At 46.1% G+C, this 106,942-nt stretch overlaps 2 protein-coding genes and 1 long non-coding RNA gene across 7 annotated transcripts in view; 1 reads left to right on the top strand and 2 right to left on the bottom strand.

Annotated features, from left to right (window-relative positions):
- Window positions 1–16,025, bottom strand: part of LOC309353268 (tubulin delta chain-like) — a 26,432-nt gene extending 10,407 nt beyond the window's left edge. The window contains exons 1-8 of one of the 3 annotated variants that reach the window (XM_081882614.1): window positions 15,991–16,025; window positions 15,583–15,662; window positions 11,094–11,196; window positions 8,197–8,292; window positions 6,970–7,031; window positions 3,952–4,089; window positions 2,404–2,545; window positions 116–295 (exon numbers count right to left, since the gene is read on the bottom strand). In XM_081882614.1, the coding sequence (XP_081738740.1) occupies window positions 116–295; window positions 2,404–2,545; window positions 3,952–4,089; window positions 6,970–7,031; window positions 8,197–8,292; window positions 11,094–11,191 (716 nt within the window). In that variant the 5' untranslated portion in view covers window positions 11,192–11,196; window positions 15,583–15,662; window positions 15,991–16,025. The remainder of the gene's footprint in view (window positions 1–115; window positions 296–2,403; window positions 2,546–3,951; window positions 4,090–6,969; window positions 7,032–8,196; window positions 8,293–11,093; window positions 11,197–15,582; window positions 15,663–15,990) is intronic. The other 2 variants (XM_081882615.1, XM_081882616.1) reach the window with 2 other exon arrangements.
- Window positions 16,026–16,949: 924 nt separating this feature from the next.
- Window positions 16,950–106,136, top strand: SETD2 (SET domain containing 2, histone lysine methyltransferase). Of its 3 annotated transcripts, none has more exons than XM_081931362.1 (22): window positions 16,951–17,324; window positions 20,587–20,733; window positions 42,698–42,713; window positions 44,439–48,919; window positions 49,761–49,892; window positions 52,269–52,397; window positions 54,237–54,360; window positions 55,145–55,222; window positions 59,934–60,031; window positions 62,494–62,620; window positions 63,953–64,087; window positions 65,886–66,014; window positions 68,850–69,497; window positions 80,211–80,259; window positions 83,625–83,790; window positions 87,366–88,044; window positions 90,317–90,451; window positions 91,291–91,430; window positions 95,621–95,732; window positions 99,804–99,884; window positions 100,925–101,026; window positions 105,266–106,136. In XM_081931362.1, exons 1-22 carry the CDS (start codon window positions 17,287–17,289, stop codon window positions 105,425–105,427), a joined length of 7,908 nt encoding a protein of 2,635 aa, XP_081787488.1. In that variant the 5' UTR covers window positions 16,951–17,286; the 3' UTR covers window positions 105,428–106,136. The 3 variants fall into 3 exon arrangements, 2 of the variants coding, with proteins under 2 accessions (XP_081787488.1, XP_081787487.1); XM_081931361.1 differs by having other exon boundaries at window positions 83,622–83,790; XR_014173269.1 differs by lacking the exons at window positions 87,366–88,044; window positions 90,317–90,451; window positions 91,291–91,430; ... (2 more) ...; window positions 100,925–101,026; window positions 105,266–106,136 and adding an exon at window positions 72,549–72,841 and having other exon boundaries at window positions 16,950–17,324; window positions 83,622–83,713.
- Window positions 40,713–45,119, bottom strand: LOC309353408. The gene is made up of 3 exons (XR_014161814.1): window positions 44,981–45,119; window positions 42,609–42,688; window positions 40,713–40,827 (listed from the first exon to the last, which is right to left on the bottom strand). It is a non-coding gene; the product is annotated as an uncharacterized lncRNA (long non-coding RNA).
- Window positions 106,137–106,942: the final 806 nt, after the last annotated feature.

Raw genomic sequence — 106,942 nt, 5'->3', positions numbered from 1 at the left:
GAAAGCATTTGGCCTTTCTTAAGAGAATGCAATGGAACGGCTCTTCAATCAAGCGCTGGCTGGGCAGGAAACAGCAAAAGCGAGCCCCTGTCCCAAGAGCCTGCCTCAGACTCACCTTTGTGATGTGAAAATCTTTAGTGGGCAGAGAAGCCCAGCGAGGCAGGAAGCGAGGTAGGCATTCATAGAAGGGAAGGAGACTTGGCACGAGGCTTCAGGAGTGTCCTTCCTCGCCAGGGGAGCGGCTGCCTGCTTCAGCACCTCGTCGTTGTGAAACAGAAGTACCCCGTCTGCATACCTGGGAGGAGTACAAAGCTGGGTCAGGGTCATTCTGATAGACTAATTTATTATTGTTGTTGTTGTTGTTTAGTTGTTTAGTCGTGTCTGACTCTTTGTGACCCCCTGGACCAGAGCATGCCAGGCCCTCCTGTCTTCCACTGCCTACCAGCATGGTCAAACTCATGCTGGTAGCTTCGAGAACACTATCCAACCATCTCGTCCTCTGCCGTCCCCTTCTCCTTGTGCCCTCCATCTTTCCCAACATCAGGGACTTTTCCAGGGAGTCTTCTCTTATGAGGTGGCCAAAGTATTGGAGCCTCAGCTTCAGGATCTGTCCTTCCAGTGACCAGAATTCAAAAGCATCAATTCTTCGGCAATCAGCCTTCTTTATGGTCCAGCTCTCACTTCCATACATCACTACTGGGAACACCATAGCTTTAACTATACGGACCTTTGTCAGCAAGGTGATGTCTCTGCTTTATAAGATGCTGTCTAGGTTTGTCATCGCCTTTCTCCCAAGAAGCAGGCGTCTTTTAATTTCGTAATAGCTCTCACCATCTGCAGTGATGATGATGATGATGATTATATATCCCGCCTTACAGTAGCTACTACTATGTTATAACATCCACTGTCCTGTGATATCATATGAGTTTGTACTACTGATGAAGCCCAAGACGACGAAACAAGGCTAATATTTCAGAAATCCTTGGCGAGATGAGCGCCACAACCCCAGAGTCGGTCACAACTGGACTAGGTCAGGGGTCCTTTTATTCATAGTATCAAATTGTAGATTTCAACAGAAGTAACTCACACCTGTCTATAAAATGTGTGAGATCATGTTATTGTATTTATTTGCATTACTTAGAGCTTTAACTACTGATGAAGCCCAGGACGGCAAAACAAAACAAATATTCCAGAAATCCTTGTCTTAGACTTTGTGAAAGGGTTTTGTGGATCTGTAACAACCTTTCAGAGTGCCTGGCGTGCTCTGGTCCATGGGGTCACGAAGAGTCGGACACGACTAAACGACTAAACAACAACAACAACAACCTTTCGTGTGGATTGTTGGACTCTATGAACAGACAGGTGGAATAGACATTTTCACATGTATGGAACTTATGCATAAACTGATTAGAGAATGAACTGATCCACTGGGTCTTCTACTTTTCCCGTTGAACTTTATGAGCTACTTCTGTTGAAATCTACAATTCAATACAACGAATAGTATATATTATTTTTTCAAACCTACAGCCGGTTATGTCTTGTGTGTTTATTGAATGTTTCACGTAACCAGAGGTTTGTTGTTGTTTTGCGCTTGTTTATATATGAACAACTTGCATATAAACGCAGGCTTGCAATGGATAAATTCAATGATATTTGGAATCCATTCTTACAAATACTGGAACAGGTTAAGATCTGGTGAAGTACAATAACAACCTTGTGAAATATACAGTTTGGGGTTTCCCACCCATCCTCCCCCCTTGTTTTCCCTTCTGCACAGGTTCTGTTTCTCCTTATTGTTTGCATCTCACCATGCCTGGTGCAAGGGACGCGGGTGGCGCTGTGGGTTAAACCACAGAGCCTAGGACTTGCTGATCAGAAGGTTGGTGGCTCAATTCAACAGGGTGAGCTCCTGTTGCTCGGTCCCTGCTCCTGCCAACCTAGCAGTTCAAAAGCACGTCAAAGTGCAAGTAGATAAATAGGTACCACTCTGGCGGGAAGGTAAACGGCGTTTCCGTGCGCTGCTCTGGTTCGCCAGAAGCGGCTTAGTCATGCTGGCCACATGATCCAGAAGCTGTACGCCAGCTCCCTCGGCCAATAAAGCGAGATGAGAGCCACAACCCCAGAGTCGGCCACGACTGGACCTAATGGTCAAGGGTCCCTTTACCTATGTCTGGTGCACATATAGTTAGGTACTTTTTGAACTTTCAATAAAGATGGTTTTTTTAAAAATATGCTTGCATGCTTGGAGGAGAACCATTGAAATAAAGTGGAAATGCCTAACTCTGGCACGTTCATTCTGACCTGTCTACCCTTAGTAGCTCTTCAGTCAGCTATATTCCAGTGTCGTTGCCTTTCCCCTTTTGCTGGCCAAGCCTTGTAAGAGATAGACCTTCCTTTACTCACCTCTGAAGCCAAGAAAGGCACAGCAGGGCGTTGTAGTGCTGCAGAGGGCTCTCACCAGCTTGGTGCGGGGCCACCGAGACGGACAGGATGTGGCCGAGGGGGTACTCTTCTCGAATGGCTTCGCACAACCGCGAACTCAGCCCTAGGGGAAAAGAGCCCAACGCAAACGGATTAGCATTGCTTAACACCAGAGAAAGAAGGAGTTGCTATTATTATCACTGCTAATAAAAATAATAAGTATAAGAATGAGGAAATCCCGACAAAAGAACAGCGGCAAGAGAAATTGATGACTTATGCAGAACTGGCTAAATTGCGAGATAAGGACAACGGTGACTTTAAAGAAGAATGGGAACTTTCTACAAATTACTTTAAAAGACAACAAAATGAATTGGACTCGTGGCAGGTTTTGAATAAACATACACAAATTTATTGATTGATAGCATGGTAGATAGATAACGTAAGGATTTGCATAATTTTACAGCATGCAGAGAATAATATGTGTTGAGAAATCAGAGAGAGGAGCTGAGGGAAGTCTCTGGGGGAGGGGGATTTGAGGGGGTGGGGGGAAGGGGGGGAAATAATGAATATGATATGTTTGGATAAGTTGTTGTGTTGAAATTGCTAATAAAAGTTTTTTTATATAATAATAATAAGAAGAAGAAGAAGAAGAAGAAGAAGAAGAAGAAGAAGAAGAAGTTGTTTAAGTATATGTCACCCATCTGACTGGGCTTCTCCAGCCACTCTAGGCGGCTTACAGCATATATAAAAACACACCAAAACATCAAGCATTTTTTAAAAAAATCCTATACGAGCAACAAACAAACAAACCAATAAATTGATAGAAACCAATAACAAGAATAAAGAGTTTATAAAAGGTAAAGGTAAAGGGACCCCTGACCATTAGGTCCAGTCGTGGCCGGTTCTGGGGTTGCGGCGCTCATCTCGCTTTACTGGCAGAGGGAGCCAGCATACAGCTTCCGGGTCATGTGGCCAGCATGACTAAGCTGCTTCTGGCGAACCAGAGCAGCGCACGGAAACGCCGTTTACCTTCCTGCCGTACCTATTTATTTGCTTGCACTCTGACGTGCTTTCGAACTGCTAGGTTGGCAGGTTGCAGGGACCGAGCAACAGGAGCTTACCCCGTTGCGGGGATTCGAACTGTTGACCTTCCGATTGGCAAGTCCTAGGACCTGTTTAGTGGAGTTTGTAATGTTTGATGTTTTAGCGTGTTTTTAAGATTCTGTTGGGAGCCGCCCAGAGTGGCTGGGGAAACCCAGCCAGATGGGTAGGGTATAGATCATAAATTTATTATTGTTGTTGTTGTTGATTATTATGAACCATCTTCAGAGGCAGCCCACACCATGCCTTTAAAAGCACATGGCTTCACCCAGAGAATCCTGGAAACTGTAGCTCACCGCAGGTGCTGGGAAGTGTAACACCGTCAGGTGCAAACCACGGTTTCCAGGATTCTTTGGGTGAAATGCATTGTGCGGCTGTGGCCGTAGTCAGGGGAGGGGAAAATAACTTTTGTTCAAGCGATGTCCTCACCAGCTCCTGTGCCCCCACTGAGGCTGTGGAACAGTACAGTCCCACCGTAGAAATCCCTTTTCTCGGCCTCTTTCTGCAGACTCTCCATCGTCCGACTGCACAAGCTCTGCTCGCCCTCCGAACGGACGCCGTGATAACCTGTGAACCGCAAAAGGTACAGACACCAAATGAGAACAGCTGCTGGAGACGAGCAACAGGGCAGGAGGGTCCCTGCTTTTAATTATAATTTTTATTAAATTTCTGTTTCACATTTTAGAATACAGTCATACCACGTTACGTTTGCTTCATGTAACGTTCTTTCAGGTTGCGTCCCACGGCAACCCGGAAGTACCGGAAAGGGTTACTTCTGGGTTTCGCTGCTCACGCATGCGCAGAAGCGCAAAATGATGTCATGTGCATGTGCAGAAGCGCCGAATTGCAACCCGCGCATGCGCAGATGCGCCACTGCGGGTTGCGCTCTTTTCATGTTGCGAACGGGCCTCCGGAACGGATCCTGTTTGCAACCAGAGGTACCACTGTATTCACTTAAACAACCTTAAAATATCAGTGATTTCCCTTCCTCTTTCCATGGTTCATTTTGCACAGCATAAATCCCTACATATTTTATATACCTTTTTTTCGCTCTATAAAATGCACTTTTCCCCTCCTAAAAATAAGGGGAAATGTGTGTGCGCCTTATGGAGCGAATGCAGGCTGCGCAGCTATCCCAGAAGCCAGAACAGCAAGAGGGATCGCTGTGCAGTGAAAGCAGCGATCCCTCTTGCTGTTCTGGCTTCTGGGATTCAGAATACTTTTTTGTGTTTTCCTCCTCCAAAAACTAGGTGCGTCTTGTGGTCTGGTGTGTCTTACAGAGCGAAAAATACAGTAAACGAAACCAAGCAGTATTCCATTATAACAGGCACGTCCAACTTCAAAGACATTGCAATCTATTCCCACTATAAAAGAAACTGGCATCTACCCACTGGATTGACCAACACTGTTGAGCTTTTTTTAGAAATCCAAAGTTGTTGAGTTTTTTTTAGAAATAAGAAGTAGTTGAGCTTTTTTGGGGGGTGATCAGGGTCCCACAATCAGCCGCGATCGACCAGTAGATCGCGATCGACCTGTTGGACATTCCTGCAATATAACATCCACCAAAACTTCCCTACACTGTTAATTTTATCTTAATGCTGCTGCCCACATTTTCAAATACAGTCGTACCTTGGCTCCCGAACGCCTTGGGAGTTGAACATTCCAGCTCCCGAACCATCAAAAACAATCAGCTTTTGGAAGCCAAAAGAACTAGCTTCCGAATGGCTGCATGAGCCATGCTTTGGTTTCTCAACGTTTCAGAAGTCGAGGTACAACTGCACACGCAATTTCCCTCCAGTGTGAGAGCCAGTGTGGTGTAGTGGTTAAGAGCGGTGGACTCGTAATCTGGTGAACCGGGTTCGCTTCCCTGCTCCTCCACCTGCAGGGTGACCTTGGGCCAGTCACACTTCTCTGAAATCTCTCAGCCTCTCCTGCCTTTCACTCCCTTTAAGGAGTCTGAAAGCGGCTAACATTCTCCTTTCCCTTCCTCCCCCACAACAAACACTCTGTGAGGTGAGTGGGGCTGAGAGACTTCAAGGAAGTGTGATTGGCCCAAGGTCACCCAGCAGCTGCATGTGGAGGAGCGGAGATGGGAACCCGGTTCCCCAGATTACAAGACTACCGCTCTCAACCACTACACCACACTGGCTCTCAAGCAGGAAAGGAAGGAAGCCAAGAGGCAGAGATGAGTCAGGCTGTTGAAGAAGCCCTTCTGCTGTGACAAGCTCCTCTCCCTGCTTATCTCCCAGAACCAGAAGAGGTCTGAAAAGGGCAGAGCAGAGGTTGGTTGCATGCGGGCGCTGACTCCGGATTGCTTGGGGAAAACCCTGGAAAGACGACTGTGGAGAGGTGGGGACCTTCTGTCTTGGCAAGTGATCCATGGGTCAAGACCTACTAGGGATGATCCGCTGTGTTCACGAGGCCTGACACTCAACCAAGTCTGTGCAGATGTTCTTGCTAATAAAAAGTTAACTCCAGCATTGATGGGGCTTGGACGATTGCCATGTGCTCTATGTGGGGCTACCTTTGAAGGTGACCCGGAAACTACAGTGGTGCCTCGCTAGACGAAAAGAATCCGTTCCGCGATTCTCTTCGTCTAGCGGTTTTTTCGTCTTGCGAAGCAAGCCCATTGACAGCTTAGCGGATTAGTGCTAGAGCTGTCAAGCGGCTTCCAGCGATCAGCTGTTAAGCGGCTTATCAGCGGAACAGCTGATAAGCGGCTTAGCGGCTTAGGAAAAGGGCAAAAAAACACAAAAAAACCCCGCCGGGGGACGCAAGATTTTTTTGTCTTGTGAAGCAACCCCATAGGGAAATTCGTTTTGCGAAGCGCCTCCAAAACGGAAAACCCTTTCGTCTAGCGGGTTTTTCATCTTGCGAGGCGTTCGTCTTGCGGGGCACCACTGTACAACTAATCCAGAATGCGGCAGCTAGACTGGTGACTGGGGGCGGCCACCGAGACCACATAACACCGGTCTTGAAAGACCTACATTGGCTCCCAGGACGTTTCCGAGCACAATTCAAAGTGTTGGTGCTGACCTTTAAAGCCCTAAATGGCCTTGGCCCAGTATACCTGAAGGAGCGTCTCCACCCCCATCGTTCAGCCCGGACGCTGAGGTCCAGCGCTGAGGGCCTTCTGGCAGTTTCGTCACTGAGAGAAGCCAAGTTACAGGGAAGCAGGCAGAGGGCCTTCTCGGTGGTGGCATCCATCCTGTGGAAGCCCCTCCCATCAGATGTCAAAGAGATAAACAACTACCTGACATTCAGAAGACATCTTAAGGCAGCCCTGTTCAGGGAAGTTTTTAATGTGTGACATTTTAGTGTATTTTTGGTCTCTGTGGAAGCCGCCCAGAGTGGATGGGGAAACCCAGCCAGATGGACAGGGTACAAATAATAAATTATTACTAGTAGTAGTAGTATCGCTACAACGGAGAACTCTGGGGCTCTTACCATAAGCCCAGTTGCTGCCTCGTCCCTGCTTCCCCATGATGAGATTGGACTCTCTGAATACCCTGGTTTTGGGGTGGGGGGAGGAGAAAGGAAGAATGATGATGATGACGATAAGGATGAAACTATCAGAGAGACTTTATTTGGGTCTGTGTGCACTAAAGCAATAGAATAAAAATACGCTTCGCGTGGTGGTTCTGTTCCTGGCCCCCATGCGTGTCGCTGCAGCGCATATAAGCGCACTGCGTCACCCCCCCACCCCCATTTCTACCTTCTTCCAGTTCCAAAAGGGATCATATGTCAACTGGATGCACCTAAACTGGTCGTAACCAGGAAAGTGGATTTCTGCAATCTGAACCAAAGGAAAGTGCATATAAAGCTTATTTTGCACAATTTAGCATTCTGGCTAAATGGGACGTGGGTGGCGCTGTGGGTTAAACCACAGAGCCTAGAACTTGCCGATCAGAAGGTCGGTGGTTCGAATTCCCGCAACGGGGTGAGCTCCTGTTGCTCGGTCCCTGCTCCTGCCAACCTAGCAGTTCGAAAGCACATCAAAAGTGCAAGTAGATAAATAGGTACCGCTCTGGCGGGAAGGTAAACGGCGGTTCCGTGCGCTGCTCTGGTTCGCCAGAAGCGGCTTAGTCATGTTGGCCACATGACCCGGAAGCTGTACGCCGGCACCCTCGGCCAGTAAAGCGAGATGAGTGCCGCAACCCCAGAGTCAGTCACGACTGGACCTAATGGTCAGGGGTCCCTTTACCTTTCTGGCAACCTTTCACCACTGGAAATCCCGCTTACCCAACCCGGTTTCTGAGATTTCAGCAGATGCTAAAAGCTACCAAGCCTCTTCTCGGCTATGCAATCTCATAAAAGGCTTGTCCCCTCTTGTATCCTTCCCCATATCCATGGAATACAGTGGTACCTCAGGTTACATACGCTTCAGGTTACAGACTCCGCTAACCCAGAAAGAGTGCTTCAGGTTAAGAACTTCAGGATGAGAACAGAAATCGTGCTCCGGCGGCACGTCGGCAGGCCCCCATTAGCTAAAGTGGTGCTTCAGGTTACGAACAGTTTCAGGTTAAGAACGGACCTCCGGAACGAATTAAGTACTTAGCCCGAGGTACCACTGTACTCACTACCCGAATAAATCTATTAACAGTGGCCCGGAGATTTCTTACGTTGCCTTGCAAGGAATGCAGGGCGGCGGAGCTGGAGCCCCCTGTCACTTACCCTCTTTTGACTTGTTTCTGCAGTTTCCTCACCACTTTGGGTTCACTGTCCACACAGATGGCGCTCAGATGGCCATCCTGGGAGCAGAACGGGTAACTGGAAGAGACACAGCAGCGGCTCACATCAGGGAAGACCCAAGACACCCTCGGTCCACTTGAAATTCCTGCATTGCAGTGGGATGGACTAGACAATCGTTGGGGGCCCTTCCATCTCTACAATTGTATGATTCTATGAATCCTGGAGGGACGCGGGTGGCACTTTCGGTTAAACCACAGAGCCTAGGGCTTGCCAATCAGAAGGTCAGCGGTTCGAATCCCCGCGACAGGGTGAGCTCCTGTTGCTCTGTCCCAGCTCCTGCCAACCTAGCAGTTCGAAAGTCTTGGAACTTTGAAGTGTCAGGCATAGCCCTATTGGCTTTAGCCCAAACGTAGCAGAGTTTTCCTGCACAGCGAAGAAGCTAGTTGCGGCAGTAATGACTAGTCAGCTAGACTCAGAATAACTATTTACAGGATTTATTAAAAAGGAGAAAATAAAACCAGCAGAGTTTCTGCATACAAATAAAAGCAAAATAAATCCTCTCTTTTCTCTCTCTCTCAAAACCATACACAGCACTTCTACTCCTAACACACCTCACATCAAACTGAGCTAGCAATCCCTAGTTAAGAGTTGAATGCTGGTCGTTAACCAATCAGAGTAAGCAGTTTCTAGGTCAAGCTGACCTGGGCTTTCTGCCAAGAGTAAATTGACACTGCCTTGAGTTAATTGTTTGAAGCCAGAATCTGCAAGTTTCCCATGAGAATCAATTAACAGAAACTGAACAGAAAGCACGTCAAAGTGCAAGTAGATAAATAGGTACCTCTCCGGCGGGAAGGTAAACAGTGTTTCCGTGCGCTGCTCTGGTTGCCAGAAGCGGCTTAGTCACCCTGCCTGTGGACAAAAGGCCGGCTCCCTCGGCCAGTAAAGCGTGATGAGCACCACAACCCCAGAGTCATCTGCGACTGGACCTACTGGTCAGGGGTCCCTTTACCTTTATCCTTTACATTTGAAGGACGCAGGTGGCACTGTGGGTTAAACCACAGAGCCTAGGACTTGCTGATCAGAAGGTCGGTGGTTCGAATCCACGCAACGGGTTGAGCTCCCGTTGCTCGGTCCCTGCTCCTGCCCACCTAGCAGTTTGAAAGCACGTCAAAGTGCAAGTAGATAAATAGGTACCGCTCCGGCGGGAAGGTTAACAGCATTTCTGTGCGCTGCTCTGGTTGCCAGAAGAGGCTTAGTCATGCTGGCCACATGACCCGGAAGCTGAACGTCAATAAAGCGAGATGAGCGCGTGCAACCCCAGAGTCGGCCGCGACTGGACCTAATGGTTAGGGATCCCTTTACCATTTATGAATCACAGAGTGACTCCAGAACTTTGGAGAAATCCCGCTATGCAAACAATCAGTGCAAAGTCTGTTTGAAATCACTGCAATGTAGTAAGTGATGGCTTTTTGTCACTGACAATGCCCCCCAAAATGCGAGTTGCTTAAGGAATGGGAAGCCTGTGATCCTCCAGATGTTGCTGGGATCACAACTCCCATCACCTCTCACCGCTGGCCCTGCTGGCTGGGGATGATGGGATCTGGAGTCAAGCGGCAGATCAAACGCCACCGGATCCTAGTCCTTGGGTTAGATGGCTTTCACCATTTCTGGTTTTGAGAAGCCCATTGCTTTTCAGAACAGCTCTAGAAGGAGTTCCAGCCAAGGAAATTAAGAATTGCATCCCTCCCCCCATCATTAGATTCAAAATTAAACCCAGAGCTCTGTATTTGTTCCTCCTGGCTCAGCTACTGAGACATACTTGAGGGGTGAGGACGAAGGCCTGTCTCTGATTTGAAGCCTTTTAAAAAGGCAGAGGAATTGATTGACGTATTTTTTCCTGTCCACCCAGGGGAAAAGGAGGAGGCCATGTTTTTCCCTGGGCCAAGAGGATACAGCTATGATTACTACAGAAACGTAATGTTCATAAACCATTCCCAAGCATTCAAAGTTCTTCACGTGCATCAACTAACTGAACAACTACCCAGCAAGAAAAGTCACAAGAGGAGGATATTAATAGACAAGATAATCAACTGCTTTTATATGCAACAATGGCAGCAAGAGTACTATTGGCACAGAAGTGGAAACAAGAAGAACTACTGACAAAAGAAGGATGGCAGGCGATATTAATGGACTATGCAGAATTAGAAAAGATGACAGGAAGGATTCGAAACCTGCGGGATCAGAGATTCTCAGAGGACTGGAGTAAATACGTGAATTATTTGAAAAGCAATTGTAATCCACAATTACAATTACTAGTAGGATTGCAAGTTTGGTAAGGAGGACTGTACGAAATATTGCAAAGGAAAGTAAAGGTAAAGGGAGCCCTGACCGTTAGGTCCAGTCGCGAATGACTCTGGGGTTGTGGCGCTCATCTCGCTTTACTGGCCAAGGGAGCCGGCGTACAGCTTCCGGGTCATGTGGCCAGCATGACTAAGCCGCTTCTGGTGAACCAGAGCAGCGCACGGAAACGCCGTTTACCTTCCTGCCAGAGCGGTACCTATTTATCTACTTGCACTCTGATGTGCTTTCGAACTGCTAGGTTGGCAGGAGCAGGGACCGAGCAACGGGAGCTCACCCCGTCGCGGGGATTCAAACTGCCAACCTTCTGATTGGCAAGCCCTAGTAATAGTGAAATTAATGAAATGCAGATTAAGTGATAAAGACTGAAAAATCTGCAGATGTCCAAAATATTGTATAAGAAAATATGTTATATGATTTGTGGAGGTTTTATGTAAAAATCAATATGAAAAGTCCCAAGAGACTGAAAGCCCAACTATAAGCCTGTGGTCTGATCCAGCAAGCTCTTCTAACAGACGTACATATCAGCTTCTCGGCTACTTGTGCCGGTAACGATTTGCCACCATTCCTGTCCAATCTGGTTGCCACACTGTCCAATCTGTAGCCACACGGCAGACATGGTTCCTGGAAGAGTAAAGACAGACAACATACCATTGTTAGACACAGGACCTCAGAACAGGCGAAGATGTTAATTGCGTCTCTGGACACGATAAAAGCAGGTGATGTTGAATGGCCATCTTTTGTTGTTGGCATGGGTCTGTCTCGAGTGACAATGGAGTGTGCCTGAGGGGATGAAGTCAAACCACCATGTTGGCAGTACTTAAGTAAGCTCCCTGGGGCACAAGCATGGGCAGTGTGCCTGAAGGTCCTGGGCTGCCCAGAGGACAAGACCCCTTCTCGGCCTCGCTGATGAAGCCCAGAGCAAGATGATTGCCACCTGCTTGGTTTCAAGATTTGCCGGAAGGTGGCATACAACCATTTTAGGGACTCCATTCCAAATACACTAATACCTCCGCAAACGTCCGCCCCACTGACAGTCCATTTTGGCAAATGTCCGTGGCAAACCCGGAAGTACCAGAATGGGTTACTTCTGGGTTTGCTGTTCACGAATGAACAGAAGCACTAAATCATGCTTTGCGCATGCACAGAAGTGCAAATCGCTCCGCACACAGAGCGGAGCTTTCGTCAAGCGTCCAGGGCTCTGGAACGGATCCTGGACTCAAAACAAGGTACCACTGCATGTAAAAAAATAAAAAAATAATTTAGCTTTACGTAATGATTGTACACAACAAACATAACAATTCCAAAAAGAAAAAGAAAACAAAAGATTCTCTCGGATCTTGAGACCTCCCTCCCTGAGTTCCATTTCTAAATTTTATCCCTCCATCTTTTACTGTAATTTATCTATTATATATCCATAGTATCCAAAGTTTGTGTTACTTTACAAGTGTTATTGTATTCCTGCTAATGATTTCAGCTGTTTACACTGGTCTCTAAGATATGTTATGAAGTTATTCCAATCCTTGATAAAGATTTGGTCTTCCTGATTTCAGATCCTTCCCGACATTTTTGCCATTTTGTCATAGTTCATCAACTTGGTCTGGCATTCTTCTCTGGTCGGGACTTTATCTTCTTTCCACCTCTGGGCTACTAATATCCGTACAATGCTGGATGGAACTTTAGATGATGACCAAAACCTGGCTTTCCTTTAGATGTCCTCCAAACGATAACATCTGCTGTGTTATGCTTTCCTTCTCCTACATTGGCGACTTTCCCAGGCTGATGAGCTCCATCTGCCCCTCACTTCTGTGATAGGAATTTTGAGGTCTTAAAGGTAAAGGGACCCCTGACCATTAGGTCCAGTTGTGGCTGACTCTGGGGTTGCGACACTCATCTCGCTTTATTGGCCGAGGGAGCCAGCGTCCAGCTTCCGGGTCATGTGGTCAGCATGACTAAACCGCTTCTGGTGAACCAGAGCAGTGCACGGAAACGCCATTTACCTTCCCGCCGGAGTGGTACCTATTTATCTACTTGTACTTTGACGTGCTTTCGAACTGCTAGGTTGGCAGGAGCAGGGACCGAGCAACGGGAGTTCACCCCGTTGCCGGGATTCAAACCGCCGACCCTCTGATCGGCAAGTCCTTGGCTCTGTGGTTTAACCCACCTGCGTCCTTTATATGTTAAATGTTCAAAAGTGTACCAACCAAGCACATGCATAGATCAGCACAGGAAGACTGACCTGGAACCATTTTTTATTCCCAAACTGACCAAATGTTTTCTATGCAAGGTCAAAGGAAAATGGAAAAGCCTCTCCACTGTCTTTTCCTTCACAAATCCTGTCTTAAGGGCACATTTAAGATATGAATAGGGTGTGAGCCTGTGACCTGGCCCAGGATCTAAGTATTTATCATTACAAAAGACTGGCCAGGCTCCCCAGGCAATCCAATCAAGTAAGCAGGGCATAGGTGCCGACTCCATGGGGCCTGAGGGGGCCCGAGCCCCCTCAAAAATTCGTTTGGGGGGGCTCTGCCCCCCCAATACTTTAAGAAAATTATTAGTTATATTATGCTTTGTAAAATCACAAAATTATGTTGGTATTTTTTATTTTCCTTTTTTGACGATAGTTACCTTTTAAAATACATTCAGTAATGAGTTAAAACAAAGCCACTCCCGATCTAGAGAGGGGGTGGGGTTGCGGGCTCTCGACCCATCAACAATCTCGCGGGGCTGGTGTCAGCCCCGCGAGAAGCGGGGATTCCCCCTAGCTCATTAATATTCACTGCCCATGGCGGCAGCCAATCGGCTGCCGCAAAGGGCGGGCCCTCACAGGTTCACTTAAGGTCGGGGCAGCCCGGGGCTCGCCCCTTTCGTTCCCCCAGCAGCAGCGGTTTGGAGGTCTTGGCCCCCCCCAATATTTTTTATAAGTCGGTATGGGCCCCCGCCCCCCCAATATTTTTTATAAGTCGGCGCCCCTGAAGCAGGGTATACAATCAAGTACCCTGCCAGACAGGAGATAAACGACTCAGATTTCTGCTGTAGACCACCTTTTCTGTGATGTAGGTATATCTGGGGGGGTGGTCTTGGGTTACACCCCTTCTGTGATGTATGTATGATGTATGGAGGGGTGGTCTTGAGCTTGAGGGCAGGGAATTTAAAATGTCTATATAAGGCCTTGTGCGCCATTGTTCTGGGTTCCTCCTCCTTTCCTGCGTGTGAGGGGAGCATCCTGTTGCAACAGATCAATAAAGATCAGGCTTACTAGCTGCTTTGCTTCTCAATATTCTCTGGTTGGCCTCTGTTATTTTCTCCTACCAATAGGGAACCTATGTAAGGACTCTATATGGGCTCTTGGATACCCCATAAGGGAAAGGGGCAGGTTTTTGTTTACAACAAAGCCTTCAACTATGTTCCATGCAGGTCTCCTTTTGCAAATATTCATTTCATACAGGTGTTATTATTGCAGAGCTAGGATCGGTTCTGCCAGGGTATGGAATAAAATGTTATGCATTTTGCCTAGCCAAAGGTAAAATACATAAAACGGAACAAAATGGATTACACAGCTTAAATAATTATTAAAATCATGTTCTATTCTGCCACGGTGGTGCCCTTGGAAGCAGGCTTGGGTTTACTGCTTACTCTTCTGTGAAAAGCCACCAAGGCAGGCGGCTAGTCTCACTGGTAAGGCTATGTTCTCATCAGCATAAACTGATGGCCCAGAGCCAGCTAATCCAGGTGGATTAATGCTTACCAGGGACACTGAATCACAAAAGAAAGATGTTTGTTTTAGCAGGCACCCCATCAGAAAGCAACAAGGAGGTCTCTTCCAGGTGAATGGGAGATGAATAGCTAGAGGCATAAAAGGAATCACTGTATGTTAAAAGGCCAACTGCTTTGTTATGAATGGGGTCCCGGGAACAGTTGCAAAGATCCTGAAATAAATTAAGCACCTAAGCAATGTTGCCTTGTAGGAGGTGTTTATAATGCATAATCCAGGTGGAGCACCTTTGCATTTTCTGAATTGCAGCAGATGGGCAGCAGAAACAGCCTTGTGGTGAAAAGTTACTGCTCCTTTTTGTATGCCAACAGCATAAACGTCCTGCACCAAATCAGACCCCCTGGACCCCCTAGCACAAAATGGTCTATTCTGGCTCTCCAGGCAGAGGGGTCTTTGACATCTCTCAATATCCCATCCAGTTTTTTAAAAACAAAAATGGAGGTTGAACTTAAGTACATCAAGTATGTGATGGCCAGCCTTGCTGGCGATTGGGTTCCAAGTCCAAAGGATGGCTTTCCCCATATTTATTTACCTACTTAATTTCTAGAGCTGCCCCATAGCAGAAGGACTCTAGGGCAGGCATAGGCCCTCCAGATGATCCCTAGCTAACAGGACCAGTGGTCAGGAATGATGGGAATTGTAGTCCCCAAATATCTGGAGGGCCAAGTTTGCCTATGCCTGCTCTAGGGAGCCAGTGTTGGGACTAGGACCTGAGAGATCAGGGTTCAAATCCCCACTCAGTCCTGAAGCTCCCTGGGTGACCTTGAAGTCAATAGCAGCCTCTTAATCTTTCCTTATGGGACGTGGGTGGCACTGTTAAACCACAGAGCCTAGGGCTTGTCAATCAGAAGATTGGCGGTTCGAATCCCTGTGACGGGGTGAGCTCCTGTTGCTCGGTCCCTGCTCCGGCCAACCTAGCAGTTCGAAAGCATGTCAAAGTGCAAGTAGATAAATAGGTACCGCTCCAATAGGAAGGTAAACGGCGTTTCCGTGCGCTGCTCTGGTTCACCAGAAGCGGCTTAGTCATGCTGGCCACATGACCCGGAAGCTGTAAGTAAAATGAGATGAGCGTCACAACCCCAGAGTCATCTGCCACTGAACCTAACGGTCAGGGGTCCCTTTACCTTTAATCTTTCCTTACAGGGTTGCTGTAATGTAGAGATTAGCTGAGTAGCGGGGTGAACCATGGACTCCTTGGAGAAAAAAGTGTGTATAAATGCAATAAATCTTCTTACCTGCTTAAGAAAGCTGGAGAGGCCAGCGAGTTGGAGATGCACCTGTCACAAAACACACCCAGGGAATTTCTAGCACTGTTGTGAACAAACAAACAAATATTATTCATCTATCAGATTTATTACCCATTCCAGGGTGGTTTAATAGCAGCTTGAAAACACAATAAAAGCAAGACAAAAGAAATACTTGTGAGTAAACACGTGATAGGATCAGGCTGCAAACGATGAAAAAATGTGCCCATTTCAGGGGAGAAATCAGGCTGCAAACGATGAAAAAATGTGCCCATTTCAGGGGAGAAATGCGTTGTTACAATGCAAACCAGTCGACATAAAACCACAGGTGAGAGAACTGCAGAGAAAGTCTTAGTAGCAGGAGTATTTAAAGCAGAACACATCAATAATCCGAAATACCGCCGGATGAAGAGCGCGAAGCTCTACACCTGCGTAAAGCGCGCTTCCTTCGGAGCTTGCAAACTGGCTCTGCAAGCCGGAGGGGAAGGAGAAGCGTGTCGGGATGGTGTCGGAAGGGAAGATCCGTGACCTGCAGCCGCGCAGCGCTTAAAGGAAGCCGGCAGGAGAAAGGGGTCGCCGGTTGCGCGGAGCTGCGCCTTTGCGCTTTTGCAGCAAGTAGGAAGTCGACGAGCTACAGTTTCCGTTTGGACGTTTCAGGACTCCGGGAGGAGGAGGAGGAAGAGGAGGAGGAGGAAGAAGAGGAGGAGGAGGAGGGAGGTGGCGGCGGCTGCTCCTCCTAGGAGCACGATCGCCGCCGTTAAACGAGGACAAAAAAAGAAATAAAGCCAGGGAAGAAGGGACAGAGGGAACTCGGAGAGGGAAGGCAAGGAGGCAGCAGCCAGGAGGGCGAGGTTGGAAAAAGCCCTGCAAAAATCAAAATACAAGCCGCCGCCGCTGGAGGATCGCCCATTGGGGGGAAGAAGAAGACGCCTGGATCTTGCCCAGGGAAGGAGCTCGTGGGAAAGGGCCGGAGGAAGGGAGGTCAAGGAAAGGAGAAGGGCGTTTTTGGGGAGGGGAGGTTTGGCGCCCGTCTCCCGATCCTGCCCATTTCTCCGAAGGCGCTCGTCTGGGGCCTAACTTTGCCCACCTTGCCCGCGCGGATAAAATTATTGTTTCGGTTGCAAGAAGCAGAAAAAGAGAGGAGCCTTTTGCAAAGAAGCGAGCGCCGTTTCCCCTTTTCTCCGCTCGAGGATTTTACAAATTGCATTCTTCTTCTTCTTATTTTGCGCGCCGGGGAGCAGTTTGCAGAGAGACCCATGGCCTGATCCTGCAGCCAGCGAGGATTTGCAGCGCTTTTCTTGGAGGGCTTTGGTGGGGGGGGGCGTCCTGTTTGGCTTTGGGGTTGGGGGGGCAAGGAGGCCAAAAAAGGATAAAAAAGCAACAGCAACACACCTTCCCGCCGCCGGAGAACTTAAATTTGGATATCTATCTTGGGTGCCCCGAAGAGGATGTGAAGGAGGCGCCGGGAGCCAGACCCACCGAGCGGCCTCCTTTTTGGGGGGCAGGTCAGGAAGAGGCTTGGGGGGGGTTTCCTGCACGCCTGTTTGGGGGGCCTTGGGCGTTGGTGGCGGGGGTCGTGGTCGTTTCCCCCCGCCGCCCAGCCCCATAGCAATCCCTTATGTGGGGCGGAGGCTGCGCCTGCCCTGATCCTCCACGCCGGGGCTGCTGCTGCATCGGGTGAAGAAGAGGCCGAAGATGGGGGATTTCTACGACCCGGAGCATCCCACCCTGGAGTAAGTACCACGCTGCCTGGCTCTCAGACACGGGTGCGGGCGCTCGTGTGAACGGGACCCCAACTCGGGTTGCCCCACTTCCAGGATCGCGCGGAGGTGGGGCAATTTCTGGGGGGGTGGATAGCCTCCATTTACACCTCCCTCCCCATCTTTATAGCCTTATGGGGAGGCTATAAAGGGGGAATGGACATATATCCCAGCCCCCCAATAATAAACCTTTGCATTGCATTTGCTCTACATTTCTTGGATTTTGCAATGTGAAGGGGGTGTCCCACCCCATGGGAAAGAAAAGTTCAGCAAGGCCTTGGCCCCCAAATATGGGGTGCCCCACAAGACCCCCCCCAAACCTGGGGTGCAGTGGGTGGTATTTATTTTCCCCTGTGACCCCTCTCTCCTCCCCACAAAATAATAATAGCCCCCTTCCTGCAAGATAACCGGGGTGGGGGGGGGGGTAAAGAGCAGCTTCTCGCCACGGGCCTAAACGGAGAGGCTTCAGGCGGGGCCAGGCCTCACATCCCCGGCCTCTCGTGAGAGCCCTGGCCGGCCCGAGGGGAGCCCTGGGCGGCGAGCGGCGGAGGGAGGAGTGGGCGGGCTTTGGGAGCTGGAAGGCCGCTTCTGGAACCGGAGGCTGGGTGGGTGGGTGTGGGACGACGGCCCGCCGCCTCGTAAAATGGGGAGAGGCTGGCCTTGAACCCTCACCTCAGCTCGGAGGGGGAAAGGAAGGCGCCTGTGAGGCGAATGCCCTCCTCGGCGAGGGTCATGGCGGGCCGCTGTTTTGCTGTCAGCCATTTGTCGCCACAAGGCACCTGAAAAGAGGGACCCTTTCCTCAGAGCGGGGTTTTTATTGGGGGGGGGGTTTGAAATAAAAAATAAAAAGGGCCAGCATTTTCGCTCTCTTAATCCCATGTGTGGAGGGGCTAGAAGAGGAAAATGGGGGGTGAGGGAAGATGTTTCTTTACTTTCAGGTGAAAAAGATTAAGGATGAATATTTTCAGGAATAGGGGGCCACCACAGGCTGACAAAGGGGGGCAGAAAAAGTGCCATTTTCCACCCCCTTCCTCGGGCACCTTGCCCGGCGTGAGAGGTTATGGGTGCCATGCCAGTTATTTTGGGTGGGTGGGCTGCAACGGGGAGGAAAAACTGCCCTTGCAATGCAACACGTGGGGAATAATAATAAATAATAAATTTTATTTGTATCCCGCCCTCCCCAGCCGAAGCTGGGCTCAGGGCGGCTAACAACAATCAAATAATACAACATTCTAAAATCATTTCATGATAAAATTAATTCAGGGACATGCAAGACCCCTAACAACTGGTGTTTGCTTTTCTGCACCCAAAATGGGGCCACCGAGAAGCAGGCAGGATGCCCCCGCCATAAAGGCAAAACCAGACGGTTGAGCAAATCATCCAGACTTAATTCAACATAAAACTTCCTCGTTTGCAGGAAATTAATTGCCTGGAAGGGACAATGTGGCTCTGAAAAGAGACACTTTCCTTGTGGGGCTTTTGAGCGGTCATGTGGGTCTTTTCAGGAATATAATAATAATAATAATAATAATAATAATAATAATAATAATAATAATAATAAATAATAATAATTTATACCCTGCCCATCTGGCTGCGTTTCCCCAGCCACTCTGGGCGGCTTCCAGCAAAATATTAAAATACAATAATTGTTAAGGGTGCACATGCCTTCTTGAAAGGTTCAGGGGCGGGGTAGGCCGCATTTCCCCTGTTTTAATTAATTTAATTTAATTTAACTGTTCCCTAATTCAAAGGGGCCGAGGCAGGTTCCCCCGTTTTAATTCTTCACTTTGCATTGTGTTGGGGGGTACAGACAGATAAAACCCACAGGTTCAAATTGGCTGGTTGTTTGGGGCGAGTAAGAATCATTATTATTATTTCATAAAATGTATATGCCTCTTGATTGTTCAAAAAGCCTCAAAGCAGCCTCAGAGAGGCATGTTTGTGAGACAGGCTTGCCCCCCAAAAGTTTCTGAAATAATAATGTTTATGAGCAAGGCTGGAGGGATGGTTTCCTTGACAGCTTTTTGGACTTCATTGTGGGACATCTGAAGGTGGGAAGAAAAGAGCTGTTAAATGTACTATAAAGGCTGAAACCCTAAACTTCCCAGGGTGTGAATCCTATTGAACCCAAACTGGGACTCTTTCTGAGTAAACATACTTGAGGTGTGCGGTGATAACCGTTCTTTATTTTTGCACCTCTTATCCCAAAATGGGTCCAGACAAAAAATAAAAATAAAACTCCATATATAAGGAATAAACTTTAGATGACAAAATTGGACACCAGTCGCCTAAATAACCAAGTCTTAGTTTAACTTTAATCCTAGACGCCCCCTGAAATGAAGCTATTGGCCACCTAAACATTTAAAGCAGAAGAACAAGTCTTGGTGCCACCACTAAGCAGGCCCTCCTGCCTGTAGCCAACACCCACACCTCTTTTTAAAGCAATATGTACAACACTCTGCAAAATAGCAATGAAAAGAGATCTCCCTGTCTTGAGGAGTGTAAAACTTAACACAGAGATGGCAGTAGCTGGTGGGGAGTTGGCAAGGGCAAATAATAATAATAATAATAATAATAATAATAATAATAATAATAGGAGAAGATTATGTGTTGAGTTCGATCAAACATTGAGCTTCCACCCCATGACCCACTTTACTCATTAATGTGTACTGGAAACAGTGAGGAGATGGGGGGAATCCAGTCATAACAGCTCTTTTAGCTATCCTTTTCGGAAATGCATCTTAGAAGTTAAAGGGGTAGCTAATCCTTGTGAGCCCAGTGGCCTCCATTTTGAGTTCGCTAAGGGACATATCGTACAGCCTTAGACCTTTATGTGTTAAATAATGTTGCAAATAAGACATATGGGCATTTGTAGGGCAGGAGAGATTTTGTCCTGGAGTGAGCCATGCCCATGCTTCATATATGGAAGGAAGATAACACACACACAAATTTTTATTATTAGTTTTCCAATAGCCAAATTATAACAATAACAATCCCCCAAATTATTCAGTTATCAAAATGCCAATCAACGTCCCATTGTTCAACTTCCCTTTATTGACATTTGCTGAATTTCACTAAATGCACATATGTAACCATTAGCAGGCTTGACCTGCTTTCTGTTCTTAATTTCTTTCGGAGAAGGTGGCGAAGTAGCTCAGACCCTCCTTGCTTCCCTTCTCTCGGACGTACCTCTAACCCACAACCGTTTGTCTTGAATACTATTTTATTTTTATAGCACAGCTTTCATGTCGAAGGATCCCAGTGGACATCATAAACCTAATACGTCCAGCATCCCTGAAATGCAGTCACCTCTGAGGTGGAAAGGGACAGACAACTGGTGTATCTTTCCACAGAATATGGATGGGTCTGAAGAGGTAGAAAGGTAAAATTTTGGACAAGGGCAATAGGGTAAACCTTTGTTTTTGCAAAACACTACTTACTGTATCACCATCTTTCGATACCCGTGCCAAAGTATGTTTTCTACAACTTCTGAAATTAGTGTCGTGTGAAACAAATTTGAATTCAGCTTCTATTTTACTAATTCAAATCGTAGTCATGTTTTTTGTCAGGTGGTCTTTTTTATGATGGGCAGTATATAAATTTAATAAATAATAACATTATGTTTTTTCCCTACTCATACTTGTAAGAATGTCCTTAACAGGTAGTTACTTAACAATAGTAAATAGTGTTCAAGTATCGGGTGGGAATTATTTTTCAGAATCTCACTGGTTTCACAAGCTCCCATTCTTGCAGACTGTTTTACATTACTGTTTTGTTTTTAAATCCAAGCTTCCTAACAGTTTAGCCGAACAAGTTGGCCTTTTATTTTTGGGATTCAGTAACGCAATAGCTTTCCACTCTTCGTGGCTCCTTTTGTCAGCACTGCATTGTTAGGTACGTCCAAAAATATGACATGTCTTCTAAAGATGTGTGGAGATGTAATCCAAAAGATATTTCACCATGTGGCTGGCCTCTTGCATTGTTTCCTGCGTTTATATATTACGTAGCTATACAGGGCCCAACGTTATGTGAGAGCAAATATTGGATCTCTCTTCTTTAGCAAAGGGCGTAAAGGTGGAAGAGAATGTGCTTTATGAAGGCATTCTTCATCTGAGTTCTGTTGCGCTTGCATTTAAATAGCTCGTCTGAACTTGTCTCTTCAACAATAGCCTCCTTTCTGCCCCTCAAAGTGCCACAAGATGTTTTAAATACACTATGATGGTGGCATTCCTGGAGGAGGGAGGGGGCATGGAGCAATTTGAAAACAAACCATCATGGCTGCAGGATATTTTCTGCTTGCTTCCTCCAAATAGGGTACCTTAAATAGGGCAGACACTGGCAGCTTATCCCCAGTAAAGCTACAGACAGCTTTCTGGGCTTTTTTCCTTCTTCTTGAAATGGGAGAGAGCATGTTAATTTCCCCCGTTTAATTAATGTGAGCAGGTAGCGTTCTAGGAGCGCAGCTGTTTGAAACTGTAGGCGTAAAGTAGTAATTTGGAAAATTAGAGAAATGGCTGGTTGGCTTTCTCTCTTAACTGGTAGCTGGCAATCCGTTGTCCTGTCTTGTGCAGTTTTTTCTTAATGTGATTACTGCAGAGAAGTGAGTTTTAAACTAGATGGATGAGGTAGGAGGTAACTGTTCCCTTATGTGATGATTCGCAGCATTTTAGAAAGTGACAAGATCAGCTGTGTTGGCTCAATTCATTTGTACGTAGAGGCAAAAATAGGAAAAACACTTCCTTTTCTGTGCTGTAGATTAACCTTGACCAGTTCCACAGTGAATCAAAATAAGTTCATTCAGTTTGGTTATGGAAAATAATCCGTTAGCTGAAGATGCAACAAACCTCAAGTATGTAAGCCAAATTAGGCAAGGACTTTTTCTGCATTTGTTTTAATAAACTACTAGGCTATCTGTAAATGGAAAACATCACCAAAGAAACCTGTTCAACAAAGAGGTCTAGGAACCTGCAAAAGCTTCAAAATCACAGCTTATCTCTCCTGCCTCTTATACTCCAGGTTTATTAATCCACAGTAAGTTATTGTATTCTACTTGTAATTCTCAGAAGGAATTTGGATATCTGCCCCACACGGATGGTTTGAAACAGCGTGAGGGAAAATCTACCGTACTTTTAATTACCTTGGTAGAGGGTTCAAAACAGCAATTCTCTTTGTAAATTGCTTTGAAGTTGTTTTTGCTAACAGGTGGTGTATAATTTTTTATTAAATGAATGAAGGGGTGCATTCACGTTAACAGTGATGAATCTGGTCCATTAAAGAGTACAGTGGTACCTCAGGTTACGTTTCAGGTTACAGAGTCCGCTAACCCAGAAATAGTACCTCGGGTTAAGAACTTTGCTTCAGGATGAGAACAGAAATCGTGCTCCGGTGGCGCAGCAGCAGTGGGAGGCCCCATTAGCTAAAGTGGTGCTTCAGGTTAAGAACAGTTTCAGGTTAAGAACGGACCTCCGGAACAAGTTAAGTACTTAACCCGAGGTACCACTGTAATACATTTCTGGCTTGAGCCGTTCTAGTACTGTAGGTTTAGGTTTTCGTTGTAACGAGTTAAAAGGATTATTTCCCTTGAATACAAGTCCAGCCTTTCTCATCCCTGGGTCCCCAGATGTTGGACTACAACTCCCATCATCCCTAGCTAGCACAACCAGAGATGGGCAAGATGGGAGTTGTAGTCCAGCAGCCTCTGAGGACCCCCAGGTTGAGAATGGCCACTGGGCTGTTAATTATGTATGTAAAGGAAATAAATTAATACTCTTTATGATTAAGTGGTTTGGTATAAGAGTAATGAACACTTCATTGTGGAGCTAAAATCCAAAATGCAGTTGGGCCATATCTTAAGGCTTAAAGGTTAGGGGGCATGGGAAGGTCTGTTGAATTTGAAGTGGTCCAGTTCAGTATAGCTCCTTCACCACTCTTCCCTAAAAACTTATTCATCCTCAATGTCATAAATCTGCCACGCTTCATATTTGCCATTGCAGTACCTGAAAACACATGCTATTTAATAACCCGAAGTACACGCAATAAGGGGATGAGTGCAATACGTTCGTTCATTTCATTCATTCCTGTTGTGCTTAACTTTATTATTATTGAATTTTAGACAGTTAACGGAAGCAAATACTGAAGTCTGCCTTTGGTCATAATTTAACTGCATTTTTCGTACAGAACCTACCACCACAGGCTGGATTTGGACTACTGTTCTGTTGTCGCTGGTTTACTGCTGGGGCGACCATCTGAAGGGCTTCTGTGTGGATAATTGGACGCTTAATCAGACTCGACTACTGTAGATCCAAGGGCGGTTTGAACATCCCAGAGTAAGATTAGTGTGGACAGTTCTGGGGTGCTTGGAAAGCTTATACACTACCTTTTCTGCAAGCTAGCAGTTGAGGCAGCTTGGTAGTGAAAATACAAAGCAGCGTAAATACAAAATGATAAAATAGAAAGTAGCAGCCACTGTAGAAAAGAGAGCCACTGTAATGTAGATAAAATATAACGCATTCTTCTCTGACCCCAGTAACATAGCACACATCAGTAAAATAATTCAGCCATCAGAAACTCCCAACACAGCCCAAAACAGTTTAGAACAGAATGTCCTTAAGTTTTAACATTTTCACTTTGAAGGGCTGTGGGCCAGAGACAGCATTACATTTAAAAAAAAAAAAATTACCCGCCCTTCACCACATGGTCTCAGGTTACTACTATTTAAAATACAGTGGTACCTCGGGTTAGGTACTTAATTCGTTCCAGAGGTCCGTTCTTAACCTGAAACTGTTCTTAACCTGAAGCACCACTTTAGCTAACGGGGCCTCCTGCTGCCGCCGTGCCGCCGGAGCACGATTTGTGTTCTCATCCTGAAGCAAAGTTCTTAACCCAAAGTAATATTTCTGGGTTAGCGGAGTCTGTAACCTGAAGCGTATGTAACCCGAGGTACCACTGTACAAAGAAATCATTTAAAACAAATAAGAGAATAAGGTGGCCCCAGAATATACCTCTCAGAATGTCAAAAGCCAGTGTAAAGAGGTGGGTCTTCAGCATATGACACAAGCTACATGTGGAGAGGAAATTCCATAACGTAGGGCCTGCCGCAGAAAATACTCTGGCTTTAAATACACTTTGGGGGGGACCAGTGTTAGAAACTGGGATAGAAAAGCTATTTACCACATGGCTATTGGAACCTGGGCTGTGGGCACCAAAAGACAATGCCTAGTCACAATTTTTTTTAAAAAATTCAGCAACACTTTCATAAGCACGAACTAATACTGTTCTTTAACCAGGTAGAAGAGCGCGTGAATCACTTGGCTCATGTGCTTCTTTAGGTGCTCTGCTTCTGCGCGAATCAGCTGGTTCATGGGGCAGCACAGCACCAAAAGAGGCGTGCCTTTTTGTGCCCTGCTGCCCCGCAGACCATTTGCAGCCACACCAGCCAGCCAGATGGAGATGTTAAGAATCATAGAATCATAGAGTTGGAAGAGACCACAAGGGCCATGGAGTCCAACCCCCTGCCAAGCAGGAAACACCACCAGAGCACTCCTGACATATGGTTGTCAAGCCTCTGCTTAAAGACCTCCAAAGAAGGAGACTCCACCACACTCCTGGGCAGCAAATTCCACTCTCGAACAGCTCTTACTGTCAGGAAGTTCTTCCTAATGTTTAGGTGGAATCTTCTTTCTTGTAGTTTGGATCCATTGCTCCGTGTCCGCTTCTCTGGAGCAGCAGAAAACAAGCTTTCTCCCTCCTCTATGTGACATCCTTTTATATATTTGAACATGGCTATCATATCACCCCTTAACCTCCTCTTCTCCAGGCTAAACATGCCCAGCTCCCTTAGCCGTTCCTCATAAGGCATCGTTTCCAGGCCTTTGACCATTTTGGTTGCCCTCCTCTGGACACGTTCCAGTTTGTCAGTGTCCTTCTTGAACTGTGGTGCCCAGAACCGGACACAGTACTCCAGGTGAGGTCTGACCAGAGCAGAATACAGTGGCACTATTACTTCCCTTGATCTAGATGCTATACTCCTATTCATGCAGCCCAGAATTGCATTGGCTCCAAACCTAGCGCTCAGACATCTCCACCTCCTCCAAAAGGCCAGTTCCCTGTGGCAAAATGTGCCTGGCCCCTGGCAGGCACAGTGGGAGGGCAGGGCGGAAAAAAATGGCATGTCAGAATTCAGTGTGGAAAAGCTTCCTAGGACTAGTTTGCTGCACTCTGCTTGCTGGCTGTGCAGGAGGTTATGAGTTGGAATGATAATGAAGCTGATTATTGGAGCAAGAGAGGCTTGTGCCCTAAGGTAGGGGTGTGAATCTCTGTTGTTTTGGGACCCCTAACTGCCATCAGTCCAGCCAGTATGATCAGTCATCAGGGATGATAGAAGTTGTAGCACAGCAACGGCTGGGGTGCTGCAGTTCCTCTGTTTGCTTTAGGGAAGGGATGTGGGTGGCGCTGTGGTCTAAAGCACTGAGCCTCTTGAGCTTGCTGATTGGAAGGTCGGCGGTTCGAATCCCCGCAATGGGGTGAGCTCCCGTTGCTCTGTCCCAGCTCCTGCCAACCCAGCAGTTCGAAAGCATGCCAGTGCAAGTAGATAACTAGGTACTGCTGCGGCGGGGAGGTAAACTGTGTTTCCGTGCGCTCTGGCACTCGTCACGGTCCTCCATGCGTCAGTAGCAGTTTAGGCCTGCTGGCCAAATGACCTGGAAAACTGACTGTGGACAAACGCCGGCCTGAAAGCGAGATGAGCTCTGCAACTCCATAGTGACCTTTGACTGGACTTAACTGTCCAGGGATCCTTTACTTTTTATCTTTTACCTTTTTACGTGCTTTAGGACAAGCTGGTTTTCAAGCTCGTTGCTGCCTTTACGACTAAAAGATTTATTTAGTGGCAGTAGTAAGCTAAAAGATGGTTAACATATCAGCGACCCAGGTATCCCCAAGAACCACTATCGCATACTTTGGACTTGTGACAAAGGTTGGCTATGACCAGGCTAGGAGATGGAGAATGTGTAATTTGCATGGTCTTTACAGACTGAGTTTACATTCTATGTGGAGTTGTCCCTCAAATGCAGAACGTCAGTGTCAGGGAACTGCCATCGGAGCCAGAGGCGGAGGGAAGGCTCCAGAGGGATGCCGGAGAGGGTCCCAGTAGGGGGAGAGGCAGCCCATCTGCTGGGGAAGGAAATCAGCGTAACACCAATGGAGAAGGGCAGATGGGGGAATCGGCGAGGTGGCTCCAGGACTCCTCGCCGGAGACCAGCGGGGAGAGCACGGCTCCTCCGCTGCCCACACCCTCCCTGCACAGAAGACTTCCGCGCAGGGAGAGGAGGAGGAGACTTGGCGTCAAAGAACTTCTTTGCTGGAAGAAGTTCAAGAAACGCCCACTGACGGATTCTGCCAGCGACTGAGACAGCCACGTGGCTGTCCAGACAGAAAGGGTTCACCCAGGTAGCCCAGCCAGGTGTGGCGACGATTTACGCACGAGCAACCCCTAGAACCATTACAGCAAGCTCAGCAGGGGAAGTTTGGTTGGAGTACAGAAGGAAATGAGGTGGTTCAAGTAAAAAAGTCATTTAAACCTTTTGGAAGAAATTAAGACTTCTCAAACGGAAGCTCCACAGCTGCCATGACTTTAGAAACTTATAGCTAGTGCAAGTCTCCCGGACAATTTTGTGTTCCTTGCGGGTTTATTTTCCAAACCTCCTGTGGATATGTCTTTTCTTTTCTTCCCCACGGAGTGGATTATTGGTAACTTTAGCCCTCGGCGAAATGTTTTCCTACTTGCAGAACACATTTACGTGGATAACGACAAACAGAGCAAAGTTGCTTCCTCAATTATTTTATAACCGTAATGCATCAGGGAGACAGCAATGGCTCTGGAAAAGAAAGATTTGTTTTACACCTGCACCTCTTCACCATCACTTCCTTATTAAGGAGACTAATGATTGTCTCTGAGGGCATTAAAGTGAAGGGAGGAAGGCTTGGCTGCTGTGGCGTGTAATCTTTCTTTAAAAAAGAAAAAGAAAAAAACTTGCTTGGTAACGCTGCCCTTCCCAACTGAGCTAAGATGCCACTTCAAAATGTACCTTACATAAACTGGATGCATGGATAATGTTGGTTTCAGCCGATGTACAAAATTTGGGTGGGTAGGTGGTGAATCTATTGAGGACAGCCTTTCTTTTGCATAATTTTTCCTTTTGCCTAAAATGAAGAGGGGGGTGTTTCTGCTTGTGTGCATGCTAACGTACACATACTTGGTTGGAAAGTGATTTCACCCTCCTTTTTGTGTCTTGTCACATACTTCCTCCCCAAGATCTCCCGTTAGTTAGCCATCTGCATCTGTGCAAGGTATTGCAGCAAAAAACTGGTCCTAAAGGTATTAGGCAATGAAAATGTAGCTGCTGAAATATACCTATGAAAGCAGATAAGGCTAAAAGGAACTTTCATTTATCACAGGCATAGGCAGACTCGGCCCTCCAGATGTTTTGGGACTACAACTCCCATCATCCCTAGCTAACAGGACCAGTGGTCAGGGATGATGGGAATTGTAGTCTCAAAAATGTATGGAGGGCCAAACTTGCCTATTCCTGATTCATCCTTTCCTGTCAAATGCTTGTCCTAACAGGAGAGGCTTAGGAAGTAAATTCCAAATTAGGAAGCAGCCATCAAGAATTCAGCCTCTTCTGCCCTTGTTTAAGATTAGCATGTAAGTTGTACGCTTGAAACATTCTCTCATACCATCCTCTTGTGGGACAGTCCAAGCCGTGCTGTAGGTAAAAAGCAGTACAGTGGTACCTCGGGTTAAGTACTTAATTCATTCCGGAGGTCTGTTCTTAACCTGAAACTGTTCTTAACCTGAAGCACCACTTTAGCTAATGGGGCCTCCAGCTGCTGCCGCACCGTCGGAGCACGATTTCTGTTCTCATCCTGAAACAAAGTTCTTAACCCAAGGTGCTATTTCTGGGTTAGCAGAGTCTGTAACCTGAAGCGTATGTAACCCGAGGTACCACTGTACTTCAAATTTTAGCCTTGGTGATGGGAAGGTAGTGCAGATCCTGGACCACTGTTACAGAATATTTACAGTGACTCACCTCTATTAGCTTCACTACATAGATTCCTCAAGAAGGCATAAACTGCCTAATTTGACCGAAAGGCAAACCCGGCATCTAAACAAAGGGACTTTTCAGGTGATGTGTAAATCAAGTGAAAAAGCAAGTGATGCTTTTTCAGTGCTCCTTTGCTCAGAATCCCTTATGCTTTTAAGTCAGCATAATGTAGTTCTGTGTCCCACTTGCTTTCTTTTCTTTTCTTTTCTTTTCTTTTTTTTGTAACAGTTCTTATTTGCATGCAAGCAGCACATCCTCTTCTGTAGTTTTGCAAGGGTTTCTTCTTTCTTTTTTCTCTGCTGCCATTTCATCGCCAGAGTATTTTGTTTGTTGTATCCACAGCAACCACCTCAGATGCAGAACAGTACTGTAAAAGTCAATAATCTCGCCTTTTATTCTTGCCTAGGGAGATGACTCCCTGACCTTTCTGTGCTCAGGAGGCCTTCCCTGAAACTTGGCAACCTTCCTTAGCCCCAGAGAATCGTTTTAAGTATAAGAACGCCTGGTTTAACAACCTATGCACACGTTCACGCGGCCACTTTGGGTTTGCAGTGCTGTAGCTGGAACATTCTCACAATTCAAAGACTTGGCCTTTTGCAGTTTTCTGTCCACTTCTCTCCCCCCATGTGTTTTCAGAATGCAAGTAGAAAGAGGTTGTATTGGAAACAGCTGCCTTGCGATTCTGTGCATGGAAAGTTCAGAATACATCTGTCTGGCCATATGTTTTATACTAAGCAACTCTGCTCCTAATGCTGGTTGAAACATTTGAAAACCTCGCCCTACAAACGTCTTTCTGAAAACAAAAGGCTGCAACACACATGAATTGAAATTTCTGTGCTTTGTATAGTCTTCTCAGGGACGCGGGTGGCGCTGTGGGTAAAACCTCAGTGCCTAGGGCTTGCCAATCGTATGGTTGGCGGTTCGAATCCCCGCGGCGGGGTGAGCTCCCGTCTTTCGGTCCCAGCTCCTGCCCACCTAGCAGTTTGAAAGCACCCCTAAGTGCAAGTAGATACATAGGTACCGCTTTATAGCGGGAAGGTAAACGGCGTTTCTGTGTGTGGCACTGGTGCTGGCTCGCCAGTTGCAGCTTCGTCACACTGGCCACGTGACCCGGAAGTGTCTTCAGACGGCGCCGGCTCCCGGCCTCTTGAGCGAGATGAGCGCGCAACCCTAGAGTCGGTCACGACTGGCCCGTACGGGCAGGGGTACCTTTACTTTTTACTGTTCCTAATGCTGGTTGAAACATTTGAAAACCTCGCCCTGCAACCATCTTTCTGAAAACAAAAGGCTGCCACATGCATGAAGTGAAATTTCTGTGCTTTATATAGTCGTCTCTTCTTCCCTCATTTACCGTTCATTAACAATATTCCACTTTTGGGTTTCAACAAAAGTTCACAGAGCAGTTAGCCAAGTGAAATGGAAACCCACCTTTTAAAAAATTAAACAAAAGCTAACATTAAGTAACGCAACAGTAGGTGAGTTCTTCTAGATAGAGAAATAATTTTTAAAAGCCTAGTGGCATAAAAAAATATTTACACCTGTTTCAGAACGGAGCCAAGTAAAGTAGGAGAATTTCATGTTCCATAATTCCAGGGCAACATCCAAAGCAGTTCTAGGAATCATCTAACATTTATTCTACTTCGATTAATTCTAGTTGGTTACAACCTTTAGTCTGGTAGATGACATTCTTGCCCCCAGTATGAGGAACACTGTTAGAGATATGAAAACTAGGAGCTAAATGGCACCTTAAACCTAGGTTGTGGACGCAACAATGGAATGTCTAGGTTTGCTTTTTTATAACAAGAATTTATAACAAGCTGAAAACAAATGATCAGCAGCTAAAATCTTATGTTCATTTTTCACATGGTCTAGTCCTTTCCCTGCCCACCCCCCTAATATTCTGAAGAGGGTCTCTTCTCCAGTCTTCAGAGAGTAGCCGGAAGTGGGGATGCAGCAAAGGGTCCTCCTTTCTTTCCACTCTGCAGTTTTAATCTGAAATCTTAGGCCCAGTCCTGCGCCCAGAGCTCAGAAACTGCTTGTGCTAATGAAATTCCCTGTCGCAAAAAGCCCCCTAGAACAATGGGAGTTTCAAACACTGTTGTGGTATCCTGTAGGAGGGAATCATTGACTGATCTTAAGGCTTTGAGAAAGATCAAAAAGGCCATGCACAGACACCCAGTTATGTAGAAATGCAAATGACAGGTTCAGAAACACAGCATGCTTAGCGATCGGGTTTGTGCAAAATAAGAAAATATACATTTACTCCACTGTTGAAATTTGGAATGTAAGCTAGCTGTTTGCTTATGTTAATACAGGGGAATCCTCACTTACATGAGCGTTCCGTTCCTGGCATTCCCACGTGTCATTGCGGCGCACGCAAGTGGGGATTCCTCCGTTCTGCCCCCTTTCGGCGCTGAAAACTGCACGTGTCAGCAGGACACAGGTGAGGGGATGCCTTTATTGCAAAGTAGCAGGTACACTGATGATGCTATATTGCATAGCTTACCTTCCGGGTGGTGCTTCTTGCGCCCTCTCTTGCTGTCTAGAAGGCATCACTGGAAAGCTTTGTTGACCTCCACAGAAGCAAGTTGCAAGACAACCAGTGATTTATCATTAGCTTAGAGCTGGTTGTGTTTATTGCGAGAATGTGAAAGAGAGGGAAACGGTGGGTTTTGAGGCTGGATGTGATGGAACTGGCAAGGATGACCCTGTGCAGAATTCTCCAAAAGATGTGAGGAGAATTGGAGGACCCTGGGATGCCTAGCTGCTGTTGAGGTGTTTCACAAATGACAAGTATTGTTACATGGCTGGGATATAGAGGGTGCATTTAGATGGTCCGTCTGATCATATCATAGCAAGTCTCCTAAGGGGGGAAAAATGTGTTGTCGAGATTTGTCTAGCAGTGCTCACTGCTGTGGCAACAGCATGGCATAGGATGACTTGCCACAGTAGTTCAGATTTTCTCAGTTGTGAATCTGCCAGGAAAAGGGGGTGGCTGGGTGCTGTTTCTGTTCTGCAAGCTTTGCCGAGAATGGTTGGGTGTAAAAAAGAAGCTGCTGCCTGGAGCCTTGCATTGCTTCTGAGCTGCCACTTGGACACCAGCGTTTACCTGCAGGGCACAGGTTCAGGCTAGCCCTCCTTTGTGAGTAGTTGAATCAGGCCTTATTGCCCTCTGTTATCAAGGTAAAGGACCAGGTGGAAGAGTGGGCTACCTGCATTTAATTCCAGTTGTTGAGCCTCTCCTGAGCTACAGGCTGCTATTGGATTAGTCACCTGCCCTATTGCTCCCTTTGTTGCTGGCCGCCCTCCAATCTCTATCTCTTGAGCTCCTCCTGCTCCTGGTTTTCCCATAGGGCCTTGACTTAACCAGGCAGCCTCTACAAGTCTACTTGAATTTGCCTAGACCGTTGCACCTTCTCAGGTTGCTGTCATTGTCATCTTTCAGTGCCTCCCATCTCCCTATTGGTTAAGGGTGGCCTTTATTCTGGCCAGGAGCTGTGGGACATTCTCATGGCTCATGAGACGCAGAGTGCCTTCCCTGGGAATGTCACACAATTGAACCCCTAAGGCTGACACAGAGCACTGCCAAGCATTTCCCACCCCAGGGTTTAGCTTGAGGTTGTGGTGTTGTGCCTGAACAGTTTGCATCTAGTCCTTCACCGTCTTCCAACTCTGCTGTCAATCTTCTCCTCCCTCACAGTGTTAGAAATTCTCCAGGCACATTTTGCACCTAGCTTTCAACCACTTGTCATCAACTGAAGATGCCTGAGTGCCAGGATGGGACCTGACATCTCCACTATCTGGAGATCATTGGATCTGGACCGTTTTCACACACTAATACACCATCCTGTAGAATTCTATCGCTTACATTTTATCTGCACAGTCAGAATGAATTTCTGGAACCAAATTGCTTTTTCTGTGCAGCCTGGAGCAGGAGCAATCGCCATAAAGAAAAAGAGGTCAGAATAAGCCAATATATATGTGGACTTCTGGGTCAAGTGACTTTTTTAACCTAGCTCAAGGTTGTCATCTGAACTAGCCAGATGCTTAACTGAGAATCAATTGCAGCCAGTCCATCCTTTGAAAAATAAGACTTTAGAGCCGTCTTACCCTAAAATGGCAACTAGACATTCCATTTTGGCGACTGTAACCTTGGTTTTAAGGGGCCATTTGGCACCTAGCTTATATATATGAGTTTTGAACACCGCGCAAAAAGAGTGTCCACTCTTTCTAGCTGCTACACCAGAGAACTTTTCCTTGTCCTTTTTTCTAAGACTTGGGATACACAAACGTTTTTGAAATCTAGGTGGAGTTGCCAAAGGAGGTGTCTCCTCGTGAGGACTGTTTGGAGCCTGAGTTGATGCTTGCTATCAGCCGAAATTTTGTGCCAGCCGCTTGATATCCAGAGCTTTCAAAGAACGAGAAAGCTAAATTACGCTTAATCTACAACGCTGTATAAACAAACCTTTTATTCAGTTAAAACCACAAGTGGTATCAAATGCTTGCTGGCTGCTGGGGTGGTTCTTTGTTTGGAATAATGTGTTGTACAGCCAAGAATATAATCCTGAGGGCAGCATAGAGCAGTACTATGGCTTTCCAAAGGTTGTGTTTATTCACAGGACGATGATTGGTTCAACAAGGCTTGAGTCATCTCAGTGTAAAGCTTGTGTAAACGATTTTAGAATGGAGAAAGGAATACTCCAGGTTTCAACAGAGACTTGGCCATAGTTATACGTATATTACTTTTTGCTTTGGTTATAGAGAGGGAAATGAGTTTATTGCATGGCTCTGTGATGGGGTGTCTCCCACACCCATGGGAACTTTTTAATGAAGTGTTTTCCCGGTTGTGGCCGTTGATTTGTACATCTTTTTACAGGCTACTCCCCAATTTTCTAATCGTAGGAGAGAGAGGCTTTATACACCTACATGCACACATTATGGGCCACGCCTGTATATGCTAATTATTCATGTATCAGCCAATCTTGCTTTCTCTTTCACACACCATCACCACCAGACAAATTTTGTCTTCAAGGCTGGTCTTCCCTTACTCGTTTCCTGCTTTATTTTTAACTGGCCCTCTGTAATGAAAGGAAAATAAAAAGAATCTGGGGTCTATTATTCTGGTGAAGGCTGACTTAGGTTTACACATATGGTTAAAGGTAAAGGTAAACGGACCCCTGACCATTAGGTCCAGTCATGGCCCATTCTGGGGTTGCAGTGCTCATCTCGCTTTACTGGCTGAGGGAGCCGGTGTACAGCTTCTGGGTCATGTGGCCAGCATGACTGAGCCGCTTCTGCCGAACCAGAGCAGCACACGGAAATGCCGTTTACCTTTCCACCAGAGCGGTACCTCTTTATCTACTTGCACTTTGACGTGCTTTTGAACTGCTAGGTGGGCAGGAGCAGGGACCGAGCAACGGGAGCTCACCCCGTTGCAGGGATTCAAACCGCTGACCTTCTGATCGGTAAGTCCTTGGCTCTGTGGTTTAACCCACAGCGCCACCCACATCCCACACATATGGTTATTTCATAGCAATTAGGTATGCCAGCAACTAGGGCTGGGCGATAGCTGGTTTTCAAGATTGTGATATATCACCAACTAAACATCACCTAGCCCACCTAGCAGTTCGAAAGCATGTCAAAGTGCAAGTAGATAAATAGGTACCGCTCTGGCGGGAAGGTAAACGGCGTTTCCGTGCGCTGCTCTGGTTCACCAGAAGCGGCTTAGTCATGCTGGCCACATGACCCCGGAAGCTGTACACCAGCTCCCTCGGCCAATAAAGCGAGATGAGCGTCGCAACCCCAGAGTCGGCCACGACTGGACCTAATGGTCAGGGGTCCCTTTACCTTTACCTAAACATCACAATATATTGCAATGTCTGAAGATAAAAATGTAACTGTGTAGAGGCGAACAGCAACCTATGCTAATATTGAGTCACATACTTTTAAAACAGATACAGTTCTTAGCCTCCTTCCCTGGCAGTTCTGTTGGATCTTCCTGCTTTTCATGGGGTAAGAACAGAGAAGGTTCCCCGCCCCCCAAAAAAAGAAGGGGATGCTTTGGGGACAGTGGTACAGTGTTACCAGCTGCATAATTGCTCGTAGTAAATTAACGTGCCATTTATTTCACTTAATCCTGGAAAATAGCAGTAATTTTATCTCTGGGCACATTAGCAAGTAATTATCCAAACATGATAAAACTTGAAAGTCATTTTGCCTTTTTTAAAAAAACAAAACAAAACACCCCACTAGCAACTAATAGCTACATCTATCAGCTGCTGAGTGACAGCAATGATAATTTAACAGCTGAATTTAATTATGGTTGGGGTTTATTGCTTTTTTAGTAATCTCTCATTGATGATCCTGAACAGCTCTTGGGTTTCCTTAATATCATGGAAAGGGATATTGCCTGTCCTGGTAAGGAATCTGTAATTTTGTCTAATGTGGGCTGGCCACTCCATTACTTTCCTATGGACGTTGGTGTTAAAGAGAACTTGGGTGGGTTAATGATTGGCAGGAAGACAGGGATCTTCTATTCCCACCCATCCCCCAGTTTATGACTATTGGCACAATGTTTTCCTATAGTTGTGAAATATTCTTCACTTGCCTTTGTTGAAATTCCACAGAGGAATTTTAGTTTGGCAAGCCTTCCAGCAGGTAATTTTCTAAATGCAGGACATTATGACAAGTTCTTGATTTGTCAGTATATTTGAAATACTAACTAAAAAAAATTAATCTTGTCAGGGCATGATATTAAAAGTCCATGATACAGCAAACTTGATGAAGTGTGCATGCACACGAAAGCTCATACCAATAACTAACTTAGTTGGTCTCTAAGTTGCTGCTGGAAGGAATTTTTAAATTTAATTTAATTTAATTTAATTTGTTTCGACTATGGCAGACCAGCACGGCTATTGTTGTTGTTGTTGTTTAGTCGTTTAGTCATGTCCGACTCTTTGTGACCCCCTGGACCAGAGCATGCCAGGCACTCCTGTCTTCCACTGCCTTCCGCAGTTTGGTCAAACTCATGCTGGTAGCTTCGAGAACACTGTCCCACCATCTAGTCCTCTGTCGTCCCCTTCTCCTTGTGCCCTCCATCTTTCCCAGCATCAGGGTCTTTTCAAGGGAGTCTTGTCTTCTCGTGAGGTGGCCAAAATATTGGAGCCTCAGCTTCAGGATCTGCCTTCCAGTGAGCACTCAGGGCTGATTTCCTTCAGAATGGATAGGTTTGATCTTCTTGCAGTCCATGGGACTCTCAAGAGTCTCCTCCAGCACCATAATCCAAACACTGCTACCTACCTGTAAATTGATGAAACTAAGCAAGTCTGGGTCTGGTCAGTGTTTTGGGTGAGGGAAACTGCCTGGGCCCCCTTTGCATGCCATCTTGATTCCACCGTGGAGAAAAAAGTGGGATATAAATGCTATAAATCCACTCAGAAAACTGATTATTTTGTTAAAGCATCTTTTGCAGGATTGTTCATGTTGGTTTTCCTTTTATTTCAGACGTAAAGCCTTCCTGCAAAATGCAGACTTAAAACGATCACTTAAAAAAAATTCACCTTCTGGTTTTGTTGTTGTTGTTTTTTTGGTAACATTTCCATATCATAGTTGATGTGTGTAGCCGTTCTTCCGTTTGATGGAGGTGGCCTGCCACAACTGTGGAATGACACAGTCTAGAACGGGGGTAAGCAACCTAAGGCCTGGGGGCCAGATGCGGCCTGATCACCTTCTCAATCCGGCCTGCAGACAGTCCGGGAATCAGCATGTTTTTACATGAGTAGAATGCGTCCTTTTATTTAAAACACATCTCTGGGTTATTTGTGGAGCTTGCCTGGTGTTTTTACACGAGTAGAATGCGTGCTTTTATTTCAAATGCTGAGTTATTTGTGGGGCATAGGAATTTGTTCATATTTTTCCCCAAAAAATATAGTGCGGACCCCCACAAGGTCTGAGGGACGGTGGACCGGCCCACGGCTGAAAAAGGTTGCTGACCCCTTCTCTAGAAACACCTGCCTCCTAGTTCCACTACCTCTTTGGTCACGTACATGCTCCTTAGTACTCCGGGTGAATGATCTATCTACGACAAAAAATAATTCTTCTGGGAGATATTTATGCGATGCCTTTTCATTTGTAAGCGGTCGATGAAACCTCTTCCAGAAAACATGGGTGTTGCTGGAATACAGCTATGCTAGTGCCATGAAAATAATCTTCATACGTCATTCCGCTTGAGTTGTGGTCAGTGTAGTTGCACCTTGTGACTTTCATAACATGCATAATGTCTCTGGGCATTTCCCCCCCCCCCCATTCAAACCAAAGGTTTACACCTTGACAGAGAGAAGACGACTTTTAACCAGCATGCAAATACGTCAGACTGACAGACTAAGGCTATGTCACCTCCCTGCAATATTCCTTTCACCATTTTGCCGTGTTTTTGAAATCCAAACCCATCGGTGAAGGATGGTCACGGCTGGTCGTAGGCATCACCATGCTTTCAACTAGCTCACAGTTTGTTGGAAGAAAAAACAGCAATGACAGGAAGCTCTGATACTGTTGAGTGATAATGCTGTCATTTTCAATGCAGGATCGATTCACAAGAGCAACTAATGTGCTATGGGTATATATTTAAATTGACAACCATTCTCAAATTGCCAGTTAAATTCTGAGGATCTTTACTGCTGCTTCCCAGCAATCGAGTAGTACATGCTCCCCCATTTGAATACCGAGTGTTTCATCTTTATTTCTTTCTTTTCCTCTTTTTTTAGCTGAAGGGGGGAGGGATTTGCATTTCACAAAGATTTTTTTGACCCCTGGAAATTGCCCCTCCTTCCCAGTTTAGTGAAATTTTGCATGCCATTGTGTAATTGTGTGAAACAGTTTGCATATGCAGTGTTAGAAACTCAGATATATCAGATAGGCACCAAACGTCTCCTTAAACCAGGGTTTTTTGTTGTTTAGTCGTTTAGCCATGTCCGACTCTTCGTGACCCCCTGGACCAGAGCATGCCAGGCACTCCTGTCTTCCACTGCCTCCTGCAGTTTGGTCAAACTCATGCTGGTAGCTTCCAGAACACTATCCAACCATCTCGTCCTCTGTCGTCCCCTTCTCCTTGTGCCCTCCATCTTTCCCAACATCAGGGTCTTTTCCAGAGAGTCTTCTCTTCTCATGAGGTGGCCAAAGTCTTGGAGCCTCAGCTTCAGGATCTGTTCTTCCATTGAGCACTCGGGGCTGATTTCCTTAAGGATGGATAGGTTTGATCTTCTTGCAGTCCATGGGACTCTCGAGTCTCCTCCAGCACCATAATTCAAAAGCATCAATTCTTTGGCGATCAGCCTTCTTTATGGTCCAGCTCTCACTTCCATACATCACTACTGGGAAAACCAGAGCTTGATCTATACGGACCTTTGTTGGCAAGGTGATGCCTCTGCTTTTTAAGATACAACCAGGGTTTTTAAGATGTAACCAGGGTTACAGTCACCAGAATGGAATGCCTAGTTGCCATTTTGGGGCCAGGCAGCTTGAAAGCCGTATCTGTCACTATGATTTGGGGTTCATGAAATTCGTCTGGTTGTGCAGATAACAGATGGAATTCTACAGGATTTGTATCTAGTGTGTGAAAAAAGTCAAGATCCAAGGATCCCCAAATAGGCACCTCCAGATGGTGGAGACGTCAGGCACCATCCTGGTGCCCAGGCATCTTGACTTGGCCACAAGCGGCCGATAGCCCGGTGCAAAATGCACCTGGCAAATTTCGACCGCTGGGCATGTACATCTGGTGAGTAAAGGAAAACATCTCCCAGTTGCTAAAGCAGCAGATAGATGCTCCCGTTGCATGAAATTGCGGCAGCATGTGGATGAAGAGGTGCGTTCTGAGACGTTGGATCAGATTGGGAGGGATTTATCTTGTTTTTTGGAGACAGTCACGTAACCATATCTGGCTCTGTAACGCCATTACGTTTTCCTGGTCACTGTGAACCCTTTCTGTCTGCGGTCACACACAGAAGGAGCCCTGTCAAGGTTTTTTTTAAAGAAGATACAGTGGTGCCCCGCTAGACGAATGCCTCGCAAGACGAAAAACCCGCAAGACGAAAGGGTTTTTCGGTTTTTGCGACGCTTCGCTAGACGATTTTCCCTATGGGCTTGCATCGCAAGACGAAAGCCCATAGGGAAATCTCGGGGACCTTTTTTTAAATGCTGGCGGTGGGGAGCAAAGCCTTCCCCCCCCTCCGGACTTCAGAAGAGGTCCAGGAAGGCCGGCGGGGGCGAAAGGCTTTGCTCCCCACCGCCAGCATTTTAAAAGCGGTCCGGGATAGCAGGGAAGCGCTTCCCGCTATCCCGGACGGCTTTTGAAGGCAGGCAGGGGGGGCAAAGACTTTTGCCCCCCCTGCCTGCCTAACCGGGGGCTTTTAAATCGCCCCGGGACTGTCCGGGGCGATTTAAAAGCCCCCGGACGGCTTTTGAAGCCTCCCCCCCGCCCGGCTTCGGGGCATCATCCCGATGCCGGGCGGTGGGGCAGGAACGCCTCCCCCAGCCGCCCGGCTTCGGGGCATCGTCCCGATGCCGGGCGGTGGGGCAGGAAAGCCTCCCCCAGCCGCCCGGCATCGGAACGATGTCCCGAAGCCGGGCGGCCGGGCGGGAAAGCCTCCCCCCCCCCTGCCCGGCTTCGGGGCATCGTCCCGATGCCGGGCGGTGGGGCAGGAACGCCTCCCCCAGCCGCCCGGCTTCGGGGCATCGTCCCGATGCCGGGCGGTGGGGCAGGAAAGCCTCCCCCAGCCGCCCGGCATCGGAACGATGTCCCGAAGCCGGGCGGCCGGGCGGGAAAGCCTCCCCCCCCCCTGCCCGGCTTCGGGGCATCGTCCCGATGCCGGGCGGTGGGGCAGGAAAGCCTCCCCCAGCCGCCCGGCATCGGAACGATGTCCCGAAGCCGGGCGGCCGGGCGGGAAAGCCTCCCCCCCCCCCCTGCCCGGCTTTGGGGCATCGTCCCGATGCCGGGCGGTGGGGCAGGAACGCCTCCCCCAGCCGCCCGGCATCGGAACGATGTCCCGAAGCCGGGCGGCCGGGCGGGAAAGCCTCCCCCCCCGCCCGGCTTCGGGGCATCGTCCCGATGCCGGGCGGTGGGGCAGGAAAGCCTCCCCCAGCCGCCCGGCATCGGAACGATGTCCCGAAGCCGGGCGGCCGGGCGGGAAAGCCTCCCCCCCCCCGCCCGGCTTCGGGGCATCGTCCCGATGCCGGGCGGTGGGGCAGGAACGCCTCCCCCAGCCGCCCGGCTTCGGGGCATCGTCCCGATGCCGGGCGGTGGGGCAGGAAAGCCTCCCCCAGCCGCCCGGCATCGGAACGATGTCCCGAAGCCGGGCAGCCGGGCGGGAAAGCCTCCCCCCCCGCCCGGCTTCGGGGCATCGTCCCGATGCCGGGCGGTGGGGCAGGAACGCCTCCCCCAGCCGCCCGGCTTCGGGGCATCGTCCCGATGCCGGGCGGTGGGGCAGGAAAGCCTCCCCCAGCCGCCCGGCATCGGAACGATGTCCCGAAGCCGGGCGGCCGGGCGGGAAAGCCTCCCCCCCCCGCCCGGCTTCGGGGCATCGTCCCGATGCCGGGCGGTGGGGCGGGAAAGCCTCCCCCAGCCGCCCGGCATCGGGGCATCGTCCCGATGCCGGGCGGTGGGGCAGGAACGCCTCCCCCAGCCGCCCGGCATCGGGGCATCGTCCCGATGCCGGGCGGTGGGGCAGGAAAGCCTCCCCCAGCCGCCCGGCATCGGAACGATGTCCCGAAGCCGGGCGGCCGGGCGGGAAAGCCTTTGTCCCCCCTGCCTGCCTTCCCAGGGGCTTTTAAATCGCCCCGGACAGCGGAGAAGTCCTCCGCTGTCCCGGGCGATTTTAAAATGCCGCCCGCCAGAAGAGGTCGGGGGAAGGCTTTTTCCATAGGAACGCATTAATTGATTTTCAATGCATTCCTATGGAAAACCGTGCATCGCAAGACGAAAAACTCGCAAGACGAAGAGACTTGCGGAACGAATTAATTTCGTCTTGCGAGGCACCACTGTACTCAAGCAGGAATTATTTCTTGCGTTTATTTATTTGGCAGGTGTGAAAGGCATAAAACAGTGGATGTTTATGTTTATCTTGAAATGTTTTCATCCAGGAAAAATAGAAGCTAACAAAAATGCTGTTGAGATGCTGGTACTACTTGTAGTATAGTATCTTAGAATTTATTAACTCACTGAATGCTATCCTCTTGCATGGAGCTGGCCTTTTGTTGTTGAATAGCCCATTTATGTGTTTTGCTTCCAGAGCTACCAAATCACCACGGCTTGGCTTGGAGGCGTGTCACTTTGCTGAGTTGTACGTGCTCTGGTGTTCTTGTTTTCATCAGATGGTGTTCTTTAGTAATAAAACAGTTTTTGAGAAAACAGTTTTTGAGAAATGCTGATTTTACAATTAAGAACTGTTCCGTATGTAAAAATTACAGGAACGTTTTTTTAAAAATTCCATTTATAAAAGTAGTTAAAAATAATTCTATTTATTTATTTAATTTTTTTATACCTTGCCCATCTAGCTGGGTTTCCCCAGCCACTCTGGGCAACTTGCAGCATATCTAATAACATAATAAAAAACGTCAAGCGTTAAAAATCTCCTGATACAGGGTTGCCTTCAGATGTCTTCTACAAGTTGTGCAGTTCTTTATCTCTTTGACATCTGATGGGAGGGCGTTCCAAAGGGAGGACACCACTGCTGAGAAGGCCCTCTGCCTGGTTCCCTGCATCTTTGCTTTTTGCAGTGAGTGAACCGCCAGAAGACCCTCTAAAGGAGGACCTCAGTGTCTAGGCCAAATGATAGGGGTGGAGACTAAAATAACATAATATTTTAGTATGCGTCTCATTGGCGTGCTTGTGTTAACATTCCTGGAGCCATTGTGGTTGCACTGGAGATAGATACCAACTTAACTGCTTTTACACCTTAGAGCAGACTTTCCCAAACTTGAGTCTTCAGCTGTTTTTGGACTACAATGCCCATTATCCCTGACCAGTGGTCCTGCTAGCTAGGCATGATGGGGGTTGTGCTCCAAAAAGAGCTGGGGAGCCAAGTTTAGGAAACCCTGGTTTAGAATGTCCATCTCAGAACTTCCCATTGGTTGAAGCATGAAATGTAAAAATAGCATCTTTTCTGTAGTTTTACAGTAGTAACTCAGAAGCAAATAATTTGCTCAATACAGTGGAAGACAAACCCATTCAAAGTGCACTAAATCAGACTAGGGTTTAACCACAAAGGAGGAATAAAATATGAATGTGGTGACTAGAACGTTAAACGTGCTTTATAAAGTGCCTTTTAGGAGTTATTCTCAGCCCTACCTAGAGAGTACAGTGATCGAAATCAGAGTCCTTCATTCTAAATATGTACTGTGTCACTGAGCTGCGAGCTTTAGAATGTGCTAATTGTAGTAATTAGTGATGAATGTGATGGGAGATCATATTCCTATGAAGATCACTAAATAACCTATTTGTCCTTTAGGGTGTAAGAGCAAGAGGCAGTGCCTTCGCTATATGGATTTTCTGTTATTTTTACTATTTTACCTTATTTTTCATCACTTCCTGCTAGAAAATATGATTTCTCCACCTCAATTTGTTAGTAAAAGTAGAAGCTGAATCATTCGGAACACGTTGGGAGTTGGGGGTGGGGTGTATAAAGAAGAAAAATAATTGAAAAAGGAAAGCTTAATTTGCTTTAACAAGGTTTACCCTATAAATGTATGTTGAATGTGAAAATTCTGGGAAATGATTTCTCTCCAAAAATTAAATACCTCTTCCTCCTTGGAGGTGGCTGGCATACGGAGTCCTGTGCCTCAATTCCTATTTCTAAAATCCCAATGAATTGTAACACAGGAGGGATTAAGAGATGTAAGACATACCTTTAAGATAGACATTCTGCACTGCTGGGACCCTGACATGCTATATTCTCATTGAAAGCAGACAGCTTAAGATTCCTCCCATTTTGTTTTAACAGGTTGTTAGATACAGGAATGAGATGCCAGAGTATGCCCCTTTTGCCTAAATGTAATGGAGCTTGGAGAAAACAGACCTTTTAAGTGTATAACAGTGATGCCTTTTTTATATATATAAATGATCGGACCCTCTCTGTAGCCAGCACAGGCAAAACAATTTTACCTGAAAAGCAAGCGCCTTGTGTTTCCACTTAGTTTTCATGCTTTCTCTGTCCTGTTTTTTTTGCATGCCTTCTTGATGGACTAAAACAGAGAAGAAGAAAATGATGTGAGTATATTCTAAACTATGTTTCTTTGTTACAGATAGGTAGCCGTGTTGGTCTGCCATAGTCAAAACAAAAAAAATTCCTTCCAGTAGCACCTTAAAGACCAACTAAGTTAGTTCTTGGTATGAGCTTTCGTGTGCATGCATCTGAAGGTATCTGAAGAAGTGTGCATGCACACGAAAGCTCATACCAAGAACTAACTTAGTTGGTCTTTAAGGTGCTACTGGAAGGAATTTTTTTTGTTTTGACTATGTTTCTTTGTGTCTTTTTTTGAAAAAGAATTAGTATGATTCCATTTGTTACCTAAAAGTTCTCCAAGTGACTTAACTTTTAAAAACAGAAATACAGTAGTACCTTGGTTCTTGAATTTAATCTGTTCTGGGAGTCTGTTCAACTCCCGGTCCCGGAACGGTTTGAAAACCAAGACGCGGCTTCCTGCACTCAAGCGGAAGCCGTGTCGGACATTCGGCTTCTAAAAAGTGTTCACGAACCAGAACACTCACTTCTGGGTTTGCAGCGTTCAGGAGCCAAGCCATTCAACTACCAAGGTACCATCATATAGGCAACTCTCAATTTACACGGGGGTTATGTGAAATCGTGTATATTTGAAACACACTTGAAAAGGCCTGCAAACACCCTCTAAACCTCTGGAAGCCCTTGTAAAACCCTTTTAAAAACCTGCACTTAACCAGACACTAAACTCCATCACAACTTCCTTGCTCAATCTCCAATTTTCCACAGGCCTCAATGGTCATTCCAAGGAGTCCTGGGATTGCACTTACAAAGGCTCAAGGGATTGCTAGGTTCTGTTTCCACACCCTTTTGCCCATTCTGGGGTCTTTTAGGGCGGCTTTTGCCATTTTTAAAGTTACTTTCAGGTTCAGTGTGATGCTAGTGTGCATGGTCAGTTGGACGCAAGTCAATTGGGCGTTGCCTGTACATTATACCGTGGAGTGGAGAATATAAAACACTAACATATTCATACAATACAACTATATATGTATGTGTCTTTGTGCATACATACAAAAACACACACACTATAATGGATATAGCTGAACTTTTTAAAGCTTTTGTTTAGTTTCATTTTGCTTGAAAGGAAGGAGAATACATGGCTGGGACATCTCAGATGAGAGGCATCATAGTTTTTGTTCCCTTATTTAGAATTGCTAAAAATGCAAATAAGGTTGGCACCAGGTGGGTCTAAGAGGAAAGGTATTCCACAGCCTATCATAAAATAAAAAATTGTAGAGTTGGAACAGATCCCAAGAGTAATCTAGTCCAATGTGAAGTTCATACTGCAGTCTGCACTGCCACAGCTCAGAATTTGTGTCCTGTGGCTTCCTGGTTTTTGGTGACGCACCTTGATTTCACAGCTGCCCTACACCTTGCCGAAAAAAGGGAAAATGGGTCAGTGCCTGGTGGGGATGTGGTCAAAAAATGAGCTCCTGGGGTATTACCTTGGTCACAAGGAAGCCTTAACAGCAGCTGGCCAACATGTGTCAGGTGATAATTTTTGAGGTTTATAATAAGGCTTCTAGATATCTTAAGCTTGTCCACTGGTCTAAGCAACTCATGACTCTTTATGTTCGAGGACCCCTGTCACCCCCAACCCTATTTTTATTTTGCCTTCTGGTCCTTTTTGTATTTCCCTTTCTTTCCCTTTCTTGCTGTAATGTGAGTACAGTTTTCAAAGCCATGATTTCACCAGCTTATTTCTTGTGTTCTAGGGCAAGACGGAAAATGCGCAGAAACCTGGCTTTGTCAAAGGGACAGTGTTCAAAGGAGTCGCATCGAGCCGCTTCTTGCCCAAAGGCACCCGGACAAAAGTTAACCTTGAGGAACAAGGCAGACAAAAGGTGTCCTTCAGCTTCAGCCTAACGAAGAAAACTTTGCAGAACAGATTTCTGACCGGCCTGGGGAATGACAAGCAAAACGAGGCTCCGAGCTCCCTGGGCACACCTCTTCAAACTGACATTGCCTCTAAATTTAAACTGGATCTTGGGGATTACCCGGATGTCGTGGAGGAATTTTCACCCCCAAAGCCTAAGGTGGAATTGGGCAAGATCCACTTTAAGAAACACCTGCTGAATGTTACAACAAAGCCGCCCCCTGCTGCCGCCATGCCACTGCCACCAGCAACTGTCGGACCAGCTACTGCAGCAGCAGAATTCGTGGAATTGCCACCATCACCGCCGCCACCCCCTCCTCCTCCTCCCCCACCTCCTCCGCCCCCTCCACAAACACTACCAGCGCCAAAACCAGTACTAGCCCCAGAAATTTTGCCACAACTTCCAGTAGCAGTACAGACAGCAGCCGCGCCTCTGTTGCCATCGCCTGTAGAAACTGTTGTCCGCATAGCAAAGGAGCCCTCAGTGAAAGCAGCTCAGGAAACGTTAGAACTGAACATTAAGCAAAATGCTGCGTTGGAAGGCTCCGAAGAACAGCTAGCTCAGGTTATTCCTGAAGAAGCAGAACCAGTCCCAGCGAAAGGAGATTCCCATATTGGGAAGGAAGAGGACGTATCAAGTGCTTCAAAGGGTGCTTCTCAAAGTTCTAAGAAACAGAGTTCCAAGAGGAAGTTGTCTGATGGAGCATTGCCCGGTTCCGAATCTGATGAAGATTCCGTGAGGACCTCTTCGAGTCAGAGATCTCACGAGATTAAAATATCGACAAGCTCAGAGAAGGAGAAAGATTCGCGAAAGAGCTCTACTTCTGTCAGAACTGAAGAGCAGCTGAAAAGTTCGTCACGGTCTAGATCTGAAAGGGATGAAAAATATTCTAGTTACTCCTCCAGATCTGAGAGAGACTCGAGGTATTCTTCCTCCCGTTCCAGATCTGAAAGAGAGAGGAGGCGAAGCAGATCCCGTTCTCGTTCTAGATCGGAGAGAGGTTCCAGAACCAGTTCTTCCTATTCCAGATCTGACCGGTCACATTACTATGACTCTGACCGGAGGTACCACAGGAGCTCACCATACAGAGAGAAGACACGATATTCTCGTTCGTACGTGGACAGCAGGACAAGAGAGAGCTCTGATTCAGAAGAAGAGTATCGGAGGACATACTCCAGGTCTACAGACTCCAGGCGTATATCCTCTCATTCCTCATCTTACAGAGACTCTAGGACCTCTTTTTCTTATTCAAAGTCAGAGCGGGATAGCAAGTTGGAATCCTCTCATACTGACTCAGAGAGAAGAGGAAAGCCTACAAAATCAGACAGGGACTCCAAAAGGACTTCAGAAAGTGACGTATCAAAAAAGTGCTCTCCTGTCAATGAGCTGCGTCATCGGGGAGGGACATCATCCCACTCTAAAGCAGAGAGCAGTGTAAGTTCTTCCCGACACAAGTCCTCCTCTTCAAAGACATCTACTCCAAAGTCTGATAAATTTAAAAGTTCTTTCTGTTGTACAGAATCTGAGGAAACCAGAGAGCAGTCTAATTGTATAGACTTGGAGGCGTCTTGTGTACAAAGCTGTGAAACGAAAACTGCTATTGCACAGAAGCCAGAAACAGAAAGGACTGTTTCTCCGTTAAATCAGCTGAATGATTCTCCTATTTTCAAAAAGTTAAATGAATCAAAAGAGATGTCTCCTATTTCTAAATCAAATGTACTTGCAGGAATTGATAGCCATGACAGTATTAAGGAAGAGGAGTCTGTAATCAAGGTAAAACATGAACCGTTAAGAACTTGTTCTCCAGTAGAATTGAATATAAATGGATCCCCAGAAGGAAGGCCCAGTGATAGGGCATTGTTCCGTGCCCCCAAAATCGAAGAAATTGTAACATCTGATGATAGTTTAGACGGAACTGAGCCACCGCTTCCAGTCAATAGTCCAAATTTGAGTAAGTTACCGTCTAATGGGTTTCAGTGTGTGTATCAGTCTAAAGGACACGATCCGGATGATTCTCTTGTCCTCCTGAGTGACTCCAACAGTTTTCTTAAAGAAAAAACGGAAGAGTCAATTCCCTCTGAATATGATTGTGTACCTTCTTGTATTGTGAATGTAAATAATTCTAAAATTCATGCAGATAAAGCGGATGATCTCACAGATCCTTGTGATAAAACCAAAGATCCAGTCTCCTGCTATCTTTCAGATGATGCAGCTCTTTCTTTGTATTATTCAGAAGTTGAAATTGAAGCTGAGCCTTCCAATGCAACTGTTACTCCAGAACCTTTTGTGGAGGTTCAGTCATCTGAAAAGTTTACGTACGCTGATGTCGAAGATCAGAATCCGTCAAAAATTGCTCATGAGGATGAAAAACGTGTTAGACGTTTCAGCTTATCAGAGTGCAGCCCAGTCCGAGATTCTTCTGCAGAAGAATATATTGTGGAAGAGAAATTTGACAATCAGTGTATTGCGCAGCAACAACAGGCTTCCGAAAATGTGTTGTCCCACCCAGAGACAACTCTGGGGGAGGAAAAGAAGGAAGAACTCTTGGAGTGTCCCGAAGTAGCACTTGAATTGGATGTTTCGCATGTTGATTCCGTTGTAGAGAAAACAAAATCGCCTTTTAAAAACGAGCACTCTTATTATCTAGAGATGCCAACAGAAGACTCTGAGAAAGAGGAGCCAGACGATGAGGAAGACTCTGTGGTCCTTGATGAAAGAACTGTAGTTGCTGACTTGAAGGCCCACGCTCCTGAAGTCCTGGTGGTAAATGAAAAAAGCGATGACTCCTTGGGAGGATCCGCATTTTCAGACGCTTTGTCTCCGTCTTGTGATATTGTTGTGACGGTAGAAGAAACAGAAACTGCTGCCGAAGTTCCCAGATGTGACAGTAGAGGCAGTACCCCTGAGCTCACTTCCATCCACCACGAAGAGTATTCTGACACGGCTGAAAGTGTGAGTGAACAGGAGAGTGATGACAGTGACACCGAGGACTCTGATTCAGATGATAGCAGTGTTCCAAGGAACCGCCTTCAGTCAGTTGTGGTCATTCCAAAGAATTCTACCATAACCATGGAGGAGAGCAGTTCATGTTCCTCCCGGAACAGCCAAAGTAACAGACGCTATGTGGATCACTGGGAAGATGGCAGGCCAGAGTCCAGCAGGCCATTCTGTGAAGAAATGCCGGATGACGTGCGATCTAATAATGGCCTGCAAAAGGAAAGCAAGTATCTGCCTTCTAGGGATGCAGAGGGGAGGCTAGCGATATCTACTGAGCTCAACAGAACAGAGAGTGAAGACCTCCGGCCTGGTATCTCCCATCCTCAGAGCGATGGCGTTGACAGTACGAGTCAGTCAGAGCAGACAACAGGTTTTACTCACAAGCCAAACCCCGATGAAAGATCAATATTAACTGAAAGCATGTCTGTGGCTCGATCGATTGACGTATCGCAAGAAGGGGAGCTGCATTACCTTTCCAAGAACTTTGAAATGATCGACAATATGTCCAGGCTGCAGACCAGTATTTCCAAGCCTGACAGCAGGCAGGGGAAGTCTGGTTTTGGCGAGCCCATGGAAACTGGAGATTTCTCCAGAGAGGATGGCTTCCATTCAGCAGAAGACTTGAGTAGCTTGGGGTGGGATTTCTCCCAACCAGAGAAACCAAGCAGTACATACCAACAGCCTGATAGCAGCTATGGCATCTTCCCAGGTTATGTTTACCCCCCAGCTCCGGGAACATTTGTTGGGCCTCATAACTACTGGCATGACAATGGCTATTGGGATCCAAGGTTGACCAATAGACCCTCTGAGATGAGCTACGAGCAAATGCAAGGGCAGGTTCCCGATTCGCTTACAGAAGACCACGAAGAGTATGAAGAGGTTGACTGCTGGGTTGACGAAAGCCACGCCTTCTTCCCCAACCAGTCGGTGAAGTTCCAGTCGCGTGACCCTAGAGAGAAGGGTTCGGTGCAGGCCCATGAGATAAGCAGCAACTCCACTAAAGAACCAATGGCCCCAGGTGAGAGGAAAGAGCAGGCGAATAAGGTTTTGGATAAGAATGACATGAAAGAGCGGGGACCGTTGAAGAAAAGGAGGACGGATTTAGAGAGTGACTCAGAGAGCGATGCCGACTATCGGGAAAGGAAGAAGGTCAAGACAGAGGGAGAGCGGTTGCCATCAATACTTCAGGACTCTTCAATGGTTCGTCCGCTGTGTTTCATGGAAGACTTCAGGGACTCGCAGCGTTGGAAAGAGTTTGCCAAGCAAGGGAAAATGCCCTGTTACTTCGACCTCATTGAAGAAAATGTGTATTTGACAGAAAGGTAATAGATAGGCCTCTTACTTTTAAAAACACCTTTTATGCTAACATGGGAATAGCGTGCCATAAATGTAATGTGAAAATTGTTTGCCCAGGGTAGTATAATACAGTCAAACCTCCGTTTATGTAACCCTCTTGTTTTTACTGGGTTTCGCCGCATGCACAGAAGCGGTCCTCAGGTTGCGGAAACCTCGGGATCTGGCCGGACCTCTGGAACAGATCCCGTCTGCAACCGGGGATACCACTGTAGTGTGCAGTAAGAATATTAGAATAGGGGGAAATGACGTTGTGGTTCACAGTAGTATATCAGGCTGGGACAGAGTGACAGTCGGGGTTGAAAGAGCCCCTTCCAAAATGAGTATTGGCCCTTTTACATACTCCTTATGTTGTATTAGGTAGTTTTATATTCAGTGTGCTGTTCAGTAGGAGTGAGTAATAATTCCATATTAACGCAAGCAAACATTAAGGCTACTATAAAAATCTCAATCTTGGAAGCACCTGCTTAGTTTATAAGCCTTTTGAAGGCATCCAGAAACATTTTAAAGTTTTGTACCACCAAAAAAAAGAGTTGGAAACCTACTTGGTTGAATTAGCTCCCTGATCCTGAAATTGTGAATTTCTTCAACATGCAAAAAATTCATGCTATCGGCTGATGTGTGAATCCCACTGCAGGTTTGACTTGGGTTTGTGTCAAATCAGTGGGAATTCTCAAAACATCAAGGCATTTTGAAGTACCACGTGTTAAAATTTAAAAGCCTGCTGTATTTTTATTTTGGATAAATTCTTCAGTCCTAGCTGGTATTACGCGGTCAGTTTTAAAGTTTGTTTTCTGGAATGCTGCATAGGAAAAAGAATAAATCTCACCGTGATATCAAGCGGATGCTGTGTGAATGTCCCACACTTTCAAAAGATGAGCGAGCTCAAGGAGAGGTGGCGTGTGGAGAAGACTGTCTTAATCGTCTACTCATGATAGAATGGTAAGTGTCCTTTTGAAGGTTAGTCTACTGCTGTCATCACACGCCCACATCATGACACACAGCACAAGGAAAAGAGGTTTTGATATAAAACGCAGTAATCTTTCTGGTTGTTGAAAACAGCAGGCACAATGCACTTCTCTTGTGCGTTCTTGTTGATTACGGTCAAGTGAATCTGCTTCTTGAAGTGTTGTAGAAGCGACTGCTGTGGAGGAAATGTAAGACTGGTTTGGATTGCCTTGCTGCTTGTAACGCTTATATTCTTTGTAAGCAGCTTTGAGCATAATGAAAAGGTGTATTATAAATGTTGAGATCATGTTTTCCTCTTTCCGAAAATCTGGGATAAATTCCAAATAGGTATCGGGGGGGGGGGGAGAACATACCTTAAAATGTAACCCTCTATCAGTGTTGTTGTTGTTGTTTAGTCGTGTCCGACTCTTCGTGACCCCCTGGACCAGAGCACGCCAGGCACTCCTGTCTTCCACTGGCTCCCGCAGTTTGGACAAACTCATTCTGGTAGCTTCCAGAACACTGTCCAACCATCTTGTCCTCTGCCGTCCCCTTCTCCTTGTGCCCTCCATCTTTCCCAACATCAGGGTCTTTTCCAGGGAGTCTTCTCTTCTCATGAGGTGGCCAAAGTCCTGGAGCCTCAGCTTCAGGATCTGTCCTTCCAGTGAGTACTCAGGGCTGATTTCCTTCAGAATGGAGAGGTTTGATTTTCTTGCAGTCCATGGGACTCTCAAGAGTCTCCTCCAGCACCAGAATTCAAAAGCATCCATTCTTCGGCGATTCTTTATGGTCCCGCTCTCACTTCCATACATCACTGCTGGGAAAACCATACCTTTAACTATACAGACCTTTGTCGGCAAGGTGATGTCTCTGCTTTTTAAGATGCTGTGTCTAGGTTTGTCATTGCTTTTCTCCCCAGAAGCAGGCGTCTTTTAATTTCGTGACTGCTGTCACCATCTGCAGTGATCATGGAGCCCAAGAAAGTAAAATCTCTATGCAAATATACTGCTTCCCAGTGATACATTTTCCATACTTCAGATAAAAAGTGCCTATAGTAGTCTTCTGTCCTCATTCAAACAGAAACACTCAAATTTATTCGGCACCAAGTTTCTGGTACTAGTGTACTGTACTGGAGTTTTTTAAAGTCAGGATGGAGGGAAATATCAGGGTTAAAAGTACATACAGCGTGATAGTTGCATTCTTTTCCTTTTGTTGGGGGATTCTGGAATTCAGTTTAGTTCAACCGGCAAAGGGAAGCTGTATCAAATGCCTCTTTAAAACTTGCTATTTGGACAAAACCTCTCTGTCATCATCTCTTAGGTCTGACTAGGATGATAAACCCGTGTCTGGGCTTTACCCTTTCATACTGCGGGTGGGAATGGGAATCAGCCATGGTGGAATACTCTGCTTTATATACCAGCTCCGCCTTCCTCCCCATCTGGTGCCTTCCAGATGTTTTGGACTATATAACTCTTAACTCCCATCAGACCTGACTATTAGTCATGCTGGATGTAGCTGATGGGCATTCCAGTGCAACATCATGTGGAGGTCATCAGGTTGGCGGAAAACTCATTAAATGTCAGGGAGCAGGTTTCTAAACCGCTTTCTCCGCGTGCAAATTTTCCATGTGCAGGGATTCTTTTATATTTTTGTAACAGGGAAGTGTATTATTTAAGCTTTCATCTGAAGTGAAGAACTTCAGGGAGTTCTCACCTGAGGGAGAACCATGCCCATGGTCTCCTAGGCATTTTGGTGTGAAGTTTCTATCTGGATATAGGAGAGGAGATATTACTAGAACAGTAGTTCTAGTAGACCTGGGACTCACCTTTTGACTCATTTTCCCCAACAGTTCTGCCTTTATTTCATTTTTTCTTCCCCTTTGGCAGTTCTCTGTTTTTCTTCTTTTCTCAAAAAATTTAACCTATCACACAAGAAAACCCTTGTGTGACCCCCACCTCAGGTCCATGTGGGTCTTGATCAATGTACTAGATCTCCTTGGATCCTCATGGTTCTTTATAGCAAAACTTTTGGGTCTTCGTGTCATGTGATAGATCTTAGATTGGAATGTGATAATTACTGGTATCTTATATGTGATGTTCATACATTGGCTTAACAGACGCGTTAAGACTTGTAAAATAGTTTGCATGCTGAATAAGTACAAATGTTAATGATTCTTTTAAAAATGCCGGAATGTTCGTTAATCTGAGAGTGCGGTTACATCATGGTACCTAAGTTCAAAATCTGAGACTTGTAGGATTTGATGTGCTTCCTTAGAGCAACGTGTGTGCGATTTGTAGAGTGTCCGCTACAAGCAGGCCAGTGAATATCCACATGGTTACTAACGCATACATAATTTTTCCTTCTGCTTAGTTCCTCAAGGTGCCCCAATGGGGACTACTGCTCCAACCGGCGGTTTCAGAGAAAGCAGCATGCAGATGTTGAAGTCATTCTGACAGAGAAGAAAGGCTGGGGGTTGAGAGCAGCAAAAGACCTACCCTCGTAAGACTTCCCTCGTTTTAAAGGATCTCCAGCTTAGCAGTTTTCCCCTCTTGGACACGGCAGCAGGGAAGGTTTTGGTCTGGGCAGCAGAGGGATTTTGCAGAGGGAGGCTGTTCCCACTCCCTTGCCTTTGGAATAACTATAAGCATCATATGGGTCAGCACTTTTCCCTGTACAGTGGTACCTCTGGTTACGTACTTAATTCGTTCCGGAGGTCCGTTCTGAACCTGAAACTGTTCTTAACCTGAAGCACCACTTTAGCTAATGGGGCCTCCCACTGCTGCCGTTCTGCCGCCGCACGATTTCTGTTCTCATCCTGAAGCAAAGTTCTTAACCCGAGGTACTATTTCTGGGTTAGCGGAGTCTGTAACCTGAAGTGTGTGTAACCCGAGGTACCACTGTACCAGTGAATGAATGCACTGTTAGGATGTGCTCTGAAGATGGACCTGTTGGATGTTCAGGACCATAGTGTATGTGCGCACACACACTCCTTTTGGGAAGGAGAAGGCTGGTCATAGGCCAAAGGCCAGCAGGATCAAAGCAGAACACCTTCATATTCCTCCCCAGGAGAAGGCAAGGCAGTAATAATAATAATAATAGTAATAATAATAATAAATTTTTATTTATACCCGGCTAGAGCTGGGCTCAGGGTGGCTAACACCAGTAAAATTACAATAAAAACATTATGGGGGGAACGGCAATTTAAAATACAGGTTAAAAATACAATTTAAAATGCAGCCTCATTTTAATAATAGCCCATCGATCAAAACCATAAGGGGAGGGAAACATAAGGGTCAGACTGAGTCCAAACCAAAGGCCAGGCGGAACAGCTCTGTCTTGCAGGCCCTGCGGAAAGATGTCAAGTCCCGCAGGGCCCTGGTCTCTTGTGACAGAGCGTTCCACCAAGTCGGGGCCAGTACTGAAAAGGCCCTGGCCCTCGTTGAGCCCAGTCTAACCACCTTGCGACTTGGGACCTCCAAAGTGTTGTCATTTGTGGACCTTAAGGTCCTCCGCGGGGCATACCAGGAGAGGTGGTCCCGTAGGTACGAGGGTCCTAGGCTGTATAGAGGAGAAACAGGGTGATGCCACATTACAGGCGTGTTACACTCTGTGTTGTATTCAGTCCAAATTAGGCTGATGTGTGGGTAGAGCCTGGAGCTCATTAACAGGACTCAGAAGCTGCAGGTGAGAGCCATGATGTATACTTCTTGCAAATGCCATCTTTTTTATTGAACACATGGGAACTGTATTACCACCAGGCTGTTGGTCCATCTAAGCCAGTACTGTTTATTCTGACTAATAAGTTAAGTGAACCCCTGTTTTAAAATTAACACACAACTATGCCCAGCATTGTTCAAACTCCCTGGCTTTGGTTCAGTCATGGTTCTCTTTCTAATTAGTGTCCAGTCATTTCTCAACAGTATTTGTATACTGTTTTTCAGATCTAATCTCCAAAATGCTTAATAAAAAGAAATAATACTGTTACAGAATACAAGGCAAAATTAGATTTTTTTCCCCTCAAGGGAAGCATGCCTGGTTGACAGCAGATCATTGGAAAACAACCTCAAACGCTTAGCAAAAGAGAGAGTTTCTTGGCCGCTTTCTGAAAGTTCACATTGTTGAAGTAACCACCAGGAAGGCACCAATCTAGCACCACTAAGAGGTAGAGCTCTGAGCAGGACCTTTCTAGCAGATCCCAGAGCTCAGGAGGTTAGTTTCCTATTGGGAGGAAGGCAGTCCCTAAGATATTCCAGATTCAGATTGTTTAATGTATTATAGGTCCAAACCAGGTTGCTGCTATGTCTTAGGCTGTTTTCTTTCTTTCTTGGGCCTATTTAGCAACACTTTTGTACTGGAATACTGTGGTGAAGTGCTTGATCACAAAGAGTTCAAAACCCGAGTGAAGGAGTATGCCCGAAGCAAGAATATCCATTACTACTTCATGGCATTGAAAAACGATGAGGTGAGTTACAAATCGTTTTCAGTGATTAGGCTGTGCATTGTCCGAGTACATTAAGAGTTCACTGTGCATGCGTGAACCCACTGTTCGTTTCCCTCTCTCGCCTACTGCTGTACTTCGTGCGCTGTAAAGAAAGCCCCACAGCTTCTACAGAGGGTCTTGTGATCCTTTCAAGTTGCAGGCTACTGCTAATACGAGTAAATTCTAACATAAGTTGAATTAGTTCTTTATAAGGATACTGTCATTTTCTCCGTTAGCGTGGCCTAACAACACTTGAAGCAGACAGAATTCCAGCTGAAACCCTGTCGAAAGTCTTTGTTTTTTTTAAAAAAGATTTTTATTAAGGTTTCAACAAATTTTATCATAACAAACAAAACAAGACAACACAATAACAAACAATAAACAATATAAAACATAAAAATCAAACAAAAATATATAAGTTCAACTCTTAATTTCATGTAACTTACTTTCCCAACTTCCTCACACCTCCCTTTTCTGTATTCCAATTTCCAATTTAGTTTCAGCAAATTCTTCCTCTATTTTGACTGATTTTAATATTGCTTAATTTCTTTTAAATTAACCATTACCGCTACTATCCACTTATCTTCTAATCCCCCATCATTGATTAATTTTGCTGTATTTCTTTACTTGTTACTTATAAAACATCTTTGCACATTCCTTTCAACTTTGTCACTAATGCCGCACTATCTCTATATCCTGCATCTTTGAATATGGGTCAGGCTCCATTTTTTAATGAAGAGATACAAACAAATGTTTTCCTTTTCAGATAATAGATGCCACCCAGAAAGGAAACTGCTCTCGTTTTATGAACCACAGCTGCGAGCCAAACTGTGAGACGCAGAAAGTAAGTCGCAGGAAGAAACTGATGCAGGTTTATACTAAATTTGGGCTAAATGAGGGTTTATGTTACAGCTCCTTTACATGGTAGTGACCATAAAGCATATGGGTAGCCAGCACAGTGAGTGACACATTTTAAAAGGCTTTTACCCCTCTTCACTTGCTGGACTTTGATGTGCGGGGTAAGAGTATTTTCAAATGCACGCTCATCTCGTGAAATGCCAGCAGAGATAAATGCTTTTGGCAGTGTTCTTGTGCGGGGAGCGTCACCTCTACAATTTTATATAAATCTATATAATTTTATAATTTATAAATTAGAACTTCAGATAACATAAAACCAAACAGATCAACCTGAATCGTGTTAACCAGTTACCATAAAGCAATTTTATACACAAAAAGCAAACCTTTTAAAACAGTTCAAAATCCGTGTATGATACCACAGGGAAAACATACAAGCAGCAACAAGTCATGTTGCTTCACTGCATCTAAAAGCCTGAGTAAAAAAGATGCATCTTTAAACTGGTGCCAGAAAAAAAAGTTGTTCAGACTGTGTGTCAATAGTAGTATCTTGAATTTAGCCCTGAAATGTATAAGCAATCAATACAAGTTACTCTGGAGTGGTGTTAAGTGGTCTCAAATAGCTGTGCCACTCAACAATCTGACAGTCACTTTCAGGACTAGTGGCATTTTTTAGACAGTCTTCAGGGTAGCCCCACTTAGAATGCATTACAGTATTCAATTCTAAAGCTTAGGTATGGCATTCACATACGCTATACAGTGGTGCCTCGCAAGACGAAATTAATCCGTTCCGTGAGGCTCTTCGTATAGCGGTTTTTTCGTCTTGCGAAACATTGACAGCTTAGCGGATTAGCGCTATTAGTGGTTTAGCGGCTTTTAGGGATCAGCTGTTAAGCGGCTTATCAGCAGATCAGGTGATAAGCGGCTTAGCAGCTTAGGAAAAGGGGGGAAAAGGGAAAAAAAGCCCGCAGGAACTCGCAAGACATTTTCATCTTGCGAAGCAAGCCCATAAAGAAATTTGTTTTGCGAAGTGCCTCCAAAACGGAAAACCCTTTCGTCTAGCGGGTTTTCCGTCTTGCGAGGCGTTCGTCTTGCGGGGCACCACTGTATTCCTGATATTATTTTGCTTTTGATGATTTTAAACATGTTTGCAAATATTAAACACTGGCAATAAAATTTTATAGAAATAACTAGGTCAGTTAAGGCACGCTGATAAATTTCCAAAGTCGAGCCCTGGCAATCAACAAATTGTCCATGTCTTGCCATTTCCATATAGATTTTAACACGGTTCCTTCCCCCACCCTTAAATTTTCAGGCATGTGCATTTTGCATGTGCCATTGGCTGAACTGCTGTGAGGTCACTGCATTCACAAACATTTTTATTGCCCAGGGCGGGAAGCTGTCAGCATTCAGATGTTTGCAAACAGGCTTGGAAGCGTGGTGGGGAGCTGGAATTCTGTGTAAGAAGTGTTGCCTCTTCCAAGGGACAAGTTGCCCAAAGGCTCAGTGGCTGAGTCAGCCAGGGAAGACGGGTGGAGGAGATCCCAAGTGCGGAAAGGCTTTGATGAGAAAGGTTCATAGAATAGAATCATAGAGTTGGAAGAGACCACAAGGGCCATCGAGTCCAACCCCCTGCCAAGCAGGAAACACCATCAGAGCACTCCTGACATATGGTTGTCAAGCCTCTGCTTAAAGACCTCCAAAGAAGGAGACTCCACCACACTCCTTGGCAGCAAATTCCACCGTCAAACAGCTCTTACTGTCAGGAAGTTCTTCCTAATGTTTAGGTGGAATCTTCTTTCTTGTAGTTTGGAGCCATTGCTCCGTGTCCGCTTCTCTGGAGCAGCAGAAAACAACCTTTCTCCCTGCTCTATGTGACATCCTTTTATACATTTGAACATGGCTATCATATCACCCCTTAACCTCCTCTTCTCCAGGCTAAACATGCCCAGCTCCCTTAGCCGTTCCTCATAAGGCATCGTTTCCAGGCCTTTGACCATTTTGGTTGCCCTCCTCTGGACACGTTCCAGTTTGTCAGTGTCCTTCTTGAACTGTGGTGCCCAGAACTGGACACAGTACTCCAGGTGAGGTCTGACCAGAGCAGAATACAGTGGCACTATTACTTCCCTTGATCTAGATGCTATACTCCTATTGATGCTGCCCAGAATTGCATTGGCTTTTTTAGCTGCCGCGTCACGCTGTTGGCTCATGTCAAGTTTGTGGTCAACCAAGACTTTGCCTAGGAGCAGCAGCAGATTAATGCTGTGACACGGGCAGGCAAAAGATCTTTGAAAGATGGGCCCAGTGGGGGCCAGGAAAGAGCAAAGAGGTAGTTGTGAACATGTGTAGAATTTATTATTTCAAAGCACACAGAGGTGAAGTAGCAAGCAGTATAAGAATACTGAAATTGGCTTTGGGGGTCACGTGGCCTGCCAGGTGCGTAAAAAACAACATCACCTGGCCAGAGGCATGTCTGAATCCAATTCAGGCGCTTGTCTTCTTGGCATATAAACAAATATCCTGAGGGCGAGTGGAGGGGGGTTACACCACCAAGCTCTGCCTCCTCTGGCCTGTCGTAGACCAGTATAAAGTAAGCAGCACATTCTACGTACCAAATCTTATATTAATAATCACAAAATTGAGAGAGCTATATGAAGTTGAATGTATGTAAACACACCAAGATCCTGAGGGAGAATTTCCTGAAGAAAGAAATTCAATATTGTAACTTAATCTAAGAAGAAATGTAACACATGGATGTAAATGTTTATAACTATATCAAAACTGAGAGAGAGATTTTACTGAAGAAGCCCAAGACTCTTCATGGGCGAAACAGGTGACAAACCCCGGCACCCTGACTAACTCTTGTGCGTAACATCACCGACACTTCGTTTGATCAAATTTACCTCTGTTGATATCTACAGGAGCCTGGCTAAAGGAACCTTTAAAGACTGAATCTTCCTTTTGGACGCAATTTGCATGAGTTTTCTGTTTGTGGCTTCTGTAGTAGATCTTGTACATAGCTCTCTCAATTTTTGGATTATTAATCTAAGATTTAGTACGTAGAATGGTTTGGTAGTGTTTTGTGTGCCGCTTATGTGCTGCTTACTTTATACTGGGGTACTACGGGAATTGGGACGCGGGTGGCGCTGTGGGTTAAACCACAGAGCCTAGGACTTGCCAACCAGAAGGTCGGCGGTTTGAATCCCCGCAACGGGGTGAGCTCCCATTGCTCAGTCCCTGCTCCTGCCAACCTAGCAGTTCAAAAGCACATCAAAGTGCAAGTAGATCAATAGGTACCGCTCCGGCGGGAAGGTAAACGGCGTTTCCGTGCGCTGCTCTGGTTCGCCAGAAGCAGCTTAGTCATGCTGGCCACATGACCTGGAAGCTGTACGCCGGCTCCCTCGGCCAATAAAGCGAGATGAGCACCACAACCCCAGAGTCGGCCACGACTGGACCTGATGGTCAGGGGTCCCTTTACCTTACTATGAGAATTGGCAGCATAGGTTCATTTCCTCTGGCCCATCAGCTTTATTGTGTCAAGCCTCCGTGATTTTACAGGTGTCTGCGTGGAACAGAGAGACCTTTCTACTTACAGAGGATCCCCACACAATTTAGGACACCCCCCCCCCAGGTTTTAGATGATGAGACAAAGCACAGCATTCCCGTTTAAAAGCTGTGTGAGTGCTTTTTAATACTGAAAGGAACTCAGGCTGTTTCCTAACACCATCCATTTCTGAAGGGAGACGAGTTTGCGTCAGCATACCTAATGTAAGCGGAGTGCTGTGAACTCCCAAGCATTGCAGTTAAAACGAAGTTGGGCTTGAAGTACCGTATTTTTCGTCCCATAGGACGCTCCGTTGCATAGGACGCACCTACTTTTTTGGGGGGGGAATAAAGGAATTTTTCCCCCTTTATTTCCCCCCCCCAAAACCAGGTCGGGGAAGAGTGGGATGGCGGCGCTGCGCCTCCCCACTGTCCCCCGAGCTTGTGGGGCTGGCCAATGTCTGTCCGGGGCGCTCTGGGCGGCAGGGTGCTATCCGCAGCGTGCAGAGTCCTGCAGGGCTCCCCACGCTGCGGATGTCTGTCCGGGGCGTGGGGCGCTCTGCTTCAGGGCGCCTCGCCCGCTGGGTGGCAGGCTGCTATCCGCAGCGTGGGGAGCCCTGCGGGGAACTCCTGCAGGGCTCCCCATGCTGCGGATGTCTGTCCGGGGAACTCCCCCCGGGCGCACAAGGCTTGCCGACACCTGCGCGAAGCATGGGGCGTCCTCCAAAGGGCACCCCGTGCTCTGCGCTGCAGGCTGCCGCCCGCAAGCCTTGCACGGCCGGAGGGAGTTCCCCCGGGCACGCAAGGCTTGCGGATAGCTTCCTGGAGCCTGGAGAGCGAGAGGTGTCGGTGCGCACCGACGCCTCTCGCTCTCCAGGCTTCAACGAAAGCCTGCATTCGTCCCATAGGACGCACACACATTTCCCCTTCATTTTTGGAGGGGAAAAAGTGCGTCCTATAGGGTGAAAAATACGGCATGTTTTCCCTTTGCTTGGATTCTCTCGGCATCAAGATTTGTGCGTCTGCAGAGTTCTCCAGAGATAGAACCTTTTCTAGAATAGATGCCCTTTAAAAAACACAGCAAGAGCCCACAGTCCATGGTTATACATATTGTTCTAATCATCTTTATTCTCTCTCTCCCCCCCCCCCCACTTTAGTGGACAGTGAACGGACAGCTGCGGGTTGGCTTCTTCACCACAAAACTTGTTCCGTCAGGCTCAGAGCTAACCTTTGACTACCAGTTCCAGAGATATGGGTAGGTCTTCACCTAACTTACTTGCTTTGTTGTTTATAAATGACTATCCTTGAACAGAAACCAATAAAATGATCTTGTGCACAATCAAACGTAGGTCATATTTTCTGAACTACGGAGGTCAGGTGCTCGTTAGCTGATTCATCCGTGTTTCTTGTTCTCACTTGGTTTGGAAGAGATAATGTGCGGGTGGTTTTTTCCATTATTATTTTCCGCCTGGCTACAGAGAATTCAAGGTGGATGCCGAGAATGAAGTTGAAAACAACAGTGCATTTTCTAAAAGAGTGCATATCCCTAATCATAACCTAATTGTGTTGTTGTACCACAGTAGAATAGTCTCTCCTAGTGGATGCTCTCCAAAAGAGAATCGGTTACTTTTCTCTAAAAGGGGGGGAAAAAAACCCAGAGCAGAGGAAAACTTTGGGATTTTCCAACTGATTTTGATGGGAGAGGAGGAACCAAAGTTGTTTGAACAATACATAAGTTGTTTGTCATTTATGTGTTGAATTTTTAACTTTATTTGTTGTTGCAAGCTGCCCTGAGAACATTTTGTTATTGCTGGGGCGGGCAGGCTGTAACTAAAGTACTCTCTTCATGTGTGAGCTATCATAGGCTCAGTTTTCAAGTTAGTTAAAATCTGCTTACCCTTGAACCCTGTTTTACTGGAATAATTTTGTGCCGTAATTTTGTAAATCCTTTAAAACCTGAGTGGTGCTTGTTGGAGACGTCAGATTTGGCAGTATGCTTGGAATATGTTTTTTTGGTTGACTAGCATGCTGCATAGACCAAACCACGCATGAGATCAGCAAAGGAAAATTAACAAATAAGAAAAACAGGTGATGGTGTGAAAGGAAATAGTGGTGGGAGTTCAACTCGAGGTCAGGTTTTGAACTTCTGGCAATGCTAGTGACAATAATTATCCATTCTTCTGTGGCATGTGTGTGGGTAGCCTGTGGTTATTTCAGTAGAATTCATGGGCTGGATTTGAAAGCATTGTGCTTAGCTTTTATTTTATTTTTTAAAGAATTTATCATAATACAATAGAGCAGGTACAGTGGTGCCTCGCTAGACGAAAAGAATCCGTTCCGCGATTCTCTTCGTCTAGCGGTTTTTTCGTCTTGCGAAGCAAGCCCATTGACAGCTTAGCGGCTTAGCGCTACAGCGGTCTAGCGGCTTTCAGCGATCAGCTGTTAAGCGGCTTATCAGTGGAACAGCTGATAAGCGGCTTAGGAAAAGGGCGAAAAAAAACCGCGGGGAGACGCAAGATTTTTTTGTCTTGCGAAGCAACCCCATAGGGAAATTCGTTTTGCGAAGCGCCTCCAAAACGGAAAACCCTTTCGTCTAGCGGGTTTTCCGTCTTGCGAGGCGTTTGTCTTGCGGGGCACCACTGTAATAGAACTATCTTCCATACCAGGAATACCCACAAAGCCTCCTCCTTGGCAGGATTCAGCTTCAGTTTATTGGTCTGGCCTCACCTTGATTCAGATGTTACAGGGAAAAACAGGGTGTTGGTGACACCTTGCTCCTAATCCCCTCATGGCCACACTCAGGAGCTTTATGTAGATATTAAACCAGATGGTGGACCCAGTGGCATCCACATTACACTTTCCAGGGGCTAACAGGCAGTCACTTCCTGAAACCAAACCCTTAGATGGGAGCAGAACCACTGCAGCTCCAGGAAGATCCCATTGATCATTCCTGGCCATTGGCCAATGATCGCAAGCACTGATGGGAGCTGTAGTTCAGCAACAACTTGAAGACCCATAATTCCCTACCTCTGGTTAACGGTATCAAAAGCCGCTCAGAGAGCTTTTATCTTTAATTAGGTGGCGCTGTGGTCTAAACCACTGAGCCTCTTGGGCTTGCCGAATCCCCATGACAGGGTGAGCTCCCGTTGTTTGGTCCCAGCTCCTGCCAACCTAGCAGTTCGAAAGCACTCAGTGCAAGTAGATAAAAAGGTACCGCTCCAGCGGGAAGTTAAACGGCATTTCTGTGCGCTGCTCTGGCTTCGCCAGAAGCGGCTTAGTCATGCTGGCCACATGACCAGGAAAAACTGTCTGCGGACAAACTCTGGCTCCCTCGGCCTGTAAAGCAAGATGAGCGTCACAACCCCAGAGTCGTTCGCGACTGGACTTAACAGTCAGGGATCCCTTTACCCTTTACCTTAAGACCTGAATAGGAAAGATGAACATTGTAAGAAAAAGCAGTTAAGCATTTGTACAACTGATTTCGTCACTCTCTTTTCTAAGAAGCTGATCAAAGCCCAAGATTCTTCCAGGAGCACTATAAAGCCTTTCTATATACTTTTGGGTTTGAGCTGGGAATGGATGCTCTGGTTTTTAACAAATGCTGGCTTTTGCCTTCAAGGAGGCCATGAGATAGGACAATCAAATGAGCTGAACTCTGTATAACAGTGGAATTTTCAAGCGATTCATTTTCGTACTATCTGTTTCTATCCAAAACAGCAAAGAGGCACAGAAGTGTTTCTGTGGCTCTGCCAACTGCCGGGGTTACCTTGGGGGAGAAAACCGGGTCAGCATTAGAGCAGCAGGAGGCAAAATGAAGAAGGAGCGGTCTCGTAAAAAGGATTCGGTGAGTGTTGGGAAGGAGAAGCTTAGTTTTTGTTTTCTTCTGCTGTGGGACTTGCATGTGTACCACTGGGGTTGAGAGGTTTTGAAAACCAGCAGCTGCTTTTCATATTCCTTCCTGTGACTTCTTCAAAAAGCAGAATGATCCTCTGCTGGGTTCAGACAGTCAGATGCTCCAAACCTACAAAACCACGTAGCTGTTACTGTCATTCAAAGTGACTTGGGCCCACAAAAGCGCTGTAGCATCCTGCACAAAGCAAGTGGGACAGATCTGCCCAGTAGCGTTGGCCATTAGCTACGATCCCTTTACTGGGGTGTAGCTTTACAGTCTGGTTTTGGCTCCGCCATCTCTGGACTTGCCAGCACTCTCCCCAGTTACCTAATTTTCAGTAAAGTTGTTTCTCCCCCCCCCCCCATGGCCAGCGCCACTTCACATCAGGAACACCTGACTCTCTGCATCACACGGTAGCTTCCCATGCCAAAGCTACACCTCCATTGCAGACGTGGAAAACAGCCCCACACGATTCAGGCCACTTGTGTGATGTGGAACATTTAGACTATGGCTGCAGCAGGAGAGTGTCAGGCATGCTCCAAATGTAATGTGCAAATTCTGGTTTGTGTGTTTTTTGCTGGAATAATCATTCACCCATTTTTAGCATGTTTGTACTGGTGTTAAATTAGTGGCTTTTGCTGGAATTACAGAATTACCGTATTTTTTGCTCTATAAGACTCACTTTTCCCCTCCTAAAAAGTAAGGGGAAATGTGTGTGCGTCTTATGGAGTGAATGAAGGCTGCGCAGCTATCTCAGAAGCCAGAACAGCAAGAGATCCGCTGCTTTCACTGCGCAGTGATCCCTCTTGCTGTTCTGGCTTCTGAGATTCAGAATATTTTTTCCTTGTTTTCCTCCTCCAAAAACTAGGTGCGTCTTGTGGTCTGGTGCGTCTTATAGAGCGAAAAATACGGTAATCAGGTTGGAAAAGACTCAGACCACTGTCTTGAAACTGAAACACCCCCCCCCCCCCATGCAAAATAGTCTGAACAAATTTGGCCCTGTAAGGGAAAGGGTACATTTTTATCATTTGGATGCAAAGAGCAAGCAGGATCAAGGTCAACTGCATTGGAGCTCCCTGTAGAATAAGGAGGATTCTTCCTGCTTAGGGTTCATTTGATCTCTCCGCAACTTGTAACTTCAGCACTCTGGAAATCCATTGCGACCTATTCCAAACCTTTCCCACTAGTAAATAAACTCTCCTTCCGAATAAATGCCAAATCGCAAAGGGTTGGGGGAGGGAAGTGCGCTTGTACTTTGTACAACTTTTCTTTTGGTTTTGGCAGGTGGATGGAGAATTAGAGGCACTCCTGGAAAATGGAGAAGGACTTTCAGATAAAAATCAAGTTCTCAGCTTGTCTCGGCTGATGGTGCGAATTGAGACTCTGGAGCAAAAGCTCACCTGCCTCAAACTTATACAGGTGATTATTCCTTCTTTTATTTGACCTGGAAGTGGTTGGCAAAGAAGTTAAATAAATTCTAATTTAATATTTCACTTTTAATGGTGGGGCTGAGAAGTTTTGAGGGATTGAAGTAGCCTTGCTTGGGGGAAGGGGACACATTTCCAACTTCATGATATTTTATCTGCCATTGAACCTACAGATGGGACTCTGATTATGGCAGGGTTACATGCCCTTTTTGACTTTTATTCACTGTTTTATATAGTGCATCATCTAATTTAATTTCCCTCATTGTTAGTATTAGGACTATCACATTTTTCATTGCTTCTGTTCTCTGCCTTACAGAGAACCTGTATCTTCCCCTTAGTTCAGGAGCTAGATCTGAAGAGGTCTCGTATTTCTGTTTTCAAAGGAGGAACAACCACTGTTCCTTTGTTCCTTTAGTCATGGTGCAATCAGAAACCTGTTGTTGATCCCAGCGCAATCTAACCAAATTGTGTCTGCATAAGACCTCCTGCCCTCCCATCTTGTTACAAATTGCAGAGTTTGGGCTTTTCCGTCACAAACATCTCCACTCACCTGCATGGATGTGGGCTGCAGGTTAGCCACCCCCGGTCATCTATTCAGCTTTGCTGAATAGAGTGGAAATGCAATTAGAACTTAAAACGTAAGCGCAATGAGCACAGTCACCTTTTGCAGCTAGGAGTGATTGACAATAGAAAACTCTTGGAATTGCTGGGTAAAATAACACCTTCAGTGGGAAAGAAAACAATGGTCTCTATTCAGACTGAAATGAATAGAATTAGATTTTTGGATGCATTGCCGTTCAGCAGTTTCAGATTGGAGCCTCCCTTTGAAATTGCTTTTTACACTTGCCTGAGTTTCCCAGAGCTACACATGAGGCCTCTCAGATCTAAGTCATGAAACCTATATCGGAATAATTCTTAGCTCTTCAGACCATGGACATGTTTGTTGCTTAGGGTGAAGCAGTTCTGCCCGATGATGGTGGGTTTTTGACTTTAGCATGAGAAGATCAGAGGAGTCTGGCCAGTGGCCATTCTAGTCCATCATCCTGTTCTCACATTGGCCAGCCAGATGACCATTATCAGGAGCTTGCAAGCCATACTGGGTGCAGCATCATAGCTGTCAACCGCCCCTTATTTGGCGGGACAGTCCCTTACCCAGCGCTGTGTCCCGCTGCTGTCCCTTATTGATGATGTCCCTTAAATTTCCCGGGTTTCAAAGGAAGCAGCTCCTCTCCCTCCCTCCCAGCCAGCCAGGGAGGAGGGAGGCTCCAACTGTGTCTCTTGGCTGCGTTGCTCACCCATTAAGGAGCCTAAGAACGACTGGGGGCTGGAGCTTGCATGCCGTGTGCCGATCAAATCGGCCGCGTTGCCTGGGGACTCGCCTTTGCTCAACGCTTCCCAGCGGAGAGGTGCCGGTGGTTTTCCTTGCTGCATCCCCTTTGCCTGGTTGCTGCGCTGTGGGAACCACCGCTTGAGGCTTTGTTTGGCTGCTGGCTGGGCTTTCTGCCTTTGGCTCGGAGGGGCTCAGAAGTCGAACATACCTGTGCTCCTTGGAAAATCCCTTATTTTGGCTGCTGATCCCTTATTTTCAAATCCGTAAGTTGACAGCTATTTGCAGCACCCTTCTGGTAGCTCCATCCTTGCCAAGAGAGTGTGTGTGTGTGTTCTTTTTTTCTTTTGCTTTGTTGGGTAGTTGTCTGCTTTAGTTTTGCTGGTTTGCAGCGACTGTGGAAACGTGGCTGTGTGGTCTCTTGGTCATGCTCTCTCCCTGCCCCCCTTCTTTCTCTTCACAGAATACTCACTCCCAGGCCTGCCTGAAGACGTTCTTAGAATGTCATGGATTGTCCCTTCTTTGGATTTGGATGGCAGAGCTTGGTGATGGCAGGGGAAGCATAGCCAACAACTTGAAACTCCAGATAGAGGTCAGTGGCTGCCCTGGGATTTCTGTATTGCTGCGTTTTCAAAAATAGCTTCGCCAGAGTTAAGTCAGGCTTCTAACTTTAGTTCCTTGTCATTGTCGGAAATCAAGCCCCTATCAGGAGAAACTGGCAACTCTCCCAGGCACCCTGCATGATTCCCTGTTGACCTCCCTGGCTGCATTCCCCAGCAAGATCCAGGCGAGGTCTCGATAGGCGATTCTTATCAAACGTGAGAAGAACACACACACACCCTCTTTCCTGCCCCCCTTGGCAGGGGAAAGAGATAGACAGAAACGTATTTACATGCCTTTATTTCTGTCTTTGCAGCATTACAAGAAACATGACTGCTCTCTTCAAACTCCAGCAGTGTAGTGACAAACACTTCCTGGACAGGAACAAACGGAAGAGCTCATATTACACTCTGAGCTAATTCCGGTGCTTCGCATTGTGAATTGACTGTCCCTCTGTTTCCCACGGACAGTCCCAACATTCCCATCATGTTTATTTTTCAAGCTAGCACTTTGCAGCAGCATTGCATCCATATCGTAACAGTCATTAGTTTCTTTATGGCTTCTCCCATTCAAGCCAATTTGTGAGGAAATCATTTGCCGTTCTCAGAATCTTGTAGTCAGTGTGGGGTGGAGATTCAGAAGCTATTTTCCATTCTCGGTGCTGCTTCTGGCTGATTATTCCCAACATCTGTGACCCTTCCTATTGTTCTCTACCGTACCACTTGCTAGCAAAACAATTTGGAAAAAGATAAAACTGGATGCTATATAGATTGTGCAGGTAAACTGTGATTATAGCTCCCAGTGCAGAGGTGTATTTCCACAGTTCCACAGAGCCTGAATTTTTGAATGCACATCTGTGGTTGTGCTTTTATTTGGAAGAGACTCAAGCAATTGCTGTAGTGTGTATCTTGCATGTAAAAAAGATAAAGGTAAAGGGACCCCTGACCATTAGGTCCAGTCGTGACCGACTGGGGTTGCGGCGCTCATCTTGCTTTATTGGCCGAGAGAGCCGGCGTACAGCTTCCGGGTCATGTGGCCAGCAGGACTAAAGCCGCTTTTGGTGAACCAGAGCAGCGCATTGAAATGCCATTTACCTTCCTGCCGGAGCAGTACCTATTTATCTACTTGCACTTTGACGTGCTTTTGAACTGCTAGGTTGGCAGGAGCAGGGACCGAGCAACGGGAACTCCCCCCGTCGCAGGGATTCGAACCGCCGACCTTCTGATCAGCAAGTCCTAGGCTCAATGCTTTAACCCACAGTGCCACCTGCGTCCCTTCTATCTGGCATGTAAACAGTGCCAAATTAGAGAGGTCATTTCAGAGGTCAGGCCTCCATCTGGGTCTGCTTACATCCTCACATTGTTAGATGTTTTGGTTCTTGTGTATGTGACCTACTCAAGTCATGCCTGGCATTGTATAATTGCTCATTGACATTTAATTAACCTTTTTTCCTCCAAAAGGGATTTTATTTTTCTGATTTGTTGTCAGAAATTTCAGGCTACATCTGCTTAAGGGGAAGTTTGGTTCAGTTCAGACTTTCTCCAACCCATGGTTTTGAGGTTTGGGAACAAGCTATGGAATCATACACTCCCCCTGTCCCCCCGTTTAATCATGGCTTTCCCTTCCATTTCCTTTTTAGCAGTAACCATAATTTGCTATGCTATTCAAATCTGCAAACTATGGTTAGCGCACTTTCCCCCTGCAAACCAGTATGTGAAACTAAACTTTGAAATGGACTTCTGGTTTGAAGGGCACATGTTAGCTGTTCTATGCTGATTCGGACATCACAGCAAATTATGGTTAATGCTAAGAAGGAAATGGAAGAGGGAAAGAGGGGGACACTTGACCATGGAGCTTGTTCATGAACCTTCAAAGGCGGAGGATAGTCTGAATGGACCCCCAGTTAGTGTGTCGGCAGAGCATCATTATTATTATTATTATTATTATTATTATTATTATTATTTATACCCCGCCCATCTGGTTGAGTTTCCCCAGCCACTCTGGGCGGCTTCCAGTCAAGTGTTAAAAACAATACAGCATTAAATATTAAAAACTTCCCTAAACAGAGCTGCCTTCAGGTGTCTTTTAAAGAGAAGATAGCTGCTTATTTCCTTCACATCTGAAGGGAGGGCATTCCACAGGGCGGGCCCCACTACCAAGAAGGCCCTCTGTCTGGTTCCCTGTAACCTCACTTCTTGCAATGAGGGAACCGCCAGAAGGCCCTCGTTGCTGGATCTCAATGTCCAGGCTGAACGATAGGAGTGGAGACGCTCTTTCGGTAAACAGGACCGAGGCCGTTTAGGGCTTTCAAAGTCAGCACCAACACTTTGAATTGTTCTCGGAAACGTACTGGGAGCCAATGCAGATCTCTCAGGACCGGTGTTATGTGGTCCTGGGAGCCACTCCCAGTCACCAGTCTAGCCGCCGCATTTTGGATTAATTGCAGTTTCTAGGTCACCTTCAAAGGCAGCCCCACGTAGAGTGCATTGCAGTAGTCCAAGCGGGAGATAACCAGAGCATGCACCGCTCTGGCGAGACACTCCGCGGGCAGGTAGGGTCTCAGCCTGTGTACTAGATGAAGCTGGTAGACAGCCGCCCTGGACACAGAATTAACCTGAGCCTCCATGGACAGCTGTGAGTCCAAAATGACTCCCAGGCTGCGCACCGGGTCCTTCAGGGGCACAGTTACCCCATTCAGGATCAGGGAGTCCCCCACACCCGCCTGCCCCCTGTCCCCCCAAAACAGTACTTCTGTCGCCAAATCTAACTTCAATCAAACTGACCATTCCTGAAAGTTTACAATTCTCCTTTCATGTTCTGTGATCAGATTATGAAGACTTTGGAACTTTTGCCTATTCCCAATAAAAACATGTTGGAGGAGAGCAAAGTGCTTCCAATTATCCAGCGCTGGGCTCAGACTAAATCCGCTATTCCACATCTCAGCGAGGGAGATGGTTATTCGAGTGAGAACACATCGCGGGCTCATACTCCACTCAACACGCCTGATCCTTCCGCTAAGCCTAGCATGGAGGGCGACACGGACACGCCCAAGAAGCTTGCTTTCCGGAAGCTCAAGATCATAAGTGAGAACAGCATGGACAGCGCCGTCTCCGATACGACCAGCGAGATTGAGCTGAAGGAGGGCAAGGAGGACCTTGAGCATCCAGACAGTGTCCCAACAGAGACGGCTGAGGAACAGCCACCCCAGCAGGAGCCTGGCAAGGATGCTGCCGCCGAGGTCTCGGCAGACACCAGCAAATCCCAAGCTGTCGAGCAAGATGCGGAGCCCGAGACAGAGATGAAGGAGACCTCTGCTGCAAAGCTGGAGGAATCTGTGGCTGCAGAAACGCCCTCTCAAGATGAAGAGGAGGGCGTGTCAGATGTGGAGAGTGAGAGGAGTCAAGAACAGGCCGATAAGATAATAGATGCAAGTGATTTGGCGACCAAGCTTCTAGATTGCTGGAAAGACCTAAAAGTAAGTTGGCTTCTCTGTAGCAGATGCTTTTATCGTTTAGAGGGTAATGGAGGTTTCTCACAGTTGACTTGTTTCGTGTGTGTGTGTGTGTGTGTGTGTGTGTGTTCTGAACGACTGCAGATTTCCTCTTGTTCATTTAGCGGGAAATCCAAATGGGCCAGGCTAAAACTTTTTTTAAATGCTTGTCGAGAAAACCTTGTAAGCATAATGGTGACCTTTTCTCCTCACACCCACCCTATTAGCCAGTAGTGTTGAATGATCAGCAAACTGTGAAGACTGGGAAATGGGTTAATTATGCAGTTTGTATCCTCTGTTCACAAAAATTGATTGGAAAGGGTGGTGGGATTTGTTGCTCACATGACAAACTAGGGGAAATACCTTCCATTAGAAAATGATTTGACCAAAAGCTTTCCATAAGTATTCTGTTTTTCCTTTTGAAGCAAAACTGCCTACACTTTGTTAACTGGCAGTGAATTAGATGGTTAGCAAAAGAGAGATACTTCAACTTTGCAAAGAGAGCATTTCTTACACTAATTTAGTATTGGTCATCTTTGACCCAAAATTTCCTGATGTGCCCTCACTAGTTTTACAGACCAGTGCAACTAGCTGTTAATGAATGAAACAGTCAACAATTTTTTCTGCTAAAAATGCTAAGTCACAAGAATATGTAACAGTGATTTGAAGTGAATTATCACCTGTTCCGAAAAACATAGGCTGTCTGCTGTGAAACCTTTGAGAAATGCTGCTATCCTGTAATGCTTTTTTTGCAAGAATAGTTAGCCTGGAAACAGGCATGCTACTGAAGTTTTGTGTGATGTTTTGCTGCCTTTTTTTTATTAGCCTGGTGGGAAGAAGGATAGTGGGGATGGCAGACCACAGTGAGACCTCTTTGTACCTGTTGTCTCTGAGATGCCAAAAGATTCAAACCACCAGTAGTTACTACTCTTCGTTTGGCTAGATTAGCTACCATGTAAGAAAACAGAAGCACAGTAGCAATTTCTCCAGTTAACCCCTCTCTTCTTTATCAGTGGACAGTCTTATTAGCTCTTTTGCTCTTCCTACAAGGATATGTGTGGGTAGATTCAGTGGTACTTAGGGCTGAGAAAGACATTACATTGGAATCCAGAGACCAGGCAGGAGCCTGGGCCTCCTTTTCCTAAACCTTTGCCTTGTTGGAATTTCTAAGAAAAATACTAAGCAGTATTCACACAACTGAAGATCGGCCCGCTTCTAAAATTGGGCATGATTCCTTTTTCTTACATCTGGAGATTTGCTCAAATGATTATTTTTGAAGTGTGATAGATGCAAAGAAATCATGCCATTTCCTCTGTGTCCTTCAGGAAGTATTTTACAATACTTGGTCCGTGTGTGTGTTGATACAGATAGGTCAGGAGAGGGGGGTTTTGTACAAAGTAAGGTGCTTTAGAAAAAAGAATAATAACCCTGATTCTCTGAAGAACTTGACCTGTATTTGCAAGATGAGTGTGGGATTAAAACAACAACAACTTAATTCTTTCAGTGTAATGAGAGAACTAACAACAAGATGGATAATTAACAATATATGCCAGGCTGTCAAGTGTCGTCTGCGTAAAAATAAGTTTGGGCATCTTGTTCTTTCTGCCTAGAGTATGCCCAGTATATATTGCATCTTGAATGGGCTTAGGCTTTGCCTCTGAGAATCTTTTTCTCTACCCAGGAAAGGGAGCGGGCCTTGGACTTGCTTGCACCTTGTTCTGCTCTGTCCCCAGGATGGAGATTTGAAGACAGCCTGCACACACCATACCTTTAAAACACATTTTACCTCCCCAAAGAATCCTGACAACTGTGTTTTAAAAGGGTGCTGGGAATTGTAGTTGTGCCAGGGGATCCAATGATCCTTTGAGGGAGGAATGTGCTTTAAGTGTATGCAGCCTTAGTGCAATACTGGTTTATCTGTACCCAGGAACTCCCAGATCTGTGTCATTCAACCAGTTCATGGAGCTCCTGGGCATATATGAACCCAGTGCCTGCCACTTTTATGCAGGGAGAGGTCATCATGAGTATGTAGCCACTCCCTTCTCACCTCAAGTAGAGTAATGTTCATATAATCAATTTGTCCAGATTCAGGGCTTTGTGTTTTATTTTAACCCCACGTACCTACTTGTCAGTCTTTGCCCTTGTGCTGAGGATTGAAAAGAAAATAGAAACTATTTGTTAAAAAAACCCAACCAAATCAAAAACCTAATTGTTGTTCAGTTGTGTCTCAGATACGTCGTCTTGTGAGGATTCATGGTGGGGTTAGCATGAAATCACAATTTTCTTGCTAAGTTATCTTTCTACTCTCCCTCTCCCCTTTTGGGATAGCCCTGGCTCAAGAGCAGTTTGCTCACATCTGTGGTCAGCTATGGAATCATTATCCATCAAAAGTCACTGTTTTGGATTTTTAAGCCCTTTCTGTTGCAGATCACATCACATAATATTGAGAAGGTCGATACATGGTTTAAAATATTGGTGCCAGTATTACATATATTGATCTAGCGGACATAGATTCTGATCTCGTGCTCAGTGCAGTAGCCTCCCTGTAGCCTAAACCAAGCCCCTTCCTTCCACCCATCCATCAAAAACAATAGTCCTCCTTTTTAGATTCCTGTGTTTGGGAGCTGCTGTATGACAACGCTGAATTTAATCTGTCCTGCACTGCATTACGATTGCGCTAAGAGTTAGCTGCTTCTGTCTGACATTAACTGCTTTTTTAAAAAAACCTCCAGCGCATTTATACTTGGAAGAGATACCTGTAAACAGCATAGCTTTTACCTGATGCACGAAAGCGATTGGGACCTGTTGCCTCTGAGATAAACATGGAGCCCATTTGTCCATGTTCCATGCCAAAACCGATTGATGCTGGTTGCTTTAGGGTCTTCCGACCCCGTAATATTAGTCTGGAGTGCTGGTCATCTATGTAGCGTAGACTGATTGGGCGGGAGGGTGTGGAAAGCTTGTAACATAAAGCTATGTCCTTCCCGACCTCTTGATGCTGACCCCTTTGTAGTAATTTCAACCATTTCCATCCAGCTTCTCAGGGCAGCCAGGAGCTTGTTAACATCACCCCCAGCTGACCATGAGTCTCCTTTTCTCAACTCCATTTTCAACTCCGCCCTGAAGAAAGGAGAGAACGTAGCGTGCGTACTGTGAAGAAAGCAGGAAGATGGTTGGGAAGCTGGATGATGCATGAGAAATATAATAGGTGGAAAAAGAGAGGACAGAGGTGGCTAACTCATTGATGCCGACGTAATTTTGGTGCGTCCATTGCCGGCAATGGATGTCGCTCTGGGAGAATCCCCCTATTCCTGGCGGGGAAGGATCGAGTGAGCTATTCTTTTTTATATCTATATATATCTCTATATATACCTCTTCACACAAAAGACAGCTGCCACGGCTTTCAAGGCCTTCATGGGCTTGAATTCCAGGATGAACACCAGCAAAAGGCATCACGCAACCACACGCAACACGCACACAAACCCCCAGGCCGGGTACGTTTTCAGCACGGGTTTCTGCAAGCATTTCCCGCCGACTTCGGAAATGGTGCATGTGTCTCCCTGTGCTGAAAATGTGCTCCGAACTGGGATAGAGACGCAACAGGAAATGGCTAAAAACCAGCATAGCGCTCCGTTTAGCTCGCATGGAGACCTGCCATTTGACCAGTGCGCCGTTGGGCATAGGAGAAAAACAGGTAAGTGCCCCAGGAAGGACTGATGAAACTTTGAGGCATTGGCGGGGAGGGAGCCACAACATCTCTTAAGGTATGATGGATAATGGTTCCATTGCTGTCCACCCTTCTGGATTTGAATGACAAACCGGTGGGCATCTGTGGCCACAAACCATGTGAGGTGTTCACCTCTTTCACTGGAATAATTTGACGGATCAGGAAATTATGCTTTCAACTCAGCATGAGGACCAATTTAATCAGTCTGTAGGTAGTAGCGTGGTAATTAGGCGCTTAGCGGCTCTGGTTCTTATTTTCTGGCGGGAACTTGGAAGTACATCACTGTGGCCGGAGTAAGGCTGGCCGTGGATTAGTTCAGCCTGTCTCCTTGAGGCTAGTTTCGTGCTGTGTGCGCATAGCAGGGTGGTTCCCTCGCAGTCACTCACTCATGCAGGTATGTAGGGATGCTTTAGGAAGAGATCAGAGTTAACAGCAACCTGGAAATTAGAATTTCCTCAAGGGGTAGCCTTTTTGGGGGCATTTCAAGGTCTCTCTCTTTTTTTTTACTCTTTGAACTACAAACACAGAAGTGGCGTTTTAGTCCGTAGTCATTTATTGGATTTAGGCTTTGCTTCAGACGTGCCGGTTGTGTTACTGGTCTGGTAACGGCTTAGGGATTATAGGTTTCTTTGTAAAAATGGTTTCGTAGGCAGTGATTGGGCCTCCTACTCTCTCTGCCCCCATTTTGGTCCATTTACTGCACACCCTACCCATTCCCTTCCTCCACTTAGTTGCTTTCAGTTGGCCGATATGGCAACTCCTCGCAGCCATTGGCTGTGCTGGCATTCCACACGGGGGGCTGCGCAGTGATGCTTGAGAGGAAGGGAAGAGCCTAGGTTATAGTTATAGTCATAGCTATCCCAGGTCAAGCTATTTGCTCTTAAAGGCACATTAGGGAGGACAAATCTGGAGCCACGTTGCTGTTGCTGCGTGTTAGCATTATAATCCCTTGAACATGTGTGGCATAACAGTGTTTAAGGCATGGGCCACATTTTGGGACTGTCTCTGGCAGCCTAAATTCTTATGCCATGGAAATGCTAAATTCTTATGCCATGGAATTTGTCCCACCAGCCCATGTTGAATTGTCCTGGGCCCATTTAATACTATCGCTTCCTGGTTAAAACGGTGAGGGTCTTTAAAGCAGGTTATTTGTTCATCTTTTATTTAGGAAGCTTGAGGGGTTCCCGACTTCTAGTTCTTGTAAAAGTTTACGAGAACTTCTAATTCTTTCTTTTTTTTTAAGCCCAATACTCTTTTGTTAGAAGAGGCCGAGATTGACTGGTGTTTCTCCCCAGAATTTCAAGCCTTTAAAACGGGCTCCCTCAGCCTCGGCCCTCCAGATGTTTTTGGCCTACAACTCCTGTGATCCCTAGCTAGCAGGACCAGCGGTCAGGGATGATGGGAATTGTAGTCTCAAACATCTGGAGGGCTGAGGTTGAGGAAGCCTGCTTTAAAATGTTACGAGAGAGGTGTGTAAGTGGGAAGAGCTTAAATAGCAAAACAGCTCATTGCTGTTGTTGGGGACAAAGCAATTACCTTGTCTACTGACTAGTGGAGCAAGCTTTTAGCATATTTCTACAGAAATCCGTATGGATTTTTATACAGCTTCGTACTCTCTTAGGTGGCTGTTGTAAGACAGATCTGAAACCGGAAAGTATATGTAGGGGAGAAAGGCAGTAGTTTGGGCTGAAAGACAACACAAAGACTGTTCTGTTGAGCAGTCTTTTCAAGACCCAGGATGGAAAAGTGAAGACAGTTTTCCAACTCCTTCTCCCATACCTGTGTATTACTTTGGCATTGAGCCATGCCCTGTGTGTTTCTGTTTTATCTATAAGCTAAAAACTAGTTTGTAGCTCCTGTGTGCTAAGGTTTTGTATGGCTTGTGCCAAAGATAAGGTGTCTTTTGTTGTTGTTGTTTATGGTGCAAACCAGTTGAATAGGTGGGGAGTGGGGGGAAGAACGTAGAATGAAGAAAGCATGAAGAGCATATGATGCAAATAAATAACACACAAACCCTGGCTTTGTGTTAATGGCAATCTAAATATATCCCAATCCTCATAGCTGTCAGAAGCAGGCTGCTAAGCATGTTGGGTGTGGAGGAAGAAAATAATAAATAAGGAAGAAAATAGGACTTATAAATTCACTCGCCTATGGGTGTGTCTCATTTTGCAGAGTAATCTTTCATTTCCCCCAGGGGTAGTGGGAGACATTTTCTCCATGTGGCCAAAAGATTCCCCTCCCTTTTTTTGTACTAAGTTTTTAAAGTTTATTTTCAAACAGTAATTTTTTCAGCCTTCACACAGTTTCCTCAGCCTTCGATTCTGCTGCAGTGTATTTCTATTTGGCCTTTCAGCAACAATAGTGAGGCAGAAGGAGGAGTTTATTGCTTAGACCTCTCTCTGGGCTTTGTTTCAGAAATTTAGGAAAACAGGGTAACCACATAGGTCACATGGAGACAGTCTATATTGGAGCCTTTGCTTTTATTTGTAATAATTCTTAAGCAGTCACCTCATTTAAATAATAAGGTTAATGTATAAAGCTAAAATGTTCGATGTTTCCCTCTTGGGTTTTTTGTTATGTTAAATGTTTTGTGGATGCTTCTATGTCCAAAAATAAAGACAAGTTGCCTTGGCTTGCATCCCAGCTGACTAATAGTTGTCCTTTATAGTGAGGAGGTATAAGTTCTTTCTGATGAGGACACAGAGCAGAAAAGTAATCGTGTCTGCATTACAAATACAAACGTAAACTGGTTTTCCCGTCAACAGTTTTCGTTTGTTTAATTGGTTTAGATTTAATCACGTTCCCCAAAGCTCAAGAGCAGATAACAGTATTTAATTGGCATGTGTAATATTACACATATTGGAATTTTAAGGGCCATTAAATAAAATCTTGACAAACAAATCCTCAACCCAGAGTTGCTTTGAGCTTGTTAGCATGTGGCATTGCTCATCCTCGTAAACAGCCTGATCTTTCCAGTTTACACATTTGGTGTAACATGCAGTGTGTGAGTGGGGATTGGGCAAGGCAAGATTGTTGAAATGGCTGCTGGCAGTACTGTGATTGAGGCAGCGCTTTGAGCAGTCATTGGGCAGAAAATGTGAATAGGCGTGCATAAATTATAGAGCCAAGTGGTGGTTTTTTTAAAGCCCAAATTGACAAAGGAACGCAAAAGGGTATTTAAAGGGAGATGGAATGTAGAAGCAAATGCAGGAAGCTAGACAGCCAATACAGTGGTACCTCGGGTTACATACGCATCAGGTTACAGATGCTTCAGGTTACACACTCCGCTAACTCAGAAATAGTACCTCGGGTTAAGAACTTTGCTTCAGGATGAGAACAGAAATCGTGCTGCGGCAGTAGCAGAAGGCCCCATTAGCTAAAGTGGTGCTTCAGGTTAAGAACAGTTTCAGGTTAAGAACGGACTTCCAGAACGAATTAAGTTGTTAACCCAAGGTACCACTGTACTGGTGAATTAGGCAGCAGTTTGTGCATTTTACGTAGGAATAAGGCCCATCAAACTCAGTGTGACTTGCTCCTGAGTAGACATACACATGGTAGCACGGTTGAAAATGCAGGGGTTTGAAAAGTGGTCAGATGAGAAACCTATTGAGCAGTCCTCCCTGGGTGTATAATCTATAGAAATGAAATAGTAGCCCGCATCGAAAATGGTATTGCTTATTGCGGGAAAAGGTGCAGAGTGTTAAATAAATTTAGGAATCCTGAAAGAAACTCTTCCCCGAAACTACTGTGGGTAAAAATTCCAAGAGAAAAAGCATATCCTGCTATAAGGCATCTCCACTCAGTTGACTGCTGTCCTGGCACAATGGCTGACTTCAAAGTATCCTCAGACCAGGTAAAAGGTCAGCTTGAGTCATGGCACAGAAAGAGGCCGGGATCTAAAGCAGCCTTTCTCAACCTGTGGGTCCCCAGATGTTGTTGAACTACAACTCCCATCACCCCTAGCTAGCAAGGCCAGAGCTCAGGGATGATGGGAGTTGTGGTCCAGCAACATCTGGGGACCCGCTGAAGGAAAGTGGCATTAATTAAGTCCAAGTTGGCTTTAGGCTTGTTTTTCTCAAAAAAACAAAATAAAAATAGTTTCTATACTGCATGGCAACTAGATGTGTAAAACAACATGAAACGTCTGGTGGGGAAGCTAAACAAGTTTTCCAGTCTATCAGGCCCCACACAGAAGTGAAATGATCTCTGATTCCACACACGAGTGGTGGGAATTGCCCAGACAGTCTAATACAGACATTTAACTTCTAGAATGAGAACTGGTAAAAAAATTAAAAAATAAACAAGGGAATTGGTCAAAGGGAAGAGGAATATTGTGTCTCTTTATGAAGGTTGGAGTTTAGTTAAACCAACTGTAATCGAGTGAACTAAGATGAATGCCACAGATAGGAAGAGGCACAAATAATCCAAAAGGTTGCTGAAAAAGCCGAGGAAAGAAGAGTTCTTTAAAAAAGCACAAGTCAAAATAAATAAAAACTAAATGTAAACGTGAAACTGACGAGGAAACCAAGGTGGAACCTATAAAGTGGTCTTCTGCAATATTGCCCATCAGAGTTATAGCCAGGTGAGGGGAGACTTTCTTGGAAGCGTGTTTAACAAGCTGAGTACCAAGGCTACAAAGGCCTTCCTTCCAGTCACCACTTGTCTAACTTTAGATGGCAGGGAGAGATGCGGAAGAAGGTGACCACAAGGTTCAGGCAGGTTCCTGTGATGGAAGACAAATCGCTCCAAGCCACTTGGGACTGGATGAATTTATCTGGTCAGATCCAGTTAGACGGTGTCTATTTCCATGCCCATTACAACAATTGGATAGCTCAGTCAGTAGAGTGTGAGACCCTTAATCTCACGGTTGTGCGTTTGCGCCCCCCAGTGGGCAAAAAGAATCCTGCCTTAAGGGGGTTGAGCTAGATAACCCTTGTGGTCTTTTACAGTTCTATGAACTGTGAAGTCCTACGGTTACAAAGTGATGGCTGCTAGCTCCAGATAAAGGTAAAGGGACCCCTGACCATTAGGTCCAGTCGTGACCGCCTCTGGGGTTGCAGCGCTCATCTCGCTTTACTGGCCGAGGGAGCCGGCGTACAGTTTCCGGGTCATGTGGCCAGCAGGACTAAGCCGCTTCTGGTGAACCAGAGCTGCGCACGGAAACGCTGTTTACCTTCCCGCCGGAGTGGTACCTATCTATCTACTTGCGCTTTGACGTGCTTTCGAACTGCTAGGTTGGCAGGAGCAGGGACCGAGCAACGGGAGCTCACCCCGTCACGGGGATTCAAAGTGCCGACCTTGTGATCGGCAAGTCCTAGGCTCTGTGGTTTAACCCACAGTGCCACCTGTGTCCCTAGCTCCAGACAAAAGTGGTCAAAGGTAATAAATACATTGCTGTGCAAGGCGTATCTCTTTAGGCAAAGATTTCCTTAAACCTGGGAACTTGTATGGCTTTAAAAGAGGACTAGACAAATTCATGTGAAAGTGTCCTATAGGCCAGGGAAAGAAATACCTGCCGATGCACTAACCAAAGTTGTTAACAGGGAACAAATGGCTGTGTATGTACATAGATTGCAAATGTGTTAGATTCTGCAATGGTTGGTATAAAAAGGGGGAGAATGTTTTTTGTTTTTTAAAAAAAATAATTTTTATTAATTTTCAATACATCACACTCATACACATTTTATCTGATTTTAACAAAATTCAAATTTTGGTCTTCCTTCGGCTTCTCTGGTAATCATCCATTTTTACCATTCAATACACATTTCTTTCATTATATTGCCATTTAACTTCCCTCATTTTTTCTATTTCCTTTAAACAATACCTCTTAGAGTTTTACAGTGCTTCTTGAAACCCCACTAGCGTTGTTAAAAAAAGGGGGGGGGGAATGTTGATATTTTCGCCCCCTCCCAATGCGGGAATCTCCTGATAGGATGTTTTCAGAAAGGAGGGGGCGGAAACTGCTGTTCGCTTCTTCCGTTCCTGCCTGAATCTGTGTGGAGTCTGTGTGTTATCTATGTAGTGATGAGATGGCTGCGTGGGAGCTCATGCAAGCCAGTAGCTCTTTAGTTCGTAGTTTGTAGTAGCTATTAGAAATAAAAGAAGTTACGCTTTACAGCAGGATTCCGCGTTGTTTATACTCTGCCAAGGTTGGTGCTCACAATGCACAGTTGTGAGTCCAGTGCACTGAGACCTGCCAGGTTAAAATGGAATGCACAGGTCCAAGAAAACATGATTCAGACCCTGGATTCCCATGAATTTGCTTTATTAAAGGGGGGAAATGTTGATAGAAACAGGAAACATAATCGGACTTTATGAGAACATAATCAACCGAATGCGCCCACTGATGATCACAGCTAGTGTGATAAAAAACAAAAAGTTTAAAAGACGGACTTGGTTTGATAAGGAATGTCAGAATAGCAAAAAATGCCTAGCTAGGGAACTTAGAAAATTGAAGTTAAAACAGGATAAGCACCATCTGGCTCTACAAGCTGAGGTAGCCCAATACAATACAATTATAAATTATTACTTAAAAGCAAGAAACAAATATATTCTGAACAACAGTGGAAAGCATTGGGAGACGCAGCACTTCAAAAGGTCATAAAATTGTGAACAAGCCATGGCCTTTAGCTTCTTCCTTATTCCCCCTCCCTCCCTCTCTCTTTCTTTGATATAGCGTAGGGGCTGTAATTCTGGCCAATCAACATCCAAACCATGGTTTTCCATTATGTCCAAACTATAGTGCAAGAACGAAGGCAACTGGAGGGGCATCCGCTAAAGCTTTTGGTTCATTTGCAGTTTCCCCAAGCCATGGCTTGAAGGATCACTAGGATACAGCCATGGTCTTTAAATATCGTTTGAGGAAATGCTCAGGATTCTGTAGTTGTGATTCCTTCATGTGCCCTGTGCGTATGAATTTGGCCTAAGTCAGCCACCGTACCTGACTTAGTTTCTGTGACTTGTTTTTGCAGGAGGTGTACAGGATCCCGAAGAAGAGTCAAGCGGAAAAGGAGACCACTGGTAAGTACTCGTAGATGCCCTTCTTTGGGTATCGATCAGGTTGAGAAGAAGGCCATTGATTACAAAAACATTGCACTGAAAGCCAGCCCCGGTCAGAGCATAATCCTCTGGGACTCTTGAGTAGAACTTCCTTAAAAGCACTCTGCATGACTTTTTAGGGATGCTCCTTTGTTCTATCCTTCTCTTCCTTCTCTTCTCTTCCTGTGGCTCTACTGAAACAGCATAGCCTTGCTTGACCACAGAAGACTTCTCTGAGACCTGGGAAGAGGACAGGCTTAGAGGTGGTTCAAGCTCTGGTGTTAATCAGAACTTGTTCATTAGCAGGAGCAAAAAGTAATTGCCTTTTCTCAGAGTTCCTTGCAAGTCAAGATCTCCCTACGTTTTAATATAAATCCTTATATAAAGGTAAAGGTACGCCTGACCATCAGGTCCAGTCGCGAACGACTCTGGGGTTGTGGCGCTCATCTCGCTCTATAGGCCGAGGGAGCTGCCGTTTGTCCGCAGACAGCTTCCGGGTCATGTGGCCAGCATGACTAAGCTGCATTGGCGAATCAGAGCAGCGCACGGAAACGCTGTTTACCTTCCCGTCGGAGTGGTACCTATTTATCTACTTGCACTTTGACGTGCTTTCGAACTGCTAGGTGGGCAGGAGCAGGGACCGAGCAACGGGAGCTCACCCCGTTACGGGGATTTGAACCGCCAACCTTCTGATCGGCAAGCCCATTGCTCTGTGGTTTAGACCACAGCACCACCCAACGTCCCATAAATCCTTATATAGATTTTGTTAAATAAAAGATATCAGCATCAGTCAGGTATCTTCTCTGTACTCTTTTTTTGGACCTAAAAAGATCTTTGTTGAGGCAAGCCTATGCAGCTACGTAGAATTTGGCAAGTATTTTAACCGATTTTTAGCCAATTCTTGGTTATCATATTTTTTTAAAAAAAAACTTTTTAACTTTGTCTTTTACATTTTGTCATCCATTTAGGGGTTTCTGTACAATCAAATGGTATATACATTTTGTTAGATATTTAAATACATGAGCTAACGTAGCTTGCCTTCAGGTGTACAGACGAGACTTAAATAATGATTTACGATTGACGGTGTTGAAAGCACTCCATATAAATTACCTTAGTGTGATTCCTTTGGCTCACTTCTGCATGCTAGGTCAGTATTATTATCTCCATGTTCCAGATCAGATTCAGGGGGGTCAAGGAGGGGAACGAAAGCTATGACTTGCCCAAAGGTCACATAGTGAATTCACAGCGGAGGTGACATTTGCACCAGGGACTTCCTGATTTCATAACTCAGTCTCTTAATAAAGAAAACTGTTGTGGGTGAAGCAACTCCCAAGAGCCAACGAAGTGTGTGTTGATTGTTAAAGCCCTTGCTCAATCCTTTGCCCCTTTACTTGGAACTAAATATTCTCGACATCTGGATTATTGACATGCACAGAATTGCTCTGCGAGTTCCTTGGGTTGGTTGCTGTCTCTCCCACACACATACATTTCTCGCTTCTCCACACTGAGAACAATAGTCTACTTTGGAGTACAGGTCCATGAGGGCTACCAGTCTACAAATGATTATTTGGGGCAGAACGAAGTAAATGGCATAGTGTTGAATTCCCCAGGTTTAGAGACTTTCTGCATAGTCTGTAATTTGGCCAGGATCAGAAATACAAAGGCCCATATAGTTAAAGCCATGGTTTTCCCAGCGGTGATGTATGGAAGTGAGAGCTGGACCATAAAGAAGGCTGATCGCCGAAGAATGGATGCTTTTGAATTCTGGCACTGGAGGAGACTCTTGAGAGTCCCATGGACTGCAAGAAGATCAAACCTCTCTATTCTGAAGGAAATTAGCCCTGAGTGCTCACTGGAAGGACAAATCCTGAAGCTGAGGCTCCAATACTTTGGCCACCTCATGAGAAGAGAAGACTCCCTGGAAAAGACCCGGATGTTGGGAAAGATGGAGGGCACAAGGAGAAGGGGACGACAGAGGACGAGATGGTGGGACAGTGTTCGCGAAGCTACCAGCATGAGTTTGACCAAACTGCGGGAGGCAGTGGAAGACAGGAGTGCTGACGTGCTCTGGTCCAGGGGGTCACGAAGAGTTGGACACGACTAAACGACTAACAACAACAACAACAACAAAGAAATACTGCAAGCGTGCCTCCAGTTTATCGCAGCTTCAGATCTGTCAGTTCTGCCCCAAAAGTTGAGGCTTTGTGGACTAAATGGAGGCAGGAGCCTGGGAATCAAACTTGAGTTAAAACAAAATATTTTATAGTATCAATTGACCACAAAACCATGGTTTATCATAATAGAAACAAGCTGAAGAAGCCTCAGACTTGCTAATGCCTGTCCTCCTGTTCCTTTTCCATGTAGCTGCAAGGCATTTGTACGCTTTTTAAAGATTTAACTGCAGCTTCTCCTTTTGTCCTTACTTGACAAGCTGCTCTAAATCTCAACTATGGTTTGTTTCAAACAAACCCACTTCAAACGGACAAAACGATAAGCTGAGGTTATTCAAGAACAGAAGCAAAAGCCTTCAAACTCCTTGTGGCTACACCAAAGGAGAATGAGATGAGCCCGAGGCTTGCTGTGGTTTATCATGATGTCTGAACCACAGTCGTTTTCTTAAGCAGGTAAACAGGAATTTTAAAAGCTTTTGTAGAACTGTATTCTGAGGATTCTGTATTCTGTGAGACGTGGGTGGCGCTGTGGGTTAAACCACAGAGCCTAGGGCTTGCCGATCAGAAGGTCAGCGGTTTGAATCCCCGTGACGGGGTGAGCTCCTGTTGCTCGGTCCATGCTCCTGCCAACGTAGCAGTTCGAAAGCACGTCAAAGTGCAAGTAGATAAATAGGTACCGCTCCGGCAAGAAGGTAAACAGCGTTTCCGTGCCCTGTTCTGGTTTCACCAGAAGCGGCTTAGTCATGCTGGCCACATGACCCAGAAGCTGTATGCTGGCTCCCTCGGCCAATAAAGCGAGATGAGCGCCGCAACCCCAGAGTCGACCACGACTGGACCTTAATGTTCAGGGGTCCCTTTACCTTTACCTTTATGCTGAGGATTTTTGAAAATAAATAAATGAAAACCTCTTGTAGATCTAAAATACTAACAGGAACAATCCACCCAGTGTTACGCACTTCAGTATTGCACAAAGTTCATTCAAAGAAGAGTTTAGCATTCTGAAATAATTGGCACTTAAAATGGCTTAGGTTTGGCTGGATCATACCCTATACAGATAACTTTCCTGAAGTGGCTAGGAAATCTTATCTAGGAAATCTTATTTTCCGGGCAGATCTTTTGCCACTGGTGGTTGACATATAAGCCACGCTAACAACTTCTGCCTGTTTTTGACAGCGGATCGTGGGAGAGAGTCAGCAAGCCGAGACCCAGCTGCTACCCCAAAAAACCTGAGCAGAGAACGGGACCCCGAAAGGCAAAGTCAGAGCAAGGAAAAGAAAAAACGCAGAGATTCTTTGTCACCCCCGTCGGCGTATGAACGAGGCACCAAACGACCAGATGACAGGCAAGTTCTTTTCTTTTTAAATGTCTCCAGATAAAGGCTTAGGGTTCTGAGCTTCCTGGTTTGAAATCATCAAGTGATAATAACAGAAAGAGGTTTAATTAGATGATCTGTGCTTCTTCTCCAAAGACTATCATGGCTCACATAGAGCCCAGCCTTGATAAACAAAGCTTATCTATTGTTTTGTGCAATATCTTGTTTGACGATCCATTCTAGACATTGGTCAGCGATGTCTGATGTGGCTTTCCAAACTATGGTTTTTCAAACTCTACATGTCAGCCTTTTCATAACTCCACCCCACATGGAGGCTCCCTCAATCTCTCCCCCCCCCCATATAATTTTTATTAATTTCCTTTTTAACACAGTATTTCCAAAGTATCAATAACAAACAAAAAAACCCTCTTTCCTCTACTGATCTCGTGACTTCCCTCCATCCCTTCAGCCAGTTTTTTGTTTTCAAATCTTTATATCACACTTTCTGTATTCAACCTCTGACCTTTTTACCCTTATAGTCCACTTTATCTCATTGGTCTAGAAAGTTTTCAAGTTTTTCGTTTATTTCAATCCCGCTAGTGTCTTCACATTTTTGCAATAATTACTCAATAAATTTACTCCAGTCGCTTTGAAATTTTTGGTCGTCTTGGTTCCAGACTCTGCCTGTCAGTTTGGCTAATTCCGCATATTCCATCATCTTCGTCTGCCACTCCTCAATCGTTGGTAGTTCCTGTATTTTCCACCTTTGGGCTAATAAAGTTCTTGCCGCCGTTGTGGCGTACATAAATAGTCTTTGATCTATCTTTGCAATTTCTTCTCCCATCAAACCCAGCAAAAATGCTTCTGTTTTTTGGGGGGAAGGTATATCTGAACATCTTTTTAAACTCATTATAGATCAGTTCCCAAAATGCTTTTACTTTATCACATTCCCACCACATATGATAAAAATCTCTGCCTTTCTCTTTACATTTCCAACATAGTTTATTCCTCATCCTATACATTTTGGGCAGCTTCACTGGTGTCAAATACCACCTGTACATCGTTTTCATTACATTCTCTTTTAAGGCCATGCAAACAGTGAATTTTAAGCTTTCATTCCACAGTTTTGACCAAGATTCAAATTCAATATTATACCCAAAGTCAATAACTCATTTTATCATAACTTGTTTAGTCACGTCATCTTTTGTATACCATTCTAGCAACAAATCATACATTTTTGATAACAATTTTGCTTTGCTTCCCAACAATTTGGTTAGGAATCTTGATTTTTTGTTTTCAAATCCTAAATTCTTTTTGTCTCCATTGAGCATATTATTTACCCGAGGCTCCCTCAATCTTGGGGCACTGATTGCACAGGAAAGAAATCTGTTTTGCCCAGGTTTTCGTTTTTGTTTAAAACCCCCCCGGCTTGGGGCTGTAAATGGATGTTGACCTATTTAGCACAACTTACGCTGCTTGTTCTGTTAATCAGGAGAATGGGCAAGGAGATCTCTAAGAGACTGGGCCCCTGTAAATTCTATTTCCTACCCACATTCCCTTCCTCCAAAGCTTAGATTTCACCATGCATTGCCCATTGTATTTTCACACTTGTCTTTCCAAACCGTTAAAGCCTAGAAATTTACTATTAAAACCTCTCGATGCTCAGGTCCCTGATTCTGAACATGTCCAGAATCCTGTTTTTTATGCACATCCTTGGTCGCAATGGGCCATCCTTGCTTCCACGCCCAATTCTTCTTAATGTCTAATTTCATTGTTTGCATTAGCAACATCTCTCTCTCTCTCTCCCCCCCCTTATTTTTTTGAAGAGTTTGGTGTTTTGCTTGTTTTTTTACTACTGAGTCTCCATAAGCCTAGAAGAATATTTATGGCAGTCCCATTGTCTCTGCAACATACTTTTTGAAATATAAACAGACAACATTTTAAAATAATAATAATAATTTATTCTTTGTACCCCGCCCATCTGGCTGGGTTTCCCCTGCCACTCTGGGCGGCTCCCAACAAAGATTAAAAATACATTAAAATGTCACATATTAAAAACTTCCCTGAACAGAAATGCAAAGCAAGCGGAACTGATTAAGAAGCCAATGACTATACAAAAGTCCTGACATTTTCCAAATAAGACCATTTAGTGTGCTTTTCCTTGGCTTAATGCTTGTTTTCCCACCAAGTTGAAGTGAAAATGAAGAACTTGTGATTTGGTTTGGGGTTTGTTTTGGCATCGGTCATGGCTGCTTTGCATTGCTGGTAGCAAAAGAAAACCCATTTTCAAGTTGAGAACGGAAGAGGACAAGGAGCAAAATGAATATCTGCATGGGCTGGGCTGCAGCAAAGACATTAGGGGAGAATCTCCTCCATCCCTCCCATTTTCCCACTCCTCTGCAAGGCTTAGGGAGGTAACAAGACAATTTAAAATGAATGTGAAATTGAATCTGAACAAAGCAGTTAAAAGTGGCTAGGTCCCTGTTCCTGCAGTTGGTTTCATTTCAGCACCTGAAAGCCAGGTATGATGGTGGTGATGTTGTTCTTCCTCCCAAAGGATGCCAGTTCCTGCTTTCAGGCTTCCCATAGACACCAAGTCACCCACTGTAAGAACATGATGCAAGACTAGATGGGCCCTTTGGCTTTATCCAGCAGCCTAAAGTCTTGCCTAAGGCCCCAGTCCTCAGCTGTGTGTGTTGGGCAGGGGGTTATTGGTTTGGTTTGTTCTTGCTTTTATTATGCATTTTGTGTTTTTAACTTCTATTTCTATGCTGCCAACTGCCCTGAGATCCTTGGATGAAGGGCAGTGGGCAAACTTTAATAACAACAACAACAATAATGAATTCACAGCCAGCCACAATGCCATGCTGGCATTTCCCCACTTACCCCAGGCTAATAGCCATGGGATCATAGCAGTGGCAGATGATGATGATAATAATAATAATAATAATAATAATAATAATAATTATTATTATTATTATTATTATTATTATTATTATTATTATTATTATTTATACCCCGCCCTTCCAGTTTAAAAACTGGGCTCAGGGTGGCTAACAACAAATCTAAAACGCTTAATTGTAAAAGCAACATAAAATACAGTATAAAAACATGAATAACAATAAAATTCAAATTTCAGAAATCAATTTAGGGGAAATCCATCTAATAAGCATTAGATAATCCCCAGGGCTAGTTGACTGAATTGGTCCTACTTGGGCCAGCGAGGAGGCCAGGGGAGAATTAGCTGTGGGGTCTCAGGGCGGGAAATCTTCATAAAAGGGGAGGGGGAGGGAAGAGAAGGGAAATAAAAGATCAGGCTGAATTCAAATTAAAGGCCAGGCGAAATAGCTCTGTCTTACAGGCCTGACCGAAGAGGTTCAATCCCACAGGGCCCTAGTCTCATGGGACAGAGCATTCCACCAGGTTGGAGCCATCACTGAGAAGGCCCTGGCCCTGGTGGAGGATAGTCCGACTTCCTTAGGGCCCGGGACCTCTAAACTATGATTATTCATGGACCTTAAGGTCCTCTGCAGGGCTGACCAGCAGACCATTAGGAACGTGGAGGCCAGGATTGTTTGACACTCCCTTCGTCTCCTCTCCCCTAGATACGACACACCAGCCACCACCTCCAAGAAGAAAGTCCGGATCAAGGACCGCAACAAACTGTCCACGGAGGAACGCCGGAAGCTCTTTGAGCAGGAGGTTGCGCAGCGCGAAGCCCAGAAGCAGCAGCAGCAGCAGTTGCAAACCCTTGGGATGGCCTCCCCTCTTCCCTACGACTCCCTGGGCTACAGCGTCGCACACCAGACCTTCATGGGCTACCCGCCCGGCTACCCCATGCAGGCCTACGTGGACCCCAGCAACCCCAATGCCGGAAAGGTGCTTCTCCCCACCCCAAGCATGGACCCCATGTGCTCCCCAGCCGCCTACGAGCACCCTCAGACTTTGGTCGGGCATACGATCGAGCCGGCCCTGGCCACCCCTCAGCCGGTGCCTGTCGTCCAGCACGTAGCAGCAGGCACCCTGGAGGTGTCCGCTCCGCAGTACGTAACGCAGGGCGACCCGGTGGTCCACCAGGAGCAGAGCGTCGCGGTCTTGCCAGTGCCGGCCCCGGTGCAAGGACAGAGCTATGGAGTCTGGGATTCCAGCCAGCAGACCGTAGCAGTGCAGCCGCCCTATTCTCCAGCCCAGTCCCAGCCGGCCATCTACTACCAAGGGCAGGCTTGCCAGGCTGTTTACGGAGTCGCGTCGCCCTACTCGCAGACCACGCCACCCATCGTGCAGGTAAATCGCGCAGTGCAATGGCCCCAAGTGATTTTGGTTTTTTTTGACACAACCTTCACAAAGGTGTGCTCTCCAAGGCTTAAGAAGTACAGTGGTCCATTGCATTTTGTGAAACAGGGTTTTTTTGTTTTACATGCTCCATTCCATACTCACTACTCAGTAAAGTTGGGCAGGGATCTCCTTGCACTTGATCCAGAAGCTGCAGTTGGTGCAGAATGCTGCAGCACAATTGCTGGCAGGAGCGAGGCCTTGTCAGCGCATCATACCTGTGCTCGGAGATTTGCACTTGTAGCCAATTGGCTACCAGGCCAAATTCAAGATATTACTGTTGGTATGTAAAGCCCTTAAGAACTTGGGACCGGTTTACCACATGTGCCCACATGTGCCCAGCAGAATTGGCACTGCTATGTGTGCCACATAATACTCGTTCTGTGTTTGTAAGAATTCAGCCTTTTAGTGTGGCGCTGCCTACGTATTGAGAACTCCTTGTCTATTGAGAGCACAGTTATTGAGAACGCTGTTCTGCTTTCGGCATCTGCTAAAAATGTTGTTTAGCCAAGCCTGGCCAGATGCTTAGAAAGTTGGTGTCATTTTAATCTGCTTTAGTATCTTAACTTTTGTATGTTTTAAAATATGATTGTGGATATCACACACACACACCCCTTGATTTTACTGTTTGTCCTTCGTAATCCACTTTGAGGTTTCTTTACGGACAAGCGGTACCGTATTTTTCGTTCTATAGGACGCATTTTCCCCCCTCCAAAAATGAAGGGGAAATGTGTGTGCGTCCTATGGAGCAAATGCAGGCTTTCGCGCACCGACCCCTCTCGCTCTCCAGGCTTCAGGAAGCTATCTGCAAACCTTCAGAGCCCGGCGGGAGTCCCCCCCCCCCGCGCTCCGAAGGCTTGTGGATAGCAGCCTGAAGCCCGGGGAGCGCAGTGCCAACTCCCACCGCGCTCCCTGGGCTTCAGGCAGCTATCCGCAAACCTTTGGAATTCTCCCCCAGCCTGCAAGCTCCGAGAGCGGCAGCAAGGCTGCGTGCAACCTTGCCGCCGCTCCCAGACCTGTTCTGGGGTCGGGGAAAGCTCGGGCTTCCCCCGCCCCAGCCCCGCGGCTTCTGCCAAAGCTGCGCGCAGCCTCTCCCGGCTGGAGAGGTTGTGCATGGCTAAAGATGGATCCCGCTGGCTGTCTTGGTGTCTTTGCTCTTTGGGGCTGGGGGGGGGGGAATAATTTCCCCCCCTTTGTTCCCCCCCCCTAAAAACTAGGTGTGCCCTATGGAGCGAAAAAAACGGTATATAAATTTTATGAAATAAATAAACAAATATCTACTGCCCGCTTGGCAGAGAGAAGTGGAAATTGGCAAGGGAAGAGATCTGTGAGCCCCATAGCCTCTCTGTCCCCCTGGCACCTTAGTAAGTCTATGTGCCTGCAGTTTAATAGGTTCATCAGGACCTTCTAGGGTGCAAGAAGCATAGTAACTATATAATTGCAATGGGATAGAACTTCAGCCTCAGCAACTGACTGTGAAAACTGGCTTCTATTAATCTGAAATAGCTGTTTTGCCTTATGCTGTCTACAGCATAAAAGGACAATAGATTTGGGTGTCTGGTCTGCACAAGCATTGTAGCTTCTTGGGCTTCTTTGCAATGCTCAGTTTCTCCATGCAAGAGGTACATTGTGTTGCCTAGAAGCCATTTCCTCTGCCCTGGAAGTCCTGCTCCAACTCTCTATTTTTAATGGCTGGTTGCTGTTACTCAGTGATGGGTAAGCATTTTGCACATGCTTAATTTGACCTCAAACTATTCTTTAGCTTTTCTGATTTAGTATCCCTGTCACAACAGCGCCTGAGATTACAGCTGCTGATGCTAAAAAACGGTGGAAAGCAGATCTGCCAAGTATCTGTTAAATCTTTCTAGTGGAAATACAGGACTACTCTTTTTTTGACGGAAGCAATGTTATTGTTTTTATTTTGATTATATTGTGGTTTTTATGTTAATCTTTTCTTTGAACCACCCTGAGACCTCCAGGTATAGGGTGAATTCAATTAATGAATATGAATATGAATTCAAATAATAATAATAATAATAATAATAATAATAATAATAATAATAATAATAATAATAATAAAAATCAATAGAAATTGTTACAGTGCAGTATGGAAGACACCCAGCTGTTTGTTTCGAAGAAGCTGTTGTTTTCTCCTCCCCTCCTTCAGAAGCACTAGTGGGGTTCTCCAAGTAATTTTCCCACTGCTCTCCTGTTTTCTCCCTAGAGCTACGCACAGCCAGGTCTCCAGTATATCCAGGGGCAGCAGATTTACACTGCTCATCCCCAGGGCGTTGTGGTGCAGCCTACGACGGCAGTGACAACTATTGTAGCCACAGGACAGCCCCCGCCTATACAGCAGGTAAGGTTTAGGGAATGTGGTCTTCTTGGACTTGTAGAAGGGCCTCCTCTTAGCCGATCAGAATGAACCTTCGCAAAACCTTCCGCTCTCACAAGTTGCAGATGAAAGAGATTAGGTCCAGTTGTTCAAATGAAATGCCTGTTTGAAAATCTGACATCATTTGTGCAATGCAGAAATGAAAAACACAGTTTTCAGTGTCTTGGCCCTGTGATGTGTTTTCTCTGGGTGTGTGTTTAAAAACTTCAGCAAATTTACCGTATTTTTCGCCCTATAGGACGCTCGGGCTTCCCCTGCCCCAGCCCCGTGCCTGGGGGGGAAATAATTTTTTTTCTTAACCCCCCCCCCAAAAAAAACACCTAGGTGCGCCCTATGGGGCGAAAAATACGGTAATTACCAAAAGTAGAAGATGCATAAAAATTGGCCTGTGAATGACGTGTGTGCGTTTTCCTAATCAAAATGCTTTCTGCATCGGAAGAGTGTAGCCAAGTGGCTCTAACTCTGTTTCATAAAACTAAGAAGAAAGCAGAGAGTTGAAAGATTATGGGCAGCTTTGTTCTCCAATATAGCGCTTCACATCAATGTCACTATTTCTGGATCCTTGGAGTATTACTATTCAGAGAGAGGATTTTTATTATTATTTTTTACAAATGTCCTGAAAAATTATTGGACAGGACAATAGCAGAAGATTCAAGGTTGATCAGGAATGGATTGTGGTCCTTACCTCGCTTAAGAAAATGCTCCACTTCTCTCCCTTTTGTTGATGCGTTTGGCCCTCTTTCAGTTCCGTTGCTACAGATCAGTATTTTTCATGTTTTCTCTTCTTGTCTCGCCACTTCCAGCCGGAGCTGGTGGTCACCAACAACCTCTTGGACCTGCCCCCTCCATCTCCTCCCAAACCCAAAACCATTGTCCTCCCTCCGAACTGGAAAACCGCCCGGGATCCTGAGGGGAAGATCTACTACTATCACGTGGCCACCAGGTTAGTGACCTCTTCATGTTTGTTCTGCTATTTATGCCTGCAGCAACCTGTTGTTCTCTTTTTTTAAAATGTCTGTTGTTTTGGATATTTCACATGATGGGAAGGATCTGGGTGCACAGAAACCTGAGCTGAGCGAACTGAGTGGATAGGGAATCACTTTCTGAATGAAACGCTCAGCTCAGTGAAACACTATCATTTGAGACCGTAAGGCACATCGTATACGGTGGCTTTGAGGTGTTGTAAAACAAAAATCTGCTCTTTTTCCCTTATGGGGTATCCAAGAGCCCATATAGAGTCCTTACGTAGGTTCTCTATTGGTAGGAGAAAATAACAGAGGCCAACCAGAGAATATTGAGAAGCAAAGCAGCTAGTAAGCCTGATCTTTATTGATCTGTTGCAACAGGATGCTCCCCTCACACGCAGGAAAGGAGGAGGAACCCAGAACAATGGCGCACAAGGCCTTATATAGACATTTTAAATTCCCTGCCCTGGAGCTCAAGACCACCCCTCCATACATCATACATACATCACAGAAGGGGTGTAACCTAAGACCACCCCTCAGATACATCGTACCTACATCACAGAAAAGGCGGTCTAAAACAGAAATTTGAATATTGTTTTTCTCCTGTCTGGCAGGGTACTTGATTGTATACCCTGCTTACTTTATTGGATTGCCTGGGGAGCCTGGCCAGTCTTTTGTAATGATAAATACTTAGTTCCTGGGCCAGGTCACAGGCTCACACCCTATTCATATCTTAAATCTGCCCTTAAGACAGGATTTGTGAAGGAAAAGACAATGGGGAGGCTTTTCCATTTTCCTTTGGCCTTGCAGAGAAAACATTTGCTCAGTTTGGGAATAAAAAATGGTTCCAGGTCAGTCTTCCTGTGCTGATTTATGTACGTGCTTGGTTGGTACACTTAGGAACATTTAACATATATCTAAGACCTCAAAATTCCTATCACAGAGGCAAGGAGGAGGAAACCCGCAGCCTGTTGACCTTGGAGCCCCTCAACCCACAGGCGTCTGCGACTTTGCCCCTGCCTGTTCTGTAGTGCACACAGCATTGATGGTGGTGTCAGCACAACCTTTGTGGCAGGAAGTGCAAGGTGTCTGGTTTGTTCGGCCAAATTAAGAGCATTAGAACTCCCCTTTTTTTAAGTACTTGCCTCACTATCTTTTGGCCTGCTGTGCTCAGATACAGATACATTTTTTTTAGGTCAGAGACCTGAAGCTTTAATCAGAAACCTTCCTTACAGCAGCATTCACATCCCACTACAGGTCAGCTTGCTGAGAGGCAGCTGGCTTCAAGGCTGGTATTCACCGACGACTTTACAGTCATACCTCTGGTTACAGACGCTTCAGGTTGCATTTTTTCAGGTTACGGACTGCCGAAACCCAGAAGTACCGGAATGGGTTACTTCCGGATTTCAGTGGTTGCGCAGAAGCACTAAACCGCTCTCTGCGCATGCGCAGAAGCGCTGAATTGTGAACACTGTGGGTTGCAAACGTGCGTGCCGAACGGATCACGTTCGCAACCCGAGCATCCACTGTATTTTGTTCCTTAGGCCACTTCTTCCCTTAGAATTGGTGCTAACCACTGTTGAACATGTGCATTAAGAGAAACCACTCCATCGATGGTCGATGAACGGGATCACCCTAGAGCAGGTTAACTGCTTTAAATATCTGGGACAAGTAATACGGTCAAATAGGTCTTTTCTGGCCCATAGAGACTATATAACAACTAATGCATCTAAAGCAGCCATCCAGATTAGATCTCTATATGCTAAGAATCAGGCTCAATCAGTGAAGATAGCTTTGAGACTCTTTCAAATGAAAGTCCTCCCCCTTCTTTTGGTGGGCATCTCTTTAGGCTCCCGTAGGGATTTTCTGAAACTGGATTCTATTCAAACGTGATTCCTTAGAGCCATCCTTAGGATTCCCCCCTCGGTAGCAGGTGCGGTTATGAGATTAGAGGTCGGCTGGCAAGCTCTACGGTATGTGGCCTTGAAGACGAAGCTCTGGCTATGGCTCAAGCTTTGTTTTAAACCAGTGGGTATTGCCCCCTTGATATTGAGGGACGATTTCCAATCATCGTGGGAAAGGGAGGTCATTAACAAGGTTCAATCCTGCGGATTGTCTCACCTTTACTTTGAGTCTATGACGTACAATCAAGCTAGAGCTGTGATCTCCCGGAGACTGGGTGACATTCCCAGACAAGAGGACATAGCCCAGGTAAAACCAGGGATGTTCCTAGGGGACCAGATTTATCGGACCATACCAGCCCCCTACCTTGCAGAAATTCACTATGTGGAATACCGCAGACTTCTTACAGCGGCTAGGTTAAATGTCCTTGACTCTGCGATATTGTGGGGAAGGTACAGGGGAGTACCATACGCCCAGAGAACCTGTCATTGTGCCATGGGTGTGGCTGAGTCCACCAAACGCATTCCCTTGACTTGCCCTTCTTATGCAGAGCTTAGACAAAATTTTATAGACCCACTCCTATGTCAATTTAGCTTCCTACCCGAAGAAAACCAGGTTTTACACTTGCTGAATAATGTCACTAGAGCTATACCTTCCTTGGTGGCCAAATTTCTTTTTTTAGCTTTTAAGCGTCGCAAGACTATAATTGACTGTATTGATATGGGGCTATCTGTTTAGCCCATTTTAGTGTTGGCTAAGCTCTAAAATCTTCCTGGATGTTTTAACTGTGTATTGACAAATGTACTTTTTTCTGACTGACGGTCAAATAAAAGGTTGATGATGATGATTAAGAGAAACCAAATATTCAGACATCGAGTGCTAGCTAGCTTTTTATGCTTTGAGGAGCCGTTGTAGGAAAGAGCACTTCCGAGCTCCTCCAGAAACCCCTTCGGGACAGGATTTCCATTGAGAATTCAAACCTTGGCTGATCCTTACAGCTGGCAACCAGTGACGGAGGGTGTCATCATGGTGCTCAGGACGGGTACATGTGCAATGGGGCATTCACCAGCAGCTCAGGGAGGGTGGCGTGAGAAAGATGCAGCAGAAATGGGCCCTTCGATCTCAGCCTCGCCCTCGCTTTGTGGGGGCTGGAAGGGGGACGTGAGGGTGATGCAGCAGGGCAGGTACGCACCCCTCTGATTGGGGTTCTTGGAATGGTGCAGGGCTGTTGCGTCCTCTCCATGCTGCTTTGCGAGGCTGGGGTGTGGGATCAGACCCGCAAAGCCTGCATGAGGAGCAAAATGCGCCCAGGGCAACAGCTCCCCTCGCCCTGCCCATGCTGCGCCTTTGCTGTGGCGTCCTGATGGTCTTTGGGGTCAGAGAAGTCTTTCGTGTTCATGGATCATGGTCTCCTTTCTGTAGACACCACTGTCTCGCCAGAGTGGTGCATGCTCTAGTTATCTCCCGCTTGGACTACTGCAACACGCTCTACGTGGGGCTACCTTTGAAGGTGACCGGAAACTGCAATTAATCCAGAATGCGGCAGCTAGACTGGTGACTGGGAGCGGCTGCCGAGACCATATAACACCGGTCCTGAGAGATCTGCATTGGCTCCCAGTACGTTTCCGAGCACTGTGCAAAGTGTTGGTGCTGACCTTTAAAGCCCTAAACGGCCTCGGTCCTGTATACAGTGGTACCTTGGGTTAAGTACTTAATTCGTTCTGGAGGTCCGTACTTAAACTGAAACTGTTCTTAACCTGAAGCACCACTTTAGCTAATGGGGCCTCCTGCTGCTGCCGCGCCACCAGAGCACGATTTCTGTTCTCATCCTGAAGCAAAGTTCTTAACCTGAAGCACTATTTCTGGGTTAACGGAGTCTGTAACCTGAAGCATATGTAACCCGAGGTACCACTGTAACTGAAGGAGCGTCTCCATCCCTATTGTTCTGCCTGGACCCTGAGATCCAGCGCCAAGAGCCTTCTGCCAGTTACCTCATTCTGAGAAGTGAGGTTACAGGGAACCAGACAGAGGGCCTTTTCGGTAGGGGCACCCACCCTGTGAAACGCCCTCCCTTCAGATGTGAAGGAAATGAGCAGCTATCTTGTCTTTAGAAGACACCTGAAGGCAGCCCTGTTTAGGGAAGTTTTTAATATTTAATGCTGTATTGTTTTTAATATTCGGCTGGAAGCCGCCCAGAGTGGCTGGGGAAACTCAGCCAGATGGGCGGGGTATAAATAATAAATTATTATTATTATTATTATTATAGGCAAACCCAGTGGGACCCTCCAAACTGGGACAGTCCGGAAGACGATGCCAGCCTTGAGCACGAAGCTGAAATGGATCTTGGAACCCCAACGTACGACGAAAACCCCATGAAGGTGAGTTCACCTGACTGGCGGGTGAAACTACCTGCATAGTAGTAACTCGGCTTGTTCCTAGCAAACTAAGGATAAGTATAGGTTCCTAGCTCAAAAGGTGATTTATCTCCTCCAGACATGGAAAATGAATTTAAGCTTTCTAATAGGCCACAGAGCTGATCTGCCCAGACCGGTTGCATAAACCTCCAGACAAAAGGTAGACTAGAACTATAGTTGCACGTGATAACTGTAATGTGTTGAGCCCTGTTGGTTCTCAGGTGGCAAACCAGAATCTGCTCGTGGCTAGAGGTATACCCTCAAGCCATGGTGCTGTTGCTTCCGCTCTGACAGCCTCTGCACCAGGAGGCTGGAGCGCTGAATGAATGGAAAATGAGAGAAATAATCAGGAATCAAACAACACCCCCCCCCAAAAAAAATTAAAGAGTGGGGATGCTATGGAGGGTACTTAAAAAAAAACCATTGCTCCCAAATAAAATACTTGGTGTGCTTCAATTAATTTTTGCAAATTGCAAGACAGATGGATAATGTACCGTACATAATGCTGATGATTGATAAGGTGAAAAAGAACGCAGTTAAAAAAAAAACAAGGAAGAAATGAGCTGTAGTGAGGTAGACAGAAGTCATATTAGAAAAGTAGAAGATTATTTATTTACGACTTAAAGGTATGGAGATTTATGGTAATAGAATGTGGGAAAATGACTCTTATTATTAGTCCGCGAATTGTATCGTGGCACCGAAACAAGAGTTAGAGTGGGCTTAAGGGGAAGCTTATCAGAACCATTCAAGACATCAAAAGGCATGAAACAAGGCTGCATATTGGCTCCCACACTTTTTAACTTTTAGGATATGGTACCACATCTAACACAAGTGCAATCCTCCGCTCCATCAGTTCATATTAGGAAGATATCCTGCCTGCTGTACACCAGTGATGTGGTGCTCCTATCACTCTCTCGATTAGGTCTTAAAAATCTGCTCACAGCTTTTAGCTCATATTGCACGCGAGAAGAGCTTGGCGTGAATTACTCCAAGACCAAAATTTTGGTCTTTGGGAAGCGTAGCCCCAGATATACAGTGGTACCTCGGGTTAAGTACTTAATTCGTTCTGGAGGCCTGTACTTAACCTGAAACTGTTCTTAACCTGAAGCACCACTTTAGCTAATGGGGCCTCGTGCTGCGGCCACACGATTTCTGTTCTCATCCTGATGCAAAGTTCTTAACCTGAAGCACTCTTTCTGGGTTAGCGGAGTCTGTAACCTGAAGCGTATGTAACCTGAAGCGTATGTAACCCAAGGTACCACTGTACCCCGTATGTAACCCGAGGTACCACTGTAAATGGAAAATGGACCAGTAGAATCTGGAGCACATACGCTCCTTCAGATATCTGGGTGTTCTTTTCACTGAGACACTATCATGGAATTCGAGACCTGGGAGAATAAAGGATTGAAGAAGATTGGAAGAAATTTAAGATCTATCTACAAAAATATTGTGATTTAGTGGAATGTTAAGAAGGATGCTTGGTTATAAATAATTGGCCATCACTAAACTGGATTGGAATTTGATGATAAGTGAGATTAAGAGAAACAAAAATTTGTTGGAGAATTGTTATATTATATTTAAATGAGTGGTTACAAAATTGCAAATAAGATGATAATTTGCTTGAAAAAAAATTATTAACGATGTAAGTGGGAGCGGGAGACGTGAGGAAGTCTAAAGAAGTTATGAAATTTTGTTAAAACAAAGCAATGCTGTTTATTATCTTTGTATTTCTTTTACAAAAAACCCTAATAAATATTTTTTTTTTTAAAAAAGAGACACTATCATGGAAGGGACACATCGAGGTTGCGAAACTCAAAGCGCAGAAAGCTTGTGGGGCACTAATGAAATTCTATTTTATGCTGGGTGGCCAGTTATTAGAACCTGTACCGAAAATCTTCACCAGTAAAGTGGTTTCCCAAATGCTCCATGGAGTAGCGATATGGGGCATGGACCCAAATGCTAACAAAGCCTTAGAAATAGTGCAGAACAAATTTCTCAGGAAAGTGCTCTCGCTCCCCAATGGGACACCAGCTGGCGGGGGGGGGGGATTAAGCTTCCTTTTCATTGAGCAGTTAATAGAGTCCTGGAGATCCAGTTTCAGTTTTCTGTTTCAAGGGCTTGTCACACCTAAGTGCTGGAGGCCGGAGACCAGGACTTACATTGAATGCAGCCGCAGGCTTGCTAGATGGCGCTGGACACCTCTCTCAGCCTCTAGTCCACTCCATTTATTTACAAGATTGATAGCATAAGATGTTGAGAAAGACCTTCTGAAAGTGATAGTAAATAACGAACAGGGAGGGGGCGTCAGGGGGACTAAATTGGCTTTCCCTAAACCGATGCCCTTCAGCAGCTTTGATTGAAAGCTCCCATCATTCCTAGCTATGGGACATGCTTGCTTTGGCTCGTGAGAGTTGTAGTCGAAAGCTGCTGGAGGGAGACGAGGTTGGAGGAGGCTGAGTCAGGTGGTCTTTGGGATCCATTGCGACTATATGATTCTGCATTGATAAAACACCAAAATGTTCAGAAGAACTGGGAAAAAAACCTTTTGTTGTGGAATAGTTTAAGCCTGACGATCCAGAAAAAGCAAATGTATTAAATGGGAAATCACTAGGAAACTGAAAGGTTTCCTGCAGAATTCAATAAGCATTTCAAATCTCAAATTTGTAGAGTCTATTTTGGACCCGTTTCAGCAAAAGGCACTACTTCAGACTCTTGAGAAACTGCTCTAAGACTTTTTGCTCCCCAAACTTGGCAAGAATGCCGTGCAGCTTGAAACAAACCAAATTACTCCCCTTACATCTGTTTCTTTTCCCTGCTGTCTATTTTTGACTGCAAGCTGTTTGGTGGCAAGGACTTGTCTGCCTTTGCCTATGCAACTTTGCAAGATGCCATGGACTCAGCTGGTGCCATGTAAATATGTGAGAAACATAAAGTGGTGCCCCGCAAGACGAACGCCTCGCAAGACGGAAAACCCGCTAGACGAAAGGGTTTTCCGTTTTGGAGGTGCTTCGCAAAACGAATTTCCTATGGGCTTGCTTCGCAAGACGAAAATGTCTTGCGAGTTCCTGCAGGGTTTTTTTCCTCCCCCCCCTTTTTCCGAAGCCCTAAGCTGCTTATCAGCTGATCCGCTAAGCCGCTAAGCCACTTAACAGCTGATCCACTAAGCCGCTTATCAGCTGATCCGCTAAGCCGCTTATCAGCTGATCCACTAAGCCGCTAATCAGCTGATCCGCTAAGCCGCTTAACAGCTGATCCGCTAAGCCGCTTATCAGCTGATACGCTAAGCCGCTTATCAGCTGATCCACTAAGCCGCTAATCAGCTGATCCGCTAAGCCGCTTAACAGCTGATCCGCTAAGCCGCTTATCAGCTGATACGCTGAGCCGCTTATCAGCTGATACGCTAAGCCGCTAATAGCGCTAATCCGCTAATCCGCTAATGGGCTTGCTTCGCAAGATGAAAAAACCGCAAGACGAAGAGACTCGCGGAACGGATTCTTTTCGTCTTGCGAGGCACCACTGTATTTGCATGCCTGGTGGCAATGTAAGGCTGTCCATAGATACATAATTGTATAATAAATTAAAGCACCTTAAATTAAGCAGAATTCATTCCTCTCGTCAGTGCCGAGTAGCAAAATTATCTGTGCATTTGTTAAAGGTCTGTGGTTTGAGTCAGCACCTTATTTTCTGTCACTGGGCCCCTCAAACCAGCTCTGATCCCACCAGCTGCTAATCTTTCATAACCTGGGATCCAATCCAGCATGACAGATCTGGCAAGGGAGGTCTGAGGATTCCTCTCTGAGCTGCACCCTCTTCTCAACATGCTCCCCTAAGTGTGAGTCAATGTTCTGAATTCCCAGGGCAGGTGTCTCCAAATTTCTCTCTGTCTCAGCTGACATGTAACAGAGATCTGCTCCAGTCTTTTGCTGCCTAGGCTAAGAAGGGAAAGAACACACAGGGCACCACATGCATTTCATTCTCTCCGTGAAGTGAAACCGGCACCTCCAAAAATGAAATTTCTATCCTGTCTCTTTGCAGTCTTCCAAAAAACCCAAAACGGCAGAAGCAGACACTTCCAGTGAGCTGGCAAAGAAGAGCAAGGAGGTTTTTCGAAAGGAGGTAAGGTCCAGCTTTGGAGTGGGCAAAGTTTTTGCTCCTCCTCTGGGGCTGAGTTACTGGTGCTGCACTGGGTGGGTTCCTCTAGCACCCTTTGAATTAGTGGGTGTTTGAGAAAGATCCGGAGTAGTGCCAGATTAAGGGGTGGTAGTCAACGAAGTTTTACTTTGAGTAGGCCAGTTGAAATTAGTAAACATGACTAAGGGCTGTTAATCGCAGTGGGTCTACTCTGAGTAACACTTGGTTTGATACCACCCAAACATTCTTGCAGTGGTTAGCAACTTGTCCTGGACCAAGTTTCCAAATGTTACACAGTTGTGCCTTGCTTGTTGAACGCCTTGGTACTCGTACGTTTCAGCTCCCAAACGATGGAAACCCGGAAGTGGTTTTTGAATATTTTTTTGGAAGCTTCTTCGATTTTTTCCTGCGCTCCTGCACAATTGGGAGCTGCGCCTTGGTTTCAGAACGTTTCGGAAGTTGAACGGACTTCGCATTCTGATCGAAAACCAAGATATGACTGTACCAGAGCCAGGGCTTTTTCAGCCGTGGCCCCGATCTGGTGGAACGCTCTGTCACAAGAGACCAGGGCCCTGCGGGACTTGACACCTTTCCGCAGGGCCTGCAAGCCAGAGCTGTTCCGCCTGGCCTTTGGCCAAGGCACAGCCTGACCCCCTCCTTTGGTAATTCTTCACACAACTCTAGCCCAATGGTTGTCATCAATTTGATTTGAACTGATTTTATAATGAATTGGTTTTAGAATGCTGTATTATTTTATTGTTGTTAGCCGCTCTGAGCCCGGCTTTGGCTGGGGTGGGCGGGATATAAATAAAAATTTATTATTATTATTATTATTTATTATTACTGAGAAGATGTTTCAAGAAGGTTTTTGCTCATGCGTCCCAACAGCTCTTGCACCCACTTTCTCTCTCCCTCCCTCCATCCCTCCCCCAGCCCAGCTCCCCCCTTCTCTTGCTGAATTAGGGAGAAATTGTCAGTGGCTCTAAGGATTGTCATTTAACGTTCCCGCCCCCCCCCTTTTCCAGATGTCTCAGTTCATCGTGCAATGCCTGAACCCCTACCGCAAACCAGACTGCAAAGTTGGGCGGATAACCACAACCGAAGATTTCAAGCACCTTGCAAGGAAGGTATGGCATGCCTTTTCCTCGAGAGCCAGTGCGGTGTGGTGGTTAAGAGCAGTAGATTCGTAATCTGGGGAACCGGGTTCGATTCCCCATTCCTCCACATGCAGCTGCTGGGTGACCTTGGGCCAGTCACACTTCTTTGAAGTCTCTCAGCCCCACACACCTCACAGAGCGTTTGTTGTGGGGGAGGAAGGGAAAGGAGAATGTGAGCCGCTTTGAGACTCCTTCAGGTAGTGATAAAGCAGGATATCGGATTCAAACTCTTCTTCATCTCCGTTTGCACTCGAGCTGCCGGTGACGCCGGCCAAGCTGAGGCCAGGAAATGAGCTTTAAGGGGAAGGAAGCCTGGAAGGGAAAAAAAACCTGGGTTAAAAGCGGAAAATTTCCTGGATTATCCTTCCTTTGAAGGCCTGACCTTGGGAATACTGGAGGGACCTTCTTGCTTCAGGAGTGCCCACGGGATTGGACATTTGCTCCCATTTCCCCCAGGGGTATCTCTTGAAGACCAGATCCCTAGACAAATCAGTGAGGAGCATCTTTCCGAGTTTGCGTCGGGAGGAGCTACCGCCGATGACACTCCTCTGGCTCAGAAAGCGATTCCGTTTCTCCCCGATTTGCGGAGGGTGGGAATCGTTTCCACGCCAAGAGCCATTTGCAGCAATCCACCTGGCAGCTTGCAAGGCCAGATGGTTGCAGAAACTCGCTTGCTGAGGCTTGAGTTGCAGATGGGATGGAAAAAGCCGGGGCAGGCGGGCGGAAAAGTGCCTTATGTGTGGAGGCCGGAGAGAGGGGAAAGAAACTCGGTGTGCATTGAAGAGTGGGAAATGGGAACTGTGTGTGCCAGCAGCACCATTTGGAGACAAAGTGCTGCCTTTGAAGCCCGTGCCAAGTTTCCTCTTCTGTAAGAGGACCTGCACGAGGCCCTCTTGTCTTCTTGCGCTCTCTCGCTCAGCCAGCACCTCTGTTCCCAGTGCCAGCAGCCCCAGGGTGGTGTTGAAGATACCCCGGGCAGTTGGTGCCCTGCATTTGACCGCAACCTCTCCTGCTGCTGACCAAAGCGTCTGGCTTGGCTTGCAACTGTCAGGCTCCTGCTCTGGAAGGGGGAAATGGCAGAGAAGGTCCTGCCAGCCATCAAGCAATGAGAGGCAGCGTGGCATAGTGGTTGGGCTAAGACCTGAGAGACCCAAGGCGCTGGCGGAGGAAGAGGCGTGCGGTGGGAGCACACCACCCCTGGCAGCACAATCCCAGCACGGTGCCATCGCGGCTGCCCGCCTGTGCTGGGCGCCATGCCCCTATGGGTGGCACCCCACGCCCCCAGGACGTGCGCCACGCCCCCGCCTGCTCTCCCACACACACACACCCCCGCCACTGACCCAGGATTCAAATCTTCACTCAGCCATGAAAGTCGCTGGGTACTATTGGGCCAGTCACCATCTCTCAGCCTAACCTACCTTGCACGGTTGTTGCAAGGATAAAATGGGGGCAACAGGGACCGCATACCGTATTTTTCACTCCATAAGACAAACTTTTTTCCTCCTGAAAAGTATAGGGAAATGTCTGTGCATCTTAAGGGGCAAATGTGTGGTCGGTCGCTGGCTCCCTTGCCCAGGCCTCCATTGCTGAATGTTCTGCAGACGGAGGCTGTTTGTTTCCCCAGCGACATGTGACCGGCTGGTTAGATTATCTGTCTGGAAACTGTAGAAACGGCTCCCTTTCCTTTCCTAAAGAAGCTGCAGAACTGTGAGCTGAACCCCATAAAAACAGGATTTTTCCCCTTTGCAAAGTAAGCCCAACAACTCTGAGCTGATCCTCAAAAAAGGGATTTTTCCCCTTTGTAAAAGAAGCTGCACAACTGTGAGCTGATCCCCCCAAAAACGGGGCTTTCCGCCTTTCCTCCTCTTAAAAACTAGGTGCGTCTTATGGAGCGAAAAATACAGTACACCACCCTGAGCTCCTTTGGAAGAAAAAAGTGATATATAAATGTAATAAAATTAATAATAAAAATTAACTGGTAGACTAAATTAACAAAAACCGCCAAACAGTATAAATGCAATCAATCAATCAATAATTGAGCATTTTCTGATTTCTTTCCCCCTGGTTAGAGCTGGGACCTTGACCCTAAGCTGGCTCTGAGGAGGACCACACTTCTTGCACTTTTAAAAAATAAAATTGGGACACACACAAAGCAGCTTACAAAAAAGGAGTGCAAAAGAACTTCTAAAAAACCAGCACAAAGGGCTATTGTTTTTTAAGAAGTGGGTGATGCCCAACATCAGTCCTGCTCAGAGTAGACCCATTGAAACTAGGTGAATTAATTTCATTTATTTCAGTGGGGCTGCTCTGAGTTATGACTGGTGCTAAAGGCACTGCAGCAGTACGGATAATCAGGAAGAAGAAAGATTAAAACAGGAAAGGTTCTCTACCCTGTTGGTAGAAGACCCAAGTGTGCAGGTGGCTTGGCAGATGTTTTTGAGCCACAAGAGGGGTGCCAGCACCAAGAAGGCCCCGTTCTGTGTCCCATCAGCAGTGGGGAAAGAGCCCCTTTTGCAAGGCGTGTTGTGAGCATCCCTGGCAGCACCCTTCTCAGTGATGGCTCCAACCTGGTGGAATGCTCTGACCCATGAGACTAGGGCCCTTCAGGATTTAATCTCCTTCCGTCGGGCCTGTAAGACAGCTATTCCGCCTGGCCTTTAATTTGAATTCAGCCTGATCTTTTATTTCCCTTCTCTTCCCTCCCCCTTCCCTTTCATGAAGATTACCCGCTCTGAGACCCCACAGCTAATTCTCCCCTGGCCTCCTTGCTGGCCCAAGTAGAACCAATTCAGCCAGCTAGCCCTGGGGATTATCTAATTGATTTCTGAATATTATCATTATTCATTTTTTATACTGTATTTTATGCTGCTGTTACAATTAAGTGTTTTAGATTTGTTGTTAGCCGCCCTGAGCCTGGTTTTTGAACTAGGAAGGGTGGGGTATAAATAAAAAATTATTATTATTATTATTATTATTATTATTATTATTATTATTAAGCACATCCTGTGCTCCGTAACGCTAATGTTTGTTTCTCAGCTTTCATAGAAACTTGGAATCGTGTCATTGAAATGAACCCCCAAAGGTCATTCAGGTCCAGCCCCCTGCAATGCAGGAGTCACAGTTTAATAATCCCTGACAGCTGGCCATCCAACCTCTGTTTTAAAAACCTCCAGCAAAGGCGAGTCAGCCGCCCTAACAACAGGGACTTGTGGCACTTTAAATTCATCGTAACTTAAGCTTTCACAGACTAGAGTTCTGTTCCTCAGATGCAACATCCGTACAAACGCCCAACGCTCTTTTTCTTTCTAAAATCTCGCTCCCACTGATGAGACTCAGCTGACGGAGCTTTTCCCCTTGAACCTGGGTGGCACGAAAGGGAGCAGGTTTTCCGAAGCACCCCTTGAGCGAGGGGCCTTCTTTTGCCCTGATTCCCCCTCCCCAGCACAATTCCGCCTTTGCAGAGAGCTGCCCCCTTGCTTTCACCAGTGAATTCCTACTGCAGCCTTTCACACTTTTCCCATTGGTTGGATATGCATTGCTCCCAGGAGGGAGGAAGGAGTCAATAGACACCAAGGGTTGGTTCAGAGAAAGAGTTTATTTCTGCTCTCCAGATAGCAGAAAGGCACTGCGTGATCAGTCACAGCAAGCACACTTAAAGAGCAGTTACATACAGCTTATATCCCCTTCAGGTCCCCTTTCCCCCTCCCCAGGAATCCATCCTCATGAGTTTGTACACGTAAGTTACATCCTTGAGCATGAACAGAAATTCCTGTTTCTGTACTCTTATCTTTGGGTAAGAAGGTCACCCAGCTATAGGAGTACCCCTGGCGCCATCCCCGGGCGCGGGGGCTGACAGGCTGTCTTGCAAGGTCTGTGCGTCAGCGCAGTCAGGAGAGTTACAACCTATAAGACAAGACCCAGATCTGCCATCCCGTCTCCACTCGGAACTGACAAGGCCATCCATCAAGCCTTCATGGACTGATAAAGGAGAAGGCTCTGTTTATACAGCTGGGTTTGGGTTATACAGCTCTGTAGCCTTATTGGACCTTCAGCTCAAGCTAATGGATTTTAGTTCATGGATCCTTGAAGAAGGAATTTGGGAATTTTGGGGCCCGGTTTGGGTGGCTGCAGTCAGGTTTGGGTAACTTGTTCCTTCACTACAATCTCCTTAACCCGCCCTCTCTGTCTGTTTCCTCTCCTCTCCTGCAGCTGACCCACGGAGTCATGAACAAGGAGCTGAAGTACTGCAAAAACCCCGAGGACCTTGAGTGCAACGAGAACGTGAAACACAAGACGAAGGAGTACATCAAGAAGTACATGCAGAAATTTGGGTCCGTTTACAAGCCCAAAGAGGACACGGACTTGGAGTAGCAGTCGCGGCAGGAAAGACATCTTTGCTTCCGCTCTACGAGCTCCCCTAACAAGGACATTTCTTATTTTCCTTTTGTTTTCCACAGGATTTCCGGCTCTCAATCTCTCTCTCTCTCTATCTTTCCAAGTCGGGTTTGAGGAGGCCAGGCAGAAACTGCAGTGTGTGTGTAGGGGGGGGAGAAACTAACTCGCACAAACACACCCACCCCGTGGTACAGTTGTGACTCACTCACCCCATCGTTCGTTCCCTCTCTGCAAGGAAAGCCGGAACTTCCGGTCCGTTTGGTGCTGTTTTAGCGCAACAAACTCGAAAGCGCGTCTCGTCTCTCCCCCGCGAGATCTGTATCATATTTTAACGTATATGTGAATATATTGAGTTCTCCCACCCCCGCCCGCCCCCCTTTAGCCCGAAACGTGTTGATATCATGGGAACACTTTGTAAGAATAGTTTTGAGAAAGGGGTGGGGTGGGTTTTTTTTGTTTTGTTTTGTTTGTTTCAGTTTTCCTTTCTTTTTTTCGTTCTCTGCAAGGTTACTCTGTTATCATGTAAATATTTGCGAACAGGCTGCCTCAGGGTTTCTGGCAAGCCGCGTGCTATGTTGATAAGATTGATTTTACTGCTTAAATCATTTTACTTTATCCAATTTTTACTGAAGTTTTTATGTAAAAGAAAAAAATTAAAAAATTAAATAAAACGGCAATGAAAGAATGACGGCTGCTCTTGGGTTTTCGTGCGCTGTTCGGGGGAAAAGCAGTGTCTTTTTCCACAGTGGAAGTTTATGATCCTTGAGACGGCTTTTACCTTAGCTTTTCTCTTAAAGAAAATAGGAGGCAAGATTCACTAGCGAATGCCCTGTGTGAGCACTTCCACAGTGAGGCTGTTCCACCCCCTGAAATAGGTTCTGGGCATAGCTGTCAAGCGTCCCTTATTTGGTGGGAAAGTCCCTTATCCCAGCGCCGTGTCCCTCTGCTGTCCTTATTGATGATGTACCTTAAATTTCCCGGGTTTCAAAGGAAGCAGCTCCTCTCCCTCCCTCCCTGCCGACCGGCCAGGGAGGAGGAAGGCTCCAGCTGTGTTGCTTGGCTGCGTTGCTCACCCAATAAGGAATCTATGAACAACTGGGGGGTGGAGCTTGCATGCCTTGTGCCGATCAAATCGGCCGCGTTGCCTGGGAACTCGCCTTTGCTCAGCGCTTCCCAGCGGAGAGGTGACGGTGGTTTTCCTTGCTGCATCCCCTTTGCCGGGTTGCTGCGCTGTGGGAACCACTGCTTGAGGCTTCATTTGGCTGCTGGCTGGGCTTTCTGCCTTTGGCTCGGAGGGGCTCAGAAGGTGAACATACCTGTGCTCTGAAAATCCCTCATTTTGGCTGCTGATCCCTTATTTTCGAGGCTGCTGGTCCCTTATTTTCAAATCTGTAAGTTGACATCTATGGTTCTGGGGCTGTCGGGAGAATTCCCCCAGTACAGTTTGTGAGGGGAAGGTTGTCATTCTGTCTGGCAAACTGATATATGCTT

The sequence above is a fragment of the Podarcis melisellensis genome (genome assembly GCF_964234715.1).
Source record: "Podarcis melisellensis genome assembly, chromosome: 12".
Classification (NCBI taxonomy): Eukaryota; Metazoa; Chordata; class Lepidosauria; order Squamata; family Lacertidae; genus Podarcis; species Podarcis melisellensis.
The sequence above is the reverse complement of the archived record's forward strand: the minus strand, read 5'-3'. Positions and strand labels throughout refer to the sequence as shown.

What these genes read in the sequence shown, in the direction of transcription:
- SETD2 (XM_081931361.1), top strand. Translation starts at nt 17,287, where the DNA reads ATGGGGGATTTCTACGACCCGGAGCATCCCACCCTGGA. An exon ending in CCGGAGCATCCCACCCTGGA is followed by an intron (nt 17,325 to 20,586) that starts GTAAGTACCACG and finishes TTATTTTTATAG; the next exon opens with CACAGCTTTCATGTCGAAGG. An exon ending in AGCCCCCGCCTATACAGCAG is followed by an intron (nt 90,452 to 91,290) that starts GTAAGGTTTAGG and finishes CGCCACTTCCAG; the next exon opens with CCGGAGCTGGTGGTCACCAA.